This window comes from Mus caroli, unplaced genomic scaffold (genome assembly GCF_978045245.1).
Source record: "Mus caroli unplaced genomic scaffold, Mus_caroli_1 scaffold_1, whole genome shotgun sequence".
In the NCBI taxonomy this organism is placed as follows: Eukaryota; Metazoa; Chordata; class Mammalia; order Rodentia; family Muridae; genus Mus; species Mus caroli.
In genome coordinates, this window is record NW_028227256.1 from 5,099,772 (window position 1) to 5,221,667 (window position 121,896).

Here is a 121,896-nt window from a genome sequence, read left to right on the forward strand (position 1 = left end):
GAACATAGTGGAGCATGTGTCCTTCTTACCGGTTGGGACATCTTCTGGATATATGCCCAGAAGAGGTATTGCTGGATCCTCCAGTAGTACTATGTCCAATTTTCTGAGGAACCGCCAGACTGATTTCCAGAGTGGTTGTACAAGCTTGCAATCCCACCAACAATGGAGAAGTGTTCCTCTTTCTCCACATCCTCGCCAGCATCTGCTGTCACCTGAATTTTTGATCTTAGCCATTCTGACTGGTGTGAGGTGGAATCTCAGGGTTGTTTTGATTTGCATTTCCCTGATGATTAAGGATATTGAACATTTTTTTCAGGTGCTTCTCTGCCATTCGGTATTCCTCAGGTGAGAATTCTTTGTTCAGTTCTGAGCCCCATTTTTTAATGGGGTTATTTGACTTTCTGGAGTCCACCTTCTTGAGTTCTTTATATATATTGGATATTAGTCCCTTGTCTGATTTAGGATAGGTGAAGATCCTTTCCCAATCTGTTGGTGGTTTTTTTGTCTTATTGATGGTGTCTTTAGCCTTGCAGAAGCTTTGTAGTTTCATGAGGTCCCATTTGTCAATTCTTGATCTTACAGCACAAGCCATTACTGTTCTATTCAGGAATTTTTCCCCTGTGCCCATATCTTCAAGGCTTTTCCCCACTTTCTCCTCTATAAGTTTCAGTGTCTCTGGTTTTATGTGAAGTTCCTTGATCCACTTAGACTTGACCTTAGTACAAGGAGATAGGAATGGATCGATTCGCATTCTTCTACATGTTAACAACCAGTTGTGCCAGCACCATTTGTTGAAAATGCTGTCTTTCTTCCACTGGATGTTTTTAGCTCCCTTGTCGAAGATCAAGTGACCGTAGGTGTGTGGGTTCATTTCTGGGTCTTCAATTCTATTCCATTGGTCTATTTGTCTGTCACTATACCAGTACCATGCAGTTTTTATCACAATTGCTCTGTAGTAGAGCTTTAGGTCCGGCATGGTGATTCCACCAGAGGTTCTTTTATCCTTGAGAAGAGTTTTTGCTATCCTGGGTTTTTTGTTATTCCAGATGAATTTACAGATTGCACTTTCTAATTCGTTGAAGAATTGATTTGGAATTTTGATGGGGATTGCATTGAATCTGTAGATTGCTTTTGGCAAGATAGCCATTTTTACAATGTTGATCCTGCCAATCCATGAGCATGGGAGATCTTTCCATCTTCTGAGATCTTCTATAATTTCTTTCTTCAGAGACTTGAAGTTTTTATTATACAGATCTTTCACTTCCTTAGTTAGAGTCACGCCAAGATATTTTATATTATTTGTGACTATTGAGAAGGGTGTTGTTTCCCTAATTTCTTTCTCAGCCTGTTTATTCTTTGTGTAGAGAAAGGCCATTGATTTGTTTGAGTTAATTTTATATCCAGCTACTTCACCGAAGCTGTTTATCAGGCTTAGGAGTTCTCTGGTGGAATTTTTAGGGTCACTTATATATACTATCATATCATCTGCAAAGAGTGATATTTTGACTTCATCTTTTCCAATTTGTATCCCTTTGATCTCCTTTTTTGTCGAATTGCTCTGGCTAGGACTTCAAGTACAATGTTGAATAGGTATGGAGAAAGTGGACAGCCTTGTCTAGTCCCTGATTTTAGAGGGATTCCTTCAAGCTTCTCACCATTTACTTTGATGTTGGCTACTGGTTTGCTGTAGATTGCTTTTGTCATGTTTAGGTATGGGCCTTGAATTCCTGATCTTTCCAAGACTTTTATCATGAATGGGTGTTGGATCTTATCAAATGCTTTTTCTGCATCTAACGAGATGACCATGTGGTTTTTGTCTTTGAGTTTGTTTATATACTGGATTACGTTGATGGATTTCCGTATATTGAACCATCCCTGCATCCCTGGGATGAAACCTACTTGGTCAGGATGGATGATTATTTTGATGTGTTCTTGGATTCGGTTAGCAAGAACTTTATTGAGGATTTTTGCATCAATATTCATAAGGGATATTGGTCTGAAGTTTTCTATCTTTGTTGGGTCTTTTTGTGGTTTATGTATCAGAGTAATTGTGGCTTCATAGAATGAGTTGGGTAGAGTACCTTCTGTTTCTATTTTGTGGAATAGTTTGTGAAGAACTGGGATTAGATCTGCTTTGAAGGTCTGATAGAACTCTGCACTAAACCCATCTGGTCCTGGGCTTTTTTTGGTTGGGAGACTATTAATGACTGCTTCTATTTCTTTGGGGGATATAGGGTTGTTTAGATCATTAACCTGATCTTGGTTCAACTTTGGTACCTGGTATCTGTCTAGGAACTTCTCCATTTCATCCAGGTTCTCCAGTTTTGTTGAGTATAGCCTTTGGTAGAAGGATCTGATGGTGTTTTGGATGTCTTCAGGATCTGTTGTTATGTCTCCTTTTTCATTTCTGATTTTGTTAATTAGAATACTTTCCCTGTGCCCTCTAGTTAGTCTGGCTATGGGTTTATCTATCTTGTTGATTTTCTCAAAGAACCAGCTCCTTGATTGGTTGATTCTTTGAATAGTTTTTCTTGTTTCCACTTGATTGATTTCGCCCCTGAGTTTGATTATTTCCTGCCGTCTACTCCTCTTGGGTGAATTTGCTTCCTTTTGTTCTAGTGCTTTTAGGTGTGTTGTCAAGCTGCTAATGTGTGCTCTTTTTAGTTTCTTTTTGGAGGCACTCAGAGCTATGAGTTTTCCTCTTAGAAATGCTTTCATTGTGTCCCATAAGTTTGGGTATGTTGTGGCTTCATTTTCATTGAACTCTAAAAAGTCCTTGATTTCTTTCTTTATTCCTTCCTTGACCAAGGTATCATTGAGAAGAGTGTTGTTCAGTTTCCACGTGAATGTTGGCTTTCTATTATTTATTTTGTTATTGATGATCAGCCTTAGTCCATGGTGATCTGATAGGATGCATGGGACAATTTCAATGTTTTTGTATCTGTTGAGTCCTGTTTTGTGCCCAATTACGTGGTCAATTTTGGAGAAGGTACCATGAGGTGCTGAGAAGAAGGTGTATCCTTTTGTTTTAGGGTAAAATGTTCTGTAGATATCTGCCAGATCCATTTGATCCATAACTTCTGTTAGTTTCACTGTGTCCCTGTTTAGTTTCTGTTTCCATGATCTGTCCATTGGTGAAAGTGGTGTGTTGAAGTCTCCCACTATTATTGTATGAGGTGCAATGTGTGCTTTGAGATTTACTAAAGTTTCTTTAATGAATGAGGCTGCCTTTGTATTTGGAGCATAGATATTCAGGATTGATAGTTCCTCTTGGAGGATTTTACCTTTGATGAGTATGAAGTGCCCCTCCCTGTCTTTTTTGATGACTTTGGGTTGGAAGTCAATCTTATCTGATATTAGAATGGCTACTCCAGCTTGTTTCTTCAGACCATTTGCTTGGAAAATTGTTTTCCAGCCTTTCATTCTGAGGTAGTGTCTATCTTTTTCTCTGAGATGAGTTTCTTGTAAGCAGCAAAATGTTGGGTCTTGATTGTGTAGCCAGTTTGTTAGTCTATGTCTTTTTATCGGGGAGTTGAGTCCATTGATATTAAGAGATATTAAGGAAAAGTAATTGTTGTTTCCTGTTATTTTTGTTGTTAAAGTTGGCATTCTGTTCTTGTGGCTGTCTTCTTTTCGGTTTGTTGAGGGATTACCTTCTTGTTGTTTCTAGGGCGTGGTTCCTGTCCTTGTATTGGTTTTTTTCTGTTATTATCCTTTGAAGGGCTGGATTCGTGGAGAGATAATGTGTGAATTTGGTTTTGTCGTGGAATACTTTGGTTTCTCCATCTATGTTAATTGAGAGTTTGGCTGGGTATAGTAGCCTGGGCTGGAATTTGTGTTCTTTTAATGTCTGTATAACATCTGTCCAGGATCTTCTGGCTTTCATATTCTCTGGTGAAAAATCTGGTGTAATTCTGATAGGCTTGCCTTTATATGTTACTTGGCCTTTTTCTCTTACTGCTTTTAGTATTCTATCTTTATTTAGTGCATTTGTTGTTCTGATTATTATGTGTCGGGAGGTATTTCTTTTCTGGTCCAGCCTATTTGGAGTTCTGTAGGCTTCTTGTATGTTCATGGGCATCTCTTTCTTTAGATTTGGGAAGTTTTCTTCTATAATTTTGTTGAAGATGTTTGCTGGTCCTTTGAGTTGAAAATCTTCATTTTCATCCACTCCTATTATCCGTAGGTTTGGTCTTCTCATTGTGTCCTGTATTTCTTGGATGTTTTGAGTTAGGATCTTTTTGCATTTTCCATTTTCCTTGATTGTTGTGCCGATGTTCTCTATGGAATCTTCTGCACCTGAGATTCTCTCTTCCATCTCTTGTATTCTGTTGCTGATGCTTGCATCTATGGTTCCAGATTTCTTTCCTAGGGTTTCTATCTCCAGTGTTGCCTCATTTTGGGTTTTCTTTATTGTGTCTACTTCCCTTTTTAGGTCTAGTATGGTTTTGTTCATTTCCATCATCTGATTGGATGTGTTTTCCTGTTTCTCTTTAAGGACTTCTACCAGTTTGGTTGTGTTTTCCTGTTTTTCTTTAAGGACTTGTAACTCTTTAGCCATGTTCTCCTGTAGTTCTTTAAAGTCCTTCTTGATGTCCTCTACCATCATCATGAGATATGCTTTTAAATCCAGGTCTAGTTTTTCAGGTGTGTTGGGGTGCCCTGGACTGGGCGAAGTGGGAGTGCTGGGTCCTGATGATGGTGAGTGGTCTTGGTTTCTGTTAGTAAGATTCTTACCTTTACCTCTTGCCATCTGGTAATCTCTGGGGTTGTTATAGTTGTCTCTGTTCAGAGGTTGTTCTTCTGGTGATTCTGAGTATCCTCTGTCAGCAGACCTGGGAGACAGGCTCTCTCCTCTGAGTTTCAGTGGTTAGAGCACTCCCTGCTGACAAGCTTTCCTCTTAAAGGGAAGGTGTACAGATATCTGGCGTTTGGACCTCCTCCTGGCCGAAGAAGAAGGCGGAAAACAGGACCTTTCCCAGATGCTGTGTTGCTTTGGCAGGTCACAGAAGCTGTAGGCTTCTGTGGTGCACACTCTCAGCTGTGCAGACTAAGTTCCTAAGTTCAGTGGAGTCCTGGATCCAAGATGTGCTCCCTGCTCCTGAGGCAGAGGGCTCCTGTGCAGGGCAGACCACTGTCTTCCAGCTAGGAGGGTGCCGGATGTCTGTGGCCCCAAAAGGGTGCTGCCTCAGCGGCTCTGTGGCTCCCGCCTGTCCCAGAAGCTGTCTGCCTCTGTGGTCCTCACTCTGACCTGTACAGACTAAGTTCGGCGGATGGCGCTCCCTGCAGAGCAGGTCACTGTCCTCCAGCTGGGAGGGTGCTGGATGTCTGCGGCCCCAAAAGGGTGCTGCCTCAGCGGCTCTGTGGCTCCCGCCTGTCCCAGAAGCTGTCTGCCTCTGTGGTCCTCACTCTAACCTGTACAGACTAAGTTCAGCGGAGTCCCGGAGCCAAGATGGCGCTCCCTGCAGGGCAGGTCACTGTCCTCCGACTGGGAGGGTGCCGGATGTCTGCAGCCCCAAAAGGGTGCTGCCTCAGCGGCTCTGTGGCTCCCGCCTGTCCCAGAAGCTGTCTGCCTCTGAGGTCCTCACTCTAACCTGTACAGACTAAGTTCGGCGGAGTCCCGGAGCCAAGATGGCGCTCTATATATTATGTCTTGAACATTACATTCCAGCTACATTTCTGCGCATTTTACTTTCTTATGTGTAATTAATTACTAACACAAGAACACATGTTATTCCATAAACATGCTCCAGGACATAACCTATCTCCAATCACACTTTCCCTACAGTGAACAACTGTCCTCAATATCTTTTTGACCAAATATTACCCAGATAGCAGATTAATGTAAAATCCTGTATTTTCATATAAACACTTAATATTTCATTAAAGAGTTAATTTACCTCGTTTATTGAATTTAATATAAGGATCCTTTGTATAGCTGTATTTTGCCTTGTTGAGTGGCTAATATATTTTATCTATATATGAAAATAAAATAGTTTAAGAATTATTGGTCTCATGTCAGCTCCATAAAAGCCTAGAGAAATTTCTATGTATTCTCAGTACATGCATTCAGTTCAATCAGAAGTTGAATTACTTAGCTCTTTTAGTTTCCTAGTAATACTAGTCAGTGTTCCAGACATTGTAATTGCAAAAGATCTTAAAACAAAGTAAAGCTGGGCAGTGGTGGCGCATGCCTTTAATCCCAGCACTGGGGAGGCAGAGGCAGGCAGTTTTCTGAGTTCAAGGCCAGCCTGGTCTACAGAGTGAGTTCTAGGACAGCCAGAGCTACACAGAGAAACCCTGTCTCGAAAAAACCAAACCAAACCAAACCAAACCAAACCAAACCAAACCAAACCAAACCAAACCAAACCAAACCAAAACAAAACAAAACAAAACAAAACAAAACAAAACAAAACAAAGTAAAGGTGTGTCATTCAATGGATCTGAAAATTCCAGCTGGAAGACTGCTAAGAAACAAAGACTGAGTGTTCTATTTAAACTTCTCAATCCTGATTGTTACTATCTCTAAATACAGCTCAATTCTTAGGCTGTTTCAAGTTTAACTGATACCTAGATGTTGATGCATACAGAGTAAATGGAGGATGTCTATGCAATAAATCATCTAGGACAACAAACTTAAAAGAAGGAAATATTTCTTTATGTTCAACGTTCAGACACTTCAGTCTATGATCAATTAATTGTTTTTGTTAATTTTTTGATCTCTGGTGAGGTAGAACATCATGGCTGGAAGAGGTATTGGTGATCAAGAAAAACTGCTCACCCCATTGTTCCTAGGAGTCAAAAAGAGGAAATGAACCTAACATCCAGTTCTGAGATATTCCCTCAATGGTCTAACTTCTTTCTGGTTAAGCCTATTAAAGGTTTGATGAACTCACATTAGGATGTTGGAACCAAGACTTATCATGTAGATTTTTAGAATAAATTTTAAGATCCAAAAAGTAACTGGCATTTTTAGTGAGCTTAACCCTGAAGATTTTCTCCCTAGCACATTCTCAAGGAATTAATGAAAATCAAAACAAAAAAAATCCCCCCCCCCAAAAAAAACCAACAAAAAAGGGATGACTTTTAAAATTCTAATCCTCAATATCTGTTTCTCAATACCTTGTCCATGAGGAATATAAGGAATCCCAGTAATATGGACAAAATTAAATTGTCAACAAAACACCTCAAATGTTTGACTGTAATAGCCAGTTTCATTATCTGTTTTAATATGATTTGGAACAGCCAGCATAGAAAAACAATGTAGGCAATGACTAGCTATTTTCTTAGTTGTTTCTCCTCTTAAGGCAGCTGCAACTAGAGAGCATGAAAAGGTGTCAATAGTCACATGTTCATATTTTAATTTTCTAAAATTAGAAATATGAGTAACATCCATTTGCCATAATTGATTAGGTATAAAATTTCCAGGATTAACACCATTATGTGGTATAGGAAGAAGCTGAGGATATTCAGGACAAGTCTTTACAACTTGACTTGTACATTTACTAGAAATACAAAATTGTCTCCAGCTCCTACTATTTTGATAAAGTAAATAATGAGATTTCATAGCCAATTATTCCTGTATAAGATTTATATTCTTCCTGGTATACAAATCTGATGAGGAATTGCCCTCACTCAGGGATCCAGGTAATCCAGTATGAGCTCTTAAATGTTCTATAAAGTGAGGAACACTGCCTTCTCTTAAATTAAGTTGTATTTGCATAAATAATTGAAAAATTTGAGAATTAACAGTTAAAAAAGGAAGAATTTCAAGCAGCTGTAAACCATGAGCTATCAGTACAAAAAGTTTGATTTTATTTATTTATTTATTGTTTTTTATTTTAATTAGGTATTTTCTTCATTTACATTTCCAATGCTATCCCAAAAGTCCCCCATATCCTCCCCCTCCACACTCCCTTAGCCACACACTACCACTTCTTGGCCCTGGCGTTCCCCTGTACTGAGACATATAAAGTTTGCAATATCAATGGGCCTCTCTTTCCACTGATGCCGACTCGGCCATCCTCGGATACACATGCAGCTAGAGACACGAGCTCCTGGGGGTACTGGTTAGTTAATATTGTTGTTCCACCTATAGGTTTGCAGACCCCTTCAGCTCCTTGGGTACTTTCTCTAGCTTCTCCAAAAACAGTGGCTACAGCACATTATCCAATTATTTGTGCTGAATGGAGGAGAAATTCAAAGAAAATGGACATGTGATCAAATTACATAGCTGCTTCCCCATTAGATAAGCTATTTATAAATACAGTAAGCACATTCTCTATGGATTGCATGCATACATTTATATGAAATAATATCTTCATAAAATAAAAAGGTGGAATTTATATCCCAGTATACCACAAATTTATTTAAATCCTGCCATTTATTTTAAATTTTTTAAAAATTTGAATGTTAAGGAACTCACTGCTGAGTGTCTATGACACTCTATACCTCAGCATACTTATGCCTTGGTGAAATGAAAGGATCCACACACTGGCATGGCATAGATCTGATCAGCTATTTAGTATGGGGAAGAAGACATGTTTATGGTTTTTTTCTTTTTTCTGCAGGATGCTGCAGGACCATTGTAACTGCCAGAGTGATTGCTGTTGTGCTGATGCTGGGTCAAAGAATGATGCTGACCTGTGATCGTGCCCTGGCAATGGTGACTGGGAAGCTGTATCATATGTTCCTGATTCACCTTTGCTTGCCTATATCCAAGATCGGACAAGCTGCCTTGCTTCAAGCTTTTAGACCTTGTGGGACAGAGAACATGGAGACTGTGGAAACTGCCTTCAAAAACTTAATCAAAAGAAGTAGTTATAATGTCTCTTCTCTTTCCTTTAATGTGATCAATTATTCTGATTCAATCATGGACTGGTCTAGAAATCAATCCAATATTGGATAAAGGAAATGACAGTCTTCCTTTGGAAGGCTGGTTCTGGACATTTTTGAGACATATTTGGAAGTTAGTTGCAGTTCTTTATGAAGTTACTTTTGTAGTAGATAAAATTGGACAGGATCTGGACCTTCAAATAAATGTTAATGCATGTATTAAGGCTCTTAATCTTTTATTGCCATGTTAAAATTACTTTTATTTATTCCACAGTATTTAAATTTTATTGATTGTACAATTTCAAATTGTGTTAGTGTCTGGAAACATGTCATGCCTGTTATGGTGGTCTATCAACCAACTTTTATTGCCTGTGAGTATTACAGGACCTTGGTATTCTGAAAAAATGCTTGCAAGTACTGGAAGAAGTGAGTCAGGCTTTAAGCAGAAGCAAGAGTGTAGTGAGCGTGATTATTGTTGGTATAGCAGGTTTAAGTACATTAAGAACTATTACCACTGCTTCTGCAATTGCTTTGACACAACAAGGTAAGACATCTACTTTTAATCAATTAGCAAAAAGTGTTACTGATGCTCTGAGTATTCAAGAGGATTTAGAGAGGCATTTGGAGTAATATATTGATGCTCTTTATGATACTATTCAAATTATTGGAATGGAGGTTCAGAGTAAAAGAGTAAGAAGCCATCTCATGTGCCATGCCAAATAGTAATGGATTTGTGTTACCTCTAAAATTTACAATGACAGTCACTATAATTGGGAAAAAGCTCAAAGACACTAGAGGGGTATTTGGCATCATTCTACCACCTCTCTGAATGTTTTAATTTTGCTTTCTGAGATTATGAATTTGCAGAATGCTGCTCTGCTGAGCTTTAATGCTGCTATTATTTCTGGCAAAATTATCCATGGCCTGGGGTCAGTATTTCTATCTTGGTCAAACTTGAAGAATGGTATATATAGGTTGATCATGCTAGCCCTTTTTGCCCTGAGAATACTTTTATTCCTGCCCATTGTGTTAAAGTTTGCCTTTAACAACATCAACATGTTGGAGGCCAAAGTACATGGCTTGAAACAAACAAAAAAAATGGACCCCCCAAACAGAGTTATTAATTTAACAGGCTGGCAGTCTTGCTTGTTCTTTAACCTAAAACTGACCTTATTATTTGCATGTGATTAAAATGGTATAAAAGTAGATTGGGAAAAAATAAACCCACCTAAGCCTCACAACTAGATGGGGTCATGCTTTTAAAAAAAGAAAGAATATTTTAATCCTATGATGGTTGATTTGGGTCTAGAATAGTCAGCCAGCTACAGGTAAGGGGTTGACATACTTATCATCAGGGATCATAGATTAAGGAAAGTGACCAACACTATTGAGACAATGGACCTATGAGCTGTATTGTACTTTAGATTGAACTGTCTCATGTGTTGAAAGCTTATTTCCCACTCATGTCTTACCACCATAGCATTCCTCAATACTGGAACATCAGTCCTTCACAGGAACGAGGGCCTCCTCTCCCTTTGTTGCCAGAAAAGGCCATCTGCTACAAATGCAGCTGGAGGCATGGGTTCCTCCATGTGTATTCTTTGATTGGTGGTTTAGTCCCTGAGAGCTCTGGGCAAAAGGGGGTTGTCCTGGTTGGTTAATATTGTTCTTCCTACAGGGTTGCAAACCTCTTCTTCTTTAGTTCTTCCCCTACTTCCTCCATTGAGGTCCCCATGCTTAGTCTGATGGTTGGCTGCAACCCTCCACATCTCTATCTGTAAGTCTCTGGTAGAGCCTCTCAGGAGACATCCATATAAGGCTCCTTTCAGAAAGCACTTCTTGGAAACCAGGAAGGAGGTTGACATTTGAAATGTTAATAAATAAAGTAACCAATAAAAATTAAAATAAAAAGGAATCTGCATCCCATTAAAAAACAACCACACACAAAAAAAGAAAGCTTAGTTCCCAGTGCATCAATATTTAAAGTTACCAATATTAAAAAAGGGGTGTGATCATATGTGCTCTGATTTCATTACATTTGTTCTCTGAATTTTGAAAATTTCATGTTTCATTAGATGTTGGTGGCTGCATGTGGGAACTAAAGGGGGCAGGGGGGAAAAAGGGGAGGGAAGATAGCCCACATCCGTCCAGAGTTCCTCCTGTGCTCTGGGCCGGTGGACATGGGAGGGCTGCCAGACACTTTCCACTCGGCCCCTGGTGGGCATCTCAGCCACTGACCCCACTCAGTGGAGGGGTGGAAAAGGGGCAGCCCCAGAAACCAGGGGCCCTGGGGCAACAACCTTGGAGCCAGGGTTATGGGAGAGAGGGGAGTGGGAGAGAGGTTGCTACACAGATGACAGTCCTAAGTCTTGTCTGTGACTGGAACACAGGAAGGCGTTCCATTGGGAGATTAGAAACGGCTCATTAGAGGAAAGCCTATCCCATCATCCAAGTGCAGTGGGGCCTTGATGAACAGAGACAGTCTATGGTTTTAAAGCTTTATTGTAGAAAAGTGGGGGAAAGAGAGAAGGTAAAAGAGAGAGAGACAGGCCATGGCCCAGAGGAGGAAAGGGGGAAAAGGAGAGAGAGAGAAGAAAGGCTAGAGAATAAAAGAGTAAGAGGGAAAAAAGAGTAAGAGACTGAGAGGAGAGAGGAGAGGAGAGAGTGAGAGGAGTGTAAGGGGAGTAAGAGAGTGAGGTAGAGCCAAGCAGCCCCTCTTATGGTGGACTTAATTAACTTTACTGTTGCTAGGTAATTGGGAGGAGTCTAACCTGAAGGTCAAAAGCTTGGGGCATTCTCTACATGACTGCTAACCACATGCTTCTCCTGTGGGAGATGTGGGGGCGGTAACTTCAACAGGAGCCTTGAGTCTAGGAGACATGAGGAAATGCCTACCATGCCATGTAGGTGAATTATCACCACTGCAGGGTTCAGACCTCAACTTGACTGGAGACCAGACTGTCTGTGTATATCTCATTGCCCTACAGCTGTATGGGGTAGAGTCTAGTTGAAGGACATAGGTCACGGGAGGCATATCTCTCACATATGGTATTTTTAAAACTTAGCTTTTTATCAATTTTATTTTATTCATGAGTATGTTTTGACTATATGTATATATGCACACCATTTACATGACTTTTATCTGTAGAGGTCCAAAGAGGGTGTTAGATTCAATGGAAGTGAAGTTAGAAATGACTATGAGCCACTCAGTAAGTTCTGTAAATCAATCCTGGGTCATCTTGTAAAAGCAACAAGTGCTTTTATCTGCTGAGACATCTACAGCTCCCACATCATCACACTCTTGTAGTTGCTTGTCTTGTAGTTGGTTGTCTCTGTCTCTCTCCTACTATGAAGTATGTAGCTTAGCTACATCTGCAATTTCCTACCATAATATTTATCCTCAGACAAGAGAAGAGTTGACTATGAACTGAAATCCCTAAACTATGACCCAAAAGAAACCTTTCCATCTATCAAATTCTTTCTCTAGTTGTTTTTAGTACAATGGCTGACATGATGCATGGGAGTGGGCAACTAATTGCTGAATAAAAGAAAAATGGTTATAGCTTGATCCACACTGCACTGATGCAGGCTACCTTCTATAACTTACCACAATCTATGGCTAAAGAGGTATGCTCCTGTTCAGGAAAGGGGCTAGTTCCTAATATCAGCAAATACTCCAGTGTACTCACTGATCCTGTTTGTAAATGTTTTGTGATGCCCATGTGCACCCATCGGAGTTTGACCAAAAGGAAAAGCAGTGAAACACTTTCACAGTGACACAGTTAAGCTTCCGAAACAACTTTAAATGGTGTATTGATTTGGATTTCTTACATAAAATGTACAATACTCTGTTTAATTCAGTGTGGTTGGGTTTTGCACTGCCTATATAAATGATATGGTGGAAAAGCAGCAATTTTCCCTTTGTCAGATAGAATTATACTTAGAGTTTAAACATTGAAGAGACTACTAATAGATTTGGGGATTGACAAGACAAAAAGTAAGAAAGTTATGATTATGTCAATAGAATCACTAGGATTTTTTTTTGTCTAAAGCCTTTTCTTACTTGAAAATTCCAGGAAACTATATCATTTCTATGGAAGATCAATGATTTAGCTTCCTAAAACTATTGAACTTTTTTTTTATTTTTGAACTTTTTATAACTTCAAAAAAGTAATTATCCCTAAAGAATTGATCAATATTTTCTCCTGCATTATGATAGAATTAGTTCAGAGCATGGAATCTTACCAAATATGGACATAGGGGTAGTGTTGTCCTCTAACCCAACCTCCACATGCTTTGGTTTGGGGATGATCTACACCCAGAATCTAATTCATGCAAGGGATGTACTCTAAATCCAAGTATTTAGTTCTTCCATGTAATTTGGGGAGAATTTTATATAAAAATTACTCTTTCATTTTCAACTTATTTTCCTCATGTGGTAATAAAATATGCTGCCCTTTTTCTTATATTAACAAACGAAAATCCATATTTAACAAGTTATATAGATATTTCTGCAAGAGCTCCTGATTGCAGAACAAGAGAACCAGCTGTCCCAATGGCACTGAAGGAGAATGAAGGTGGAAGAATAGGATCTTTATTCTCATTAAACCCTTAAAAAGGAAAACTCTCCCAGATCGTCATGAGCCAATCACAAAGTGTTCACAATTCCTTTCCCCAGGGAACAAATGGAAGGTTATTTATGATGTGTTCTCCTATCAAGGGTATTTTTCTAAAACAAGTACTCTAACACCAATGAGAATGCAAAAGAGAGTAGATATCACCAGTGGACTGAGAGCAGGAAAGCTCCTAAAAGGACATGATCCAGTTTGCACTGTCATTTCATATTCTAAAACCACAAGGTAAGATGAGCAAGCAACCAAGGTTGTACAGAAGCTATGTAGCAGTAAGCAGGTTGCTGTTTCTCTGTGTTATTCTGTTCCAGGTAGCAAGTAAAGTCATGAGTGGCAAATAAGCAATAAATCAATAAATCAGTACCTAATAATTGGTCTTTTTATTGCCTTATTCTACTTTATTCCCTTGGTCTGGGTGCTACTATAATGCATGATATAGTTAGAGGGTCTATCTCTCCTCCATGGTATTACTCTAACTCAGTTTATCTTCTTATGTTATCCTGGCTGTATACAAGTGACTCTGAACTTCTCAGGTGTGTGGCTATGTGCCATTTGTGTTTGAATGTCTCTATCTTCCCTGGCATTCCTGCTATCTCCAGGGGAATGTGGACATAGGGTGTGTATGTGTTCTTTGTGTTGAGTGTACCTTTCTCTCACTGCTGAAAGACATTACCTATTTCACTATCTTCCCAGCAGGGCCCTGTCAGCTCTAGGAGAGATCTTAGATTGTTTTATAGGCAGTAAGTTCTTGGCTTAAAGGAACAGACAGACCCATAAGTAGCAATACTAAAAAAATATGGAGTCAAATCCTTCTCTCATTTAAAATTAGTCTAAAATGAAAATATGTGATCAAGGTTGAATCCCATTCACAAAAATTATATGTTGTTTATTAATGACAATAGCTTTAAGTTAGACAATTTGAATGAATTTGAAGGCTGAAGCTGTCCAGAGAGTGACTCAGGAATCAAAACCCAGTGGAACCTGTTAGTGTACTTGCCTGATTAATTTTTGGCAATACCCCATTACACAGAATAGCATTTCTCTTTTCCTGGAGTGTTTTGAATTATAGCATTTTTCTGGAAATACCAGATTAACTTCATACATGTTGTATATGAAAATTCTGTCCACTGCATTTCTTTCAGAGAGTAGGCTAGAAACAGTTTCTGAGAGTGCAGTGATCCCTAAGGCTTTCCAAAATTCTGCTAAAAAGAACGGGTTGTCATTGTAAAGGAACAGTACAAATTAGAGTTTTCTAGTAAAAATCATAAAACTTCCAGTTTGGATTTAAATTTTCTTGTGTCCTGCCATGAAATACTTGTTTGCAAATATTTCAATCCCCCACACCAGGTAAAATCTTGGTTTATGCAATTACCTAATGAATTCTAAGGAATTAAGTGAATCACTTGTCTGGTCCCTTTTCCACATTCCTACATTTCCTTTCTTTAATTAGATTTTGATTGTGGAAAATTAATTTAATTTTTTAAGAAAAAATTGTCATTCCATTTACACTTACATTTTTCAAAAACCATATGAGCTACCAAGAGCTGGCCAATCGTTTCATATGGAAGATTTCTTGACAAGATTGGTACAGCAAATATTACTCATCTTATTTATAAGAACTATAGGAAATTGATGCTTGCTGAAGAAAGAAGAATCAATTTTGTCCAGGAATGAGCCCCTTATATAGGGAGAGTTCTGCTATAAATTTGGCAAGTAGGGTAGATACAATATAGTTGAAGGCAGAATGATACAAATATAACCCTCATATGGAATTCTCAAAAATAAATAAAATTAAAATCTAAAACAATCTGCTTCATTATTAAAATATGTGCTTACTCCATTTACCCAAAATTTCTCAAATGAAAGAGATGGGAAGGTATTATCAAGGATTATCTGAGAAATGGGAAGAAGCTAAGATCCAGATATGGAGTTATATATGGAAAGGAGGAAGACTCTCCAGCACTGAAAGTGGGTGGCTGCTAGAGACAATGCACTATTATTTCACAGAGCTGTCTACAGGGCGAATTTTAAGGTATATGCCCTAAAGAAATCATAACAAAAAAAAAAGTATATATGTTTGAAAATACCAAGATGCTTCATAAATAAGAATAATTATTTTATTTAATAACAAATTCTCTAAAAAATGGGAATGTAGGTCCATTAGTAGAGTATTGCCAAGTATTGCCCTTACCTTTTACCATTAGTATAATCAATCAATCCATATATATATATATATATATTAGAGAATAACGTGACCATTTTATAGCTTCAGACTCTATACTGATATGAAAAAAAGGACTTCCTATTGAATTTTAGGGTGGTTTTTTTTTTTTTAAATAGAAACCATTCTTAATTATCTGGAAAGCACATTCACTCATGATGCATCTTATTCTTATTCTCCTTCTACTCCTGTGGTTCCCTTTTATTTCCCAACTAGGCACATCTGTTTTCATGTCTTCCTTTGCCTTTTGGGAAAGGATGGTTAGAATAATCCTAAAAGAATCACCACACCTGATTATATGCTACAGTCCAGAGCAATAATATATACAATATTTTATTCTTAAAATATTTAATGTAAAATTATAAAAATAAATTATTTTAAGAATAAGTACTATTGCATTGCATTAGATACTATTTAAAATACTGTTCTTCAAAATAAATGAACAAATTTTAAAATGACTTTATTAATTTATATAAAAATGTAGATATATTAATAGCTTATATATGCATAAATGGGTTTGTGATTAGCTCTAATGTGATGTGGTGGTTTGAATGAAAATGGTGCTTATAGACGTCTATAGTTGAATATTTGGTCCGTTGTTGATGGAACTGTTTGTGAAAATTTAGAAGTCATGGGCTCACTGAGGGAGTATGTCACTGAAAGTTTACTTTGTGGTTTCAAAAGCTCATCCCAGACCCAGTTAGCTCTCTCTGCCTACTGCTCATGGAACACAATATATACTCTCAACTAATGCTCCAGGGCCATGTCTGCCTGCTTGATGGCACTCTCCCCACCCTGACAATTATAATCCATAAGCCTTTGCAACTCTGAACCCCAAATTAATTTTTCCTTTAAAATTACCTTGGTCATGGAGTTTTATAACAGCAATATAAAAGTAATTAAGACATATTATATTGGAGTCTCTGGAGCAGTCACACCAAAGAAACAAGATTTATTCTGTTCCTAATCTTCTTGGGCATTCAAATATTAATGAAATTTGCTACAGAAAATATTTCCCAGTAAATATATTTATGTTTATAAAATTATTACCTAAACTGAAATGTATTATGCTTGTTTTAATGTTTATATATTTATATATTATATTTAATTATTTATGTATTAATAACTACATATCAGTATATATTTATTTATGTTACATTATATATGTTATATTATATATGTATATATTTATAAATATTCACATGTGTGTGTGCATATGTGTGCATTGCTGAGATATTTTGTGTAGAGAAATGACATGTATGTCAATTCACTCCTGTTCGGGACTAATAAAAGATGAAAGTAATGGTTCTATCAGAGATTAGGGTGTTGAATCAATGAGTGTATTCGGATTACTTACAGGAGTTTAGTGGCTAAGGACTGTTTATAAGAACATAGATGATTAAAAAACAACTGAGGAATACCGAATGGCAGAGAAACACCTGAAAAAATGTTCAACATCCTTAATCATCAGGGAAATGCAAATCAAAACAACCCTGAGATTCCACCTCACACCAGTCAGAATGGCTAAGATCAAAAATTCAGGTGACAGCAGTTGCTGGCGAGGATGTGGAGAAAGAGGAACACTCCTCCATTGTTGGTGGGATTGCAAGCTTGTACAACCACTCTGGAAATCAGTCTGGCGGTTCCTCAGAAAATTGGACATAGTACTACTGGAGGATCCAGCAATACCTCTCCTGGGCATATATCCAGAAGATGTCCCAACCGGTAAAAAGGACACATGTTCCACTATGTTCATAGCAGCCCTATTTATAATAGCCAGAAGCTGGAAAGAACCCAGATGTCCCTCAACAGAGGAATGGATACAGAAATTATGGTACATTTACACAATGGAGTACTACTCAGCTATTAAAAAGAATGAATTTATGAAATTCCTAGCCAAATGGATGGACCTGGAGGGCATCATCTTGAGTGAAGTAACACAATCACAAAAGAACTCACACAATATGTATTCACTGATAAGTGGATATTAGCCCAAAACTTAGGATACCCAAGATTTAAGATACAATTTGCTAAACGCATGAATGGGTGGGTAGGGAAGTGGGGGGCGCTATGGGGGACTTTTGGGATAGTATTGGAAATGTAATTGAGGAAAATATGTAATAAAAATAAAAAAAAAAAACAACTGTTCTCCAAAAAAAAAAAAAACATATCCCAGAAGAGTGATGACTTTAAAAACTACAACCCTGGAGCCTTCTGCATGATGCTTAGGGAGTGAAGCAGGTTGAAGAGTCTCCTCTCCTCAGTTTTTCATACATCTTAGATCATATACGTGAATCTGGACAGTCTCAGAAACTTCCTGAGACCTGTGACTTGCTTACTTCCTCAGTTTGTACAAACCTATCTCCTGAAAGGACTGTTTCAATATAGAACTTCCTGAGGCTTAATAAGCCACAATGAAATATCGGATGTTTCCCTTAAAGGAAATTGCTACAGGACAATTTTGGTAAAAATAAATAAATAAATAAGGAGGCCTAAAAACTTTCATTTGCCCTCTACCTTACTTTCCTTAATCAGAGTTTCTTAGTGAACACTTCCTGTTTAGTTTAACTTGCTGGCACTCAGTCTAAGAATTATGCATCTCAGCACTAGGATCACAGACAGTATCCAGCTCTTTATGAGTGCTAGCAATTGGAACGTAAGTCTGCATGCTTGCACAAGTGCTTTACTAACTGAGCCTTCTTGCTAGCATGCTGAATTTAACTTTGAAGGTTTATTCAAATATGCTGAAGTTCATCATACTGAAATTAATGTTTTAAAATATATTTTAATTTAAATACATTACTGAGTTCACATATACTCTTTACCTTAATATTTACTATTTATATATACTATATGCAGTTAATTTACATGCCTATATTTATAGGTGAACTGTAAAAAAATTAAAGGGAAAATATAGTAAAATAAACAGGAATCCATTACACTAAACTGTTTATTCATATTAATTAGTAAATTGTTTAATTTACATAAAACTCTGTAAGGTGTTGTCATGGTTTGTATATTCTGGGACCAGGGAGTGGCACCACTTGGAAGTGTGGCCTTGTTGGAATAGGTGTGGTACTGTGGGTGTGGGCTTAAGACCCTCACCCTAGTTGCCTAGAAGTCAGTCTTCCACTAGCAGCCTTTGAATGAAGACATAGAACTCTCAGCTTTGCCTGTGCTATGTCTGCCTGGATACTGCCATGCTCCCACCTTGATGATAATGGACTGAAACTCTGAACCTGCAAGCTAGCCTCAATTAAATGTTTTTTTGTTTGTTTGTTTGTTTTTGTTTTGTTGTTGTTGTTGTTGTTGTTTTTTAATAAGACATGCCTTGGTCATGGTGTCTGTTCATCACAGTAAAAGCCCGACTAATACAGCTATAAAGAATATGATAAAAAAATTTCAGTCAAATAGCATGTTGTTCAAATAGTATGTTAACCTCAAAAATGGGGATAACTGTTCCTACTTGATGCAGTTTTAAAATTATGTATTTATAATTTTCCCATTGAGTTGATGGCTGCTGGGCAAAGGAGAATGAGTTTTCTTTAATATTCAGGCCATTCTTAGGTTGGCCATGCTCCACTGGATGCCATAACCATGAGCATATGGTTAACACTAATTATATTCTGTGGGTTATAAAAACAAAAGTATAGGGAAGAACATAAATTCAGGAGGGTGTATAAGTGGATCTGAACAGCAGGGGTGAATGAGTACACATTAAATTCACATATGAAATTCTCAAAAACCAAAACAATTGTATTTTAAAACTGGGATACATCCTCATCAGTATTTCTAGAACCTGTTGACTAAAAGTAAAGGTAGTCTGTGAACAATAGAAAAGCTCATATCTGATGATCATTAAGCAATCTCTCCCTAGCTAGTAGAAGATGTTTTGTTCCAGTCTTCCTTACTTTGCTTCCTTTCTTTGAAGATGTCTGACAAAAGTCAATATGTCTACCTATTTTTTCAATTTTTGTGCTGTTTCCAGAGGAAGATACAGGATAACTTGGCTAAACAACTGGCACAGAAGAACTAACTTCCCCTATTAAATTGGACAAAATATGTTGATATTGAACAATACATCATATCACCACTGGTTAACAAATAGTTTCAATAGAAGAGTAGAGGATTTATCTACTGAGATGGAAGCTCCCAAGTGTTGTGCTGTATTGCCAATGCCCCAGTCAGCTACAATCCAGACTAAAATTGCCTCGTTGGAGAAAGAATATGTTTGTCCTCATTTAGCAACTATAGGGACAATGGTACAAAGGCAGCTGCTAATTGTGAGAGAAGAAACTCACCAAAGCCATGTCTGTAGTGTACTGAGAATCACACAGTGAACAAAAAATTTCAAACAGAAAAATTCTTAAGCCTGTGGTGTCTGATGTATTCCTGGGCCACAAGATTTGTGAGGTTTCAAATATTTATTACTTGAGAAGTGTGTGTGTGTGTGTGTGTGTGTGTGTGTGTGTGTGTGTGTGTGCACGCATACATGTGCAGGCTGTACCTAATGTGTGTTTTAAAGAAATGAATCTCCCAGTGCCTCTCTTCCTGCTTCTATTTACTCCCAATATTTCTCTCTCCCAACTTCAAGTACTCTTCTCTTCACCCAACTGAGTGTCTTAGTGATGTAAACATGTTTCTGGGTTGTTTTATTCTTTTTCTCCTGACACATTCTATGAGAAGATTATGTGTCCCTTGGGTGTTTTTTTTTTTTTCCAAAAGAAGGAAAACCATAGAAAAGACCTGAATCTAGCCCTGTCAGATTAGTAAACTGAAGCCCAGAAACTGAAAACTAGGATTTAGTCCAGCTCAAGTGATTTGCAATAGGCCCCAGATTACAAGGAAAAACAAATATTCATTAGCTTAACTATATACATATATGTAATGAAAAATCTAGCACATTTACATGCTATATTATAACTATGCTTAACTTGTAGTAACCATATTAATCTATGATTATCCTGCAGTTTATCAGAATTACCTTGTATGACATAAAATTTGTAGCATTTCATGACATGCATCCCTCTAAAACATTTGAAAAGGAATGATTTCACAGTGAAATTAATGGGTCTTTGGATGGCAAACAGATTGTTCTTCAGTAGAGTGCATGCAGCCTTTCATGACATAGAATCTTACACTCCTCATTTCTAATTCAGCCTCTCATTATATTGACTAAATATTACACCTTTGAAAACAGAATTGTAAGGAATAATATAAAACAGAAAAAGGGAAGTGATTTATGAGTTAGTATAGGAAGATGAGGAGTGAGTCTGTGACATTGTGAAATTATAAGAGATGATGATGTGACCTCAGAAATGTTAAGAAAGGATGTTAACCATTAGCCGGTTCTAGTTACAAAGTATGAGCCTGGGGGATCAGCTCTCACCAGTGCTGCTACTCCAGGACAAAAAAAGGTCTCATTCTCAGGAGACAAAACAAGACCACTTCCTTTTCCTTTCTTTTCTTCTCTTTTCCTACCTTTTCTTTTCTTTTCTCTTCTTTCTTTCTTTTTAAATAAAATTAGGGACTTTGATATTTGAATTACAAAGATGCTGAAATTCTGAACGAAATTACCAAAAGATTACCATCATAGGTTGTGTATAGAATGAAAGTATTCCATCTTATTTACTTCATAAATAAACAACAAACACAAACAAGTAGGTCACAGAGGCTCAGAGCTTTCATAAGGGTACACTTGTTCTCTTCACCAAGGCATGGAAATTTTTGTTCCTCAACATATGGTCTGTAGAGAGAATATTTTTGTCTGAAATATGAACTCTGGTAGGAGCTTTCTGGATAAATCTGGATTAAATACACTGTTACTTGGTCTATAATGTTGCATAACTCTAAGTGGGCTGAGTTTATATGTAAAATATTATCTTCAAAAATAGTTGTTCGATATGTGTCTACTGGAGCATGAGCTAAGTAGTGCAATATGTGTGATAAAGACTATACTTTGAAAAGTATGAGAAAGTAAACTATTTTAGAACAAATTTAATATTGAATTCCATGGTGAATTCAATCAGAAATAACAACTGTTTATGTTGTGCTGTATAGTGAGGTGTTATTTAATAGCAAAGGGTATGCTAACATGTCAGAGTGAGATTTATGGTGATTCTCTAATTTTGCACAAAAGTAATATAAGTTAAATATTATCTTAACTGAAATTATGTGGTTCTTTATTATTATAACCACCTAACTCATATATATTATATTCTCCTAAAATAAAATATGTTCAATTGGAGAAAATTCTTATGGAAAATATTGTTTTCAATCATACTAGCACTAAAAACAAAAATGCCCAATAAATAAGGGTAAAATTATACATGAAGAATAAAAATTTATATAATGATGATCCTATAAATAATGAGATAAATAACATTTTGTATTACAAAAGAACACATACAATCCAACATTAAAAACATATAACTAACTGATGATCATTAATCATCATTAATTAAAATATTTGAGGAAAATCTTACCTTGTAACGTGAGATGCCCATAAATAAATAAGAAGGCTAGTATTTGAAATAATTGAGTTTGGCAAATATTTGTCTTTCCTGAGTTTTACTTTATTTTCTCATTCTGCCAACTGAACCATACACAGTGAAGTAGCTACAATTTCTACCAGACCATGATAACAATTAAGAAGGAGTGATTCTCATTGCAGAATCTCTCTTCATGGTCTTTACAATGGTGACAAATAGGATTTGGGTGATATTTCCAGTTATGATCTTGCATTTGTTGTTAAAACATGTCACTGTGATCACAGTGTATTTCCTAGGGTTCATCTGAGAGAGCTAAAATTGATAAGATCAAGCTAACATTCACAACCACACAGGAAGGAAGGACCTCTTCATTATATATCTCAGTAGTCTTGCCTGAGGTTCCTACAAAGTATCCTGGAAAGCAATAAGGCCATACTGAAGGTCACATAGGTTTAGGCCATACTAGTTTACCATAAAATATGAGTATATTTAATGAATATTATTTTGTTTGAACAATATTTATAGCAAATATAAATTGTCTTTGACTTTCAGCTAGTAAGATGCTTCAACTAGACTGTAGAGGAAGTGGTCCCTTTTTTTTCCTGTGTCCCCATGATCTCTGCCAAAAACATCAGGCCAGTGATATAAAATTGGGAAAGTATCATTGCATTTGTAATGCGTTCCGTCTAAAAGGACATTAGTCATCCATATTAGGTATTACAACTGTAAATGAGTAAAAATAAGTTAAATGTGCAAAGATTCAGCCTGTAATTTTCATTCAGGTATTGTTATTTTTCATTATGAATGGATATTAGCTCTGCTCCTGAATATGAATATATGTCCTTCATATATATATATACATATATATATATATATATATATATATATATCTTGTACATATGAAATATACATGTATGAGACCTGTTTTGAAATTTTGTTAGATACCATACTATTTCAAATGAGGACCACAAACAACTAAAATTTGCAGATTAAGTTTCCATTATATTACCTCTTTGTGAATAGTTAAACTAAAATATATAAAAATTATAAAAATTCTAATATTTCACTTTTAAATGCTTTAGGGAATTTGGAAATATAAGCACAGATTATAGTTCCAGCACAGATATAATTTGAGAGGAGAAATTACACAGAATTTTTGTCTCAGAGTCTCTTGTGGAATTTTCATCTTACTAGCTCTAAAAATCAGTTTTGTGATATGAGATTAATTTGAATTATTGATAATATAACTTTATAACTTTCGCCAAAATGGTTAGGAATTAAGAAAAGTCTTCTTTTAATTAAATTTACCTGACTTCTTTTTAAAGGTGAAGGAATGATGTGGAGAGATAGCTCAGTTAGTAAAGTACCTACTTTTCAACATGAGGGACTTGTCTAGCACAACATTGTGGCTCTGGAAACATTCAAATCATTGTGATTAGCCTTGCTGTCCAGTTGCCTAGCTTATTTTGGAAGTTCCAAGGAAGTGAGACATTGTGTCTCAGATACATACATACATACATACATATATACATACACACACACACACACACACACACAAGACATACATAGGTACATTAATAAGAGATAGATAAACAACTGTGGATACCTCAAGTTACTCTTTGTTCCAGAATACATTGGTTGCAAACTAAAATTCAAATACTGGAATGGGCTACCTCTCTTCAAGCTGTTAGTTGTAGAACTCCACAGAATCCTCAAACAATACATCCCATTGACATTTCTCTTGACTTTTTACCAGTACTTGGTGGTATGAGCCTATGGCTGAAGACACACTTTCATGACTGGATATAGAGATATCAAACAGGTACTGATGTTGTCTCTTACTCTCTGATGACTAGTTTTCATAGCACAAGCAGTTGCCAACCAAACTGTCGCAGGAGAAAAGTAATCAACAGTTTTATCTATCTTTCAACATTTTAAACTATAATAATTGCATGACAAGATATGTCCACTGGTGAAATAGTGGAAAAATATTATGAGACTAAGAATTCTGATTGGGTTCAAGTTCTGTCCCAAAGGAGAACACTCATGCCTCATACTACAAAGCCGAACTAGAACATCCATATGTTGGGGCACCCATATGTCATAGGAGAAAGCTCTAACTAGTATTTTGCTAAAGATATAAAGTCATATTAACAGTAATTCAAAGGAACGATTTTGTACACCCCTTTTTTTTTTACAGCAAGAGAGATGTAGAATTCATGAGTGATCATGATACAAAAGGTAGTTTCAAACTGCCTTCTCAATGTTTATCTTTATAGCCATTGGTTAGGCCAATTCTTACTCCTCATGAAAGAATTTAGTTTTTGAAATGATAACAGTTAATACAGACTCAGAACTTTTAGAATAATCATTTGTTGAGAGTTTGGCAGTAAATGGAACATCTATACCACATTCTCTCTCCCAAAAGCTCAGAGAACACTGAATAAGAGGGGCTGGAGAGATTGTAAGAGCTAGCGGTTTGGGAGGACTGCTGTGAAACAATGTCTTCTGGATATGGCTGTTGCTCTCAACAACAGTGTTCACCCGTAACAAACCAGGTCAGGATCAAGTTAGTTAGCATCCTAATATCATGGTGAGGGGGGACTCTTGAGCCTCTACCCCAAGCTTAAGAGGTATTGATTCCTGATCACTTCTGGATAAAAGAACATGTACCCTTTTAGGGTATATCCCCTGGTAGGTTACTGCAGCATGAGCATGCTCCAAAAGATAGTGTCACACCCATGCAGGATTGTGTACTACTAGGTTTAGAATCGGTGGATTATTAAAAAAATTAAACACTAAATTGAAAGAAGAACATGGATGTGTGGTAAGGGAGGGGAGGGGGAGGAGGAGAGGGAGACCGAGATGGAGAAGGAGAGAGGGAGAGGGAGGAGGAGAGTTGTCTTAGGAATGATAAGAAAATAGGATGGAATTTTAAGGGAACAAAAGAGAATTTCCCTGTGGCCTGAAGTCTATACATACCTCTGAGGAAGGCAGGAAGTAAGAAATTTTTGAGATACATATCAAAGCCTTATCTTGATATGCACATGTCCTAATGTCATATAAATTTATTTTATAGTAGCAAATTTCATCATGATTTTGGAATTTACATAATTACTCTATAACTTCAGGGGAATAATGCTAATTCACTCATTATACCAATTAGTTTTTGTTGTGTTAGAGGCGCAGCTCACTTTTGGACAGACAACACCAGCCAAAAGCAGTTCCACAGTGCAGAGGTTTATTTTGGGAGAACAGTGTAAAGGTGGCGGCCAAGAAGTGGGGAGTGAAGAGAAAGAGAGGGAGAGAGGTCAGAGGTCTGTCTTTTATTTGGATAATGGCACAGCCACTGACAGGTAAAAGTGGGGTGGGGTCAAGTGGATTCTGGAAATATATATCGGTTGCCATGGCTGCAGATGTGTGGTTCTCTGTCGCCTAAGTGTGATGTCACTGGGTTCGGAGCCGATCCTGAAACCAACATACCTCCCTTCTTCTTCTCATAAAGAAAAGGACAAAACGGGAGAAGAAACTGATGGTGAAAAGGGAATGGGGGTGTTGTGTATCTTAAGCTGCTTCCTGCTATCTAGGGGTATAGAAATTTTGTGGTGTAGCTGACTTTCGCCATCAGGTTCCATTTGGTAAACATTCGCACCAGGTTTCTCTGTGGACAGCGGCTGATAATCCTGTAACATGAACTGATTAATAGTTTGCTAAGAATTTTTTGTATTCGTCATTGAAGGAATGTAGAATCAAGATTGATTAGACAAGCAGAGAATAATAACACCAGGAAGATGACTAGGAGAGGTGTTACAAAAGGGAGTATCCACTTCCATATAGGGTTTTCGAAAATCCCAGAACTGGAGGTCTCACATTCCCTGAAATTCTGGTGTCTGATTGTAACTCCTGAATTTTATTTCTCGATAAGCCAAATGGGTTGACATAGAAACAGCATTCTTCTTGGAGGAACAGGGAAAGACCAGTTTCATTAGCAGTCAACACATCTATCCCCCTTCGGTTCTAAAGCACCACAGCTGCTAAAGAATCGATCTGTTTCTGAATAGTAAGCACAGTTTCAGACATGCTTTAAAAACTGCTTTCAGGATGATAGCCTCCAGATACATCCATTTGCCTAAGAATTTCATAAATTCATTGTTTTTAATAGCTGAGTAGTACCACATTTTCTGTATCCATTCTTCTGTTGAGGGACATCTGGGTTCTTTCCAGTTTCTGTCTATTATAAATAAGGCTGGTATGAACATAGTGGAGCAGTGAAGTAACCCAATCATAAAAGAAGTCATTAGATATGTACTGACTGATAAGTGGTTATTAGCCTGGAATCTTAGACTATCCAAAATACAATTTGCAAAACACATGAAACTCAAGAAGAAGGAAGACCAAAGTGTGGGTACTTTATTTCTTCTTAGAATGGGGAACAAAATACTCATGGACAGAGTTACAGAGACCAAGTTCGGAGCAGAGCCTGAAGAAATGACCATCCAGAGACTGCCACACTTGGGGATCCACCCCATAAACAACCACCAAACCCAGACACTGGGCAGATGCCAACAAGAGCCTGCTGACAGGAGCCTGATATAGCTGTCTCCTGCCAGGCTCTGCCAGTGCCTGCAAATACAGAAGTGGATGCTCACAGTCATCCATTGGATGAAGTACAAGGTCCTCAATGCAAGATCCAGAGAAATACCCAGGGAGCTGAAGGGGACTGAAGGATCCATAGAAGGATCATCAAAATGAATGAACCAGTATGCTCAGAGCTCCTTGAAACTATACCGCCAGTCAAAGAAAACATATGGTGGAACTTGTGGCTCTAGCTATATTTGTAGTAGAGGATGGCCTAGTCGGTCATCAATGGGAGGAGAGGCCCTTGGTCCTGTGAAGGCTCTATGCGCCAATATAGAATGCCAGGACCAGGAATGGGAGTAGGTGGGTTGGGGAGCAGGGGGAGGGGGAAGGAGATAGTGGATTTTTGGAGGGGGAACTAGGAAAGGGAATAATATTTGAAATGTAAATAAAGAAAATATCTAATAAAAACTAATAAAAAATAAATAAAATGATCAACTATATATTTTTATAGTTGATAAAGGAAAATCTAAAATTTTGACAAAAGATTCAAGCATCCCCCTGCCCCCCCCAAAAAGTAGTTATCCTGTGGCTTACTTAAGAAGTCTCAGTTTTTCAAAGGAAAATAAACCCTTGTTTTCCTCTCAAAAAAAAAAAAAAGATATTACTATGGCATTGTAGTATAAAATGGGACATAAATTAATGAATAGAAAACTATTTGATTATGTTGCAAAAATTAAGTAGATATTCAGTACAATGTATTAACAACAGATACATGCAGTTAATATCTATAATAATTAAGAATAAAACATAGTTGTAAAGATTGGTAAATATTTATACTATAGAAAAAAATGTTCTTTCCACAAAACCATACTTAAAACTGAATGTTACACATTTGACTATATAAGGTTGGGAAGGTTCATTTTAAAAAATGTAAAAATGAAAAGCAAAAAATTCTTGAAAAATTGTAACATGTTTAATATACAAATAATATAAGTAAGTTGTCAACTATTCAGGAATAAAACAGACAAAATACACAAAATAGAAAAGCCCAAACCTCAACATACAAACAAAGAAATAAACTAAAACTATATAATAATTTCATTAAAAAGGAGAAAGAAAACTGTTTTCAAACTTGGAAGTCATTATCCCTACAGATATGTCTCAGAACCAACACGTATGAGTATTCCTGTAGTGGCCAAGAGTGGCACACCTTGAACTACCCTCTTATGTTGGGCAGCTATCATATCTAAAACTGGGATTGACAAGGACTTGTTTCTGTGGATTATTCTTAGTTCAGGGAAAAGGAGTAAACTCCTGACAAGCTGGCAGGTAGATGATGATATACCTGAGTGCCACAAAGAAGTGATGTGTTTTGGACTGCAGGACATTGTGGCAGAGATGATATATGAAGGGTTGTGGTTCTATTGTAGTCTAGGGAGCATAATGTTTCTACAAAATGTGTCCCAAAAGCCTTAAAACATTTTGCCACTACAAAAAGAGGGATAGAGGAAAGATATGGATTCATGGCAACACCAGAGTCAGGGCAGCTGAAAAAAGGTGAGGTATGGTTACTCACCAGTATCACCGAACATGCTGTAAGTGGCAATTGTGAGTTAGTTCCTGAGGGTACACATAGCTAGTAATATTTAAAGTGACCAGGTCTGATGACATTAAGGAGTTGGTAGGCTGAGGTCAACATCTGAAGCAAAAGGCAAAAATGACAAATTATTGCCATTTATGAAGGGTGATGTCAAAGCGATAAGGACCTCAGAGGAAAGTTTGATCACTTCCCCTACTTTTTCAATATCTATAGGTTGGGCAATTGAGACGTATTTTCCCTGAATGTAGATGGTACTTACTGGGAACCTGGGTTGATTTTTATGGTAGAGCTTACGAACAACTCCTGTCTCCCACCTGGGATCCCACTGGTCTTGTATGTAGAAAAAGAGTGTCTTGCAGTGTTGATAGAAGAAATGAGTGGTCCATGATCCTAGCATATGTATCTGACAAGGCCAATTGGGCAGGACCCATATTCATCTGGCCGGTTTTTTTTTTACAATAATCTTTTGTCTGGTCAAAAAGAAAGCAAGTATAGAGATCACAATAATTAGGCAGGATAACAGATACAGGGATGGTAGCCATTTGGATTGTTTCCTGGCTATGTGAAAAAAAAAAAAGGGTTAACGGAAGTTGCTTACCTTCTGACTTTTCAGTGTTCAGATTAGTGTACTGCAATAAAGCCTTTGTAAGGTATTCTAAAAATTGAGATGGGTTTTTCTGTTTGTCCAGGGCAACCTCTTGCAATTTTTCAAAATTTACTGGCTTTAAGACTGGCTTTCTTAGGCCAGCCAGAAGGCAAGTTATAAATCTGCCTCTGGCTAAAATACTACCTGCAGAATTATAATTCCATCAAGGATCCTGGTCAGGTTCAGATCCAATTGGATATGTTCTATCTGTTTGATGAATTTCATCTGCATGCATTCTTGCCTCTTCCCAAACTCACCAATATTCATCATGAAGCAAATTATTAGTAAGAATCATATGTACACTGTGGAAAGTCAAGCTGTAAGATTGAGTAATGTACTAAAACTCTTTAATAAATGCAGAGGAGTTAGAGGTATAAGAACTCAGTCTGCTTTCTATTTGAGAAAGTTCACTCAGTGAGAAAGGAACATGTACTCGGATAAGACCTTCCACCCCAGCAACTTCCCTTAGAGGAAGTACTGATGCTGGCTCAGGTATCTTTGGAAGAGGACTTGGGGGTTTGTTATGGCCTTAGAGCGTGTGATAAGATGGGTAAAGGTTGGTGCCAATTCAGGGCAATTGGAGCAACCTCCAGCTGGCACAGGAGTAGTGGAGGGGTCTGGAGAGGTAGAGCTAGTAGGCTCTGGGGTATCATGGTGAGAAGGAAAAACTGACGCAGTACTTTGGGTTTTCAGTGGCATGAAAATAGGTCTGTGGTGGAAGGAAGGCAGTTTGTTAGCTGGGTCCTGGGTTGTAGCATCATCTAGTAGAGGTTGAATAGGTATCATGGCTAAGAGAAGTTGGGTTGGGGAGCAAGCAGAACACATAGAGAGGTGGGAGTGAAGACAGATAACTGCTTGGACATAGGGGACCTCTTTTTATTTATCAGACCATTGGCAGTATGTATGAGGATATCTTAAAATAATTGGATCTAATGTTCCATTAAGTGATCATTTGGAGCTATTATCTAGTGGATAGTGAACCCAGACCTTATTGTAGAGGTGTACTAGTTTTGATGTCCTCAAGTCTGGCAATAACTTCAAAGGTTTGAGATTTTTCAGGAGTCATCCCAGTGGAGTGACTGTGGATCTGTTTGAAGATAATTTAGTGCCCATTGGGCGATGGGGATGTTACTGAACTGTTCATGCTGGGGTCCCGAGAAGAGTTCGGTAACAGGTTAAGAGGTACAACCAAGCTAGATGTTCAGGTCATCACATGAATATGCAGAGTCTACGGAGTTGTACAAGAATCATCAGAAAGCAGTCCAACCCAGATCTAGGAATTCTGGAATGGCTGCAAAAGCCCAAGGGATTTTTGAACTGCTTTCGAGAAAGAAAGTCATCCAAGGGTCTAAGTCTTATCTCATAAATCAGCTAGGGGGCTGGTTATAAGGACAGGGGAATTGAAATGCTCACCCCTTAGCCCAAAAGGTTGGCCAGGCCCTATTTAGGCATTGAGGGTCCCTCCTTTTGACTGGAAAAACACCTTATGAATATTTTGGTGTGTTTTTGTGGGAAATGTGGGACTGTAAGGTTGGTGTTGGCCTGTCTGACTGTGTAACCCACGTAACAAAGGCTAGTTCCATGTGGTGGACTGTGATGCCACACGATGTGGATTGGTGGCAGTCCACATGGCACATTTATTGGTTACAGTCGATCCTCACAGTTGTGCTATGCAGTGCCAGAGGCAGCAGTGACCTGAACTCAGCTCTCCTGGGTAGCAATTCCCAGGTTTCAGCATCAATGTTGTGCTGGAAGTACAGCTCAAGTCTGGACAGACTATACCAGGTCAAAGCAGTTCCACGTGGCAGAGGTTTATTGTGGGAGAAAGAAGCAAAGGTGTCAGCTAAGAAAAGGAGTTGGAGAGAGAGAGAGAGAGAGAGAGAGAGAGAGAGAGAGAGAGAGAGAGAGAGAGAGAGAGAGCTCAAGCAGATGGGTCTGCCTTTATTTGGATACTGATGTAGCAGATTGCAGGTATAGGTGGGAGGTGAGCCAAGTGGATTCTGTGTATCAGTTGCCATGGCTGCAGATGTGTAGGTCTCTGAGGCCTAGGTGTGATGTCACTGGGTTCAGAGCCTATCCTAATAACAACAGTTTTGGGATTTTATATATTAATAGTTGTTGAATTAGTCAATGTCCTTTGGAGTTGCACTGTAACTAAGCCTTAGCACCATTTAACTCTTAGAGAGCCTAACAAGTTTGGGTAATAACAGACAGGGATCTAAACACCTATTAAACAAAAATAACATGAAATATTTATACCAAGAAACACTAGACATAACCAAACTCCAGATGCCTGGGTTCATCACAATAACACATTTAATACATATGGTGGTTTTAATGAGAAAATATTCTCCGTCATCCCATTTGTGTTCTGTCCATTTGTCTATATTTTACAGTTCAATTCTCTCCTCACTCTCATGAAAAGTTGTTCTTTATTCAACCTGGTCTTTTGACTTGCTTCTCCTATTTTACTTTGCAATATACTTTTAGACTTCAATTTAGTGTACTATTTTTATTTTATATGCAATATAAAAGAGTAATTGTTACAATATATTCTTTTAATCTCAAACCAGATATAAATAAAAATTATATTAATAAAAATGATATGAACCAAACTAATGGATAGTGAGAGTCAGAATAACAAGCTGATACTTCTTGGAAAACTTATTTACTTGATTACAATCAAACCAAAACAAAACAATAGTAACCCACAGATTATAAATAATGCAATCTCAAAACCACAGATTCCCCCAATGAAATCCAGTGCAAATGGTCATCTTAATACCTCATGTATACCCAGGTTTATAGAAGTTAAAGATAGAAGACTATCTATACTGCCCCCCTTCTTTTCAAATTTAAAAGAAATCCGCTCAAAAAATTTTCACTGATGATATAATAAAGAACTGGCTGAATATTTTACATTTTAATATAGTTCAATTAAAAGTACCACTAATTTCTACATTTGATAGAAAAACACGACTCCTGCAACAATATTGATAATATATTGTGTAGAACAGATGCCATTCTTTTAAAGATACAAATAGTAGTAAATTGTAATTATTATACTGTGTAATAATTCTATAACTTTTAATGTAAAATGATGGATAACTTGAAATAAATATATTTGAACCTTATTTTTAAAAACTCTTTAGATTCCTTGTGAATTTCACATTGTGCACCCCAATACTATTAATCTCCCCATTCTTCTCTATCTACCCTCCACCCTCGCAAACCCCCTGTAGTGTTGTGGGTCCCACATCTGCCCCACCACAGGACACAGCCACTTGGGGAGGCAGAACACTTGGAGTTTTACTGTGCTTATCTCATGACACTGCCTGGGATGGGTGCTGGGCTGTAGGGAAGCTCTGAGGCACCACCTGGGGGTGGTGAAGTACAGTGTGAGACATGGGGACACTGGAGCTGCTTCAGGGGTCCCTAGGTCTGCAACAAAACCAGGGCCATGGAGTTCTCAGACCTTTGAACACCCAGGCACTGCTGAAAAAGCAGAGAATGAAGTGGGGGTCCACAGGCTGGATCTTGCCCAGGGCCAGCGGGAAAAGGAGAAGCTCCAGCTAGTCCCGTGGGGAGTGGGGAGAGTCCTTGCCTGACAGTGGCAATCTTGGTTGCAGTTGTGACTGGGAGTGCAGCGAAGCCTTCTATGCGAGATTAGAGTGACTATGTAGGCAAAGGCTGTCTCCATGGCTTCCGTTGGTGGATCCCTATGAAAAGAGGCAGCCCATGGCATTTCTTGTCATAGCAGAAAGTGGATGTGTAAAACAATACCCCACTTCTCAGGTGGGCCTGAGATTAAATACCGTTTGCAAGGAGGAATATCTGGGAAGGATAGCTTACTGGGTATGCCCTTCTGGCTTCTAGGTACCTCATTAGCATGGACATCTATGTCTTGAGCCTACATGACCACAGCTCACATATCTTTTCCTATTGTTTTCATCTGAGATGTTAGGGATGCCTCATCTATACCATAATGCTTTGGGTACTGCTCATTATATGGCTAATGGCCACAAATCTAAAGGAGGCTTTGGCTATGTGACAGGGACCTAGTACTGGTGTGTAGGCCAAGAATCTACAGCTCCTTCAGGTCTCCAGGGCTTTAAAGCCTTTATCTCAACTGATGACCAGGCTAACTTTCATGGTCTACTTTTCTATAACCCCCTACAAAAGAAAAAAAAAGATATATTTTTAAAATCTTGTAATGGAAGATATAGTGTGTCACAGTGTGTCTGACAGCATATTCCTGTGTTCACAATCTTTAATTTCAAATGTTCATTGTAATGAGCCATTAGACAGGCTCAAGGTCTTGTATTCTGCTACATTCTCAATACTGAATCCTTAAGGGGACTCTTCTCTGATACCCTGTTGTTGCCATGTGACATGGAGATTGTGCAGCTTTTATCTGCAGAGCAGGGCTTTCCATGTGTTTCAGAAGATCATAGATTGGGTAAATGTTGAAGTGGGCCAACTCAAACCTAGGATCTGGGCCTAGAAGGCAGCTGAGTTGGTTGCATGGTCAGCTATCCTGAATCCAGTCCCAGGGCAGGCCCTCCCTGATAATCTCATCTAGCTCACACAACGATGCAGCCCACAAGGAACAGGGTGACCTCTGCTGCTTCATTACCTGAGGACCAGCTCACCCACCTGCTACAGGTGGCAAAGAGTGAGGGAAGCATCTCTTTATACCCACACCATTTTGTGACAGAAAAGGAGTGGGACCAGCTCTCTTGTACTCACTCCCTACCACCAGAATCAGCTCTCTTGTGCTTTCCTGGCAAAAGGAAGGCCTACTCAGCTCAGTTCCTTAGGTGGCAGTACAGACCAGTGAGATCTGTGTGACCCTTGGTAGTTAATACAAGTATGGACAGACTACCAACATACTTGTATGGACCCAAATTCACACACTACCACTGACTCAGACATGAGTCCCCAAAAGCATACCTGAACCTAGATGTCCCCATGGCCTCTGGTGGCAGTACATGCCACTCAGATCAGCCCATGGTAGCATGGCCCTCAGATATCCACATGATCTTAAGTGGCAGTCCAGACAACAGATATCCACTTACATTTTGTGGTAATTCTTGGGACATAGACATTGCCACAGAACCAAATGCAGCAGGAACATGGATCTATGCATGGCCCTTGGCAGCAAGTTGGGCCAGCACCTTACCATGACCACTCATATCTTCCTGTTTCTCAGTGTTATCAAGTCTCCCAGGTTCATTTTCTCCATCTTATATTAACTCCTTTGCTTTGCTTTCTCTTCCATTTCAGCACTGTGCACTCCATAATTTCCATCTCTTCATCATACATTTATCCACTATAGTGGTATCCACACAGGAGCTTTGGTGTCTTCCATCCAGCCACTCCAGGGTCAATGTGGTTAGATTAGGTACTTAAGTGACTTTCTTTTTGCCAGCCTGGTTGGGTGGAGGGAACATGGGTCTATATTTGAACCTTCTATCTGGGTACATCAATTTTATTTTGTCACTTGTAAAATTCTTTCTGTACTAATACATGTATGACTGTCAGCTTCTTTTCTAACATGTATTTTAAGATTTCACAGAACTGGTACACATGCTTCTCAGAGCTAAGATTTAACAGTACAGTTATAGACTGTCCCTATGCCTGTATTTTAACCACGTCAAGAGGACTCTGATAAAACAAGGTATTTGAGCTGTAAGGGCACACAATATATGAGAATTTCTGGAAAGAACTTCTTAGAAAGGCCTAAAACATGAGAGAAGATATGGAATGATATAGCTTGTCCCACCTACAATGCATCAGCCTTAAAATATAGCCCAGCTTCTTGTCAGCTATACATAAACCCTAATATTGAAATTTATCTTTCTGAGATATTTTCACCAAGGAGTCATGTCTTAAATAAATATATATAGCATGCTGAAGAAAAAACATATAAAGAGCAAAAGAAAGCATCAAAACTAGATTCAATCATGATGCAACTTTGGAATGTTTGCACAAGAAATTTTAAAACCTGTTGGTTCATACTTTTAATTCTAGTACACTAGAACTGTGATCATGAGAACTCATTAGAGTTTAAGGCCAGCCTGGGATAGATAATGAGTTTCAGACTAACCAGGGCTCCAGAGTAAGACCATGTCTCAAAAAATTCATAGAAACATAATAAAAAGAGAATATAGAATAAATATTTTACATATCAACTCTATTAATTAGAAATTACATCATAAAATTATAATCAATGTGCATTGATGTATTATTATAAAAATATTCAGATACTCTGCAAGAATAGGCAGGTAGTAGAATTTTAAGAAACAATCAAATGGGTTCAGGTCAGCACCAGCCCCTGGCTGCCTCAGGCACGAACTGGGCAGATGATCCCACAGTTCCCAGAAGACTCTCCATGCTGCAGGTGCTCTAGCACTCCCAGGATCCTAGGATCACTGGTGAGTGGAACACAACATCTGTTCCAAAACAACTGGGAGGGTCCTTGCCAGCAGAAGGACAGAAACCCACCCAACCAGTGGCTGGGGTTCATTCTGGTGGGCACCAGCCCAGGGCCAGCTTGGGCACAAACTCAGAGGTCATTCCCACAGTACCCAGAGGACTTTCCATGCCATAGGTGCCCTAGCATGCCCAGGATACTAGGATCACTGATCTGAGTTAAAGTTGAGGCTTCTTAGAAAACCAAGAAGGTAGAATTATAAGAATTGTTCCCTGATATTTGGATGGTGGCATATTAGTTAGAGCTATACTTTCTTTTTAAAGTTGGCTTTTACTCTGTGCATCTTCCCTGCTAGAGGAGAGTTGGCCTGACACCAAGACCCAGGTGAGAGTGCTATCCCAGGTCTCTCAGAGAACAGTCCTCGAAGGAGAACTTGTGGGCCACAGAAGCAATAGAGCTTCTTGAACAAGGTTCCTTCAGACCTTCATCTTCAGCAAGGAGGCAGATCTGAGCTCCAGACATCTGTGCACCTTCCCTGCAAGAGGAGAGCTTGCCTGAGGAGAGTGTTCTGACCACTGGGACTCAAGAGAGAGTTGGACACCCAGAAGTGCTAACAGAGGTTAACAGAATAACAGAGGAACACGTTCCAGCCAGACACAGCTAGAACATCTAACACCGGAGATTACCAGATGGTGAAAGGCAAATGTAAGAGTCTTACTAACAGAAACCACGACCACTCAGCAATATCAGAACCCAGTATTCCCACCACAGCGAATCCTGGATGCCCCAACATACCCGAAAAGCAGGATTCAGATTTAAAATCATATCTCATGATGCTGGTAGAGGATTTTAAGAAGGGCATTAATAACTAACTAAAATAAGTACAGGAGAATACTGCAAAACAGGTATAAGTCCTCAAAGAGGAAGCAAAAGAAAAAAAAAACACAAAGAATTACAGGAAAACACTTCTAAACAGGTAGGTGTCCTTAAAGAGGAAACAAAAAAATCCCTTAAAGAATTACAGGAAAAAAAAAAAAAAACAGTCAAACAGGTGATGGAATTGAACAAAGCCACCCAGGATCTAAAAATGGTAGTAGAAACGATAAAGAAATTCCCAAAGGCAGACAATTCTGGAAATAGAAATCTAAGAAAGAATTAAGAAACCATAGATGTGAGCATCAGTAATGGAATACAAGAAATGGAAGAAAGAATCTCAGGTACAGAATATCCAATAGAAAACATGGACACAACAATCAAAGAAAATACATAACACAGAAAGATCCTAACCCAAAACAACCAAGAAATCCAGGACACAATGACAAGACCAAACCTAAGGAAAATAGGTATAGATGAGAATGAAGATTTTCAACATAAAGTGCCAGTAAATATCTTCAACAAAATTATAGAAGAAAACATCCCTAGCCTAAAGAAAGAGATGGCAATGAACATACAAGAAGCTTACAGAACTCCAAATAGACTAGATCTGAAAAGAAATTCCTCCCAACACATAATAATCAGAAAACAAATGTACTAAATAAAGATAGAATATTAAAAGTAGTAAGGGAAAAAGGTCAAGTAACATATAAAGTCAGACCTATTAGAAATATACCAGACTTCTAATCAGAGACTATGAAAGCCAGAAGATCCAGGACAGATGTTATACAGACCCTCAGAGACCATAAATGCCAGCACAGGTTACTATACCCAACAAAACTCTCAATTACCATAGATGGAGAAACCAAAGTATTCCATTATAAAATCAAATTCACACAATATCTTTCCATGAATCCAGCCCTTCAAAGGATAATAAATGGAAAATTACAACACAAGGATGGAAATTATGCCCTAGAAAAAGCAAGAAAATAATCCTTCAACAAACCTAAAAAATTATAGACTCAAGAAAAGAATCCCAACTCTTATAACAAAAATAACAGGGAGCAACAATTACTTTTCCTTAATATCTCGTAATATCAGTGGACTCAATTCCCCAATAAAAAGACATAGACTAACAGCCTGGCTACATGAACAAGACCCAATATTTTGCTGTATACAGGAAACCCACCTCAGGGACAAAGACACTACCTCAGAGTAAAAGGCTGCAAAACAATTTTCCAAGCAAGTGGTCTGATTTAATAAGCTTGAGTAGCCATTCTAATATCAAATAAAATCGACTTCCAAGCAAAAGTTATGAAATAAGACAAGGAGGGACACTTCATACTCATCAAAGGCAAAATCTACTAAGATGAACTCTCAATTCTGAACACGTATGCTCAATATGCAAAGGAATCCACATTCATTAAAGAAACATTAGCAAAACTCAAAACACGCATTGCACCACACACAATAATAGTGGAAGACTTAACAACTCACTCTCATCAATGGACAGATTCTGGAAACAGAAACTAAACAGAGACACAATGAGACTAACAGAAGTTATGAGAAAATCGATTTAACAGATATCTACAGAACAGTTTGCCTTAAAGCAAAAGGAAATATATTATTCTAAGCACCTCATGGTACCTTCCCTAAAACTGACCATATAATTGGTCACAAAACAGGCCTCAACAGATATAAAAATTGAAACTATCCCATGCATCCAATCAGATCACCAAAGATTAAGGCTGGTCTTCAATAACAAAATAAATAATAGAAAGCCATCTTTCACATGGAAGCTGAACAACACTTTATTCAATGATAACTTGGTCAAGGAAGAAATAAAGAAAGAAGTTAAAGACTTTTTAGAGTTTAATGAAAATTAAGCCAGAACATACCCAAACTTATGGGACACAAAGAAAGCAGTCCTAAGAAGAAAACTCTGAGTGCCTCCAAAAAGAATCTAGTGAGGGCGCACACTAGCAGCTTGACAAATCACCTAAAAGCTCTAGAACAAAAGGAAGCAAATTCACCCAAGAGGAGTAGATGGCAGAAAATAATCAAACTCAGGTCTAAAATCAATCAAGTGGAATCAAAAAGAACTATAGAAAGAATCAACCAAACCAGGAGCTGATTCTTTGAGAAAATCAAGAAGACAGATGAACCCTTAGCCAGATTAACTAGAGCACACAGGGACAGTATCCTAATTAACAAAATCAGAAATGAAAAGGGAGATATAACAACAGAACCTGAGGCAATCCAAAACATCATCAGGTCCTACCTCAAAAGTTATACTCAACAAAACTGAAAAACCTGGATGAAATGGACAATTTTCTAGACAGATAACAGGTACCAAATTTAAATCAGTATCAGATTAATGAGCTAACAATCCTCAAACAAATGAAACATTCTTATATCTCCTAAAGAAATAGAAGCAGTCATTAATAGTCTCCCAATCAAAAAAATCCCAGGACCAGATGGGTTTATTGCAGACCTTCAAAAAGACCTAATTCCAATTCTCCTCAAACTATTCCACAAAATAGAAAAAGAAGGTACTCTACTCAATTTGTTCTATGGAGCCACAATTACCCTGAAACCTAAACTACATAAAGAACCAACAAAGAAAGAGAACTTCAGACAAAATTCTCTTATGAATATCGATGCAAAATTACTCAATAAAATTCTCACAAACTGAATCCAAGAACATATCAAAACAATCATCCATCATAATCAAGTAGACTTCATTCCAGGGATACAGGAATGGTTTAGTATAGGGAAATCCATCAATGTAATCCACTATATAATCAAACTGAAAGACAAAAACTACATTATCATTTCGTTAGATGCTGAAAAATCATTTGACAAAATCCAACACCCCTTTATGATAAAAGTCTTGGAAATATCATAAATTCAAGGCCTATACCTAAACATAATGAAAGCAATATACAGTAAACCCATAGTCAACATAAAATTAAATGGAGGGAAACTTAAAGCAATCCTGCTAAAATCAGGAACTAGACAAGGCTGCCCACTCTCTCCCTACCTATCCAATATAGTACTTGAAATCCAGCCAGAGCTATTAGACAACAAAAGGAGATCATGGTGATACAAATTGGAAAGAAAGAAGTCAAAATATCACTATTTGCAGATGATATGACGTTAAAAATTCCACCAGAGAATTCCTAAACCTGAGAAACAGCTTCAGTTCAGTAGATGGATATAAAATTAGTTCAAACAAATCAGTGGCCTTCATTTATACAAAGGATAAACAGGCTGAAAAATAAATTAGGGAAACAACACACTTCAAAATAGTCACAAATAATATAAAATACCTTGGTGTGACTCTAAGGAAGTGAAAGATATGTATGATAAGAACTTCAAGTCTCTGAAGAAAGAAATCTAAGAAGATCTCAGAAGATGGAAAGATCTCACAGTCTCATGGATTTCCAGGATTAATATACTAAAAATGGCTATCTTGCCAAAAGCAATCTACAGATTCAATGCAATCCCCATCAAATTTCCAGCTCAGTTTTTCACCAAGATAGAAAGGGCAATTTGAAAATTCATCTGGAGTAACAAAATATCTAGGATAGCAAAAACTATTCTCAACAATAAAAGAACCTCTGGTGGAATAATCATGCCTGACATTAAGATGTACTACAGAGCAATTGTGATAATAACTGCATGGTACTGATACAGCAACAGAAAGGTAGACCAATGGAATAGAATTGAAGACCCAGAAATGAACCACACACCTATGGTCACTTGAGCTTTGACAAAGGAGCTAAAACCATCCAGTGGAAAAAAGACAGCATTTTCAACAAATGGTGCTGGCACAACTGGTGGATATCATGTAGAAGAATGTGAATTAATTCATTCTTATCTCCTTGTCCAAAGCTCAAGTCTAAATAAATCAAGGAACTCCACATAAAACCAGAGACACTGAAACTTGTAGAGGAGAAAGTGGGTGGAAAGCCTCAAAGATATGGGCACAGGGGAAAAAATCCTGAACCAAAGAGCAATGGCTGGTGCTGTAAGATTGAGAATTCACAAATGAGACCTCATAAAATTGCAAAGCTTCTATAAGGCAAAAGACACTGTCAATAAGACAAAAAGGCCACCAACACATTGGGAAAGGATCTTTACCAATCCTAAATCCAATAAGGGACTAATATGGAATATATACAAATAATTCAAGGAGTTGGTCTCCAGAAAATCAAATAACCTCATTAAAAATGGAGTACAGAGCTAAACAAAGAATTCTCACCTGAGGAATTCTGAATGGCTGAGAAGCACTTGAAAAAATGTTCAGCATCCTTAATCATCAGGGAAATGCAAATCAAAACAACCCTAAGATTCCATCTTACACCAGTCAGAATGACTAAGATCAAAAATTCAGGTGACAGCAGATGCTGGCAAGGATGTGGAGAAAGAGAAAGACTCCTCCATTGCTGGGGGCATTGCAAGCTTGTACAACCACTCTGGAAATCTGTCTGGCGGTTAGTCAGAAAACTGGACATAGTTTTACTGGAAGATCCTGCAATACCTTTCCTGGGCATATATCCAGAAAATGTTCCAACTTTTAATAAGGACATGTACTCAACTATGTTCATAGCAGCCTTATTTATAATAGCCCGAAGCAGGAAAGAATCCAGATGTCCCTCAACAAAGGAATGGATGCAGAAAATATGGTACATTTACACAATGGATTACTATTCGCTATTAAAAACAATTAATTTATGAAATTCTTAGGCAAATGGATGGATCTGGAGGATATCATCCTGTGTGAGGTAACCCAATCATAAAAGATCACACATGATATGCACTCACTGATAAGTGGATATTAGCACAGAAACTTAGAATACCCAAAATACAATTTGCAAAACACATGAAACTCAAGAAGAAGGAAGACCAAAGTGTGGATATTTCATTCCTTCTTAGAATGGGAAATAAAATATCCACTGAAGGAGTTACAGAGACAAAGTATGGAGCTGAGGAGGAAGGAAGGACCATCCAGAGACTGTCCCAATCAGGGGATCCATCCCATAAATAGCCACCAAACCTAGACACTACTGCATATGCCAGCAAGATTTTGGATAGGACCCTGATATAGCTGTCTCTTGTGGGGTTATGCTCATGCATGGCAAATACCAACGTGGATGCTCACAGACATCTACTGGATGGAACATAGGGCCCCAGTGAAGAAGCTAGAGAAAGTATCCAAGGGGCTAAAGAGTCTGCAACCCTATAAGGGGATCAACAATATGAACTAATCAGTATCCCCCAGAGCTTGTGTCTCTAGTTGCATATGTAGCAAAGGTTGGCCTAGTAGGCCATCAATGGGAGGAGAGGATCTTGGTCTTGCAAAGATTATATGGTCCAGTACAAGGTAATGCCTGGACCAGGAAGCAGGAGTGGGTGGGATGAGGAACAGGGTGGGGAGAGTGTATAGGGGAATTTTGGGATAGTATTTGAAATGTAAATGAAGAAAATATCTAATAAAAATTTTTAAAAAAGCAATCAAATGAAAAGTCTGTAAATGTAAAATAACCAAAATGAGAAATGCAGTAGATGGATAGCAGTTTCCTCTGAGATTGAGATGGAAACTTTAAGAGGTATGATGTAAAAGGGAAGTGAAAGAACTGACTATTTAGATCTGGACACTTATAAGAAATTAAATCAGCAGAATATTCTAGTTCAGCATTTTTCAATTTGGGAATCATTTCACAGGGGTCATATGTCAGATGTACTGCATACCAGATTGTTTATGAAATCATACTTTATGATTCATACCAGTAGCAAAATTACAGTTATGAAGTACTAATGAAAATAATTTATGGTTAGAGTCATCACAGCACAAGGAACTGTACTAAAGGGTTGCAACATTAGGAGGGTTTAGAACCACAGCTATAAGAGTGTGTGGGGGCGGGGGAATTCTATCCTGCAGGAAAGATTGCTAGAACAGGAAGTAAACAACTCAAAATACGTTCAGGAAGTCCCTAAAATTGACCATATTCACTAGGCCTTGTCCTTCCTAATAATATATAAACAGTAACCAAAGCAAAGACAGAGAATTAGATATGAACAAGCTGAAAGAGAATTCTCAGATAAGTTGAGATGCTTAGAAGAGCCTCAGAGCATCAAGTTGAACAGCATGGAAAAAGCAGAGACAAGAAAAATGGCCTAGAAGAAGCTGAGATCTACTTATCTATCAAAACCAACCAAACAAACAAAAAACCCCAAAACACTACAGTCTGTTGACCTGCCTTCAAGCTATGAAGTGTGCACAATGTTCCCAGGTTTTGTGAGGTGTTACCTGTGTTGGGGTTATTTGTGGTGATTATTTTTGAGTAATTTCTCTTTCTGCAAGTAATCTCTCATCCATATCCCTGTTAGTAACACCAATAATTCACATTGGTTCAACAAGTTAGGTTTTGTTAGTATCCACATTTGGTCTGTCATTATTTCCCTATATAGGATGAATGGAAATTTGTCTGTATCTCTTCAGGATGAGTGTTACAACATAGTAATTTGTAGAATCATCAACTGAACAGACAGAACCAAAGAAAGACTCAGTCAAGTAAGGTGTGTACTTACTTACAAGTTGATATTAGCCATAATGTACAAGAAACCCACACTACACTACCCAGACCCGAAGAAGCTAAACAAGAAGCAAAGTTGAATCTCACTTATAAGAGGGGATAAAATAGTCATAGGAGGCAGATGTATGGAGGGAATTGGGTGAGAGAGAAGATGAGGGGGGATGTTAGAATAAGTATCAGGTGTGGAAAGATACAAGAGAGAGAGAAAGAGGGCAAGGAAAATGAATGGAAATCTGCAGGGTGGGGTGGGGTCATCTCAAGAATGTGCCAGAGACCTTCAAAGGGCGAGGTACTCAGGAATCAATGGGGGTAATCTTAGCTGAGACTCACAGCTGTGGGGATATTGAACCTGAAGAGGCCACCTCCTGTAACTAGGCAGGAACACCAACTTACTCAAAAAAGCTTTCCACCCAAAATTTATCTTGTCTACAAGAAATGCAGATGGAGCAGAGACTGAATAAAAATGACCAACCAATAGCTGGTGCAACTTGAGACCCATCCCATGAGCAATCCCTCATTACTGTTCATGATACTTTGTTATGCTTGTAGACAATAACCTAGCATAATTGTCCTCTGAGAGTCTACCCAGTAGCTGTCTGAAACACATGCAGATAATGCCAAACATTGGACAGAGCTGGAAGACTGCTATGGAAGAGTTGGGGGAAGAATTTAACACCTGAAGGGGATATGAACTCAACAGGAAGACCAATATTGTCAACTAATCTGGACCCTTGGATGCTCTCAGAGACTGAATCACCAACCAAAGAGCACACAGGCCAGACCTTGTCTCTCACCCCCTGCCCTGCTCACATATGTATCACACGTGCATCTCAGTCTTCATGTGGATCCTCCAACAACTGTAGCTGGAGCTATCCCTAAATCTGTAGCCTGTCTATGGAATTCCTTCCCCAATAGGGCTGTCTTGTCTGTATCAGTGGAAGAGGATGCACCTAGTCTTGCAGACACTTGATATGCCAGGGTCAGGGTGGGATACCCAGCGGAGTCTCCACCCTCTCAGAAGAGAATGGTAGGGGTGGATGGGAGGAAGGACTGTGGAAGAGGGGACTATTGTGTGGGCACTGATTGGAATGTAAAATGAATACTTAAAAAAGAAAAAATAGTATGCACTGAACATACTAAAGTATGTCTTCACATAGAAATGCAACATGAAAAGAATATTTTTTAAATTATGAACACATTACCCATAAAAGTTGGGACAATTTCATAATTATTTCACAGAGTCCTAAAAGTATAAGGATTATTAAATAGAACAACCCAGAAGTATTTTTCAAGAATGCATTGATTTTAGACCTATACAACATTATAGGTTTATTTGGCTATATCCACAGCACATATAAAAATCTGAAGGTAAATCGTAGTAACATGTTCTGTCCAGTGCAGTTTAGTTAAGATTTTCTTCTGCTTGCTGGATGAAACAAAGAATGAACCTGATGTTTATAGGAAATTAAATGAATTGGCCATGTAATTGTATTTCCTTGGTTAGTTTTGTTATGAAGAAAACATTGGCACAAGAAAAAAAATACCATTTTTTTTCAGAATGGTTTTCCATTGTTACAAACAAGTGAAAAAAGATTACACTGTGTCAGAACAGACCAGCTTTCAGATCCCTGAGGACTTTGTATATGGAACCTCATGATCTGAAAATGATTCAAATTGCAGTTTGTTCTCTCTCTCTCTCTCTCTCTCTCTCTCTCTCTCTCTCTCTCTCTCTGTCTCTGTCTCTGTCTCTGTCTCTGTCTCTCTCTCTCTCTCTCCCTCCCTCTCTCTCTCTTCCTTCCCCTCCTCATTGTTGATATTTCCTGGGAAGACACGAATAAATAAATACTAACTCCAGATTGTGTACCAAATCTATCGGAATCCCAATTCCATCCAAATCCAGATTTATGAACCACTAATTTGCCTGGGTTTACTTAGAGGATCATGAGTAAAGGTTGCTTAAAGAAGCATGGTGACTCAAAAATGTTTGCATTAGTGAAAGCCCACAATGTGGCAGGTGATTTAGCTTCAGGAAAGCTGCAGCAAGCCTCTCCTTCAGGTAGCCTTACAGAACTTAAGCACTATCACAGAAATCCAAGTAAGAGTCCTGTGATCTCCCTTCTCCTTCTATAACGAAATATATTAACAGTGCCATCACCATTACCGTAGACTGATATAGGGGGATTTCCACTAATTGATTGACTAATGAGGACAACAAGAAGCTAATCACTGGGAGAAAAGCAGGAGGTGGGCCTTCTGGGTCTGAGAGAGGAAGAGGTGACACAGGAGGGCGAAACAGCCCTTTTTATGGGGATGTAGGGACAGACAGGTAGCAAAATGTAGATTGGAAACTGTTCAACTTTTTGGCGGCCTCCACCACCAGAAAATTTCCAACATAGAATAGTTGATGAGTTTAGGAAGACAGATTCCATGCCCATAGGTTGTGTCCTCCCTTGATTGTAAATAAGATGGTCTGGTGTTTTTTCATTCACAGAGAAACAAGTGGGCCAGAGGGAAAGAATATCGCCAAGACTGAATTCATCCAGGCTTTGGAATGGGAAGATTGGACAAAGGACAGATCCCCAGGGGATAGGTAAGTACAGCAGGACGCAGGCTGGGGACAGTGCTCCCACACCTGGCTGTGGGGACCTAGAGAGCAATCTCTGTGCTCTGGCCAGACGAGCCAGGATGGAAAGCCAGTTTGGAAGCAAGCTTGGAAGTAGCCTGGCCACAGGAATCAGGGCAAGACTGACACTTGGGACTGGCTATGAGGGTATTCAAGACTACAGATTCTGGTGCCTAGCTGGACTTAGCATGGACCATTTTTTTAAAAAAAAAACTACACATGACACAGTTTCTACCATGTGGTTGTGATTATTTCATTGCTGTGTATATTGACTGGTTTTGTGTCAGCTTGACACAAACTGCAGTTATCAATCCCAGGGAAAGGCACCTCAGTTGAGGAAATGCCTCCATGAGATCCAGCTGTATGGCATTTTCTCAATTAATGTTCAACAGGGGTGAGCCCAGCTCATTGTGAGTGGTGCCATTCCTGGGCTGGTAGTTGTGGGTTCTATAAGAAGGCAAGCTGATGAAGCCAAGGGAAGCAATCTAGTAAGCAGCACAACTCCATGGCCTCTGCATCAGCTTCTGCCTCCTGTTTCCTGCCTTGTGTAAGTTCCTGTCCTGACTTTCTTTGGTGATAAAACCACAATGTGAAAGTATAAGATGAATAAACTTTCCCTCCCCCAACAGCCCCCTCCTCCCTCATCTTGCTTTTAGTTCATGGTGTTTCACTGCAGCAACACACATCCTGACTAAGACACTATGACAATTTGCCCACGAGCTCTCTGCATATCACTACACTGGGCTCTGTTCTGTGATAACTGATGATTTTGCCACACTCTTGGGAATAGTTTTACCACAGCCAAGATTTTGAAGAGATGCACGATGTCTCACAGAGCTGAAGTGGTCACACCATTCTAGTACACTTTGCTTTTGATTTCATTTCCACCTCTACTAGAAAACATCCAGTGGGTAGAAACACTCCTCTTTTCCTTTATAGCTGCCTGAACAGAGATAACATTACTTTTTCATGATTTCAACAAACCGTTTAAAGAATTATTTGTTTTTGTTATGCATTTATGTGCTTTGCCTACATGTATGCTGTGCATATATGCCTGGAGCCTGTGGAATCCAGAAGAGGGTAGTGAATCCTCTGGAACTGGATTATACACGTTTGTGAGCCACCAAGTGGGTGCTGGGAACAGAACTTAGATCTTCTGCCAAAGAAAATGCTCTTAAGCGCTGGGCCTTCCATCTTTCCAGCCCTCTCAACATTTTTATTGCTGTTGTTTTTATTTTACTTTCATTATTTGCCACTATCTCAGTACCAAGTTAACTCAGTTTCATCTGGACAAATTGTTTTGTTCACAGTATATCATCAACGGGATAGTATTGAATATAAATGTCTGATGCATCTTTGCATTTCCATTCCCATGGGTGTTATATGCCACAGGCTAAATAAAAATTGTAAGGGACATACTAAAATGTATTTCCATGGAGGATGGAAATCTCAAAAGATGTATTCTTTATTTACTTACCTGTTGTAATAGTTGGAACTTATGGTATAGAGGGCCAGACATTGAAAGTCATAGTATTCTAGAGAAATTTGTAAAATGTTCATCTATCATGTCTAGACCTCTCAGAGACTTTCCTAATAGGCTGAGAGAAGTCATACAATCTAAAATTTCTGCCTTTTTTGACTTCTCTTCCTTTTACTTTCTCTCTCCCTCTCATTCTCATTTTCATTTTATATTCCTTATTGTCTCATATAGTCCTTACCACTATTTTCTATGTTCTCAATGTAACAGCCATAACTAAGACCATATGCATTATAAATGTCACATTGAAGGCTGATTGACACAGCCAAATTTAAAAAAAAAAAAAAACTTTATCAAAGACACAACAGATAAAGAATTCTTTAGAAAATAACATGAACGATTTCACCCAGAGAGGTCATCATACTGATGAGTAGTACAAATAAATTCTAATGCAGATAAAGGATAAAATGGAGAATATATGAGTTTAATAATCATTGTCCATTTTTGTGTAAAGTTGAAAATGTTACTACATAAAATTTTGTTGTCTTAATACTGGACATTTTTGTCTAAATTCCTGTGGATCATTAGGCTTGAAGAATCTGTGTAATATATTTAGGTTACTAGGTGTTAGGCTGCCTATGGACACATCTGATTTTTGAAGTATGAGAATTTTGCCTTTATTTTTGCCCCTCATCTTTGCAGAATTATTTGTGTTTATAATTGGTCATTTATTTCTCTACAGCTCTTTTCCTACTGATAATTATTTTGTTATGCCAAGAAATGTCACAGGAGGCAGCAGTGGCAGACACACAGACACACAGACACACATGCTGCCAAGCTGGGAGTGGACAAGCTGAAGTAAATCTGCATAAACTATCCAGTACTGATGGGACTTACTTGGTGTTATTTTTATAATACACTCATTACAAGCTCAGAGTGAGTTTTAAGTTATCTATTCTTATCATTTTCCATGTTTTGACTAGGGCATATTTATTGAGAACTGCAGATCAACTCTTAAAAGCACATATTTAATGAATCAGAAATGAGTAACAGACAGTTTTCTGACCAAATGCATCTATGTCAGGGAAGGAGCAACTGGAGAAACTGTTGTTACTGTGTTCTGCTTCTGCATGTCTTAATGCTTAAGGCTTCCTTCTCTTTGGTTATTATACTACAAAATCTAAAGGAATCATTTAATTGTTTTATATTGATAATGCATAATTGAGCAAAAGAAGCCTTTAAACTTTCTATCTTGGTGCTTCACAATTTCTGCTTGTAAATGAATTTCAGTTTCACAGAAAAGGCTAATGACAAATTTCTGAACTAAAGTAGAAAACTCTAAGACAATAGAAAGGATGTAAGTTGAAGCTCTAAGGCAGATAAAGATCACTATCAGAAAACTGTGCTAGAAATGGAGATTATAACAAATCCTTAGGTAAACTCAGTGAAAAGCAGTACTTTATGTAGTGAATTATCTAAACTACAGATATCAGTGTCATCACTTTACATTTATATTTAAAAGCTATATTATATTATAGGACCCTGCTGGAGTCAGGGCTTAGAATGAAGCTGCAGATTTCAACTGTGAGGTGAAAGTTCACTCTATATCCAGAAACGGAAATAGGTCTGGGTCAGAAAACAGGTCCAGAGCAGGAATGTGGGGGCAATTTCATGTCAAGGTGGGTAACAGGTGGATGAGAAGGCATTTTATACTTTCTGTAAGTTCATACAGGTATGCACACTGAACTATAGTGATTAAAAATCCTTGAAATATCTCATTCTTGTGCAAATATTATCTTGGGTAGCTGAGAATATTACTCATCCTTTATATCACTACAATGATTACTTCTTGCCTTATTCAAACTCACATACAAATCACATCTATTTGCTACTATTTCTCCATAGCAGAGAGTTAGGTCAACCTCCAAATTATGTATTTATGTAAAATGTATTATTGTTTTTGATATCAATTCTAAGATAAGAAAAATGAATTTCCGAAGAAGCAGATAACTGGGAGAAAGGATGAGTAAATATTGAAAGTGAAAATAAAGTCAGATAAAGCATCCTGTTAAATAGCATCATACATAGGGAAAAAGTGCTTAGCTTCTCCAAATGGCTGCAGGTTTCACAGAAACTCACAGTAAACTTCTCCTCAGAAGAACATGATAACTAAATATAAGAGGAGCAGTCATCAAGTAAGGTTTCATGTCTGCCTCCCTATTCAGTTCCATTTATTTCACAGTAGCAGTGCAAGGTCAAAGGTATGTCATTAACTTTGAAGATGCCTGTGAGCTGTTTCAAAGCTGCTCCTCCAGATAATCAAGCTCTCTTTTTAATTTTCTACCACCCAACCATGAGCTCAGAAGACATTCACTCACATATAATAAAGATACAGCAAATTTTAGCCTTCTCTTGTGCGGAATTAATTTCAAAAGTGTTCAATCAATGATACAGACACCACTGAACCATGTTTTTTGGTTGTAACTACTCCAGCAGAGTGAGGCAAACTGAATGTCTATAAATTATTAAGAAGTAAACTGATATAAGCATGAAAGCTAAAGCTTGAGAGATTTTATAGGATATATTATTTAAACCTTTTTGACATTGGTTTTAACAACAGATTTTTATATCTTCTCAAAACTGTATGTTAAACTATAAAGCAAATAACTTTATTTTGCCAAAATTAAATTTAGTGTGTGTGTGTGTGTGTGTGTGTGTACACTAAGGAATGCAAGACATAGAAAAGATCAGCAGACTTAAAGAAAGTTATTGCAAATGTTACTAGGCTGCACCTTTAGACAACCTCCTACAGACTGAATCATGCCATGCCTCCCTGCATCTCTCTCTAGGATTGAGAGTTAAAAGTGTGGTCTATGTTTTGATTTGACTGTTGAAATCAGGATATATAATGTACTTCAAGATATTCCATATTGTGTAAGACATAGCTTTTTCAGGTTATGCTTGAGCCTAGAAGACTCCATTTTGAAAACATTTTTAACTTCATTTGGAGGGAGAAGGATGATATAGCTTCTGGTTGAGTGTTCAAACCAACCATCAAACAAGGATTGACTGGGCATAAAAGGATTTCTGGGCATATAGAAAGGCCCCTTGGTATTGCAAACTTTATATGCCCCAGTATAGGGGAATGCCAGGGCCAAGAATTGGGAGTGGGTGGGTAGGGAAGCTGGGTGGGGATGAGGGTGTAGGGAACTTTCAGAATAGCATTTGAAATGTATATAAAGAAAATATCTAATAAAAAAAAGAAAGGAAACCACCCTATAAGTTCATACATTGAACTGAAACTCTGGGATCACATGAGTTTTAAAATAAATCCTGTCAGGGATGCCAGGTCTCAGAACTTTTTGGACATATCAGACCAAAGAAAACATGTAACTGCCTTGCCTAGACTGAGTGAAGTGATGAATATCTATCTCCATGATAACATAGTATCAGAAGTGATGAATACCTATCTCCATGATAACATAGTATCAGAAGTGATGAATACCTATCTCCATGATAACATAGTATCAGAAGTGATGAATACCTATCTCCATGATAACATAGTATCACACCATCCTATTACCTGATCCCTGATATGTACTTTGAGAATCAAAACTCCTGGCTTGTCTTGGCCCCCTGTTGTTGACTAAGCTTGCTCATCTGCCTTCTCATCCACCTGTTACCCACCTTGACATGAATTTGCCCCCACATTCCTGCTCTGGACCTGTTTTCTGACCCAGACCTATTTCCGTTTCTGGATATAGAGTGAACTTTCACCTCACAGTTGAAATCTGCAGCTTCATTCTAAGCCCTGACTCCAGCAGGGTCCTATTACAGCTGCCTCCCAACACTGGTTCTGATTATTTTTTTATTCCTTCTTTTTATTTTTTTATTTACACTCCAGATTTTATTCCTTTCACAGTCCACCCTCCGACTGTGCCACATCCCATACCTCCTCCCCACCCATCTCCATGAGGATGTCCCCACCCCTCAACCCTTACCCCACCTGATCTATAATCTCCCTGGGGCCTCCAGTCTCTTGAAAGTTAGATGTATCATCTTTGATTGAGCATAGACCCAGCAGTCCTTGGCAGTATATGTGCTGGGGACCTCATATCATTTGGTGTATGCTGCTGCCTGGTTGGTGGTCCAGGGTTTGAGAGATCTTGGGGTATAGGTTAATTGAGACTATTCATTCTCCTACAGGGTCACTCACCTCCTCACTTTCTTCCAGCTTTTCCCTAATTCAACCACAGCTTCTGTCCATTAGATTGGTATAAATATCAGCATCTGACTCTTTCAACTGCTCATAGGGTCTTTGAGAGGGCAGTCATGATAGGTCCCTTTTTGTGAGTACTCCATAGCCTCAGTAATAGTGTCAGGCCTTGGGGCCTCCCCATGAGCTGGATCCTATTTTAGCCTATCGCTAGATTCTCTTTTCCTCCATTTTCATCCCTGCAGTTCTTTCAGACAGGAACACTTCAGTCAGTTTTGACTGTGGGATGGCAACACCATTCCTCACTTGATGTCCTGTCTTTCTTCTGGAAGTGGGCTCTACAAGTTCCCTCTCCCCACTATAGGACATTCCACCTAAGGTCCCTCCCTTCCAGTCCTGAGAGTCTCAGGTCTCTGGTACATTTTGGAGGGTCTCCCAAACCTCCTACTACCTCCCGGGGTTGTCTGTTTCCATTTTTTCTGCTGGCCTTCAGGGCTTCAGTCTTTTTTCCCCAATCAATACCAGATTATGTTCCCGTCATAACCCCCCACCATGTCCCCTATCCTTCTCATGTCCCTCCCTCCCCCCTTGTGATTCCTTTCTTCTCCCTCCCAAGTGGGACTGCTCTGCACCCACCTTGAGGATGATGGAGTGAACCTCTGAACCTGTAAGCCAGCTTAATTCAATGTTGTCTTTTATAAGACTTGCCTTGATCATGTGTCTGTTCACAGCAGTAAAACCCTAACTAAGTCAGATGTTGGTACCAGGAGTGGAGTACTCCGTGACAATCTGACCATGTTTTGAGGAAGACTATGGAAGGACTTTGGAACTTTGAGCTAGAAAAGCCATTGGGATATTAAGATGTTCTCTAGTATGTTCTTTAAGATGTTCTGTAGTAGCTTGAAAGATAATATTAAGAAAATTGTAGAAGATGGAGGCCTGCCTTCTGAAATTTCAGAGGGAAGACTTATCAGGGATGTTGCTATTTTGATTGTGCTATTTTGATTGTGAAGATTCTGTGGTTTTAAATAGCTGGGGCTAAAGAATCAGCTGTGATTAACTTGATACCAACTAGATAACTGCTAAGTTGAAACGTTGGCATTATGGGAACTATTGATGTTGGTTAGCTGGAGCTAAGAAATTAGCAGCGATTAAGAAGAGACCAGCATCCAATTTTCTGAGGAACCACCAGACTGATTTCCAGAGTGGTTGTACAAGTTTGCAATCCCACCAACAATGAAGGAGTGGGAAAGTATCCAAGGAGATAAAGAGATCTGCAACCCTGTAGGTGCAACAACATTATGAACTAACCAGTACCCTGGAGCTCTTGACTCTAGCTGCATATGTATCAAAAGATGGCCTAGTAGGCCATCATTGGAAAGAGAGGCCCATTGGACATGCAAACTTTATATGCCCTAGTACAGGGGAACGCCAGGGCCAAAAAGTGGGAATGGGTGGGTAGGGAGTGGGGGGGAGGGTATGGGGGACTTTTGGGATAGCATTGGAAATGAAATTGAGGAAAATACGTAATAATATATATATACTGTCTTAGTCAGGGTTTCTATTCCTGCACAAACATCATGACCAAGAAGCAAGTTGGGGAGGAAGGGTTTATTCGGCTTACACTTCCATGCTGCTGTTCATCACCAAAGGAAGTCAGGACTGGAACTCAGACAGGTCAGGGAGCAGGAGCTGATACAGAGGCCATGGAGGGATGTTCTTTACTGGCTTGCCTCCCCTGGCTTGCTCAGCCTGCTCTTTTATAGAACCCAAGACTACCAGTCCAGAGATGGCACCACCCACAAGGGGCCTTCCCCCTTGATCACTAATTGAGAAAATGCCTTACAGTTGTATCTCATGGAGGCATTTCCTCAACTGAAGCTCCTTTCTCTGTGATAACTCCAGCTGTGCCAAGTTGACACAAAATTAGCCAGTACATATACGAAAAATACGTTTTATATATATATAAGAGACCAGCATCATTGACATGAAATCTTATGGGAAGTGTTGTCTGCAAGCATAAAGAAGTTGTGTTCCAGATATATCCAAGGCTGTACCTTGTGCTATGGCTGGACTTGGTAATGTGTAAGAGTCACTCAGTTGGTACTGGTTTTGAAGGCATGAAGGGGTCATGAAGGGTAGCTGGGACTTGGCACTGTGAGAGACCATGGAAGGCCATTTTTGAAGGTGCAGCCTCAGTTGCAATTGATGGCCCAGGACTGAAGGGGCCACAGAAGAATTTGAGGCTTGGTACCATGAAGAGAGTCTATGAGAGGCTATTGGTGGATCCTTGTTGCAGTGGAAGACAGGAGTGTTTTGGAGATGCCAGTACTATGAGATTGCCACCAAGAACAGCAGCAATAGTGTAGTACAGGAAGCTCAAGCTTAGAAGAAAAGGTGTATGCTATAAAGGGAAGACCTGGAGAAGTGATCCAAGCCCTTTCAGGAGCCCAGACCACTGTGAGTGGATCCCAGATATTGGATGGTCGGAGTTTGATTTTGCTTTTGATAGTGATTGTGCCCTGATATTTTTCCCTCTTGAAGGAAGAACATATTTTATTGGAGGCCACAATTAAGAGACTTTGAATTGTAAAGACTTTGGATTTTATAAAGATTGAATATTTTAAAGGGATTGAAATTTTAATATGTAAGAATTTGCAAAGACTATGGTACTTTTAATGTTATTTAGATTCTTGAGGATGAATAAGAAAATAAAGGTTGAGGCTTAATAATGATGTCTTTGTGTGTGAAGTTGACAAGGGGTCAGTTGTACTGGCTGGTTTTGGGTGTCAACTTAACACAAGCTGGAGTCATCAAAGAGAAAGGAGCTTCAGTTGAGGAAATGGCTTCATGAAACCCAGCTGTAAGGCATTTTCTCAATTGGTGATCAAGAGAGGTGGGTGGTACCATCTCTGGCCTGGTAGTAAGAAAGCAAGCTGGGAAAGGCAGAGGAAGCAAGCCAGTAAGTAACATCTCTCCATGGTCTCTGCATCAGCTGCTGTTTCCTACCCTGTGTGAATTCCAGTTGGTGGAACTGACTTCCTTTGGTCATGAAGAGCAATGTGAATGTATAAACTGAATAAACCATTTCCTCCCCAACTTGCTTCATGGTCATGATGTTTGTGCAAGAATAGAAACCCTAACTAATACACTCTGCAATGGACCAAACAGCTGATTTCATGAAGTAATTAAAGCAGGAGTTGTTTTCTTTCTGTTCCTACACCATTTTTTAAAAATGTATTCTTCTCTCATATATTTTTATCCCAACTGCAGTTTTTCTCCTTTGTCTCCTCTTAATCCTTCTCTTTCACCTCCCCTCTCCTCCAGACTTGCTCTTTCTCTTTTTCTCTTTAGAAAAGGGCAGGCTTCTCAGAGAGATCAACCAAACATAGCATATCAAGTTGCAATAAGCCTAGACAACTCCCCTTATATTAAGGCTGAATGAGAAACCCAGTAGAAAGAAAAGTGTCCCAAATGAGGCAGAAAATTCAGAGACAGCCCCTGTTCCCACTTTTAACAATCCTACAAGCAGACCAAGTTACACAACCAAAACATATATGCAGAGGGACTAGGTTCAGATAATCAGTTCAGGCTCTGTGTACCTCTTTGAGCAGAGGATTTTTATTCTTTGGATTCTATTGTGATATTCTTGACCTCCTCAGCTCATACAATCCTTCCTTCCTCTCTTCTGTACAATTCCCCAAGCTCCACCTAATAGTTGGCTTTGAGTCTCTGTATTTGCACCCATTCATTGCTGGATGACTGTTCCTGTACTTTGATACATCAATCATAGTCTCATCTTCTCCATATCCTCCTCACTATGCCCTGGAATCATTTTGGCCATATATGTGTTACAAGGGAGAACATACAAGTTAATAGTACTTGATCACCCTCATATTCCATGCTTCTCAGATGCTGACAAGACTCCTCTCCTCTCCAAGTTTTTAGTTAAATTTTTGTAGATATCAAGAATGATTTTAGCAACCCATTATAAAGTCCATTACATTGTAACTCATGTGAAAAAATACAATTTGAAGTTAGCACACTACCAGAGATTTTAAGGAGAAAGCTGGAGCCTTGGTAGTATCAACAAGCTACCTGTGCTCAGTTTAAAAATAAAAGAGACATTTTTAGTAAGAAGTATGTTGTAGTCAATGTAACCCCATTAAAATGGGAACAAACAATGGGGTTTAGTGACACCCCAAGTTAGTCTTTGGGATCCTGCCATGAAACTAGGATTTAAATGAAGTTCAAGAGATATACATGATGAAGTAATCTTGGTCAATGTATGGTCCCACCCAATATTGATCAGTCATTGCTCTAGTTTGTCTGCAAAGAGGTATAAAATATGGACAGAATTTTTCTCCCTTTCCAGGCAGCATACATCTTTTGTCTGTCAACCAGGTTTCAGTCTTTCCTATCTCCTACCATAAAATCTTGGAAATTGTTTAAATTCCTTGGGATACATCAGTTTAAATTTCTGGTAGCTAATAGCAGGGGCACAAGTAACAGTTTATAATACCTTCTTTCCTGACAGAGAAAATACAAACATACACTGAAGCTTGTTTTATATGCAGTTAAATCAGCGTTTAGGTGTTTCTGTACTGTGAAAAGGAAAAAATATAAGTATCCTAGGAGAAAATTCTCTCTAAGAAGAATATTCTCTCTTTCCACTTAAATTTTATATATATATATATATATATATATATATATATATATATATATATTAATTTGAAAGCTTGGCCTAACTTGAAACATGAGAAATTTGTAATACTGTAAATAAACAAAAATTACTCAAAATGATAAAGGATATAATGCCCAGAAAGGCTCATATTTAAACAAGTGACTGTGCTAGATAATTATTTTGAGAGTCATCCCTTTTAATATTACAAAACAGCTAACTGAATAAGTGTGTGATACTGTGATGCTGGTACAATAAACATTTATCGAACAGAAGTTAATCAGTTAGCTTGCCCTGAATATTTACATTGTGAAATCGGATTCTTCTCTTTGCAGTTGCTATATGTACTTAGTTCTTTGGGGTGAAAAAGTAACTGGTTGGGCAATGCAAATAGAAGAGGAATTATCTTCATCATTTTGTTAAATTTTCTAAAGACTCAGTAAGAATGGGATCATTCCATAGCCATTAGGGTGTGTGCCAGCAAGGTCAAATAATTAAGCAGTAAGCTAGCTGTAGTGGTTTAAATATGCATGACCCAAGGAGTGGCACTGTTAGGGGCTGTGGCATTGTTGGAGGAAGTGTCATACTATGAGCATGGCCTTGAGAACCTTCTCCTAGTTGGCTAGAAGCCAGTCTTCTGTTTGCCTTCAGAACAAGATGTAGAATTCTTAGCTCTTCAAGTGCCATACCTGCCTGGCTTTCTAATTATATGGTGATGGACTGAATATCTGATCCTATAAGCCAGACTCAAATAAACATTGTCCTTTATATGAGTTGTCTTGTTAATGGGGTCTCTTCACAGCAACAAAAACCTTAAGACAATAGCTCATTTCATACCATTTAATTTTAGATCTAGTTGTTTACACTAGGCAATTAGAAATGTATATGTTCTGTGACAGAATATTAATGATGAGCATTTTTGATATATGAAATTAATAATAATAAGGAAAACTTCACAGTATGTTTCAGGAAATTTTTTGCTTCATTTGGGACTAGAGCAAAGAGACTTTATTAGGGCAACAGCATATTTCTAAATGCATGTATTACAGAAATTAAGTAACCTGAAAACTGCTTCTGAAAAATCCTTATTGTGGATGCTATACTGGGAATGGGAAACTGGAATGGATGGATAACATGACTGACATCATGAGGCAGAATGGATAGAATTTTACATCATACAATAAAATCTAAAGTAAGCTATGTTCATATTACCAAGGACCAGATCATTTCAAAGGATAAAATTCATAATAGTATGTCATTAATAAAGATATATGCTGTAATTAGTTTTGTCTATAAAAAATCAAGTCATTTGTCACATAATTCACAACATATACTATATTGTGCTCAAATTAAGAACTATAACACTACTAAATATTTGTATAAAAAAGTATAAATTGCTTTTCTTTTTCAATCAGCTGCATACTTTTATTCACTGAGTTGTTTGCAGACTTTTATAAATTAGATATTTTCTTTTATTTACATTTCAAATGTTATCCCCTTTCTTGGTTTCCCCTCTGAAAACCTCCTATACTCTCCCCATTTCTCCTGCTCACCAACCCACCCACTCCTGCTACCTAACCCTGGCATTTCCCTTCAGTAGGGCACAGAGCCTTCACAGGACCAAGGGCCTCTCCTTCCATTGATGACCAACTAGGTCATCCTCTGCTACAAATGCAGTGGGAGTCATGAATCCCACCATGAGTACTCTTTGGTTGAGGTTTAGTCCAAGGGAGCTCTGGGGGTACTGGTTAGTTCATATCGTTTTCCTTCTATGGGTCCTTTCTCTAGCTCCTTCATTGGGGAGCCTGTGCTCAGTTCAATGGATGGCTGTGAGCATCCACTTCTGTATTTGTCAGGCACTGGCAAAGACTCACAGGGGACAACTATAAGAGGCTGATATCAGCAAGCTCTTGTAGGCATCCACAATAGTTTTGGGGTTTGGTGATTATAAAGGGTATGGATCCCTAGATGGAGCAAGTCTCTGGATGGTCATTTCTTTAGTCTCTGCTCCACACTTTGTCTCTGTAACTCCTTCCATAGGTATTTTATTCCCCCTTCTAAGAAGGTTTGAAGCTGGGCATGGTGTCGCATGCTTTTAATCCCAGCACTTGGGTGGCAGAGGCAGGTAGGTTTCTGAGTTTGAGTCCAGCCTGCTCTACAGAGTTCCAGGACAGCCAGGGTGATACAGAGAAGCCCTGTCTCAAAAAAAATGTATTACTGATAGGTGGATATTAGCCCAAAACTTAGGATACCCAAGATATAAGATACAATTTGCTAAACGCATGAAACTCAAGAAGAATGAAGACCAAAATGTGGACACTGTGGCCCTTCTTAGAATTGGGAACAAAACACCCATGGAAGGAGTTACAGAGACAAAGTTTGGAGCTGTGATGAAAGGATGGACCATCTAGAGACTGCCGTATCCAGGGATCCATCCCATAATCAGCTTCTAAACGCAGACAGCATTGCATACACTAGCAAGATTTTGCTGAAAGGACCTAAATATAGCTGTCTCTTGTGAGATGATGCCGGGGCCTAGCAAACACAGGAGTGGATGTTCACAGTCAGCTATTGGATGTATCACAGGGCTCCCAATGGAGAAGCTAGAGAAAGTACCCAAGGAGCTAAAGGGATCTGCAACCCTATAGTTGGAACAACATGTTGAACTAACCAGTACCCCGGAGCTCTTGTCTCTAGCTGCATATGTATCGAAAGATGGCCTAATCGGCCATCAATGGAAAGAGAGGCCCATTGGACTTGCAAACTTTATATGCCCCAATATAGGGGAATGCCAGGGCTAAAAGAATGGGAATGGGTGGGTAGGGAAGTGGGGGGCACTATGGGGGACTTTTGGGATAGCATTGGAAATGTAATTGAGGAAAATATGTAATAAAAAATGTTAAAAATTAAAAAAAATAAAAAGAAAAAAAAACCAAAGGAAAAAAAAGTTTTGAAGTATCCACAATTTGGTCTTCATTCTTGAGTTTCATGTGTTTGGGAATTGTATCTTGGGTATGGATCTAGTTTCTGGGCTAATATGCACTTATCAGTGAGTGCATATCAGTGATGTGTTCTTTTGTGATTGGGTTACCTCACTAAGGATGATATCCTCCAGATCCATGCATTTGCCTAAGAATTTCATAAATTTGTTGTTTTTAATAGCTAAGTTATACTCCACTGTGTAAATGTACCATATTTTCTGTATCCATTCTTCTGTTGAGGGACATTTGGCTTCTTTCCAGCTTCTGGCTATTACAAATAAGGCTGTTATGAAAATAGTGGAGCATGGTTCCTCATTATTTTTTGGAGCATCTTCTGAATATATGCCCAGGAGTGGTATTGCTGGGTCTTCAGGTAGCACTATGTCCAATTTTCTGAGGACCCAATAAAATGATTTCCAGAGTGGTTGTACCAGTTTGCAGTCCCATCAACAATGGATGAATGTTCCTATCTACAACCTTGCCAGCATCTGCTGTCACCTGACTTTTGATCTTAGCCATTCTGACTGGTGTGAGGTGGAATCTCAGGGTTGTTTTGATTTACATTTCCCTAATGACTAAGGATGTTGAACATGTCTTTAGGTGTTTCTCCGCCATTCATTATTCCTCAGTTGAGAATTCTTTGTTTAGATCTGTACCCTATTTTTTAATAGGGTTAATTGGTTCTTTGGAGTCTAACTTCTTGCATTTTTTTTGTATGTATGTATGTACAGGATATTACCCCTCTATCAGATGTGGGATTGGTAAAGACCTTTTTCCAAACTATGGTTGTTTTTTTGTCATATTGACAATTTCCTTTGCCTTAAAGAGCTTTGCAATTTTATGTGAGGTCCCACTTGTCAATTCTTGATCTTAGAGCATAAGCCATTGTTGGTCTGTTCAGGAAATTTTCCCCTGTTACCATATGCTCAAGGCTCTCCCCCACTTTCTATTCTATTAGTTTCAGTGTATCTGGTTTTATGTGGAGGTCCTTGATTCTCTTGGACTTGAGCTTTGTACAAGGAGATAGAAATGGATCAATTTGCATTCTTCTATATGCTAGCCACCAGTTGAGCCAGCACCATTTGTTGAAAATGCAGTTTTTTTTCCACTAGATGGTTTTAGCTCCTTTGTCAAAGATCAAGTGACTGTATGTGTATGTGTACATTCCTGGGACTTCAGTTCTATTCCATTGAACTACTTTACTGTCACTATACCAAAACCATGCAGTTTTTATCACAGTTGCACTGTAGTACACCTTGAGGTAAGGGATGTTGACTCAACCAGAAGTTCTTTTATTGTTGAGAATAGTTTTTGCTCTCCTAAGTTTTTGGTTATTCCAGATGTATTTGCAAATTGTTCTTTCTAACACTGTGAAGAATTGAGTTGCAATTTTGACAGGGATTGCATTTAATATGTACATTGCTTTTGGCAAGGTAGCAATTTTTACTATATTGATCCTGCCAATCCATGAACATGGGAGATCTTTCCATCTTCTAAGATCTTCTTTAATTTCTTTCTTAGAGACTTGAAGTTCTTATACAGATCTTTCACTTCCTTAGAATCACACCAAGGTATTTTCTATTATTTGTGACTATTGAGAAGGGTGTTGCTTCTCTAATTTCTTTCTCAGCCTGTTTATCCTTTGTGTAGAGATAGGCCATAGACTTCTTTGAGTTAATTTTATATCCAGATACTTCATTGAACCTGTTTATCAGGTTTAGGAGTTCTCTGGTGGAATTTTTAGGGTCACTAATATATACTATCATACCATTTGCAAAAAGTGATATTTTGATTTCTTCCTTTCCAATTTGTATCCCCTTGATCTCCTTTTGTTGTCAAATTGCTCTGGCTAGGACTTCAAGTACAATGTTGAATAGGTAGGGAGAAAGTGGGCAGCCTTGTCTAGTCCCTGATTTTGGTGGGATTGCTTCCAGCTTCTCACCATTTACTTTGATGTTGGCTACTGGTTTGCTGTAGATTGCTTTTATCATGTTTAGGTATGGGCCTTGAATTCCTGACCTTTCCAAGACTTTTTATCATGAATGGGTGTTGGATTTTGTCAAATGCTTTCTCAGCATCTAACCAGATGATCATGTGGTTTTTGACATTGAGTTTGTTTATATAATGTATTATGTTGATGGATTTCTATATATTAAACCATCCCTGCATCCCTGGAATGAAACCTACTTGGTCAGGATGGATGATTGTTTTGATGTTTTCTTGGATTTGGTTAGCAAGAATTTTATTGAGTATTTTTGCATCAATATTCATAAGGGAAATTGGTCTGAAGTTCTCTATCTTTCTTGGGTCTTTCTGTGGTTTAGGTATCAGAGTAATTGTGGCTTCATAGAATGAGTTGGTTAGAGTAACTTCTGCTTCTATTTTGTGGAATAGTTTGTGCAGAACTGGGATTAGATCTTCCTTGAAGGTCTGATAGAACTCTGCACTAAACCCATCTGGTCCTGGGCTTTTTTTGGTTGGGAGACTATTAATGACCACTTCTATTTCTTTAGGGGATACAGGACTGTTTAGATCATTAACCTCATCCTGATTTAACTTTGGTACCAGGCATCTGTCTAAAAATTTGTCCAATTTTTCCAGGTTCTCCAGTTTTGTTGAGTATAGGCTTTTGTAGAAGGATCTGATGGTGTGTTGGATTTTTTCAGGATCTGTTATGTCTCCCTTTTGATTTTTTTAATTTTGTTAATTAGGATGCTGTCCCTGTGCCCTTTAGTGAGTCTGGCTAAGAGTTTATCTATCTTGTTGATTTTCTCAAAGAACCAGCTCCTCCTTTGGTTGATTATTTGAATAGTTCTTTTGTTTCCACTTTGTTGACTTCTCGCCTGAGTTTGATTATTTCCTGCTGTCTACTCTTGGGTGAATTTGCTTCCTTTTGTTCTAGAGCTTTTAGGTGTGTTGTCAAGCTGCTAGTGTGTGCTCTCTCTAGTTTATTTTTGGAGGCACTCAGAGCTATGAGTTTTCCTCTTAGAAATGCTTTCTTTGTGTCCCATAATTTTGTGTATGTTGTGGCTTCATTTTCATTAAACTCTGAAAAGTCCTTAATTTCTTTCTTTATTCCTTCCTTGACCGAGGTATCTTGAGAAGATTGTTGTTCAGTTTCCACGTGAATGTTGGCTTTCTATTATTTATGTTGTTATTGAAGATCAGCCTTAGTCCATGGTGATCTGATAGGATGCATGGGGCAATTTCAATATTTTTGTATCCGTTGAGGCCTGTTTTGTGCCCAATTATGTGGTTAATTTTGGAGAAGGTACCATGAGGTGCTGAGAAGAAGGTATATCCTTTTGTTTTAGGATAAAATGTTCTGTAGATATATGTTAGATCCATTTGTTTCATAACTTCTGTTTGTTTCACTGTTCCTTGTTTATTTTTTTTTTTTGTTTCCATCATTTCTCCATTGGTTAAAGTGATTTGTTGAAGTCTCCCACTATTATTGTGTGAGGTGCAATGTGTGCTCTGAGCTTTACTAAAGTTTCTTTAATGAATGTGGCTGCCCTTGCATTTGGAGCATAGATATTCAGAAATGAGAGTTCCTCTTGGAGGATTTTACCTTTGATGAGTATGAAGTGTCTCTCCTTGTCTTTTTTGATAACTTTGGCTTGGAAGTCGATTTTATTCGATATTAGAATGGCTACTCCAGCTTGTTTCTTCAGACCATTTGCTTGGAAAATTATTTCCCAGCCTTTCACTCTGAGGTAGTGTCTGTCTTTTTCCCTGAGATGGGTTTCCTGTAAGCAGCAGAATGTTGGGTCCTCTTTATGTAGCCAGTTTGTTAGTCTATGTCTTTTTATTGGGGAGTTGAGTCCATTGTTATTAAGAGATATTAAGGAAACGTAATTGTTGCTTCCTATTATTTTTGTTGTTAAAGTTGCCATTCTGTTCTGTGGCTATCTATTTTTAGGTTTGTTGAAAGATTACTTTCTTGCTTTTTCTAGGATGTGGTTTCTGTCCTTGTATTGTTTTTTTTTGTTTTTGTTTTTGTTTTTTTTTTCTGTTATTATCCTTTGAAGGGCTGGATTCTTGGAAAGATGATGTGTGAACTTGATTTTGTCTTGGAATACTTTGGTTTCTCCATCTATGGTAATTGAGAGTTTGGCTGGCTATAGTAGCCTGGTCTGGCATTTGTGTTCTCTTAGTGTCTATATAACATCTGTCCAGGATCTTCTGGCTTTCACAGTCTCTGGTGAAAAATCTGGTGTAATTCTGATAGGCCTGCTTTTATAGGTTACTTGACATTTTTTCCTTACTGCTTTTAATATTCTATCTTTATTAGTGCATTTGTTGTTCTGATTATTATGTGTCAGGAGGAATTTCTTTTCTGGTCCAGTCTATTTGGAGTTCTGTAGGCTTCTTGCATGTTCATGGACATCTCTTTCTTTAGGTTTGGGAAGTTTTCTTCTATAATTTTTTTGAAGATATTTGCTGGCCCTTTGAGTTGAAAAATCTTCATTCTCATCTACTCCTATTATCCGTAGGTTTGGTCTTCTCATTGTGTCCTGGATTTCCTGGATGTTTTGATTTAGGATCTTTTTGCATTTTACATTATCTCTGATTGTTGTGCTGATGTTCTCTATGGAATCTTCTGCACCTGATATTCTCTCTTCCACCTCTTGTATTCTGTTGCTGATGCTCGAATCTATGGTTCCAGATTTCTTTCCTAGGTTTTCTATCTCCAGCGTTACCTCTCTTTGGGTTTTCTTTATTGTGTCTACTTCCCTTTTTAGGTCTAGTATAGTTTTGTTCACTTTCATCACCTGTTGGGATGTGTTTTCATCTTTTTCTTTAAGGACTTGTAACTCTTTAGCAGTGTCTCCTTTATTTCTTTACGTGAGTTATTAAAATCCTTCTTGATGTCCTCTACCATCAGCATGAGATATGCCTTTAAATCCAGGTCTAGCTTTTTCGGTGTGTTGGGGTACCCAGGACTGGCTGAGGTGGGAGTGCTGGGTTCTGATGATGGTGAGTGGTCTTGGTTTCTGTTAGTAAGATTCTTATGTCTGCCTTTGGCCTTATGGTAATCTATGCAGTCAGTTGTTATAGTTGTCTCTAGTTACAGCTTGTTCCTTTCGTGATTCTGTTAGCCTCTACCAGCACACCTGGGATACTAGCTCTCTCCTGAGTTTCAGTGGTTAGAGAACTCTCTGTAGGCAAGCTCTCCTCTTGTAGAGAAGGTGCACAGATATCTGTTGATCAGATTTGCCTCCTGGCAGAAGATGAAGGCCCAAACAGGGCCTTTCCCAGAAGCTGTTAGCTTCTGTAGTCCACACTCTCACCTGTGCAGACAATTCTTTGTGGGATCCAGGAAGGAAGATGGCTCCCACAGATGCTCAGGCAAAGTCCTCCCAGGCAGGGTGGATACCTCTCCTCTGGCAGGGAAGGTGCCCAGATGTCTGGAGCCTGTGCAGACTAGTCTTGGCAGCATCTGCGAACCAAGATGTCTCAGGCAGAAACTCTGGCAAAGGCCTCCTGGGCCGGGTCTCTGTTTAGTTTCTGTTTCTAAGATCTGTCCATTTGTGAGAGCACGGTGTTGAATTCTCACACTATTATTGTGTGCATTGCAATGTGTGCTTCGAGGTTTAGCAAAGTTTCTTTTATGAATATGGATGCTCTTGCATTTGGAGCATGTATGTTCAGAATTGAGATTTCATCTTTGTAGGTTTTACATTTGATGAGTATGAGGTGTCTCTCCTTATCTTTTTTGATAATTTTAGGTTGAAAGATAATTTTATTCAATATTAGAAAGGCTACTCCAGGTTGTTTCCAGGATCCCTTGCTTGGAAAATTGTTTTCCAGCCTTTGACTCTGAGGTAGTGTATTTCTTTGTCCCTGAAGTAGGTTTCCTGTATGCAGCAAATTGTTGGGTCCTGTTTACATAGCCAATTTGTTAGTTAATATCTTTTTATTGGGGAATTGAATCCATTGATATTAAGCTATATTAAGGAAAAACAATTGCTGCAATTGTTGCTTCCCATTATTATTTTGTTGTTGTTAGATTTGGAATTCTGTTCATGAGGCTATTTTTTTTTTTTTTTAGGTTAGTTGAAAGATTACTTTCTTCTTTTTTCTAGTGTGTAGTTTCCCTCCTTGCCTTGGATAGGTCTGCCTTTACATGTTACTTGACCTTTTTTACTTACTGGTTTTAATATTCTTTCTTGAGTTCAGTAGGCTTCTTGTATGTTTATGGACATCTCTTTATTTAGGTTAGGTAAGTTTTCTTCTATAATTTTGTTAGACATATTTACTGGCCCTTTAAGCTGAAAATCTTCACTCTCTTCTATAGCTATTATCCTTAGGTTTGGTCTTCCCATTGTGTCTTGGATTTCCTGGATGTTTTGAGTTAGGAGCTTTTTGCATTTTGCATTTTATTTGACTGTTGTGTCCATGTTTTCTATGGTATCTTCTATCTCTTCTTTTCTGTTGGTGATACTTGCTTGCATCTATGTCTCCTGACTTCTTTTCTATGTTTTCTATTTCCAGATTTGTCTCTCTTTGTGGTTTCTTTTTGTTTCTACTTCCATTTTTAGATCCTGGATGGGTTTTTTTTCAGTTCCTTCACCTGTTTGGTTATGTTTTCCTTTAATTTTTAAAGGAATTTCTATGTTTCCTCTTTACCAGCTTCTACCAATTTACCTGAATTCTTTTGTAATTCTTTATGGGATTTTTGTGTTTCTTTTTTCAGGGCTTCTACTTGTTTATCTGTGTTCTCCTGTATTTCTTTAAGTGAGCTATTAATGTCCTTCTTAAAATCCTCTATCAGTATCATGAGATATAATTTTCAATCTGAATCTTGCTTTTCTGGTGTGTTGGGATATTCAGGACTGCTATGGTGGGAGTACTTGCTTCTGATGATGCCAAGTAGTTCTGGTTGGTTAAATTCTTGCATTTGCCTTTTGCCATCTGGTAATCTCTGTTGTTAGGTGTTCTTTCTGTCTCTGGCTGGAGCTTGTTCCCCCTGTGGGTCTGTAAGCCTGTGTCAGCATTCCTGGGAGACTAGCTCTCTCCTGGCAAAACCAGTGCACAGAGGTCTGTGGAACAGCCCCACTTCCTGGATGCAGATGGAGGCAGGAAGTACCCTATTCCAGCTTCTCTGTTGATTCTGCAACCTGGTGCCTCCTTAGAGAGTCACAGTAGAGAAAAATCTAAATTTCTATTCTTAATTACTGAGTCCTAAATTTGAAAACCTCTTTTCCATTTTAAATTTTTTATTCATTTGTTTATTTAAAACAGGGTATAATTTTGTAGCTCTGGAAAGCCTAGAGCTCACCATGCAGCCTAGCCTGGGATAAAAGCTACACAATTGAGAGGACAAATGTAGATTCTGAATTTTAAAACAAAATAGATCATGAAGTGTTTTACAAAAATATTGTCTTTCTTGCCTCCATTTCCACATAAGTCTCTGGTCTCTAGTGGAGGGCTTGATGAAGACAATCCTTTTAGGACCAGTGCTCTAATGTCTCCAACATTCTGCATATTGTCCAGTTGTGGATCTCCATGTTAGTTCCCATTTATTGCAAGATGCAGTTTCTCTGATGATAGCAGAGTGAGACACTGATCTCTGGGTATAATCAAATGCTTTCAAGGGTCAAATAGCTACATTTTTTTAACAGAAGCATAATAAGATTGTCACACTCACAGGTGATAGATGACTTCCAAGAAAACTGTGGCCTCTAAACATAAGCCTAACATACACAGAGACTATGATAGCACTCACATGATTTAGGACTGCTTTTTGCACCAGGAAAGGGAAGCTAATGTGTGGGACAACATGGGATAGACCTGGACAGATGGAGCTGCAAGCATGAACCAGGTAAGTGAATACAGGCTCCCAACCCTAAGCAAGAAGTTATCAGCAATTTGGTACCTATTAACAAATAAATAACTAGCCTTATTCAATGGAGTCTCACTGGATATATTGACCATATACATTGTATGAAAACAATTTTTTTCAATAAAACTATAAAAATAAAGTTATATAGCTTTATACAGTTTGCTTTATTTACACTATTATCCAAAATTTATATATAGTTTTGGTTTAAATAGTTTTTCATTGCAAACATCCGTTCACAAAAAGTCATTATTAGAAAGAAAAGAAAATATTGAAGCAACAAAATTTTAGTTTCAAAAATTTCTAAGTTTTAAAAATTTTTCTGACAGAAATGTGTATACTGATTATAACTAGATAGCAATTGATAAACTGAAAAAATCATTATATTTTCTTATGATTTCAAACATGTCTCTAATACTTTTACATATGAAGCATTTTAAATGTGACTTTACATTTACAAAAAAGTACTGGTGGCAGTTTCAAATTTCCCTGCAGTTTATCTTGACTCTTTTTCCACTCGCCTGGTTCTTAGTTGGACCTTTCTAATGTGTGTGACCTTGTTCTAAGGCAGACCTTTCTAATGTGTTTGACCTTGTTCTAAGGCAGACCTTTCTAATGTGTTTGACCTTGTTCTAAGGCAGACCTTTCTAATGTGTAAGACCTGAAGATACTTGTGAAAAGCAAGCAAGCAAACAAAGAAATCACAACCAAAAACTCACTCAGATTGAACAAAGAAAAGAAAAGAAGAGAAAAGATGTGCCCATGAGTGTTCTCTTGTTTGAAATTTCAGTTCATATATTATCCCCACATTTTCACTTCAGGCAGCAAAATAAACCTCAGTCTTTTCAATGACACTGTTGTAACCTGCTTCCTACCAACGCAAACCATAACTTTCAGTACATCTCAATAGCTGTAAGAAAAGTTTCTGTCTTATTGACTATGTTGGCAGACTATCTCTGATGTAGGTTAGATGTTTCAGGGCATACATCATGCTCCAGGAAAATTCTCCTTTGCCTAAAATGTGGGACCAGTGGTTGAAATCCTTAGATAGCCCTCTGTGTGACTTCATATGCATGCCCTATTCCAGAATTAAGCAAAACACATGAATAAAGAAATGAATAGTTTTATCATTCCTTTATAAATATTATTTTAAAGATTACTTTAAATGTTATTTATTGTCAAATATTGAAATGTTGTCAATTTCATTATCTGTCCTGTATAGTATTTTGAGGTGAATAATGTGAGAAAATTATACAGCATTTGGCTCTCTTTTAAAGATGGTTGGTTGTGTAATGATATAAAAACTATAAATTCTGGTTTTTTTTTTAAATTGAAAACAGTCATAGTAATAGTGACATAAAATGTTCAGGGTGAAGTTAACCTACAGTTTACAAATAATTGTGATGTGAAAATGCAGTGATCCTATTGAATATCCTTCTTCAAACCACTTCAAGAGTACTAGAAACGAGGAAGGTAGGTAACAAGAAGGGTTCAAAAGGGTTGGTGCATGAATGTTACTGGAAAGGGCTAACAAAATAGATTTTACTGGTGAACTGGAGACAGGTAGGGATGTGAACAGGAAAGATCAGACATGGGGAGTGGAGAGTGATGGTACTCGGAGAGACAACAGGATTTCGAGGGCATTTAATGGATGATGCGAAAACTCCTTAAATTCTATGGAGGGTACACTAACAAAGATTCCTACACTTTAGTATCTTTAAATGTTTAAGTATCTGGTGGTCTTGGTATTAATATTACTTGAAAACTACCCACAGCATTTACAAGTTCTTTTAATGCTATACATCATTAATAATGTGTAGCCATAGATGTCATCTGAAATTTTGCTAAATTATCTTTTGTATTCTGTTGCCTTCCAGTTTTTGCCATTAATTCAGATAGTCTACTGTAGGTATTTTGTTCTTTCTTTGTAAACACTATTTATAAACAACAATAAGATTGTAAGAGCCAGAGGTGATGGACAGCTCCAAGGAAACCGTGTTTTTCAGACACAATAAGACTGATATACATATGAACTCAAAAACCTGTCAGTATGCACAGGACCTGCTCTGTTTCAAGGTTGCTTCTGAAAAATCCTTACTGTAAAAGTTGTGTGGGGAAAGTTAAGAGGCATGACCATAATTACCTGTAGAACTACCTGAAGAATAAACCCTGTGGAATTGCATTCACATTTTCTATATCTCTAAAATTTTCCTACAGCAGCTCTCTACTCAATGATAATTTGGTCAAGGAAATAAAGAAAGAAATTAAAGACTTCTTAGGGTTTAATGAAAATGAAGTAACAAAATTTCCAAACTTATGGGACACAATAAAAGGAAAACACATAGCTTTGAGTAACTCCAAAAATGTTCTGAAGAGAGAATACATGAACATCTTCACAGCACACCTAGAAGCTCTAGAACAAAAGGAAGCAAATTTACCCAAGAGGAGTAGACAGCAGGAAATAATCAAACTCAATGGCTGGAATCAAACAAGTGTAAACAAAAAGAACTATACAAAGAATCAATCAAACCAAGAGATGGTTCTTTGAGAAAATCAACAAGATAGATAAACTCTTAGACAGACTTACTAGAGGGTACAGGGACAGTATTTTAATTAACAAAATCAGAAATGAAAAGGAAGACATAACAAACGGATCTGAGGAAATCTGAAAAATTATCAGATCCTACTACAAAAGCCTATATTCAACACAACTGGAAAATCTGGATGAAATGGACAGTTTTCTAGACAGATACCAGGTACCAAAGTTAAATCAGGATCAGATTAATGAGCTAACAATTTTCAAACAAATGAAATACAGATACACTGAATCATGGGAAAAGGGGAATCCAGACACCGAAATACATTTCCAGATTTGAGCCAGTTTGCAGACTAAGAATCCCTTGGATGGACGAACAGCCAGGCCTTTATAACTACTGAAAAGTTTTACTGTTAGCCTTTTTCCAGTCCTGCCCTAGATGATCATTCAGACTTTTCCAAGAATAACTGCTGTTATGCAGGGTTGGGGGTAGGGAAGGAAACAAGTAAACATTCCAGAGTCTAATGGATGCAGGTTCTGAATTGATGCTGATTACAAGAGATACTAAGAAATACTGTGCCCCTCTAGTTAAAGTAGGGTCTTATGGAGATAAGGTAATTTTAATGGAGATATTTGGCTGATGTGTGATTCAGAAAATTATCATGTTGAATCCCTGACTTGTGGAATGAGTGCCATTATGATAGGAAAGACTAAATGGAAGCCTTTAGCATTGTCTCTGTGATGGAAAATCATGAAATAAATCAGTATCATATCCATGGAGGAACTGTAGAAATTAGTGCCACCATCAAGGATTGAAAATTGCAAGTGTGGTGATTCCCACCATATCACCCTTTAATTCTCCTATCTGATCAGTGCAAAAGGCAGGATTGTGGAAAATGACAGTTGACTATTCAAAACTCAATCAAGTAGTGACTCCAATTACAGCTGCTATACTAGAAGTGATGTCCTCACTTGAGCAAATTTACCCATCTCAAGGTATATGGTATATATAAGTATCGATCTAGCAAAGGCCTTTTTTCCCTCAGTGCCTGTAACCCAGAAGTAATTTGATATTGGTTGGCAAGGCCAGCACTATACCTGCCAGTTTTAGTTCAGGGATTTATTAACTCTCCATCATTGTATCATAACTTTGTTAGAAGTTATCTTCATTATTTGTCTTTTCATAAAATATTACATTGGTGGAGTCTATTGCTAAAATTATGCCAATTGAATGAAATGAGCAGGAAGTAGCAGCCACTTTGGATTCATTGCTAAAATAGATGCACATCAGAAAGTAGGAAATACATCCAACAAATATTCAAGGGTTAATTTCTTGAGATTTCAGTGGAGATATTCATTCTAAGGTGAAGGATAAATTATTGCACCTGATCCCTTCCACAACCAATAAAGAAGCACAGTGTTTAATGGGCTTATTTGGATTCTGGGGACAGCACATTCCTCATTTGGTTCTGTTACACCAGCCCATATTGCAACACACTTAGAAAGCAGCTAGCTTTGTGTGGGGTCTAGAATAGTGGGTGGCTCTTAAGCATACCCAGGCTTGTGTTAAGGCTGTTCTACAATTTAGACCATATTATCCAGCAGACCTGGATACTGGAGTTGTCTTTGGCAGATAGGGATACTGTTTGGTGAGTTTACCAGGCTCCTGTACGTGAATCTCAGAAAAGACATTTGAAGATTTGGAACAAAGCTCTATCATAATCTGAAGAAAACTATTTTCCCTTTGAAAGACAGCTCTTGGCATGTGAATCAACCTTAATGGAAACTGAGAATGTGACAGTTGGGCCACCAATTTATCAAGAGACCTGACCTGTCATGAACAGAGTGTTATTTGACCCACCCAGGCATAAAGTAGGATGTGCAGAGCAGCAATAAATTATCAAATGGAAGTGTCATATGTATGATAGGGCTTAAGCAGGTCCTAAATTTACATGAGAAAGTTGTCCAAGTGTGTTTGATTTCTACTGCTGTTACAATTCTCTCTGCTGCTAAGCAGGAACCTATAGCCTCAAGGAATACACTCTATGACAGTTTGACTAAGAAAGAGAAGACTAGGGCCTTGTTTATTAATGGTTCCTCATATTATGCAGGCAACATACAAAAGTAGACAGCTGAAGCATTAATAAACCCTTTCTGAGACAACCTTAAAGGATACCAGCAATAAAAAATCTTTTCTTTTCGGTGTGTGTGTGTGTGGGGGGGGGTTATTCAGCTTATACTTTCCACATTGCTGTTGATCACTTAAGGATACAGGAGTAGAACTCAGGCAGGTCAGGAAGCAGGAGCTGATGCATAGGCCATGGAGGGATGTGACTTACTAGCTTGCTTCCCCTGGCTTACTCAGCCTGTTTTCTTATAGAACCCAAGACTACCAGCCCAGAGATGGTCCCCCGCACAAGAGGCCTTTCCTCCTTGATCAGTAATTGGATCTCATGGAGGCACTTCCAGAACTGAAGCTACTTTCTCTGTGATAACTCCAGCCTGTGTCAAGTTGACACACAAACCCAGTCAGGAAATCTTAACAGTGAACAAAACTTTATGCAGTACACATGGTCATATATTTTGTTTGGAAGGAGAGATGACCATATGTATGATATTTCACTGATCCATGGCTTGTAGCTAATAGATTGTCTGGATGGTTAAGGACTTGTAAAGAGCCTGATTGGAAAATGGGTGAGAAAGACATCTGGGTAAGAAATATGTGTATAGATCTCTCCAAATGTGTGAAGGTTGTAAAGATACAGGCTTCTCATGTAAATGCTCACCAAAGGTGACTTTAGATAAGGAAGAGTAAATAGGTAAATATGATTATCCCTTCTGTTGACAGTCAGCCTCTTGCTTCTGCCATTTCTGTCATTGCTCAGTGAGCCCATGAACAATGGGACCATGATGGCAGAGATAGGATTATGCATAAGCTTAATAATGTAGACTGCTACTTACTCAATCTGACTTGGCTACAGATGCTATTGAGTACCAGATCTTCCAACACTGGACCATAGATATGGCATCATATCCCAGGGTGATCAGCCACTGGCCTGATGGTAGGTCAAGTACATTACACCTCTTCCTTGAAAAGGACAGTGTTTTGTCATTTATTTGAGTAAATACTTATTTTAGTTATGTATTTTCCTTTCCTGCAAATAATGATTCTATCCAAACCACTATAAGTGGACTTACAGAATTCATAATCCAACATCAAGTTATCCTATACAGTATTTCTGCAGACAGAGAAGTATGACAGTGAGTCCATGAAATGTATTAGTCAAACCATATTCCTCACTAACTTGAAACAGCTGGCATGATAGAATGATGGAATGGTGTTTTCCAGACACCTCAACAGTACCAACTAGGTGGCAATAGCATAGAAGACTGGGGCAGAGGCCTCTAGATGGCAGAATACGTTTTCCATTGGCATCTGTACTGGCTGGTTTTGTGTCAAGTTGACACAGCTGGAGTTATCACAGAGAAAGGAGCTTCAGTTGAGGAAATGCCTCCATGAGATCCAACTGAAAGGCATTTTCTCAATTAGTGATCAAAAGGGAAAGGCCCCTTGTGGGTGGGACCATCTCTGGGCTGGTGGTTCTATAAGAGAGCAGGCTGAGCAAGCCAGGGGAAGCAAGCCAGTAAGGAACATCCCTCCATGGCCTCTGCATCAGCTCCTGCTCCCTGACCTGCTTGAGTTCCAGTCCTGACTTCTTTCAGTGATGAACAGAAATGTGGAAGTGTAAGGTGAATAAACCCTTTCCTCCCCAACTGCTTCTTGGTCGTGATGTTTGTGCAGGAATAGAAACCCTGACTAAAACAGCATCTAATATGAAGTATTGATTTACAGGTCCAGAAATAAAAGAGTGGAAAAGGAATGGGTCCATTTACTATCATCCCTAGCAGCCAATTAAAAACATTTTTCTTCCTGTTCCTATGTCTTTAAGTTCTGATGGTCTAGAAGTTTTCGTTCAAGAAGGGGAAGGAGAGAGCCACAACGAACATCTCATTGCACTGGAATCACAGATTTTCCCCTGGCCATTTGGGCTTCTGATATCCTTAACACCACAAGCTAAGAGAGGAGTAAAAATATTAGGAAGAATGGTTGGTTCCAATTACCAAAGAGAAATTGGATGGCTTCTCCACAATGGAGGTAAGAAAGGTTATATCTAGAGTTTAGGAGATACTTCTGTGTGTCTCTTGCTGGTATTGTCCTGTGATTAATATCAATGGGAAACTATAGAAATCTACTCCAGGCAGAATGACAGGGTACAGACACTTCAGGAATGAAGTTTGGGTTACTCCTCCAGAAAAAGAGCCAAGGCTTGTGGAAGTATTGCTGAAAGTGAAAGAACTACAGATTGAGCCACATGACTAGTTGCTGAAACAATGATTATAATTGACAGGAGTGTTTTTGTCATATTTTGTTTAAAATGTGTTTGTACAAATATTCATGTTTCCTTTCATCAATTTATCATGTGATACAATATCAATTAAAAGAATATAGTTATATTTAAATTTGAGATATATAAAAGATGTCCTGCAATAGACATTGCTAATCTTATAATGTTTTGTGATTGTACAATGGATAGTTATATCATATTAAGCATAATTATGACTAGTTATCATCTCATTTGGAAAGTAAGCATCACACAGGGGATGTGATTATGTGTCAAGTTGACAAGGGATAGCCTTTCGAGCAGCCAGGAGTGTCAATCCCTAAGTCCATGTGGAGGAATCACCTCTTCCTAATAACCTGCAAGAGGTTATTTATATTATTCCTAATAATCTGTTATTTATATAATTCCTAATAACTTGTTATTTATATTATTCCTAATAACCTGTGACAGATCTTGTCTGTCCTTGGGAAAGACTGGTCCAAGTGGTGATATTTTCACATCTATCCATGGCCTATTCTTCTGCTAACTTCCTTTCTTCCTCTAGTCATTCCTATGGCCATATTGCCCACTTGTCCCTCTCCAAAGGAACTTTAGACAAGGTAGCTGTATTTGTATCTCAATTCATTTACATACTTGATTTACTATGAGAGCCACATAAGTCATATGAGCTCAGAGAGGTGAACTAAAAGCCCCATTACCTGGACTCACTAACAGCAAAAGATGTGATGGGCACCACTGTATTTCAGTTCCATGATTCTGCAATCCAAGTTTAAGACAATTAGTGTCTCACACATTTCACAGAGATGGTTGCCTTTATCTCTATACGCAAAGATGAAGCTAAAAGTTAAAGATTACAACAGATAGCACCTGTAACATAGAAACTAATCTCAGCAGGACAAGTCTAAAGCAACCTCTGGTTAGAAAGTGGTTGTCTAATTGGGAGAAAAAAAATGATTATAGTTGTCTTGGGGTTTCTATTGCTGTGAAGAGACACTAAGACCACAGCAACTCTTATAAAGGAAAATATTAATTAGAAGCATGCTTAAAGTTCAGAGATTTATTTGCTGTAATCATGGCAGGAAGCATGACACCACACAGGCAGAGAAGATGCTGGAGAGGTAGCTTAGGGTTCTATGTCTCAATCAGTTGATAGCAGGAGGAGAATGCCACACTAGAACTGGCTTGACTAACTGAAACCTCAAAGCCTTTTACAGTGACAGAATTTGCCAACAAAACTATACCAATTCCAGCTCCTCCTGAGTCAATGGGAGCTATTTTCATTTAAACCACCACACTCCATTCCCTGGGTTGCATAAGCTTGTGGTCATATCATAATACAGAATTACATTCAGTCCAACTTCATAAGTCTCTGTTGCATGTAGTATTAAAAACATGCTTATTCTTTCTTCAGAGTTCTGGGGTTTCCCAAGGAGTTCCAGGGTATGTTCCAAGAACAGCCTCTGCCATGTTGCCAGCTGGAGTTTTTCCTGACAGTGCCACCCATTCCAACTTACTTGGCTAAGCTGCAGATACCCTCCCTCCCCCAAACTCTGGGAGCTGGTGTTAGAGTGGTACTAGCTTATTGCCCCGAGCTGGCTCTGAAACTGCCAAAAAACATCCCCTGGCTGTGCAATTCTCCTGCCCACCTGAGTCATTGCAGATGGAAAACACCAGACAGCTTTAATATTTTATAATCATCCAGATAACACAACTTCCAGGGGCAAAATCTATTGTCCTAGACTCATCAGCTATCCTATATCATCCTTCTTCCATGGTGGAGGCCAGCATGGGTTCTAATAGCCCTCAGGCCTACCTGGTATCAGTACTGTCTGCTGTATAGCCTAGTCTGACTCCCCAGTCTCTCTGCATTCCCTTCTCTTCCTGTTCAGTTGGAAAATCCCACCTTATCCTTTGCCCGAAGATTAGCTTCTGCCGTCTTTATTGATACAATCAAGAAACAATTAGGGAACTATATATTAGTTATCAGCTCCTCCCACTATAAGTTTCCATTATCTATAACAGTCTGAGCCCTGTTTAAAAATTCAAAGCTAAAAGTCTCTTCTGATACCCCTGGCAAGCTCTTAGCTGTAACTTCCTATAGAATCTAAAGCAAAAAGAAGACCACATACTTCTAACATATCACGGTATAGGAGTATGTTCCTCCTTTCTCTGTGGGGATATTGACCACTGGCCCAAAAGGTCAATGGGATCAGAGATAAAGAACAGTGTTTCAGCGAGTTCAGGGGTACAAAGGAAATGACTACCAGGATCAGCTTCAGAGAGGCAGCTCAATTTTATACCAAGTGATTGATATTTATATAAATCTTCTTGGAGTTGGTAGGAATAGCAAAGGTGGGCAAAGTCATAATGTACTGAGCTACCTCATTAGCATGGGGAGGCATTCCAGGAATCTCAGGTACTTGCTGAAGGGGTTTCTTATCAGGAGAAGGGGTGTTGGACCTGTAATTTCCCTAAGGGCTAGATGACATCTCTCAGGTAGGGGATGTGGGAGCCAGGATCTACTAAATAGAGACTAGGGAGTCTCACTGACAAAAAGAGTGTGCTCAGGCTTTTCCAGTAATGTCAAACATCAACCTTAGCAGCATGGCTTCCTGACACAGGATATAGATTACTTTTCCCAAAGAGGGGAAGGTAAATGTAATTAGTAAATAAAATAAGACTGAAAACAAGCTGGGAAAATTCCAAATTCTGAATCTCCATGTCTGATATCAAACCATTCTTCAGATCTTTATCTCTTTTCAATTTTCTTCCTCTCAGGCTGTTTCTACTCCCTGTTAGTGCTTTTCTCAGCAGATTTCCCAGGATTCTGATATCTCAAACATCTTGGGGTATCCAAGGCAATCCAAGTGTCCCCTTCATAGCCACACAGCCTCCACAGAGGCCACATAATGGCCTCCTTGGGCCTCCATGCTAAGACACCCATGACACACACAGCATCATTCCTTAGCTGTGAAGGGAGATTCCATATAACCTCTTTCTTCTATTCTCTTCTCTAAAGTTACAACCACATGGCTGAAGCTGCCAAGTTTTGCTGCTTGCTAGGCCTGCAATGTGGTCCCTTCCTTCAATTACATTTTCACCAGCTTGCCAGTTTTGATGATTTCCTTCACCACCTAAGCTTGGCTGTTCTGGAACTTGTTGTGTATACTATGTTAGCCTTGAAATCTGAATTCTGCCTGCATCTGTCTCTCCAGTGCTGTGATTAAAGGTACATGACAACACACCTGGCACTAAGCTTTACTTTAATTACCATTCATAAGCTGGAAGCTTGCTTAGTTGGAAGACGTCTTTCCCTAAGGTCATCAAGCCCTTTATTCCATTTAGCAACAGGTTTTTCTTTAATCTTTTTATCTCGTTGAACACAGGATTTAGCTCTATTAAGCTTCCTGTTATCCCTTTTCTCTTCCAACTGCACATTCTGTATTTTTTTCCTTCCTCAGCTTGCTTCTTTTCATTATAGACCTGCATAAGATTGGCCACTAATAGCCACACTAATAGCCATAATCAATGTTATGTTGTTTAAAATGTCCTCAGCTAAAACTGACAATTCATAACAATTCAATTTATACCTTAGGCAGATATTTTGGTCAAGGGTACCAAACCAGCCATGTTCATCAGCAAAATATCACAAGAACAATATCTAAACCACATATTAAATTCTTCTCTGAAACCTCTTGATCAAGGTCCCCACAATTTAAATTACCCTCTGGACTACTCCCTTCCAAATTTCTACTATTGTGGCTCATTACATTCTGCTTAAAGCATTCAATTGCTTTTAAATACTAAGTCCGAATGTCCACATTCCTCCAAACAAAAACATTTTCTAACCTATCACATCAACATTCCAGTTCCTGGTACTAACTGCTGTCTTAGGGTTTCTATTCCTGTGAAGAAACACTGTGACCACAGTGACTTTTATAATGCAAAACGTTAAATTGGGTGCTACCTTACAGTTCAGAGTTTTACTTTATTTTTATCATGGACATAAGCATGGTAACACTGAGGCAGGCATAGTACTGTAGAGGAAGCCAAGAATTCTACATCTGGATCAACAGACAGCTGGAAGAAAATGCCATACCGGAACTGGCTTAAGCAATTGATACCTCAATGCCTACCCCTAGTTACACACTTTGCCAACAGGACCACACAAGCCATTTTCATTAAAACCGCCACAATAGTCACAAAGATCATGGATAAACTATCCCATGGCATTACCAGTGGACATCCACCAAGACACTCTCCATCACTAGAATAACAGTGCTTTCTGACTTCTGTAGAACCACTAGCCATAGAGACCACTCAAGGTTGACTACAGGAGTGGTGTCTAAGGTGAAAATTAGCATCAAGAACAGTTTATGCAGTTAAACTAGATAATAATCATCCTCTTAGTTTTGTCAGGGGAGAAATAGAGAAGGCATTAGCACATATGTTCAGACATGGCAAAGACACTTCAGAACCCAGAACTTAATTCTTCCTCTTTTGACCCTGCAGGAACATATGCATTCTGCTACATCTAAAACACTGCTCTATTGTTTTTTGGGTACTTCTGTGAAAACATTTTCTTTATTGATTATACCTGGCAGAAATTTTGTAGTGTTTAAAGGGATGACAACAACCTCTTAAGATTTGCCCAGCAAAAAACAGACCCTTTAGTTCTCAACTTAAGTCAGGATATGTCACAGGTATGAAGATCTGTTGGTTTACTCATTAAGTAGATACATATTTTGATATATATTTTCCACTAGGTCACTTTTTTATCCTGCAGTTTATGTCTAAACCAGGGCCCTGTGCATTAAAGTGTTAGCTTCCCTTTTCTGGTGGCTATAGATGGAAGAGATCACAATGGTAAAGGACATAGCCTAGGGAAGCCATGTTGATGAACTACCCACCTGTTAAAGAAATAAAGGTACTTTGTGACATCTTCCAGATATTCTTTGAGTTCTTCACCAGAGCCTTCCTTTTTTTTTAAAATTTTTTTTAAATTAGATGTTTTCCTAATTTACATTTCCAATGCTATCCCAAAAGTCCCTCATACCCTTTCCCCCACTCCCCTACCCCCCCCCCCCACTCCCATATTTTGGCCCTGGCATTCTCCTGTACTGTGGCATATAAAGTTTGCAAGTCCAATGGGCCTCTCTTTGCAGTGATGGCCGACTAGGCCATCTTTTGATACATATGCAGCTAGAGTCAAGAGCTCTGGGGTACTGGTTAGTTCATAATGTTGTTCCACCTATAGGGTTGAGCCTTCCTTTGCTTATGAATTACAATAAGTCTTATCAGATTAGTTACTTATTCACTGACTTGAGAGTGAATCCCTAAATCTTCTCCTTCCTTATTAGGCACCATGATAAAGGGGTATCTCACATTGATTATTTGATCTTACTGAAGGTCACTTTAATATTCTGTGACCTGAATAACTTTTTTAATATAGTTAAATCTTAATTGATTTTCCAGTTTATATCATTAAGCTTATCCTGCCTGTGCAAGATCCACCACTTTAAAACACAAAAGCAACCAACTTAAAGAAACTCACTCTGAAGTAAATGTTGATCATCATATCTCATATATCAAGGAAGGTAACCGAGTTTTCATAATTATTTACATTACACAAGTTTCTAGTTCCCTCAGGGGTTAAATTTACAGTATGTCCTTGACACCCTTTCCCTTAAGTTTTAAAACTGTAAACTCTCACAGTAAATTTTCCACTTAAAAATTATATCAGTCAGACTGTCTGGATTAGGAAAGTCACATTGCAATTTTACTGTATCTAGAGAATATGCAATGCTCTTTTTTCTTGGCTCCTTTATGTGAGAGTAACTGAAAAGAGAAAATAAAAATGTGATCCTCAATGCACAATGAGACAAAAATAAAAGCAGGTATCCAAGAGGGAAAGACATCCTATCTCAGTTAAAGAAAAATAAACTTAGAGATTCCAGGCAAAAAAGGCAAGCATCAAGGACCCAGTGGAACCATAGTTCCCAGACCCTACCCAATCCTGGTGATACTTCCCTTCAAGCTGGCAGCTGCTTGTTTAGTACCCAAGAATCCTTTCTTTAGGACCAAGCAGGAACCTCTGCTTCTCAAGTTTTCTCTGGGCTGTGGAAATTCACATGAACATTAGGTCTAGTCATAGATATAAGTAAAGCATGGTTGTGAGGCCACAGTTCTCTTTATTTTCTTTATTCTCTTTATTTTCTCCATAGTCTCCCTGTTGTATCCTGGGGATGCATGTTTAAACAAGCCTTCTACTGACCAGTATCATTCCTAGGTGTTCAACTAACACTTTCCTTATTGTTCCCCATTTCTCCCATCATCTTGGGGATCTTCAGAGCCCAGTGACTTTTGAAAGCCAATGAAGACTTTACCATACACAACAAGAACAGGTGTGAACCTGGTCTGGAGAAGTGATGATTGTGAAAAGGGATTTGAAATGCAAAGGACTTCATTTGTCAGTTCAGCTAAAAGAGACCCTATTTGTGTCTTCTTATCATTCTCCCTCAGAGTTCACCTGTTATACCTTATATGTAGTCCAAAGGTAGCAAGGTTTGACGCATGAGTTAGAGTTTAGTTGACAAATTCCTTGAGGCTGGACATTCGTACCTCCTTTTGAGAACTCTAAAAAAGAAAACAGACAAGCTTTCTGTAATGTTGTGGGTTCCAGATAAACAGATAAAGCCACCCTGGTCCCTGAACTAATTTTTCTCAAGAAATTACTATCTAGACACATGAGATCCAAGTGTGATACTTCAGCAGAGCTGTACCCCAACTCTTTTTACTGCTGTGAGAGTTCTGACCAAACTCATTCTTGTGGTGGTGATGGTTTTTTTTTTTTTTTTTTACAAAGGTACCAAAGAGTATGAGATAACCATGGTCACTTCCAAGACCTTGGAGCAGTTTTCTGTTAGATATACCAACTTTAATTTGGTCTTCTCAAATTATGGGTGAGAACCATAAAGAATTGTTTTTGATGTCCTGGTGGTCAGACAAGTAATCCTGGGCTTTTTCAATGAGATAGACAAATAACAAAATGCAAAACAACACAAAACAACAAAACAAAACAAAAAACCCAGCCACAGAGAAAGAGAGAGTAATAGCTTCATTGCAAACAATGTGCATTTGAATGGGGGTTCTAAGTTGGGATTCTGCTAAACAGAACCATGGTTGAGTGTGTAATAGGGCCCCAAGTTCCTGATCTTTCTCATATTAGTTCACTTTAGATACAACTTTCAGTTGTTCCTCTACCCTTGTTAACCTGCATCCCTCTAATTCCCCAGTCCTTCTTTACCTCTAGACTATATTTACTATGCTTCATAAGGCATTTTAAATTAATGTACTTCAGGTTTAGAATAGTAGTATTCATATAGAAAAGCTCCTCCTCCACACACACACACACACACACACACACACACATTTATCTTAATTGATAAACAAATACTGGGACAATGTAGCTTATAAGTCTATAGGGGTTTGTTAATCATTGTATATCTGAGGAGTTTTGACCTGTATGATATGTGTTCATCATTACTGTATCATACAAAGTAGTTTCATTGGTAACAAATCATTTAGGCTCTACTCATTTCCTTTTTAAATAAAAGTCTGTGGTTTTGAATAAGTTTGCCCCCATAGATTTACATGTTTGAATGTCTGAACATGAGGAGTGGCACTATTTGAAGGTGTGTCCTTATTGTAGGAGGTGTGACCGTGTTAGAGGAAGTGTGTCACTGAGTAGGCAAGGCTTTGAGGTAGTAAAAGTTCAAGCTACACCCAGTGTGAAACACATCCTGTATTCTCCATGCTGCCTGAGGATACAGATGAGGAACTTTCAGTTCCACACCATGTCTGCCTGGATGTTGCCATGTTTCCTAACTTTACCATAATGGAGTTAACCTCTGAAACTCTAAGCCAGCCCTAAATTAAATGTTTTCTTTATGAAAGATGTCTCAGTCATGGTGTCTTTTCAGGGCAGTAAAACCCTAATTAAGACATACTCAAACCACTGACAAGAGCTTCTGGTTTACTATAGTTTGTATCATTGTCTTTTCTAAAATGCTGGCTTGTTGAAATAATACAGTTTATTAAGCGTTCAAGGTAATTTGTCTATTCAACAGTATGTTCCTAGGTACCAAATTCTCTTTTTGCGGCATCATAGGACATTTCCCTTTATAACTGAATCGCATTTCTCTGCAGAATGTGCCTGAAAATGTCATTTTATTTTCTAGGTGACATCTTGATTACTTATTCATTTTAACATGTTAAATAAGTTGGCCACCAACCTTGTCAATGCACAGATTTTAGTGTGGGAAGAATATTTTAGTTGCTGTGAGTAAACACCAACATAAACATATGCTTAGTTTTTATAAGATACTGCTCAGTATTCTTCCAAAGGCTCTGAAGCACTGTGAATTCTCTTCCCAGCAAGGAGCGGACCTTGGTGATACCCATTCTTACCAGCACATGATGGTTTCTATATTTTTCAGTGTGAGATGTTGGCCTTTTAACATTGTCTATACTTAAGCCTCACTATGTCAACTGATATGGAGGGCTATATTTTGTGTGTGTGTAACTGAAACTGTATCATCACTGATGAAGCATTTACTAGGCTAATTTTTCACTTGAAAGTGGCTTTGAGATTTTATTATAATTGTAATATAAGATTGTCTTTTATTTTTGGTAATAGTAATTTAAGTTTCATGAAAATATTTTCATATCTGTATATAGCATTAATGTTTTTTTACAAAATTTTTAACTTATTTATTAAAGTCTAACTTAACAGGTTCTGCCTTTAAGTATCATTTTTTTTCTATCGAATAAATGTCAAATACAATATCACTTTGATTTTTCTACTTTGCTGTCTTTTTGGAGTTTCATAGCTGATCATTTTGCATTTAGCTCTGTGATTATCTCTCAGCTACTATTTTCGTTTTATTTTTATTAGATATTTTCTTTATTTACATTTCAAATGTTATCTCCTTTCCTAGTTTCCCCTCCAAAAATGACCTATCTTCTCCCCACTCCCTCTGCTCCCCAAACTACCCACTCCTGCTTCCTTGCCTAGGCATTCCCCTATATTGGGGCATAGAATCTTTACAGGAGCAAGAGCCTCTCCTCCCATTGATTATCGACTAGGCCATCCTCTGCTACATATGCAGTCGGACCCATGAGTCCCTCCATGTATTTTTTTTGATTGATGGTTTAGACCAAGGGAGCTATGGGGTTACTAGTTAGTTCATATTGTTCCTCCTAGGGGGCTGCAAACCCCTTCAGCTCCTTGAGTACTTTCTCTAGTTCCTTCATTGGGGAACCTGTGCTCTGTCAAATGGAGGACTGTGAACATCCACTTCTGTATTTACCAGGCACTTGCAGAACCTCTCAGGAGACAACTATATAAGGCTCTTGACAGGAAGCTCTTGATGACATCTGCAATAGTGTCTGGGTTTGGTGGTTGTTTATGGGATGGATCCACAGGTGGGGCAGTTTCTGGATGATCATTCCTTCAGTCTCTGTTCCACACTGTATCTGTAACTCCTTCCATGGATATTTAGTTCCCCCTTCTAGGAAGAATTGAAGTATGCACACATTGGTCTTTTTTCTTCTTGAGTTTCATGTGTATTGCAAATTGTATCTTGGGCATTTTGAGATTCTGGGCTAATATCCACTTATCAGTGAATACATATTATATGTGTTGTTTTGTGATTGGGTTACCACACTTAGGATGATATCCTCCAGATCCATCCATTTGTTTAAGAATGTCATGAATTCACTCTTTTTAATAGCAGAGTAGTACTCCATGTGTAAATGTACCACATTTTCTGCATCCATTCCTCTCTAGAGGGACATCTAAGTTCTTTCCAGTTTCTGGCTATTGTAAATAAGGTTGCTATGAACATAGTGGGGGATGTGTCCTTAGTACAAGTTGGAGCATCTTCTAGATATATGCCCAAGAGTGGTATGGCTAGATCTTCCAGTACAAATATGTCCAATATTCTGGAACTACCAAAGTAATTTCCAGACTGGATGTACCACCTTGCAATCCCACCAGCAATGGATGAGTGTTCCTCTTTCTCCACATTCTTGTCAGCATCAGCTGTCACCTGAGTTTTTGATCTTAGCCATTCTGACTGGTGTGAGGTGGAATCCCAGGGTTGTTTTGATTTTCATTCCCCTGATGATTAAGGATGTTGAACTTTTAGGTGCTTCTCTTTCATTCAGTATTCCTCAGTTGACAATTCTTTGTTTAGCTCTAGACCCCATTTTATTAGAGTTACTTCATTTTCTGGAGTCCAACTTCTTGAGTTTTTTAATCTATATTGGATAATAGCCCCCTATTGAATTTAGGATTGTTAAAGACCTTTTCCCAATCTCTTGGTTGCCTTTTTGTCTTATTGACAGTGTCTTTTGCCTTACAGAAGCTTTGCAATTTTATGACATCCCATTTGTCAATTCTTGTTCTTATAGCACAAGCTATTGCTGTTCTTTTAAGGAATTTTTCCCCTGTGTTCATATCTCCGAGACTCTTCCCCACATTTTCCTCTATAAGTTCAAGGGTCTATGGTTTTCTGTGGAGTTCCTTGATCCACTTAGACTTGAGCTTTGGAAAGGAGATAAGAATGGATCAATTTACATTCTTCTACATGCTAAACGACAGTTGAGCCTGCACCATTTGTTGAATGTGCTGTCTTCTTTCCACTGGATACTTTTAGCTCCTTTAGATCAAGTGATGATAGGTGTGTGGGTTCATTTCTGGGTCTTTAGTTCTATTTCATTGATCTACCTGTCTGTGTCTGTTCCAGTACCATGTAGTTTTGAAAGAGGAAAAACTGAACTTTTCCTGAACTCTCTTACCCCTCCCATCCAGAGATTGTTCCCGGAACACACCTGAACTTTTTACCCCAGAGTACTCTTCACCCCAGAAGTCCGACCCCCTCCCAAATGAAAACTGTTCCAGGAACATTTTTTAGATAAGGGTCTCCTGGAATGAACAAACCTAGTCCTACCCCTCCTAACTGAGTACTGTTCCAAGAACATTTTTGAGATAGGGGCCTCCTGGTACTACCCCAGGATGTTCCAATAGATCGGGTACATTGCCAAAATATAGGACACGACCCCTTGGTTATGGAAAGCCCCTTGGCAAAGCCCCTTGGTGACGTAAAACTTGTACTTTTCCCTTGGCTGTTTCCTATAAAAGCCTGTAAAAATTTGGGCTGGGCGCCGAATCTCCTCTGCACCATGCTTGGTGCATGAGATTCGACCCCAGAGTCTCTGGTATATGTGCTTTTTATGTGCTTTCTTGTCGTTGCTGTATTAAATCTTACTCTCTATACATCTTAAGTTCGGTCTCAGTGTCTTCTTGGGTGCGCGGCTGTCCCGAGGCTTGAGTGAGTGTCTCCCTTTGGGAGTCTTAGAGTCTTTCAGTTTTTATCACAATTGCTCTGTAGTACAGCTTGAGGTCAAGGATGCTGATTCCACCAGAGGTTATTTTATTGTTGATATTAGTTTTTGCTATCATAATTTTATTGTTATTCCAGATGAATTTGCAAATTGCCCTTTCTAACTCAGTGAAAAACTGAGCTGAAATTTTGATGGGGATTGCATTCAATCTGTAGATTGCTTTTGGCAAGATAGCCATTTTTACTATATTAATCCTGCCAATCCATGAGCATGGAGATCTTTCCATCTTCTGAAATCTTCAATTTCTTTCTTCAGAGACTTGAAGTTCTTATCATACAGATCTTTCACTTCCTTAGAGTCACGCCAAGATATTTTATATTATTTGTGACTATTTTCAAGGTTGTTGTTTCCCTAATTTCTTTCTCAGCCTGTTTATCCTTTGTGTAGAGAAGGGCCATTGATTTGTTTGAGTTAATTTTATACCCAGCTACTGCACTGAAGTTGTTTATCAGGTTTGGGAGTTCTCTGTTTGTGATGGTTTGTATATACTTGGGCCAGGGAGTGGCACCATCTGGAGGTTGGAATAGGTCTGTCACTGTTGGTGTGGGCTTAAGACTCTCACCCCAGTTGCCTGGAAGTCAGTCTTCCATTAGCAGCCTTTGGAGGAAGACATAGATCTCTCAGCTCTGCCTGTGCCATGCCTGCCTGGATACAGCCATGCTCTCACCTTAATGATAATGGACTGAACCTCCGAACCTGTAAGCCAACCCCAAGTAAATGTTTTTTATAAGACTTGCCTTGGTCATGCTGTCTGTTCACAGCAGTAAAACCCTAACTAAGACAGAAATTGGTACCAGGGACTGAGTATTGCTGTGATAGGCCTGACTATGCATTTATTTGAAAGAATGTGTATTTGGGGACTTTGGATTTGGAACACAGTGGAATGCTTTAAATGGGGCTTAATTGGTCATCCTAGTAGGAATATGGAAGACTTTGTTGATGGGAGTAATTTGAACCATGTTGACCTTGACCAAGAGATTTCAAAGGACAATAATTTCAGAATGTGGCATAAAGACTGCATTTGTGGTATTTTGGTGAAGAATGTAGCTATCTTTGTCTGAAAAGTCTGCCTGAGGCTAAGGTGAAGAGACTCAGATTAATTGAATTGACAAAGGAAGTTTCAAAAAAGCTCAGCAGAAACTTTGTTCTCTGGTTAAGTCTTATGAAGAGAAGTTTGAACATGCATAGCAAGCTTAGAAAAGAAAAATATATAATACATGGTTCATATAAAATATATGGTTTGAGTATTAAAGGGGTACCAGGAAGTGAAATGGAGCAAAATCCTGTGTTCTAGGAGATAACAGATTAAGGGAGTGAGACCTTGGGGCAAGATCCTACCCAGCTAAATTTAGATCCAGGCATGGTAGTACACACCTTTAATATCAAGAGATGGGCATGCTGATCTCAGCATTCAAGATCAATCTACAGAGCAAGATCCAGAACAGCCAATCTTAGGTAGTGATGGAGTTGGAGAACAGAAAGCTGGTGATAATTTAATAAATAAGGGGGTCATGTTCTAGTTCCTGTAAGCAGCAGAACTTGGCAGCTTCAGCCATTTGGCTCTGGCTCTAGAGTTAAGAATGAAAGGAACTACTGGACAATTGATGCTGGTGAGCTGGATCTAAGAAATTAACAATAATTAAGAAGAGACCAACATCACTGAGTTGAAATCTGGCAGTTGTTTTCTGGGAGCACAAATGTTGTACCTCATGCTGCGCCTGGACTTGGTAATGTGTAAGAGTCACCCAGGTGATACTTGTTTTGAAGGCATGATGGTGTCATGAAGAACAGCTGAGGCTTGGCACTGTGAGAGGTCATGGAAGGCCATTGAAGAAGGTGTAGCTTCAGCTGTAGTTGATGGCCCAGGACTGAAGGGGACATGCAAAGGCACCATGAAGAGAGCTTATGAGAGGCTATTTGTGAAGCCTAGTTGGAGTGGAACACCCTTTTGTATTGGAGATGTCAGATCCCACCCTGTGATGATCACCAAGAACAGCAGACAATCAACCTGAGCTTAGAGTGCTACAGAGGGCAGAGCTGGAGAAGTGATGCCAGCCCTTAGGAGGAGCCCAAAGGATCAAGTGGAATTCCAGACATTGAAACAAGAAGCTGTAACATTGAAATTGCCTTGGAGACTCAAAGATGTTAAAGATGCCAGGGCCATGGGATTCATGCTGAAGAAAGCTGCTAACAAGAAGTATAACCAGCCCAGGAGAAAGCAGTTTGTTGCATTCAACAAAGATGAAAAAGGAGTGGAGATCTGAAGACCACTTTGGCATCAGCCAGTGAGATGCAGAGTTTGGAATTTGCTCATCTGGTTTCCTGTCTTTCTTTGACGATTACAGTTAAGTGATTGGATGGATCACTTGAACTTTGGACTTTTAACATTGTTGAGACTGCTATAGACTATGAGAACTTTGAAAGTTGGACTAAATGCATTTTGCATTATGCTATGTTTAAGTATGGTCCCACATAGACTCATGTGTTTGAACAAGTCTATGGGGGCCATAGAGTGGAATGTGATGGTTTGTATATTCTTGGGCCAGGGAGTAGCACCATTTGGAGGTGTGGCCTTGTTGGAATAGGTGTGACCTCGTTGGAGTAGGTGTGTTACTGTGGGTGTGGGCTTCAGATCCTCACCCTAGTTGCCCGGGAGTCAGTCTTCCACTAGCAGCCTTTGGATGAAGACAGAACTCTCAGCTCTGCCTGTGCCATGCCTGCCTGGATACTGCCATGCTCCCACCTTGATGATAATGGACTGAACCTCAGAACCTGTAAGCCAGCCCCAAGTAAATGTTGTTTTTTATAAGACTTGCCTTGGTAATGCTGTCTGTTCACAGCAGTAAAACTAAGAGTGGAATTTTTAGGGTCACTTATATATCATATGATATTTTGATTTTTTTTTTCTTTCCAATTTTTATCCCTTTGATCTCCTATCGTTGTGTAATTTCTCTGCCTAAGACTTCAAGTACTATATTGAAAAGGTAGGGAGAGATTGGGCAGCCTTGTCTAGTCCCTGATTTTAGTGGGATTGCTTCAAGGTTCATTCAATTTCATTTATTGTTGGCTACTGGTTTACTGTATATTGCTTTTATTATGTATAGGTATGAGCCTTGAATTCCTGATCTTTCCAAGACTTTTATAATAAAGGGGTGTTGGATTTTGTCAAATGCTTTCTCAACATCCAATGAGATTATCATGTTTTTTGTCTTTGAGTTTGTTTATATAGTGGATTACCATTATGATGAATTTCCATGTATTGAACCATCCTTCCATCCCTGGGATGAAGTCTACTTGATCATGATGGATGATCATTTTGATATGTTCTTGGATTCACTTTGTGAAAATTTTAGTATTTTTGCATTGATATTCATAAGAGAAATTGGTCTATAGTTCTCTTTCTTTGTTGGGTCTTTATGTGGTTTTGGTATCAGAGTAATTGTGGCTTCATAAAACCAGTTGGGTAGGGTACATTATGCTTCTATTTTGTGTAATAGTTTGAGGAGTATTGGAATTAGGTCCTCTTTAGTCTGACAAAACTCTGTACTAAATGCATGAGGTCTTAGGCTTTTTTTGGTTGGGAGACTATTAAGGGCTATTTATATTTCCTTAGGGGATATGTGACTATCTAGATTGCTAATCTAATCTTGATTTAACTTTGGTACTGGTATCTGTATAGAAAATTGTCCATTTCATCCAGATTTTTCAGTTTTGTTGACTATAGGCTTTTGTATTAACATTTGATGAATTTTTCATATTTCCTTAGATTCTGTTTTTATGGTCTCCCTTTCATTTCTGATTTTGTTAATTAAAATACTATCCCTGTGCCCTCTAGTTAGTCTGGCTAAGGGTTTATCTATCTTGTTGATTTTCTCAAAGAACCAGCTCCTGGTTTGGTTGATTCTTTGTATAGTTCTTTTTGTTTCCACTTGGTTGATTTCAGTCCTGAGTTTGAATATTTCCTGCCATCTACTCCTCTTGAGTGAATTTGCTTCCTTTTGTTCTAGAGCTTTTAGGTGTGCTGTCAAACTCCTCTTGTATGCTCTTTCCAGATTATTTTTGGAGTCACTCAGAGCTATGTGTTTTCCTCTTAGGACTGCTTTCATTGTGTCCCATAAGTTTGGGTATGTTGTGACTTCATTTTCATTAAACTCTAAAAAGTCTTTCATTTCTTTCTTTATTTCTTCCTTGACCAAGTTATCATTGAGTAGAGAGTTATTCAGCTTTCACATGCATATGGGCTTTCTATTATTTATGTTTTTATGGATGATCAGCCTTAGTCTGTGGTGTTCTGATAGGATGCATTGGATTATTTCAATATTTTTGTATCTGTTGAGTCCTGTTTTGTGAACAACTATATGGTCAATTTTGGAGGAGGTACCATGAGGTACTCAGAAAAAGTTATATCCTTTTGTTTTAGGATAAAATATTGTATAGATATCAGTTAAATCCATTTGTTTCATAACTTATGTCAGTTTCACTGTGTCTCTAGTTACTTTTATTTTCCAGGGCCTGATCATTGATGGGATGAGGGGGCTTGAAGTCTCCCACTGTTATTGTGTGTGGTGCAATGTGTGTTTTGAGTTTTGCTAAAGTTTCTTCAGTGAATGTGGCTTTCCTTGATTTTGGAGCATAGGTGTTCAGATTTGAGAGTTCATATTGGTAATTTTACCTTTGTTGAGTATGAAGTGTCCTTCCTTATCTTTTTTGATAACTTTCGGTTGAACATCAATTTTATCAGAGTGTTTCTTGGGATCATTTGCTTGGAAAATTGTTTTCTATCCTATCACTCTGAGGTATTGTCTGTCTTCGTCACTGAGATTGTTTTCCTGTATGCAGCAAAATCTTGGGTCCTGTTTTAGTAACCAGTCTGGTAGTCTATGTCTTTTATTGGGGAATTGAGTCCATTGATATTAAGAAATATTAAGGAAAAGTCATTGTTGCTTTCTGTTATTTTTGTTGTTAGAGTTGGAATTTTGTTCATGTGGCTATCTTCTTTTAGGTTTTTTGAAACATTACTTTCTTGCTTTTTTTTTAGGGCAGAGTTTCCCTCTTTGTGTTGGAGTTTTCCCTTTATTATTCTTTGAAGGGGTGGATTTGTGGAAAGATTTTGTGTAAAATTGGTTTTGTCATGGAATACTTTGGTTTCTTCATCTATAGTAATTGAGAGTTTTGCTGGGTATAGTAGCCTGGGCTGGCATTTGTGTTCTCTTGGGGTCTGTATAACATCTGTCCAGGATCTTCTGGCTTTCATAGTCTCTGGTGAGAAATCTGGTGTAATTCTGATAGGTGTGCCTTTATATGTTACTTGGCCTTTTTCCCTTACTGCTTTTAATATTCTTTCTTTATTTTGTGCATTCGTTGTTCTGATTATTATGTGTCGGGAGGAATTTCTTTTCTGGTCCAGTTTATTTGGGGTTCTGTAGGCTTCTTGTATGTTCATGTGCATCTCTTTCTTTAGATTGGGGAAGTTTTCTTCTATAATTTTGTTGAAGACATTTACTGGAAATCTTCCTTCTTGTATATATCTATTATCCTTAGGTTTGGTCTTCTCACTGTATCCTGGATTTCTTGGATGTTTTGTGTTAGGATCTTTTTGCAGCTCATATTTTCTTTAAGGGGGTATTTTTTTAAAGGTGTTATTTATGTCCTTCTTATAGACCTCCATCATCATCATGAGAAGTGACTTTAGATCTATATCTTGCTTTTCTGGTGTTATGGTTTATTCAGGATTTGCTATGATGTGAGAGTTGGGTTCTGATGATGCCAAGTAACCTTCGTTTCTGTTGCTTCTGTTCTCATGCTTGCCTCCCACCAACTGATTTTCTCATGTGCTCCCTGCCCTTGATATATCTGATTGGAACCTGTCCTTCCCGTAATCTCAGTTGAGTCAGAGCTTCTCAGAGTCCAGCTTTCTCTATGTGATCCTGTGATTCTGGGATCCTGTGATGCTGAGATTCTGGGTGTGTCAGAGTTCTTAGCAGTCAACCTTCCTCTGATAAGACTCTTGAAAAAAGTGAGTTCACTTTGAGTCTGCACTAATTTCACCATCATCAGTTAACTAGATATTCACAACTGCATGTGAAAGAAGCAAGCATTTTAGTAGCAAGAAAATTGAAGACACAATTCACTGTCCTATCACTCATGGTTAGACTATTCAGAATCTATTTTGGTTTCTTTAAAAATGGAGATTCATGTTATCAGCATTGGTCCCATAAGGTTGCATGACAAGACTGTTTCCAGGTGTGATCTATATAGATTGAAAAACATATGAAGCACTTGTTCTATTACTTTTGTAATAGTTTTGTTTAAATATTTACTATGATAACAAGGATATCTCAAACCATTTCTAATAAATACTTCAATTTAAACCCAAAGCAAATAGCAGTTGCTGTTAAATTAAATAGATCCCATGCCTGTGACACATCAGGACATTAGACTGGAGTAGCACACAGTTTCTTAAAATACACAAGGCAAGGTCAGAGAGTATTTCCAGAAGTTACATGGCTATTCATAGATAAACTAGAAATGTACCAGATATAGTTGGTTTGTGGCTGATTATTCATAAGCAAATGATTTTCTGCTTGCTTAGATTTTTCTGTGCTAAAGCTAAAACCATATGCTTGCATTTTAGTAAATGCTTAGGTTTTATATTTGGAGGGGGCAGGTAATGCACAGGGATCAAGTAAATATAGTATATCATTATCTTACTATTATTTTGAAAGATTTAAAGAATTCTGAGTTTAGACTATGAGAGTCCTTCTTTCTAGTTTTCATTTCTGTTTTGCTTACTTATTTTAAATAAAAATCAGTCATCATATAGCAAGCCTGTAGTGCATGAAATTTCATTTTTAGTTACTTCTTAGGGAATGATCTTCAGGGTATCGTTTCTCATGTTATTGTGATTACATTGGAGAGAAAGCTATTTCTTGGTTCTCTTTAATGATTAATACAGAGTCCTTAGTGTTACTCCAGGGGAATCTGCAGAACTGTGGAACATGATGAATATAATTAAACAAAATGGTAACTGTGCAGGGGAGTTGTTCAAGTTATTTCACTTAGTAAAATAAATACATTTGAAGGGAAAATATTCTTTTGCCTGTAAGAAGTGGAAACTGCTTATTTTTATTTAGATATTAAACTTATGAAAGACTGTGGTCACCTTACGAATAAAAATGTAGTTGTTACATAGTCTTGAAATTATGATGTTGGACAAATTCTGGTTACATAAAATGGGCTGCTATGAAGAAAACATGTACGGCAGCTAAATATTTGCTTTCAAATATATATGTACCTTGGCTTGCAAGGAGGTATGTCTTGAAGTGGTAACCACCTCTCACTAGAGAGTGATTATTTTCTCATGACTGTCTACCAGAGTGAGTGCTGCCACTGTATATAATGAGAGGGATAAGATCAGTCCACATATTGCTAACCTGTCAACAGATTAACAGTAGACATCACAGTTTCTATATCCTTTGAACCACTGCAAACCTAGTAAACTATTAATCAAATTATTACAATTTGGGTATCATTGCATTCAGATAAGAATTCATCAGGTTATTAATTTTTCCTTTCTGTTATTAGAAGAATTCTTTGCAACAAAAATTTCTAATATAAACATTTCCACATAATATCTACAGAGAGAAAACAACATAAGTGTTTTTTTCTCAGTAATCTTGCTGTCCAATAGCATCTTTATAAATATTTTGGTTTATTTGTGTGTACTTGTGTGTGTATGGGTATGTGTGCATGCATGTGCATGTGAGTGCAGATTTCTTTTTTTTTCTTTTTTTTCTTTTTCTTTATTTTTAATATTTTTATTACATATTTTCCTCAGTTACATTTCCAATGCTATCCCAAAAGTCCCCCATAGCGCCCCCCACTTCCCTACCCACCCATTCCCATTCTTTTGGCCCTGGCATTCCCCTATATTGGGGCATATAAAGTTTGCAAGTCCAATGGGCCTCTCTTTCCATTGATGGCCGACTAGGCCATCTTTCGATACATATGCAGCTAGAGACAAGAGCTCCGGGGTACTGGTTAGTTCATCATGTTGTTCCAACTAGAGGGTTGCGGATCCCTTTAGCTCCTTGGGTACTTTCTCTAGCTTCTCCATTGGGAGCCCTGTGATCCATCCAATAGCTGACTGTGAGCATCCACTCCTGTGTTTGCTAGGCCCCTGCATAGTCTCACAAGAGACAGCTATATTTGGGTCCTTTCAGCAAAATCTTGCTAGTGTATGCAATGGTGTCCGCATTTAGAAGCTGCTTATGGGATGGATCCCTGGATACGGCAGTCTCTAGATAGTCCATCCTTTCATCACAGCTCCAAAGTTTGTCTCTGTAACTCCTTCCATGGGTGTTTTGTTCCCAGTTCTAAGAAGGGGCACAGTATCCACACTTTGGTCTTCATTCTTCTTGAGTTTCATGCGTTTAGCAAATTGTATCTTATATCTTGGGTATCCTAAGTTTTGGGCTAATATCCACTTATCAGTGAGTACATATTGTGTGAGTTCCTTTGTGATTGAGTTACCTCACTCAAGATGATGCCCTCCAGGTCCATCCATTTGGCTAGGAATTTCATAAATTCATTCTTTTTATTAGCTGAGTAGTACTCCATTGTGTAAATGTACCATAATTTCTGTATCCATTCCTCTGTTGAGGGACATCTGGGTTCTTTCCAGCTTCTGGCTATTATAATTAGGGCTGCTATGAATATAGTGGAGCATGTGTCCTTCTTACCAGTTGGGACATCTTCTGGATATATGCCCAGGAGAGGTATTGCTGGATCCTCTGGTAGTACTATGTCCAATTTTCTGAGGAACCACCAGACTGATTTCCAGAGTGGTTGTACAAGCTTGCAATCCCACCAACAATGGAGGAATGTTCCTCTTTCTCCACATCCTCACCATCATCTGCTGTCACCTGAATTTTTGATCTTAGCCATTCTGACTGGTGTGAGGTGGAATCTCAGGGTTGTTTTGATTTGCATTTCCCTGATGATTAAGGATGTTGAACATTTTTTCAGGTGCTTCTCTGCCATTCGGTATTCCTCAGGTGAGAATTCTTTGTTCAGTTCTGAGCCCCATTTTTTAATGGGGTTATTTGACTTTCTGGAGTCCACCTTCTTGAGTTCCTTATATATATTGGATATTAGTCCCTTATCTGATTTAGGATAGGTGAAGATCCTTTCCCAATCTGTTGGTGGTTTTTTTGTCTTATTGATGGTGTCTTTAGCCTTGCAGAAGCTTTGCAGTTTCATGAGGTCCCACTTGTCAATTCTCGATCTTACAGCACAAGCCATTACTGTTCTATTCAGAATTTTTTCCCTGTGCCCATATCTTCAAGGCTTTTCCCCACTTTCTCCTCTATAAGTTTCAGTGTCTCTGGTTTTATGTGAAGTTCCTTGCTCCACTTAGACTTGACCTTAGTACAAGGAGATAGGAATGGATCGATTCGCATTCTTCTACATGTTAACAACCAGTTGTGCCAGCACCATTTGTTGAAAATGCTGTCTTTCTTCCACTGGATGTTTTTAGCTCCCTTGTCGAAGATCAAGTGACCGTAGGTGTGTGGGTTCATTTCTGGGTCTTCAATTCTATTCCATTGGTCTATTTGTCTGTCACTATACCAGTACCATGCAGTTTTTATCACAATTGCTCTGTAGTAACGCTTTAGGTCCCGCATGGTGATTCCACCAGAGGTTCTTTTATCCTTGAGAAGAGTTTTTGCTATCCTAGGTTTTTTGTTATTCCAGATGAATTTGCAGATTGCACTTTCTAATTCGTTGAAGAATTGATTTGGAATTTTGATGGGGATTGCATTGAATCTGTAGATTGCTTTTGGCAAGATAGCCATTTTTACAATGTTGATCCTGCCAATCCATGAGCATGGGAGATCTTTCCATCTTCTGAGACCTTCTAGAATGTCTTTCTTCAGAGACTTGAAGTTTTTATTATACAGATCTTTCACTTCCTTAGTTAGAGTCACGCCAAGATATTTAATATTATTTGTGACTATTGAGAAGGGTGTTGTTTCCCTAATTTCTTTCTCAGCCTGTTTATTCTTTGTGTAGAGAAAGGCCATTGATTTGTTTGAGTTAATTTTATATCCAGCTACTTCACCGAAGCTGTTTATCAGGGTTAGGAGTTCTCTGGTGGAATTTTTGGGGTTACTTATATATACTATCATATCATCTGCAAAACGTGATATTTTGACTTCATCTTTTCCAATTTGTATCCCTTTGATCTCCTTTTGTTGTCGAATTGCTCTGGCTAGGACTTCAAGTACAATGTTGAATAGGTATGGAGAAAGTGGACAGCCTTGTCTAGACCCTGATTTTAGAGGGATTGCTTCAAGCCTCTCACCATTTACTTTGATGTTGGCTACTGGTTTGCTGTAGATTGCTTTTATCATGGTTAGGTATGGGCCTTGAATTCCTGATCTTTCCAAGACTTTTATCATGAATGGGTGTTGGATCTTGTCAAATGCTTTTTCCGCATCTAACGAGATGACCATGTGGTTTTTGTCTTTGAGTTTGTTTATATACTGGATTATGTTGATGGATTTCCATATATTGAACCATCCCTGCATCCCTGGGATGAAACCTACTTGGTCAGGATGGATGATTGTTTTGATGTGTTCTTGGATTCGGTTAGCAAGAACTTTATTGAGTATTTTTGCATCAATATTCATAAGGGATATTGGTCTGAAGTTTTCTATCTTTGTTGGGTCTTTTTGTGGTTTAGTTATCAGAGTAATTGTGGCTTCATAGAATGAGTTGGGTAGAGTACCTTCTGTTTCTATTTTGTGGAATAGTTTGTGAAGAACTGGGATTAGATCTTCTTTGAAGGTCTGATAGAACTCTGCACTAAACCCATCTGGTCCTGGGCTTTTTTTAGTTGGGAGACTATTAATGACTGCTTCTATTTCTTTGGGGGATATAGGGCTGTTTAGATCATTAACCTGATCTTGATTCAACTTTGGTACCTGGTATCTGTCTAGGAACTTCTCCATTTCATCCAGGTTCTCCAGTTTTGTTGAGTATAGCCTTTGGTAGAAGGATCTGATGGTGTTTTGGATGTCTTCAGGATCTGTTGTTATGTCTCCTTTTTCATTTCTGATTTTGTTAATTAGGATGCTTTCCCTGTGCCCTCTAGTGAGTCTGGCTAAGGGTTTATCTATCTTGTTGATTTTCTCAAAGAACCAGCTCCTTGATTGGTTGATTCTTTGAATAGTTCTTCTTGTTTCCACTTGGTTGATTTCGCCCCTGAGTTTGATTATTTCCTTCCGTCTACTCCTTTGGGTGAATTTGCTTCCTTTTGTTCTAGTGCTTTTATGTATGTTGTCAAGCTGCTAATGTGTGCTCTCTCTAGTTTCCTTTTGGAGGCACTCAGAGCTATGAGTTTTCCTCTTAGAAATGCTTTCATTGCGTCCCATAAGTTTGGGTATGTTGTGGCTTCATTTTCATTGAACTCTAAAAAGTCCTTAATTTCTTTCTTTATTCCTTCCTTGACCAAGGTATCATTGAGAAGAGTTTTGTTCAGTTTCCACGTGAAGGTTGGCTTTCTATTATTTATTTTGTTATTGAAGATCAGCCTTAGTCCATGGTGATCTTCTAGGATGCATGGGACAATTTCAATATTTTTGTATCTGTTGAGGCCTGTTTTGTGACCAATTATGTGGTCAATTTTGGAGAAGGTACCATGAGGTGCTGAAAAGAAGGTATATCCTTTTGTTTTAGGATAGAATGTTCTGTAGATATCTGTCAGAAACATTTGATTCATAATTTCTCTTAGTTTCACTGTGTCCCTGTTTAGTTTCTGTTTCCATGATCTGTCCATTGGTGAAAGTGGTGTGTTGAAGTCTCCCACTATTATTGTATGAGGTGCAATGTGTGCTTTGAGATTTACTAAAGTTTCTTTAATGAATGTGGCTGCCTTTGTATTTCGAGCATAGATATTCAGGATTGATAGTTCCTCTTGGAGGATTTTACCTTTGATGTGTATGAAGTGTCCCCCCCTGTCTTTTTTAAGGACTTTGGGTTGGAAGTCAATCTTATCAGATATTAGAATGGCTACTCCAGCTTGTTTCTTCATACCATTTGCTGGGAAAATTGTTTTCCAGCCTTTCATTCTGAGGTAGTGTCTATCTTTTTCTCTGAGATGAGTTTCCTGTAAGCAGCAAAATGTTGGGTCTTGTTTTGTGTAGCCAGTTTGTTAGTCTATGTCTTTTTTATCGGGGAGTTGAGTCCATTGATATTAAGAGATATTAAGGAAAAGTAATTGTTGTTTCCTGTTATTTTTGTTGTTAAAGTTGGCATTCTGTTCTTGTGGCTGTCTTCTTTTAGGTTTGTTGAGGGATTACCTTCTTGTTGTTTCTAGGGCATGGTTTTTGTCCTTGTATTGGTTTTTTTATGTTATTATCATTTGAAGGGCTGGATTCGTGGAGAGATAATGTGTGAATTTGGTTTTGTCGTGGAATACTTTGGTTTCTCCATCGATGTTAATTGAGAGTTTGGCTGGGTATAGTAGCCTGGGCTGGAGTTTGTGTTCTTTTAGTGTCTGTATAACATCCGTCCAGGATCTTCTGGCTTTCATAGTCTCTGGTGAAAAATCTGGTGTAATTCTGATAGGCTTGCCTTTATATGTTACTTGGCCTTTTTCTCTTACTGCTTTTAGTATTCTGTGTTTATTTAGAGCATTTGTTGTTCTGATTATTATGTGTCGGGAGGTATTTCTTTTCTGGTCCAGTCTATTTGGAGTTCTGTAGGCTTCTTGTATGTTCATGGGCATCTCTTTCTTTAGATTTGGGAAGTTTTCTTCTATAATTTTGTTGAAGATGTTTGCTGGTCCTTTGAGTTGAAAATCTTCATTCTCATCCACTCCTATTATCCGTAGGTTTGGTCTTCTCATTGTGTCCTGTATTTCTTGGATGTTTTGAGTTAGGATCTTTTTGCATTTTACATTTTCCTTGATTGTTGTGCCGATGTTCTCTATGGAATCTTCTGCACCTGAGATTCTCTCTTCCATCTCTTGTATTCTGTTGCTGATGCTGGTATCTATGGTTCCAGATTTCTTTCCTAGGGTTTCTATCTCCAGTGTTGCCTCATTTTGGGTTTTCTTTATTGTGTCTACTTCCCTTTTTAGGTCTAGTATGGTTTTGTTCAATTCCATCATCTGTTTGGATGTGTTTTCCTGTTTTTCTGTAAGGACTTCTACCCGTTTGATTATGTTATCCTGTTTTTCTTTAAGGATTTGTAACTCTTTAGCAGTGTTCTCCTGCAATTCTTTAAGGGATTTTTGTGCTTCCTCTTTAATGTCTTCTACCTGTTTACCAGTGTTCCTTTGTATTTCTTTAAGTGTGTTATTAAAGTCCTTCTTGAAGTCCTCTACCATCATCATGAGACATGCTTTTAGATCCGTGTCTAGCTTTTTTGGTGTGTTGGGGTGCCCTGGACTGGGCGAAGTTGGAGTGCTGGGTTCTGATGATGGTGAGTGGTCTTGGTTTCTGTTAGTAAGATTATTACGTTTACCTTTTGCCATCTGGTAATCTCTGGGGTTAGTTGTTGTCATTGTCACTGTTTAAAGATTGGAGCAGAAGCTGTGTTCCGCTCACCAGCAGTCTCAAAATCCTGTGGCGGGGTTCGTGGGTAGCTGGCGGGTGTCAGCCGACACTGGGCTCTAGCTACCTGGGTGCTGATCGGGCCGGAAGAGTGTGAGTGCAGATTTCAACAGAGGTCAGAATAGAACAAAATATCTCCTTAAACTGGATATATAGGACATTATGACTTGTCTTATGTAGATGTTCCAAGTTAAGCATGAGTTCCTTGTGAGGGCAAATACGTGCTCTGAGTCTTCTCTTGAGCTCCATTACCATCCTACGTAAATGTAAATAAATGGATGCAAAAGATATTCTATTTATTAATTCTCTGACAAAGCCCTAGATTTCTGTCTTAATTTGAGTTTCTATGACCAAGACAACTCTTATAAAGGCAAACATTTAATTGGGGCTAGATTATAGTTTTCAGAGGTTCAGTCCATTATCTTCATGTCAGGAATCATGGCATTATGTAGGAAGACTAGATACTGAAAGAGCTAATATTTCTACATCTTGGTTCAAAGGCATCCACATTGGGTGGAGCTTGAACACTAGGAGATATCAAAGCCTGTCTACACAGTGACACACTTCCCCCAACAAGCCCACACCTATTCCAACAAGGCCACATCTCCTAATTCTGGCACTTCCAATGTGCCAAGCATTTTCAAACAACCACAATATCAAAATTGTTTGTGGTGAGACTGGAGCATATAGAATGATAAGATATGTCATGATCTGGATGCTCAAGAACATGTGGCTATCATTTGTTTAGGAAGACAGCCTAAGAATCTCAGAGGTTAGTATCTGGTTATGTAAATTGAGTATGTAAATCCTACTATAAGGTTTAGTCAGACAAGTAAGGATAAAATGATAACAGAATACTGTCCTTCTTAAGATTAATCAATTTTGAATGCTACAAATTAATATTTCTTTTTAGAATAAATTAGTTCATATTGTTTAAACACAATTTTAATAGTAAATATTAAATGCATAGCAGCTTTGCCTTAAAAATCATTTGTCCTTGTTCACTGATCAATTTATTGTTGTCATTTATGGTTATTCATAGAATACCATAGGGTCCTGTCCCACACCTTCTAGGTTATGTACATGTCTTTTAACTACACGAGATACACTGCTATGAACTGTGCAGTGACCAAAGAGAGAAGTATTCTTGTTCCTATTCATGCACTGTCAAGCTCTGTATTTTTGTATTATTTTCATAAGAACTATTATTGACCTTCATACATTTTCAGTTCAAATTAAATGATGACTTTATCACTGCTACACTTCACAGCAGGGTGATGAAATAGCCAAAGTGTTGGCATTTCCACTGAGAGTTACTGATTCTGTTTCTATAAATCTCACTCATAAGATAAATCTCAATTATAGTAGAAAATTATAAGTAAAAATACATCAAGAATGAATTTTAGAGAAAAGCAGCTACTATTTGTCAATAAATCTCAGAATATATTTGAAGAGAATATGAAGTACATTTTAAATGTTTCAATAATGAATATAATTGAATTTGAAAATATAAGCTCACAAAAGTATATAGATTAATTATCTGAGCATTGAATTTGTTTGTTTATGAGACAAAGTATAAAAATGTTGGCAGCCAGGAACTTCACATTGAGACCAGGCTGGTCTTGAACTCACCTACCTCTGTTCCTCAAGTACCAGAATTAAAGAAATGTGTCAGCAGGTCTAGCTAATATAAATGCTATTCAGAATAAAATTAAACCTATTTTCTAAAAGCCTACACAAATAGTAAGTTTTGGTGTCTTCTCTTAGTGTTAGATTGATGAAATATCTGAATATATATTTCCAAATATTCAAACTTTAAATTACCTTTCTAGTTAGGCATTTATTTTTTCAGTATATATTTGTCAATATTTTAAAATATATATTAGTCTACAGGATACTTTAAGTAAAATATAATTAATTTGGAAACATTACAAATGTAATAACTTAAAAATAAATGGTGAAATATGAAAATAACTAGTTTTTTAATGATGAGAAATAACTCTGAATTTTAATTTAATGACCTAGTAGAAAAAGTCAAACTCATAAAAACTTGAAAATTTTGTTAACCAGAATAAATGAAATCCATTCTAGGGTAAAGAAAGATATTATTTCTAGAATTCTTTTAAAATTAAATGTTTGATTATTAAATATATTACAACAGGTATAAATATTACAAGTAATATACATTTAAAGCTGAAACACCCTTAATGAAAAGGAGAGTGTAACAGATGAAATAAGAAACTTATCATATAAAATTAATTTCATAATTCAGATAGTACCTATTGAATATAAATTTATAACATCTCATAATTCATGTAAAATCATAACAAAGTAACTGATTTTAATGACCCAAAGCTGCTGTAAAATGAATAGTTAAAATCATTAGTTAATTTTCTTTTTTTTTTTTCTTTTCTTTTATTGGATATTCTATCTACATTTCACATGTTATCCCCTTTCCTGGTTGCCCCTCCAGAAAACCACCTACCCCATCCCAGGTCACCCTGCTTCTATGGGGATGTTTCCCCACCTACCCACTTACCTCTGCCTCCCCACCCTGGCACTCCCTACACTAGGGCATTGGTCTTCACAGGACCAAGGGCCTTTCCTCCCATTGATTCCAAACAAGCTCATCCACTGCTACATATGTGACTATAGCAATGAATTGCTCTTTGGTTAGTGGTTTAGTCCCTGAGAGTTCTGAGAGTGTTTGGTTGGTTGATATTGTTGTTCTTCCTATGGAGTTGTAAATCCTTTGATTTCTTCCAGTCTTTTCTCTAAATATTCCATTGGGGCCCAAGTGCTCAGTCCAATGGTTGGCTGTGAGCATCCACCTCAGAATTTTTCAGGCTCTGACAGAGTCTCTCAGGAGACAGCTCTATCAGGCTCCTGTCAGTATGCACTTCTTGGTATCCTCAATAGTGTTTAGGTTTGGTGACTGTATATGGGATGGATCCCCAAGTGGGGCAGTCTCTGGATAGCCTTTCCTTCAGTCTTTGCTCCACAATGTGTCTCCATATTTCCTCCTGTGAGTATTTTAGTTCACCCTTCTAACAAGGACTGAAGCATCCACACATTGGTCTTCCTTCTTCTTGAGCTTCATGTGGTCTGTGAATTGTATCTTGGGTATTCCATGTTTTGGGGGTAATATCCACTTATCAGTGAGTGCATACCATGTGTGTTCTTTTGTGATTGGGTTACCTCACTTAGGATGATATTTTCTACTTCCATCAATTTGCTTAAGAATTTCATGAAGTCGTTGTTTTTAATAACTCCATTGTGTAAATGTATCACATTTTCTGTATCCATTCCTCTGTTGAAGGGCATCTGGGTTCTATCTAGCTTCTGACTATTAAAAATAAGGCTGCTATGAATATAGTAGAACATGTATCCTTGTTATATTTTGAAACATTTTTTGGATATATGCCCAGGAGTGGTCCAGTATGGTCCTCAGGTAGTATTATGTTCAATTTTCTGAGGAATTGCCAGACTGATTTCCAGAGTGGTTGTACCAGCTCTCAATCCCACCAGCAATGGAGGAGTATTCCTCTATCTCCACATCCTCACCAGGATCTGCTGTCACCTGAGTTTTTGATCTTAGCCATTCCGATTGGTGTGAGGTGGAATCACCGGGTTGTTTTTGATTTGCATTTCCCTGATGACTAAGGATGTTGAACATTTCTTTAGGTGCTTCTTGGCCATTCGGTATTCCTCAGTTGAGAATTCTTTGTTTAGCTCTGTACCCTATTTTTAATAGGGTTATTGGATTAATTTTCAAGTGAGTATGCCCAAATATATATGGATAGTAATAAACCAAGAAATAAGAAATTCTCCTCTCTCTTTCTCTCTCTCTCTCTCTCTCTCTCTCTCTCTCTCTCTCTCTCTCTTTCTCTCTCTCTCTCTCTCTCCCCTCTTTCTCCTCTCTTCTCTTCTCTTTCTCTCATTCTTTCCCTCACTCTTGTTCTCTCTATTGACACAGGATATATCCATTATGATTGTTTGTATATGCTTGGTCTAAGGAGTGGCAATCTTCAGAGGTGTGGCCTTGGAGAAGGTGTGTTACTGTGGACATGGGCTTTAATACCCTTGTCCTAGCTTCCTGGAAAACAGTCTTCTCTTAGCTGCCTTCAGATCAATAGGTAGACTTTTCAGCTCCTCCTGGACCATGCTTGCCTGGACACTATCACATTCCCACTGTGATGATAATGAACTAAACCTCTGAATCTGTATGCCAGCCCCAATTAAATGTTGTTCTTATAAGAGTTACCTTGATCATGGTGTCTTTACACAGCAGTAAAATTATCTATGAAGGTCAGACTGGCCTGGAGTTCACTATGTAGTTCAAATTGGCTTTGGCCACATGGGAATCACATACCTCCAGGAGTTCATGGGCTAAAATGGTATATCACCAAACCTGGCTCCCACACCATGGAATTTATTCCACAGATAAGATTGATATAACTTTGAATAATTCTGGAAATATTATGAGACATTAGTGGCAAAAATAATGATTTTTTTTCTTATAAAGCAACTAATATCTACCCCTCATGCACAATTGCAGTGATGTCTACACATTTTCAACATGTGCGAGCACTTGTCTATTTCCTAAGAAGGTATAGAAATGGACACCTGTGAAGCTGATATGCCTTAGCTAGTGTTTCTGATTTAATATTCTCCATAACAAGAGTGCATTTCTCAGGCCTTATATAAAGAAATGAAATCCAAATATTCTCTGTCTATTGAGAATCAAGGCCATAGGAATTTTCCCATTCAGATGTCTAGAAATTAACTGTGAATCAGGTGTTTTGTTTTAGGAAAGTGCTTACTTTTTGTCACTTAAAAATCAAAATTATTGAAGGTCTTATAATTGACCAGGAAAACATCAGATTCACACACACACACACACACACACACACACACACACACACACATGAATCTCATTCATCATAGTAATGTTTGATAAAGTCACTGGAAATAACACCTACTACAGTTCTTCAAGTCTCTGGTCATGTTTGTATCAATTAATCAACAACTTTATGTGTCCCTTTTTAAAAATACCTCATTTAACTTGCTATGTATAACATATTTATTAAAATATTTATTAACAACGAACTCATGGCAAAGCACAATCACTCATTATTGAATGAGACTCATTCAGCAAACACATTTTTAACACCACCTATTATAGCCTTCTTTCACTAAGAAATACTGCTAGCACTTCAGTAAAGGACCTTGAGAGCTATAGTGAAAAGTAAATTCCTGGGCTAAGAGAATGCCTTTGCTGGGCAGCTCGGTTTGTAACTCCAGTTCAAAGAGATCTTACACTAACCTCTTCTGACCTCTGTGAAACAAACACAGACACATAAACACAAGCTCACACATGCACTTGCCAGGTGCCTCTGCCCAGCCTTAGGGAAAAGAATTGAAGGGGAACAGATGTAGGATATATGCAGATCAATAAACTGATGATCTCTGGACTTTTAACACTTAACTATGCTGGAATCTGAAGCTGGTAGCTTTTAAAAATCTAAACACTTTCTTGCTTTTTGTGTGGCTTAAAACTACTGGATTCTCTGTGCTTTATTAGACTTTATAACTTTGATTTATCTAGCACTGTAGTCTTCATTCTTATTCTTTTTATTGTTCTGTGCTTAAATAAGAACTAAAAATTGACTATTAATTCTTTATTATTGTTTTTCTTCAATAAGTGCTAAGACAACTCTTTATTAACTATTAATTTTCTATGTTTCAATAAGTGCTAAACTTAACTGTTTCTCTGTTATTTCATTTACTTTATAAGTCTCTGTGCTTGATTAGGGCTAAAAAACTTAACTCTTGCTTATATAATCATTCTCTGCTTGACAATTTTCTATCTTAACCGTAAGTTACTCAGAGGCCAGAAGCTGCTTTACGTACAGAGTTTACAGAGGCCAGAGATCTTAATTTCTAAGTTACTCTGGAGTAGAAGCTGCACATCTCTGGCAATTAATACTCAATTGTTTAACAGCAAGAGATTAGGTAAAGTTGTTTCTTTTATCTTTCCCCTGCAGGTCCTTAGCAGCCTGACCCCAAGATGGAATTTCACTAGTTCCCTGTCAACTACTGAGAGTTGTTCTCTCAGAAAGAATAATTTTTACACAGGCATATAAGCATAGACACACACATACATTTATATACATTCATACATTCTTGTTGGGTCCAGCCACTTGTCTTATACTTACATACTTACACACATGTTTATAAACTTACATATACATATGGAGCAAAAGTCCAAGCACCAGCACAGAAAGATGAAATTCTGGATGAAAATTAAGTTTCAATCTTTATGGCATAGAGAAAGAAAGATTTTACCCTTTCAATGCTAAATGAATTAAGAAACCTGTTTCATTTTACAAAAAGCCTGCTTTCTGCTCTTCCTGCAGCTCCTTCTCCTCTTAGTCTATTCTCTCCTCCTGCCTCCTTAAGTCTGCTGTCGTCTTTGTCTTTGTCATTATCTGGTCAGTTCCTCATCTCTGCAAAGCTTCTATTTTGCTTCTGCTCTCTTTCTCTCTATTCTTCTTCTGTACCCTTTTAATATCATCATTCCTAGTTTTATACTTTCCAAGGACACATGATGGCATGATATTTCAAACTTCAAAAGTTTGCAAGTTCAAACATAAATTTGAATAAGAAATTGTATAAGGAGTTTACAACCACTACATTTGTTTCCATTAAAATTAGTTATCTAACTAGACATCCATTATCTGTCATTAGCTCCCCAGTTTGATTGAGAATTAAAAACTATAATTCTTATGTCTCAGTTAATATTGAAATTTTATATAGATAAACCCAGTCAACATTTTATCTTCTTTCTTTGAACCTAATAATAAAAGACTCAATCCCAGTTTGTGACCTTTAGTTAATTGTTTTACAGCCTAAAGGAAAGAATTCCTAAATCATAAATCTCTTTGCTTTCTGAAGTGTAACTAACTTATGACTGAAGAAGATTCACAAGGTCCTGATTGTAGCTTTTTTTTTTTTTTTTTTTTGGTTTTTCGAGACAGGGTTTCTCTGTATAGCCCTGGCTGTCCTGGAACTCACTTTGTAGACCAGGTTGGCCTCGAACTCAGAAATCTGCCTGCCTCTGCCTCCTGAGTGCTGGGATTAAAGGCGTGTGCCACCACGCCCGGCTCTGATTGTAGCTTTTATATCACAAAAATCTCTAAGTTCAGTCTTTATTATAAAGGGCTCAATAATTATTAATATGAATTTAGGAATTTTGGTAAAGTCATCATTAGGTATTAAGAAACCATCTATTCGTCTATATAGCCTCAGTATTACAAGACAGTAAATCTTTGCTGGTCTGAACAAAATCTGCCCATCAGAGCAGATTAATGCCCAGAAATTGATATATTCATTTAATAATGAAAGGAAATGCATATAAGTGTTAAGAATCAACCCTGAGATGAGATTTCTGAAAGCCTTACAATTCAAAATTATCTATCACACTCATGCAAAACAAAGTTGTCATGTCCAGGAAAGTCATCTACAAGACTTTGGCTTTTCCTAAATGGTTCCTGACACACTCACCCATAGTTAAATAATTATATTTTCATTTAAGAACAAAGATAGTATTTACTGAGGATAGTAAAATTGTTGACCCTCAATTTAGTAGAACAATGCAATGTGACTGAATCATACCAGGTACTGCACATATACCATCTCACTTAAGTATCACAAACATTCTAAGACAAAGTATGGCTATGTAGTATATTCTCATATCAAGTATCATACTTTACATGGAAACCAGAAAGTTATGTTATGCCATTTCATACATTTGAGTGTCAGAGGAAAATTAAGCCTGACAAGTCTGGTTTGGTTGTTCCAGCTTTGCACTTTTTATTTCTTTTATAGTTAATTCAGATATGTGCCATACATAAATTAAAATGTCAAATTAAGATTTGTTAAAACATTAAAAATGAATATTCCGTTAGACATGACTTGCCAAGGACATAATAGCTCTTAGCATTTCTTAGTTGCAGGCTTATAACTGTCTGGGTATTGGTGAAAAGGTGAACATTTTTGACAAAAAATAACCACTAATAATCATAGCAATGTTATTTGTGCACAAACACACACACAACACAGACACAGAGGAGAGAGAGAGAGAGAGAGAGAATATGATGCCACAGCATCATTATTTTTGTATTGTTTCTGATCCTCAATTCTGAAAGAATTTTCACTGCTTTATGATAAAAGACATCAAAGCCTTGTAGGGGCTACATGAAACTGACCTGAATTTTAGAGGAAGATATTAGATTTATTATAGTAAACTGTAAGCATGCCTGTTTATACATACAGGAGGAGTCAAGTCTACTTTCCAGCAAGCAATGGAAAGAGATATCAGTTTTATCTTTCAGGAAAGGCAGATAGCTGCTTGTTACTGTTCAAATATGTGTTCAAATGTTGAAATCCTAGAACTCAAAGTGAAAGTTTTAAGGCGAAATTTTGTAAGAAGTCAGTGCCAGATCTCTTGTAACTCATTCTATGGAAGAACAAAGCAAGAAGGCACTGCACATATCAGGACACAGTCTTCAGTGAACATTGAATCTTCCAGTCCAATCATGGACTTCCTGATCTTCATAAATAAAAAATATTCTCATGTTGCTTTTAAACTATGTTATGTTCTGTTAAAGCAGCAACCTGACTGATGGAAGCGAAATCAGATCTTCACATCACATTGAACACAATCATGGAAGACTTGCAGGAAATTTTCTTTTAAAAATGAACTGTGCAATGGGCAGGTGTAAGGAGAAAGAGAAGTTCTTGGATTGGTGTCTTGATAAAAATATTAGAAATAAAAGTGCAAAATTAAAAAAAAATCCAGCATTACAAGTCCTAGGTTAACAAGATCATTCATCTGTTGGGCTCCTCTTCATTTTTCATTGTCCTCCATGGCTGCTTTTGAGAGTGATGAATCAAGGATCTATTTTAGGCACTTTGATAACTGTCACAGTGGCTAAAATTCGAGTGTGAGGAACCACAGAAATGGCTTTTCATGATACAACAATATTAACTGTCATTCAATATTTAGTTTTAAACAGTAATGGTGTTTTTGTGGCTGTTACCTTGGCTCCAGTAAGTACTGTAGCACCTATTTTAATCAAGGAAACCACTACTGATTAATAATGCCTAAATATAAGGCCATGGATTTAAGAATAATGTCTAGGGAATGTGATCTTGGCTGTTATACTAATGAGTCTTGGAAGTCTTTCAGATAAGCCAAATGGAAGGGGGGCACCTTCAGAGCCAGACACTTTTATTAAGCTCTGAAATGCCAAATCAACCATCACCTCAATTAGGTTTACGTCTTATCCTACCTCTTCATTGGGAAAAAAAATTATTCCTCAATAATTTTAGGTCTTCTTTTTCAGAGGAAGAAATATTATAGCAACAAATAATTTTCCATCAATGTGGGCTCAATCCAATTCAGCTGAAATATGATCTGGCCAAAGTATCACCATTAAGGGTATCAGAACCATCCTTGGAAAGGCAGGCTTGCCTTAAGCCATACTAAAATTTGATGACATATTTATCATTTTAAGATATTTTACTTTTTCTTTCAGAATTCCCAACCCCCTACTTATAGAATGTAGACTTGATGTTTTTAAAATCTACCTACTTTTCTGTATTTTTAAAATGTGTATTACTTTGTTACTTACATCTTTTAATCTCTGTTCTAACCATTCTCATTAATTTGGGTTTTCATATTCTTTTTCTAAAGCACTCTCTCAACATGTGGCTATGTGTCTATCCAATGGCTGGCTGAATTTTACACCAAGTTATCTCAATGAACATCATTTCCACTACCCTTTGCTGTAGCCTCCCCCTCACCCAGCCTGGAACCTGTTTGCTCAGGGGTGGAGCTTCCTGCTCATTCGTCCTGCCACGCCTACTGCTGGACTGTGCCGCTTTGCCGCTTGGACCCACACACATGCCCACCCTGTTACTTGATCCCGAGATTGTTTGGTGGGAAATCGGGTTTCCTCCCCCTTCCTTTATAACTGGATGTCGGTACTAGTAAAATTGGGCTTTGAACAGGATGAACTTGTCTTGGCCTCGTTTCCTCTTCCTCCCTGTCTAGTTCCTCTCTTTTCAGCTCGGAAATGCCATTTCAGTTCACATTGCGAGCTGCTGGCCAGCCGTAACATTTTGCCAGTCTCAATTCTACTCCATAAGTTAACTTGAGATTTATAGCTTGCCTAATGCTTTTTGACACTTTAGAATTGGGCTTGAACTTGGAAAAATAATCAGCCTTAACTCGAAAACATTTGGTAGCTGAAAACAGAAGAAACATTCAACAAAAATCTGATTCATCTCTAGGTTAATTAGAGAGACTGGATAAAGAATAATCTGCATGGCAAATATAGGAAATTGTCAAATTTCAAAACAAATTTTAGAATATATAATGAATCAATGATAATACTAATATTACTGGGTCTTCAAACCTATTCCATTGAAGACCCAGTAATAAAACCACACACCTATGTTTACTTGATCTTTGACAAAGAAACCAAAATCATACAGTGGAAAGAAGACAGTATTTTCAACAAATGGTGCTAGTTCAACTTGTGGTCAGCATGTAGAAAAATGCAAATTGATCCATTGTGATCTCCTTGTACAAAGCTCAAGTCCAAGTGGATCAAGAATGTCCACATAAAATCATATGCTCTGAATCTAATAGAAGAAAAAGTGGAAAAGATCCTTGAACACATTGGCATAGAAGAAAATATCCTGAAATCCAATGGCTCATGCTCTTAAAATCAACAACTGACAAATGGCACCTTATAAAATTGAAAAGATTCTGTAAGTCAAAGGCCACTGAAAATATGGCATAATGGCAACCCATAGATTTGGAAAAGGTCTTTACCAACCCTACATCTGATATAGAGCTAATATCCAAAATATACAAAGAACTCAAGAAGTTAGACTCCAGAGAATCAAATAGCCCTATTAAAAATGAGGTACAGAGCTAAACAAAGAATTCTCAACTATGGAATCTTGAATGGCTGAAAAACACTTAAAGAAATGTTCAACATCCTTAGTCATCAGAGAAATGTAAATCAAAACAACCCTGAGATTCCACTTCACACCAATCAGAATTAAAATGCAAATCACAGGATCAAAAATACAGTTGACAGCAGATGCTGGGGAGGATGTGAAGGAAGAGGAAATTTCTTCATTGCTAGTGGAACTGCAAGCAGCTAAAACCACATTGGAAATCAATCAAAGTTCCTCAGCAAAATAGAAATAATTCTACCTGAAGATCTGTTGTGATTGGCCAGCAGCTCACATGTCTGGGTTCTGTTCTGGGAAGGTATCCTGGAACCTGGAAGAGAAGAGGGAGCTGGGCAGACGAGAGAAAAATGAAGCTAAGACAAAAATTTTGATCAAAGCTCAATTTTACTAATATGTGCACCGAGTTATGAAGGAGGGGAAGGGGCCCGATTCCCACTAAATCATCTTGGAGTAAGGTTGCAGGTGAACACGTGATGGCTCTGGAACAGCTAGGAGGCAGGCAGTGGGAGTGGCAGGATGATAGGGTGGCAAGCTCCTTCCTGATGCTCAGATGCTCTCTAACACTGAAACCTGAGCAAACAGGTTTCAGGCTGGGGAGGGGAGGTTACATCTCCTCCCTGTTGTTAATATAAAAAAGAAAAGGCTGTGCTGAGGCATAAAATTTATTTATGCCCTTAAGTTCTGCCTGAATTCTAGGGCCTAATGAAGAAACCTGTCTCAGTGGGATTTTTTAACTTTTCTTATGGCAAACCATATTTGGATAAGACTGTCCTTTCTGTTCTAGTAAACAACTAGCAGATTAGCCCTGAGCTGTAGGCTCTGACTTTATAATGCTAATTAGTACTGAATATCTAACTTCCTAGTTGAATTTTAAGTAGTCAGCTACAGGGCGTTGGAACCCTGGCGAAGGCTCACTGTATGAATTTGAAAGGCACTATACTATGAATAACACTGAAGGAGAATACGTGGATATTCCTCCACATTCTTGGACTACAGTTGGGGAACAGGGAGGAGGGGGTGACGACCGGCTCCGTAGTACAAGGCCAATTGGCTTTTTAGGGTGGGAGGCTGTGAAGGGTTTGCCCTTCTGACGGTACTGTCTCCAACCTCTCCCGCCCCCCCCCCCATTAAGTTTAATAAGGCCACACTTAACTGAGGTGATCAAATGATTTTCTCATCCGTAGCTGAGTGGGCTTTAACCTTGGCTTGGGGAGAAATTTACCCGATTCCTCCCATGGGAGCTGTCACAACCCACACTTGTGGCTCTTGGTATCTTTTGGGGAGGGGAGGCAGAGCCTTAGAAAGATATTTTTGGTTGTAACTAGAACTAGATACCAACCTCCATCCAAACTGGGTGTATCTCACAGGGAACCCAGAAATGGTCAAGGTGGACCTTCCCCTGCAGGAAATTTCTGCACCCAAGCAGTACCCGTACTGTGTTCATATGATCATGAATCAGTATGCACAATTCTGAGTACTGTGCAGCTCCTAAAGGAGAATTGTCAACCTCAGATTTAGCAAGTCCTCGACAAGAATTATGTCACTAGTAATACCACAATTTGTGGCTCTTAGGTTATATTAGGAGCTGGAGGTCACCCTCCTCATCTGTGTTATTCACACAGCCTGAGGAACTAAGGGGACCTTGCAATAACAGCAAGGGTGGAAAACCAGAGACCAGCTAAGGGACTAAGCCCATCTATCAGAAATAAAAAACAGTCTCTTCTAATATTTGAAATATATGCCTTTCTAGCCCTTGTAGTAAACCTAAATCTCAACTCAGACCGAAAGCCACAATACGTGCTGGAATGTCCTTGGAATAAAAATAGCAGTTGCCACCTATATGCTCTTGGGGGCGGGGATGCACGCCTGCTGCAGTCTGGCTGGAGGATGTTGATTGACCTGCTTGAGAAAATGAGATCCAGACAATGAGAAAGTAGCAATGCAAAGCTTCTTTTGGGGAAGTCCAGGTACTTTATTCAGTTGTGAATTGTAAAGCTAAAGCTCAGTCTCTGGCCTCCTGTGGGGGAGCTGGCTCAGAGAGTAGCAAGAAAACAGCTTTTCTGGGAGCCTGAGTTCCCAACTGATTTCTATGCAAAAGAGGAATTTTAGTCCTCAGAGTGATACTTACAAGAAAATTCAGGATCTGTGTTTAGCTGCTGAATTAATCTCTCGGGCAGCCACCGCGCTCTATTTTCATCTCATGAAAAAACACAGACCGAGCCCCTTCCCCAGATTAGAACCAGATCTGGACCCTTCCATTCATTAGATAATGGGTCCTTCCATGTTACCAATACATAAGAATTAGAAGTAACTGGATGCCAGTGGCAATCTGCTGCAGACTGACCTTTAATATCAGTTTGCAAAAAATTTAGAACAAATAAAGTAAAGGCAAGATGTGCCTTTGGTGACCTTGGGGGATATAACTGCCCCTGATTTGTCTTTAAAAGCCAATTCTTTAAGGTGTGATGAGCACATTCAACTATTCCTTGTCCCATGGGGTTATAAGGAATTTCAGTTTTATGTTTGATACTGAATTCATTAAAGAATGAAATAAAATTTTTACTGGAATAGGATGGCCTGTTATCTGTCTTAATAAGTTTAGGCAATCTCAAGGCATTAAAGGCTTATAGGCAATGATTAGTTACATTTTAGAAGCCTCTCCTGTATGCAGAGAAGCAAAAAGAAATCTTGAACAAGTATTGATACAAACATGTATATATTTTAGTTTTTCAAATTCTGCATAATGGGTTATATCCATTTGCCAAATATGATTAGCATAAGACCTCTAGAATTGATTCCTAAAAGTGGCACTGGAGAAAATGTAATACATTTAGGACATTGTTTTACAATCATTCTTGCTTGCTCCTTAGTGATCTTATGTCAGAACCTTAGGGTATGGCTAGAGTGATGAAACCTTTCATGATCACATTTGGCCAAAGCAACAGGATCCGAAATTAAGGCTTCTCCTATTAGAGCTCTGTTAATGTAATCATTGCCTTCAGCTAAAGGTCTAGGAAGACCCGAGTGAGATATAAATTTAGCCTGGCATTGTTTTAAAATGTCTAGGCAATTTAGAACAATTTAATAAATGTCTAAAAACCGCCTTCTTAAAAGGACAGCATTTTTTCTATGAGTTGTATATGTATAAGCAATTGCAAATTTGAGAATTAATAGCATCTGAGGGACGAACAATCTTAAGCAATTGTGAGCTCTGAGATATAGCATTGGCTATTAATATACAAATTAAGGTTGGATTGTTTAGTTTTATAAAACACCATCTTCAGCACACAACTAGATTATTTGTGCTGAAACAGGTGGCTGTGTGACTCAAGGCCCCGCCCCACAGCAGCCAGCAGCTAGTTGGGCCCATGTGGGCCAATGATCAGCTGGTAGGATGAGAAAAATGACTTTACAATAATGTTTTTTCTGGCCAAAGAATTGTTTTGGGCACAGCTAATATTTAATTACCAAAGAATATAATTAATAACAATTATAAAAGCTTTCTTATTTTTTGCAAAACTTTTGTAGTAAACTAAAACCCTAAGTAATAAAAAAATATTGTCTCTGAATCTTTTGGGTAAGAGCAAGGATTTAAGGTAAACTTCCCTTGAGAAGCATTAATTAATAAAACATTTTTCACTTAGGAAAAATATACATTGAAAGATTAAAACTCTTGGCTTCTTGTATAGAAGCAGAAATAATAAAAATTTTTACATAATGTAGATCAATATTTAGCCATGTTAGGGACAAAATATTTTAGTTATTACAAACTCACTAGAAGCAAAACCTTTACAATCATTATGATGCAAAGGAGAGAGAAAAAGAGACAAACTTTTGGATCTAATATAAAAGGTAGGCAAACCAGGTTGTAATGTCTTGATAAATTTTACAGTCTGATTGACTCTTTATAAACTATGAATTTGAACTTTATTAAAACAGCATCTGGCTAGGTCTGTAAAAAATTAAGTTTCTTTTGCAACACTAACTTTGGGAAGGTAAAACCCAATTTTAAAACAATTTATTACTTATAGAATTAATATTAGAAGCATTACTATCATATTACAAAGTTTGGCTGCCAATTAATACCTATGAATACATGTAAGCTTTAATGCTTTAATAAAGAGACATTGCTTTAAATCTTATCTTTACTTTTACTTTCTAGGATAGGAGCCATATTAATTATTATCTTAACTAGAAATATCATTAGAGACCCAGCCTCTTGGGCTGCCTTATGCCATGTGTCAGAAGGACTCTAAACTTGAGTTATCAATTTTAAGACTAACCATCTGTAGCAATGTAACAATTATTAATCTTAACCAACAACTTATGAGCTGATTGTGAAAACATGCAGAGCACATTAACAATAAAAAGAACCAAATGAAGCAGTTGCATTTAGACCAATCAGAGAATATTAATTTTTCTAGCTACAGTCATAGAATAAAAGGCACTTTATCATTTGCCAAACACATTAATCACGATTGTAGAGGATAAAAACATTTATCAGCTTTTTTACCCTGAAACTAAGAGCCTGTAGACTCTCCTTTTTTATTTTTTTTTTCTTATAACGAACAGTTTTTGTAGCAGGGGCCCTCCTGCCATGTGTCTGCTTCCTGGTTGAAGCACATGACAGCTCTCGGCTTTGCAGATAAAGTATTTTAGCCATTGTTATTATCTAACATAAAACATAGAACATCCATTCATACAGACTGAACACAAACATACATGAATTGAACACGATAACAGATTGGTGCACCAGACATTAGACAAGACACAACAGGGGCAGAGTACTTCTGCTATAAAGCCCAGAGAGAACTAAGCATGGCACTCCTGAAATTTTTCTCTGCTTTTTTGGGACATTTTCCTCCTGCATGATGCAGTATTTTTTAACTGTGGCCATCTGTCTATTTATTAATTTCCTTTTAATAAACCCTTTCTTTTCTCACACCGAAAATTGTAGCTTCTGGAAGCTACCTCTAACTGTCTGTTAAGTTCCTAGTCCCTGATAAACCTCACTGCTGAACCTAAGTGAATTAGCGCTCAGGTTTAACACTATTTCAACTTAGCCCATACTGACCTTCTCCGGTATGAATTTCCTTTAATTATTTTCTTCTTCTATGTAGCTCCAAACCAGCAGTGTTTCTTCCAAATGTCCTCTGCCATTTCTCAGCCCCACGTTGGGTGCCAGATGTTGTGTTTGGTCATCAGCTCACGTGTCTGGATTCTGTTCTGGGAAGGCATCCTGGAACCTGGAAGAGAAGAGGGACCTGGGCAGACGAGAGAAAGATGAAGCTAAGACAAAAATTTTGCTCAAAGCTCAACTTTACTAATACGTGCACCGAGTTATGAAGGAGGGGAAGGGGCCCGATTCCCACCAAATCATCTTGGAGTAAGGTTGCAGGTGAACACATAATGGCTCTGGAACAGCTAGGAGGCAGGCAGTGGGAGTGGCAGGATGATAGGGCGGCAAGCTCCACCCTGATGCTCCGATGCTCTCTAACACTGAAACCTGAGCAAACAGGTTTCAGGCTGGGGAGGGAAGGTTACAAAGATCCATTTGTACCACTAGGGGGAATATACCCAAAAGATGCTCCAACATATAATAAGGACACATGCTCCAAATGTTTATAGTAGCCTTATTTATAATAGCCAGAAGCTGGAAACAGCCCAGATGTCCCTAAACAGAAGGATGAATACAGATAATGTGATACATTTACACCATGTAGTATAGCTATTAAACCAATGACTTAAATTCGCTGGTACATAAATGGAACTAGAAAATATTATCCTTAGTGAAGTAACTCAGTCACAAAAGAACACACATGGTATGTACCCACTGATTAATGGATATTATCCCAAAAGCTCAGAATACCCATTACACAACATACAAACCACATGAAGCTTGAGAAGAAGGAAGACTAAAGGTTGGATTCTTCAATCCTATATAGAACAGGGAACAAAATAATCCCAGAAGATAGAGGGAGGGATAGACCTGGGAGGGAGAGAGGAAGGAGAAAGAAAAAGCAAGGGCATGAAGGGAGTAGTGTGGGCCTGTGTACCAGAGGCTTTCCACGGACATCTCTGGCTCGGCCTGGTGCAAGAGTTCCTTCCAGTGAAGGGAAGCTAGTACAGCCAGGGAGGGGAAGTCTCTGCTACTGCAGTTGGCTCCACCTCCATTGCTGCTGTGCCTTCCAGGTTACTCAGTTACTCCTCTCCTTGCATTGAGTTGGTTTGGGCTCGGCCGACAAGAGAGTAACTAGGCAGTGCTTTGGGAGAGCAGACCTCTTGCCAAGTGTTCCAGCTCTTAGAACAGAAGGCTTAGACGACTGAGTAGTTCTCACCCACCATTAATCCTTCCAGATAGGATTCCTATATACAGTTTTGGGGTGGGTAAGGGTCTGACAACAGGTGCTTCTCATTCGTTTGGTCTGAGAGCTTTGGGGAAACACTATTTGCATGTGGGAGGGCTTGGTGCTGCTCCTATGTGACTGATGGGTACATACCTCTCTGTGGGGTGTGGGGGTCTGTGGGAGGCTGTGTAGCTATGTGACAGGAGTCAGGGACCCATGAGGCGTAGCCAAACACCTGCTGTTCATGTAAGTGGAAGTTACCACCCATCAGTTCACCAGGGTTCCAGACTTTTGCTCGACCAGGTACCAGGCTGTCTGTGCACAGCCCATTTCCCCACAACTCCCCCGTTTTTCTTTTTAGAAGGGAGAGATGTCATCAGAATAACTGTCTTCTATGTTGGGAGCAGTTTGACACTGAAACATGCCCTGATTGGTAGTGATTTTTGCAATGCTACACATCTGCTGTTTTAGAAACTGAATGAGACAAGGTACAAAGAAAAGCAAGGCTCAAATGGCTAGTATGGGGCCAAGGAGAGGAAGAACCCAGGCTACCAAGGGGTTAGAGTACCAAGGGGTAGGGGTGTTGGGAGTATAGCATGCCCGGAGGATACCCCCAAAGTTCTTTGAACATTTGTATAGGTAGTTAGTTCCTGAGCTGACCATGGGCTTTGAATTCAGTAATCCCATAATCAGCCTCCAAATGCTGACACCATTGCATATGCCAGCAAGATTTTGCTGAACTGACCCTGATATAGTTCTTGTGAGGCTATGCCAGTGCCTGGAAAACAGAAGTGGATGCTCACAGTCAGCTATTGGATGGGACACAGGGCCCCCAATGGAGGAGTTAGAGAAAGTATCCAAGGAGTTAAAAGGGTCTGCAACCCTATAGGTGGAACAACAATATTAACTAACCAGTACCCCCCAGAGATCGTGTCTCTAGCTACATATGTAGCAGAAGATGGCCTAGTTGGTCATCACTGGGAAGAGAGGACCCTTGGTCTTGCAAAATCTATATGCCCAAGTACAGGGGAATGCCAGGGCCAAGAAGTGGGAGTGGGTGGGTAGGGGAGTGGGTGGGTAGGGTATGGGGGACTTTTGGGATAGCATTTGAAATGTAAATTAAGAAAATATCTAATTTAAAAAGAAAAGAATGCTACATATCCAGTCTCATTCAGAATTGTCACTACTATTGTAAGAGAGATAGTGAAAGAAATCAGGTATTAATATCTACTACATAGAGTTAGAAATCTCAGGGCAAGTTTAGCAAAGTAATTTTAAAATTATTATTACATTTATGTATGGCAGACTACATTACTTATTAGTAGAAAGTCTCCACACACAATCACTTAGAATAATAGCTGAGTTACTCCCATATGCAAGAATTTACAAAGACCTAGGAAGAAGGAAGGTTATGGTCTAAGAAGTAACTAGAATAAATACTTAGAACTAGATAGATAGATAGATAGATAGATAGATAGATAGATAGATAGATAGATAGATAGATAGATATAGAGATATAGAGATATAGAGATATAGAGATATAGAGTTACACACATACACAGGAATTTACAATGGCCTAGGGGAAGGTTGACTATACAATAGACTAGAACTGAAACTATAGCAAGGGCATGAAGCCTTTGCCCCTGGCTTTTACAATTAAACTGACCTTAGGTAGGGCTGCTTTTGATCCCAGTTGTTGACATTGATTTTTATCCCAGTTGGTTCCTGTTAGCTTTTGGTATGCATTCCTCTGTTTTGTGTAAAAGTCATTTATAAGACTGGTGCAAGCTTTGTGACAAATTACATTCAGATACCAGACTCCACTGTGTCTGTATTTGTTTGTCACTATTTTTGTCACCAACTTCTTGCCCACGTGTCCAGAACCCGAATATCTTCTGCGGATTGAGGGAGGCCAACTGGGGCCGGTCTGCGGCAGGCCTTCTTCTTATTATTCTTTTTTTCTTTTCCTTTTTTTTTATTAGATATTTTCTTAATTTACATTTCAAATGCTATCCCAAAAGTCCCCTATATACCGCCCCCCCCCTCTGCTCCTCAACCCACCCACTCCTGCTTCCTGACCCTGGATAATCTTCCCAAGACCAAGGGCCTCTCCTCCCATTGATGGCCTTCTAGGCCATCCTCTGCTACATATGCAACTAGAGACACAAGCTCTGAGGGATACTGGTTAGTTCATAGTGTTGTTCCTCCTATAGGGTTGCAGACCCCTTTAGCTTCTTGGATACTTTCTCTAGCCCCTCCATTGGGGGCCCTGTGTTCCATCCAATAGCTGACTGTGAGCATCCACTTCTGTATTTGCCAGGAACTGGCATAGCCTCACAAGAGAAAGCTATATCTCAGTCCTGTCAGCAAAATCTTGCTGGCATATGAAATAGTGTCTGGGTTTGTTGGTTGTTTATGGATTGTATCCCCGGTTGGGGCAGTCTCTGTATGGTCCTTCCGAACTTTTTCTCTTTAACTCCTTTCATGGATATTTCTTTCCTCATTCTAAGAAGGGCCATCTTCTTGATTGGTGGGGTGGTATTGGACATTTTTGTCAAGAATCCAGATAGGCTTAGGCTGGTCCTCTGGAAAAACACAAGTAAAACCCCTTCCGGTTGTAAGGAGGGGGTCTGGTCCCTTCCAAATTCCATCCAAAGGATCTTGACATCATACTATTATAGGGGACATTAATTTTGCTGTGTGCCAATGGAGGGAAATAGAAGAATGTTTGGAGTTTTTGTAGATGTTAAATATGTTTAGGGTTGTCAGCGCCATAATTAATTGTACATTAGGGGAATAGGTGGTTGCATTTTGTTTTAGAAGTTGGGCCTTTAGGGTTTGATGTGTTCTTTCTCTTATTCCTTGGCCTTGGGGGTTGTGGAGAATTCCTGTATGATGGACAATATACCAGAGTGTGCACAAGGTTTTAAATTGATAGCTAGTGAAGGCAGGGCCATTATCAGTTTTTATCTGTTGAGGACTGCCCATGATGGCAAAGGAGGAGAGTATATGGTGAAAGGACCTTTTTGAGTTTTTACCTGTTTGGGCTGTAGCCCATATAAAATGCGAGTATGTATCTACTGATGACAAAAACATATTTTTTCTTACTGAATTGGGCAATATGGGTGACATCATTTTGCCATAAGGCATTGGACTTAAGGCCATAGGTATTGGTGCCCATCATTTTTAAAGTTGGGGTGGTAATGAGGGATGCATAAGAGGAGTACGTTTTTATTATTCTTTGGTGTTGAGCAAGAGGGATGTGGGGAAAGTGAGCATGAAGCCCTTTTATATTTGTGTGTATGAAATTGATTTCCTTGTTCAGTGGAGCCTATGAATGCCCCAGTTATGGCGATTCAGTCAGTGAGTGCGTTTCTCTCAGATATAGTACCTGGCAAATGAGATTGAGCATGCTGGATGTAGATGGGGGAGTCTCTTTCCTGTAGAATGATGGAGACTTTTATGAGTAGAGGGGAAACTGTGTTTGTGTCCAGTTTGATGAAGGATCTTGACAACCAGGGGAGCAAATTGACAACATATACACTGTCTGAAAAGTGGTTAAGTGGATCTTGTCTTCTTTTAGTGTTAGATAGGTGGCATATAATTCTTTATATTGGGGGGATTGATTGGGTAGTTCTTTGAATTGGAAGATAGTGGATTCATCCTCAGGAAAGTAGTATATTACTGCTACAAATCCCCTCTTTCCACCATCAGTAAATATTGAGGGGGATCCTGCTATGGGCCCTTTTGAGAATAGTTTGGGGGCAGCCATTGCAACAGAGGGAGGGCAGAGGCCCATTTTTCATCAGGAAAATAATTTTCAATTTGTCCTGGCAATTCTATTGAGCTGATAGCAAAGCAGGAGTGAGTTTTGACTAGCCACTGAATGTCAGAGAGGGAGAAGGAGGTGACCAGAATATCAGGTTCTATCCCTAAGGTTTGCAGGGCTCTATCCCTGCCCTTTTAAATCATGCTAGTGAGTTCAGCTACCTCATTTAAAATTCGGTGTGCAGGACCCATGGGGTGTGAAGCCATTCCAGCACCACCTGAGGTTCGTAAAGGGTGCCCACCAGTATAGGGGAGGAGTTGAAGATGAGGAGCTGTATAGGTTTTGTTGGGTCATACCTAGCAAGTGCCTTATCTTTTAAGGCTTCATTGACAAAATTTAGCATAGCACTTGGACTGCCTCCAGGGACAGTGTTCTCAGGGTGGAGAGACTTTTGTCTCCTTTCAGAAGGTTGAACAGGGGTTGAAGAGTGCTTGTAGGAAGGGGGAGCCAGGACCAAAGCCAACTGAGATTCCCCAGAAAGTTCTGGAGGGAGGTGAGAGTTTATTTTTGAAGAAAGGAAAGGGTGGATTTGAGGGTATGTATTGAAGTAAGGGAGATCTCTATTCCTAATAATGCAATGGGCAGAATAAGTTGGATTGGAGGATTGCTATTTTGAATCCTAGGGCAGATAGGGAAGTTACTAGCTGGTCCTTAAGTTGTAGAGAGAGGTGGAAGAGTCTCACCAAACTAATATATCATCCATATAATGGTAGATATTTGATTTCTTTGTTTAAATAGGGTTTCAATGCAGTGGCTATGGCCTTGACAAATATTTGGACTGTTGGCCATACCCTGAGAGAGAACAGTCCATTCTTATCCTGATGTTGGGCCAGAGTTTTTAATGGGGGTACCGAGAAAGCAAAGCATTTGTAGTCTTGGAGTGGAGGATGGAAAAAAAGCAATTCTTTATGTTTATTGCCGACAGGGGAACATTGGTAGGGATGGCTGAGATGTGGGGTAGCCCTCTTTGTGGGGAGCCCCAGACTTGTATGGTTTTGTTAATTGTTCTCAGATCTTGTAATAATCTCCACCCCACCCTACTCCACCCTGAGGTCTTTTTTATAGCAAAAACAGGGGTTTTCCATGGACTGCAGGAAGGATGGAGATGTTGTAGCAACAGCTGTTTTTCTACCAGCTGTATGAGGGCTCTAAGCTTCTCCCTTGATAGAGGCCACTGTGCAACCCAGATAGCTTCATTGGAAAGCCATTCAAGGCAGGGAGTACTAAATCTGACTGTGGCCCCTATAATTGGGGGTAACTTGTAGGAGGGTTTTTAGGGTCTCCTTAAGTATTATCTTTATAGGTAATGTCCTCTATTGTTAATGTTGTCTCTTTCTGGGTGGGTGGTAAGAACCACCTCTAAGAATTGTAAGATGTCTCTCCTTTTTTTTAAATTAGGTATTTATTTCATTTACATTTCCAATGCTATCCCAAAAGTCCCCCACATCCTTCCCCACCCTGCTCCCCCACCCACCCACTCCCACTTCTTGACCCTGGCATTCCCCTATACTGAGGCATATAAAGTTTGCACAATCAATGGGCAATCCACGGATGGCCAACTAGGCCATCTTCTGATTCATATGCAGCTAGAGACAGGAGCTCTGGGGGGTACTGGTTAGTTCATATTGTTGTTCCACCTATAGGGTTGTAGATCCCCCCAGCTCCTTGGGTACTTTCTCTAGCTCCTCCATTGGGGGGCCCTGTGATCCATCCAATACCTGACTGTGAGCATCCACTTCTATGTTTGCTAGTTCCCCGCATAGTCTCACAAGAGACAGCTATATCAGGGTCCTTTCAGCAAAATATTGCTAGTGTATGCAATGGTGTCAGCATTTGGAGGTTGATTATGGGATGGATCCCCGGGTATGGCAGTCTCTCTCCTTAGAAGATCGGTG

At 38.4% G+C, this 121,896-nt stretch overlaps 1 long non-coding RNA gene across 1 annotated transcript; it reads left to right on the forward strand.

Moving 5' to 3' along the window:
* The first annotated feature begins 25,646 nt into the window (after positions 1–25,646).
* LOC147005999 (uncharacterized) lies at positions 25,647–108,761 on the forward strand. Its single transcript, XR_015045361.1, has 3 exons — positions 25,647–25,713; positions 45,408–45,506; positions 108,531–108,761. It is a non-coding gene; the product is annotated as an uncharacterized LOC147005999 (long non-coding RNA).
* Positions 108,762–121,896: the final 13,135 nt, after the last annotated feature.